We start from the raw sequence: 144,179 nt of genomic DNA, 5'->3' as shown, positions 1-144,179 counted from the left end.
CCTACCTTTACTGCACTGAGAGACTTCTTAATGGAGGTAAGAGTCCTAAAGCTGAAGTTCAGGCCAAAGGTGGTACTGCAGCTGAAAATGCTCTGAGAGCCATTCAAAAATGAGAGAGGCTCTCTATTCAGGAGTGGTAATTTAGCCTCAAACCTTTTGAAAAACGTTTTTGGGACATAAACAATATGACATAAATACTTTTTAAATGCATGGTGTATCACCTTTAAACTCACTTTGCCACTCGATATGCCACTCACTTTATGCATGCTCATACCCTCTATAGACCCGCCCACTCTCTGAGCGGACTGGTTCTCTTGGTCTGGTGTTGTCATATGACGCTTAACTTGATATGGTATCTTGGCGTACCGGCCAATGAAATCAATGCAAGACGGAGGAGGGGGTGGGTCTAATTTTTGAAAATCAACAGAAACAGTGGAGGGGGGAGGGGGGGGGGGGGGGGGGGGGGGGAGCTCAGCCAAAGCTCTTAATTTGCTCTTAAAAGCTCACACACGTGTTTGTTTTAAAATACTTTTAGAAGGACGGTTTTATGAATGTTATTTAAAAATGGCATGTATGTGTGTGTGTGTGTGTGTGTGTGTGTGTGTGTGTGTGTGTGTGTGTGTGTGCGTGTGCGTGTGCGTGTGCGTGTGTGCGTGCGTGTGCGTGTGCGTGCTACAGACCATGCCCACAGAGATGAGAGCTCTGCAGGACTTTGAAGAGGAAGACAAACTGCAGATCAACATGAACGATGTCATCACCATCATAGAGGGAAGGTATGTGATGTCATCATGATGTCATCACCATCATAGAAGGAAGGTATGTGATGTCATCATGATGTCATCATGATGTCATCACCATCATAGAGGGAAGGTATGTGATGTCATCATGATGTCATCACCATCATAGAAGGAAGGTATGTGATGTCATCATGATGTCATCACCATCATAGAGGGAAGGTACGTGATGTCATCATGATGTCATCACCATCATAGAGGGAAGGTACGTGATGTCATCATGATGTCATCACCATCATAGAGGGAAGGTACGTGATGTCTACGAAGTCTACATATGTTTTTTGAAAAAGAAAAATGGCTGCCAACTCGGGAAACTTGGGCGGGGGCAGCAAATGAGTTATTATTATTATTATTATTATTATATTTTTACACACAATCCAGGGACATTGACAGGCCTGACATTGACAGGCCTGACAAGGCTCGGCTGACACAAAACACACTACGTTGTCAATTCACCATTCAGTAAAGGAGGAGGGGAGCGCACTTTTTATGATCTATATACCAGTTCGCTTGTTTCTCTTGCATAAATCTGGCAACACTCTTCTTTCCACTGTCCACAGTGTTTTGTTTTATATACCAGTTTGCTTGTTTCTCTCCCATAAGTCTGGCAACACGCTTCCTTCCTCCTCTCTCCACTCGTGTCCACAGTTTGGCTAATGGCTAATGCTAGCTCCGGTAGAACTGGTCGTTTTAAACTCTATAAAGGAAAAATGCTATCCTTAGATCACCAACAAGTGCTGTCCCTATACTCCCATGGACATTGTTTGGAATTATCTTTGTTGGACTTTGTTTGGAATTATCTTTGTTGTTCTTCAGCAACGTGAGACGTTATGTGAGTTATCACGCACACACACACACACACACACACACACACACACACACGATATGCCCAAATAAGGCCATATCGGGTACCGATAATCGGCGGCCGATATATCGGTCGTACACTAATCACCATCATAGAGGGAAGGTACGTGATGTCATCATGATGTCATCACCATCATAGAGGGAAGGTATGTGATGTCATCATGATGTCATCACACTAATAAAACACACAAATCGCTACACAGTATGTCTACACTCATGTCATCAACATGGATCTGTCCCATATAGCGCCACCAATCAGGCCCATTTTTGGAGCGGTGTGTGTAACACAGCAGCTCCGCTATAGGCAGTAATGTGTGTCTGTCCTCATTAGTACGAGTCTGTCCAGTCAAGTTTGAAGAGGATCTGCACATGCGCGATTTTACCACCCACACACACATACACACACACACACAAACAAACACACACACACACACACACACACACACACACACACACACACACACACACACACACACACACACACACACACACACGTGCGCACAGCAGTTACACAACATTTCGGTACCTATTGAATTGAGTTCCCCTCCGCCCGGATGCATGGAGGCTGATGGGATACTGCAACATACTGCGTTATATAGATCTAAGACACAGAATTCAGATATCTAGAACACATAGAATCTAAAACATAGACCTGGAACTGCTTAAATTCCCCGCTCCACTTCGAACGAGGTTTGATTTTTCAAGCTAGCTGTGGGTTCGTCATAAACCCACCTGACACAACAGTGTCCGTTTTCAAAGCAATTTACCAGTAAAGAGCAGGGATATCATTTGTATCTACCTTTTTTTGTTGTTGACAAATTTGAACGTATCAACTATTTACAAAAGTATTTCTTTCTTTTCTTTTACCAGGACAAGCAGGCACAAGTTCTCTGTCAAAATATTAGTGTTCACATGCAAGAAAGAGGAGTACAATTTAGACCATTAGACTAACCTTAACCATCAAAGGACAACTCCGGTCTAAATAACTTCAAGTCTAATTTTCCTACTTATATTGCATACATATACCCATGCATACAACATACATGACAGTGTGTCTGTAACGTCAGTGTCCACATTCCTCCACAGAGCAGAGCACTACTGGTGGCGAGGTCAGAACCGCAGGACGCTCCGCGTGGGTCAGTTCCCTCGCCACGTGGTAACGGCCGTGGCCGGCCTGTCGGCCCACGACATCAGCCGTCCGCTCAAACACTCCTTCATCCACACGGGACACGGAGACACCGACCCTCACAGGAGCTGGGGCTACGCCGACCGCATAGACAGGTTAGCACGTTAGCACGTTAGCATGGAGACACAGACCCTCACAGGAGCTGGGGCTACGCCGACCGCATCGACAGGTTAGCACGTTAGCACGTTAGCACTTTAGCACGGAGACACCGACCCGCACAGGAGCTGGGGCTACGCCGACCGCATAGACAGGTTAGCACGTTAGCACGTTAGCATGTTAGCACTTTAGCACGGAGACACCGACCCTCACAGGAGCTGGGGCTACGCCGACCGCATAGACAGGTTAGCACGTTAGCACGTTAGCACGTTAGCATGTTAGCACTTTAGCACGGAGACACCGACCCTCACAGGAGCTGGGGCTACGCCGACCGCATAGACAGGTTAGCACGTTAGCACGTTAGCACGGAGACACCGACCCGCACAGGAGCTGGGGCTACGCCGACCGCATAGACAGGTTAGCACGTTAGCACTTTAGCACGGAGACACCGACCCTCACAGGAGCTGGGGCTACGCCGACCGCATAGACAGGTTAGCACGTTAGCACGTTAGCACGGAGACACCGACCCTCACAGGAGCTGGGGCTACGCCGACCGCATCGACAGGTTAGCACGTTAGCACGGAGACACCGACCAGCACCGCAGCTGGGGCTACGCTGACCGTATCGACAGGTTAGCACGTTAGCACGTTAGCACGGAGACACCGACCCGCACCGCAGCTGTTAAGTTAGCCACACCCATCTGTGTTTTTGGATCGGCACTTTTGACCCACAAGGTGGCAGCCTCCAGGAAGAAACCCCAAATACAAAGGGAATACGTAATTGCTCATAACAACCACACCAGGGGGTCTAATGAAGTACTGTCAACCTCCTAGACAGAAAACCAGAAAAAGTACAAAACTATGGCACCGCCTCTTTAAGTACCAGCTCTTATGCCTTAACTTAAAGGTCTGTCCATACTGTCTCCGACCACCGAACCTTTTCATCAGAGAGTTCAGACTTTCCGACGTGCAGCTTTCTGAACTCTAATTCGAGGTAAGGCTTTTTAGAAGATGCGAGTGACGTCATTTTGTAGTTGAACCGGAACCTTCCTGATGAAAGGTTTAGTGGTTAGAGACAGTATACCTTTAAGTTAGTTAGTTAGTTAGAGCTGGTACTTACTGTAAGGCACAGATTGTGACCCAGGGACCCCCTTCCTAACTACCAGCAACCTGGGGACTAAGACTGGGCGATATTAGGAAAACCTTCCATATTTGTTGCGACCGTAAGGTCGCAGTTACTATCAAAACCTCGACCAGCTGTCCGTCAGTTCGTCAGTCAGTCTGTCTGTCACACGTCACACGTCCCACGTCCCACTTTTGCCCTGCTCATATCTGCGCCACCGTTGCCCCGATCCATGCCAAATTTTGCATACACACTCCTTAGTTAGTTAGTTAGAGCTGGTATTTACTGTAAGGCAATCAAAATACAGCCCAGACTGTTTTCTTTTTGCTGCTCTTAGTGCATCACTGTGTTTATTTAAGCATTATTACCAGATGCTCTCAGTCAGTGAGGGTAGAACTGAGTCCTTCAACACTCACAGACCAGGGTTGGTTTCTATTGGTGTAGCTTTGACCCGTTGTAGTCTTCATAGAACACATGTTAATATGTAATATTTTACATTGTAATTAGAGAAAAGAAAAGATGAATGTTAAAATGTTTTCATTTACTGCTTTCTATCTATGGTTTTAGGGATTTGAATGATGTTGATTTCAGTGGGTGGCGACATATGTACACGTGTAAATAGTATTAAAGAGATCAGCGGCTTATTGTGTCTAAAAATACATATTTATTTACGAGTACGCATGCCCCCACCCACTGAAATCTACTTGCTAAAACAATAGAAAGCAGTAAATGAAAACATTTTAACACTCATCTTTTCTTTTCTCTAATTACAATCTAAAATATGAACCCTTGTTGTAAAAAAACAAAGTTGTCCCACAGTTTGAGCCACAGGCCCAAAAGCTCAAAGAATAGGGTTTTGCCTGTGACGTCATGACATAATTTTTGTTTTGTTTTTTTCTATTAATTTGGTCATTAAGGTACACAGAACGAGAGGCCTGCTCTGTCGGAAACATTGCGAAAAAATGTTGTGGCCATTTGTATCACTGTCCCATCGACTTCACTATACAGGAAAGAAACACACCAAAATAAATATGCTTTAAGTAGCATGTGAGGGGTCAAACTAGGGGTTCTTGATGATTCTGAATCCATTGCAAGCATTTGTTTTGCATGAAAAACATTCCTTGCGCTAGAAAACGGACCAAAATAACGGTGAAAAGTGATTCTACCACTTTTTCGAGTCACGTGTTCAAATACTGGATTCTGATTGGCTAAATTCCGGAGGTTATGAGAGGACCACTGCCGCAAAGTTGTGTGTCCGAGATCAATGCGCCTCAGTGTACATCCGGGGACTTTCCCCCAACCAACAAATGAAGGTCGCAGCGGTCCTATGTTTACTAACGTGCGTACTATCGTCGCCGATTTATTTGGATCCAATGCAATCCGCCAACTTTAAAGCCCCTTTTCTCTGAACCTATGCCTTTCTGGAAGCGAACAGCCTCTATTTACGGCCGGAACGGTCCTTCTAACTGACGTTAGCTTAGCTGTATGCTAGACATCTTTCTCTGCATGGAGTTGGCGTCATCTGGTGGTGAGTAGAAGATGTTGTTTGTGGAACTATTTGCTGTCGTCGCGGAAGTTTTATAGGCAATAATGATTGTAACTTAAGATCCTTGCAAGTTACAACTATGTGTTTTCTTTCATGTATACGGGAAAAAGTGGTAGAAAAGCTATTTACCACTCGGGGTCGGACATTATGCTCTCATAATGTCCTGAGTGCGGGTGTTATCGGACTCGGCTGCGCCTCGTCCGATAACACCCGCACTCAGGACATTATGAGAGCATAATGTCCTCTCACTCGGGGTAAATTGCTTACTTACTCATCACTTTTCTCAGGTTTGAGAGGCTGAAATCTAGCCCAAGGAATGTTTTTCATGCAAAACAAATGCTTGCAATGGATTCAGAATCATCAAGAACCCCTAGTTTGACCCTCACATGCTACTTCATATTTATTGTTGTGTGTTTCTTCCAGTAGGCTATAGTGAAGTCAATGGGAAACTTTTTTTCGCAATGTTTCCAGCAGAGCAGGCCTCTCATTCTGTGTACCTTATTGACCAAATTAATAGGAAAAACACAAATTTGGAGTATGTCATGACATCACAGGTCTTCTCTCATTTTGGCACAGTGGCTTCCCAGCTATTTAAAGCTATACTGTGTAAGTTGCTCAACTAGTGGTCAGTAGCTGTATAGCAAACCGCGGTCACGTCTGCTTTTTTCGGCCGTCTCGGCCGCCTGCACCTCGCCGAGATCTATCTTTAGAGTCCCTGGTTCCCGTGCGTCCAGGCATTCCAGAGATACGGACTCAAGATGCAAGATGCGCTGTGATTGGCCGGCAGTGTATGATGACGTAATTTTGCCGCGAAATCCGGACCCCGGCCAGAATCATAGAAAACATATTTACAGAAGGCTTTAGGGGCTGAAATTCACAGAGTGGGTGTTCTAAAACTTTAGCGATTTAATAGTTAGATCAAATTTAAGATTTGTTTAATTGAAAAAGTTGCATAGTATAACTTTAATGTCTCTTCTCCAGTCTGTACCTGGGGAACCCCATGGACCCTCCTGACATCCTGGGGATGCACCCCTCCACCGCCCGCCCCACCAAGCTACCCAACCGCACTAAGAGTGAGTTACCACCAAACTACCACCAAACTAGCACCAAGCTACCCAACCGCACTAAGAGTGAGTTACCACCAAACTACCCAACCGCACTAAGAGTGAGTTTAACACCACCAAACTACCCAACCGCACTAAGAGTGAGTTTAACACCACCAAACTACCCAACCACACTAAGAGTGAGTTACCACCAAACTACCCAACCGCACTAAGAGTGAGTTACCACCAAACTACCACCAAACTAGCACCAAGCTACCCAACCGCACTAAGAGTGAGTTACCACCAAACTACCACCAAACTAGCACCAAGCTACCCAACCGCACTAAGAGTGAGTTACCACCAAACTACCCAACCGCACTAAGAGTGAGTTTAACACCACCAAACTACCCAACCGCACTAAGAGTGAGTTTAACACCACCAAACTACCCAACCGCACTAAGAGTGAGTTACCACCAAACTACCCAACCGCACTAAGAGTGAGTTTAACACCACCAAACTACCCAACCACACTAAGAGTGAGTTTAACACCACCAAACTACCCAACCACACTAAGAGTGAGTTTAACACCACCAAACTACCCAACCGCACTAAGAGTGAGTTTAACACCACCAAACTACCCAACCGCACTAAGAGTGAGTTTAACACCACCAAACTACCCAACCGCACTAAGAGTGAGTTTAACACCACCAAACTACCCAACCGCACTAAGAGTGAGTTTAACACCACCAAACTACCCAACCGCACTAAGAGTGAGTTTAACACCACCAAACTACCCAACCGCACTAAGAGTGAGTTTAACACCACCAAACTACCCAACCACACTAAGAGTGAGTTTAACACCACCAAACTACCCAACCGCACTAAGAGTGAGTTTAACACCACCAAACTACCCAACCGCACTAAGAGTGAGTTTAACACCACCAAACTACCCAACCGCACTAAGAGTGAGTTTAACACCACCAAACTACCCAACCGCACTAAGAGTGAGTTTAACACCACCAAACTACCCAACCGCACTAAGAGTGAGTTTAACACCACCAAACTACCCAACCGCACTAAGAGTGAGTTTAACACCACCAAACTACCCAACCGCACTAAGAGTGAGTTTAACACCACCAAACTACCCAACCGCACTAAGAGTGAGTTACCACCAAACTACCCAACCACACTAAGAGTGAGTTTAACACCACCAAACTACCCAACCACACTAAGAGTGAGTTTAACACCACCAAACTACCCAACCGCACTAAGAGTGAGTTTAACACCACCAAACTACCCAACCGCACTAAGAGTGAGTTTAACACCACCAAACTACCCAACCGCACTAAGAGTGAGTTTAACACCACCAAACTACCCAACCGCACTAAGAGTGAGTTTAACACCACCAAACTACCCAACCGCACTAAGAGTGAGTTTAACACCACCAAACTACCCAACCGCACTAAGAGTGAGTTTAACACCACCAAACTACCCAACCGCACTAAGAGTGAGTTTAACACCACCAAACTACCCAACCGCACTAAGAGTGAGTTACCACCAAACTACCCAACCGCACGAAGAGTGAGTTTAACACCACCAAACTACCCAACCGCACTAAGAGTGAGTTTAACACCACCAAACTACCCAACCGCACTAAGAGTGAGTTTAACACCACCAAGCTACCCAACCGCACTAAGAGTGAGTTTAACACCACCAAACTACCCAACCGCACTAAGAGTGAGTTTAACACCACCAAACTACCCAACCGCACTAAGAGTGAGTTTAACACCACCAAACTACCCAACCGCACTAAGAGTGAGTTACCACCAAACTACCCAACCGCACTAAGAGTGAGTTTAACACCACCAAACTACCCAACCGCACTAAGAGTGAGTTACCACCAAACTACCCAACCGCACTAAGAGTGAGTTTAACACCACCAAACTACCCAACCACACTAAGAGTGAGTTTAACACCACCAAACTACCCAACCGCACTAAGAGTGAGTTTAACACCACCAAACTACCCAACCGCACTAAGAGTGAGTTTAACACCACCAAACTACCCAACCGCACTAAGAGTGAGTTACCACCAAACTACCCAACCGCACTAAGAGTGAGTTTAACACCACCAAACTACCCAACCGCACTAAGAGTGAGTTTAACACCACCAAGCTACCCAACCGCACTAAGAGTGAGTTTAACACCACCAAACTACCCAACCGCACTAAGAGTGAGTTACCACCAAGCTACCCAACCGCACTAAGAGTGAGTTACCACCAAACTACCCAACCGCACTAAGAGTGAGTTTAACACCACCAAACTACCCAACCGCACTAAGAGTGAGTTTAACACCACCAAACTACCCAACCGCACTAAGAGTGAGTTACCACCAAACTACCCAACCGCACTAAGAGTGAGTTTAACACCACCAAACTACCCAACCGCACGAAGAGTGAGTTTAACACCACCAAACTACCCAACCGCACTAAGAGTGAGTTTAACACCACCAAACTACCCAACCGCACTAAGAGTGAGTTACCACCAAACTACCCAACCGCACTAAGAGTGAGTTTAACACCACCAAACTACCCAACCGCACTAAGAGTGAGTTTAACACCACCAAACTACCCAACCGCACTAAGAGTGAGTTACCACCAAACTACCCAACCGCACTAAGAGTGAGTTTAACACCACCAAACTACCCAACCGCACTAAGAGTGAGTTACCACCAAACTACCCAACCGCACTAAGAGTGAGTTTAACACCACCAAACTACCCAACCGCACTAAGAGTGAGTTACCACCAAACTACCCAACCGCACTAAGAGTGAGTTTAACACCACCAAACTACCCAACCACACTAAGAGTGAGTTTAACACCACCAAACTACCCAACCGCACTAAGAGTGAGTTTAACACCACCAAACTACCCAACCGCACTAAGAGTGAGTTTAACACCACCAAACTACCCAACCGCACTAAGAGTGAGTTTAACACCACCAAACTACCCAACCGCACTAAGAGTGAGTTTAACACCACCAAACTACCCAACCGCACTAAGAGTGAGTTTAACACCACCAAACTACCCAACCGCACTAAGAGTGAGTTTAACACCACCAAACTACCCAACCGCACTAAGAGTGAGTTACCACCAAACTACCCAACCGCACTAAGAGTGAGTTTAACACCACCAAACTACCCAACCGCACTAAGAGTGAGTTTAACACCACCAAACTACCCAACCGCACTAAGAGTGAGTTTAACACCACCAAACTACCCAACCGCACTAAGAGTGAGTTTAACACCACCAAACTACCCAACCGCACTAAGAGTGAGTTTAACACCACCAAACTACCCAACCGCACTAAGAGTGAGTTTATTGTTTATTGAAAGGATCCCCATTAGCTGACGCCTGGGCGACACCTAGTCTTCCTGGGGTCCACATAAAAGACATGCATATAAAAACATGAAAAAAAAATACATCATTGCAAAAACATTATACAAACATTATATCGTCGTTGTCGGGTAAAAACCTTGTATGTCCAAAACCGTTCGTTTTGCATTTATCATTTTAAAAATGATTTAAACTAGTGAAAACAGCCGATCTGCAAGCACACAACGCCTCGCACCGCACAGGCATCAAACAGAAGTGTGTGATAGAGGCTGGCACCGCCAGGCTACCGCGGACCAGCTTGCGTTTCCACCAGATTGAACCAGAGCCCAGTTCTCAGTGAACCACCATCTGAACTGTCCCCCAGTTCAGATGGTGGTTCACTGGGAAAAAACAAGGATTTTGTGGTTCCAGTTCTGAACCAACTTTTACGGTTCAGAACCAACTCCGGTTCTCGGTGGAAAAGCACACCTCTGGTTCATCCCATAGGCGGGACAAAGAACCTCTGGTTCATCCCATAGGCGGGAGAAAGAACCAGAACCGGTTCTTTGCCGGTCAAAAAGTGCACTAGGAGTGAAAGGTTCACACCCCACCCACCAAACTGCCCAAACGCACTAGGAGTGAGTTCACATAGCGTTGCCACCCTTCAGAAATTGAAATAAGGGACACCTCTTCCGGCCGTGCGGCGGGCGGGGTGCGTATTGCGTTTTTAAAGTACCAAAGTTTCTAAAAGACATTTTGAAAACGGCAGATCTACAAGCTCACAACAACACGCTGTGAGCTCATAATACCCTCTCCTGTGTTTCATTTGTACTTTCCGTTCTGAATGACGGCTGAATTCCCCTCCCAGGATCCAGGCAGGTTTATCTCATCTCATCTCATCTCATGTCACCTTCCGAAAGCTCTGCCTTGAGTTGCTTTATAACATTATTTATGATATTATTATTTGTATTATTATTATTATTTCTCTCTCTGTCTCTCAGAGCTGCCGCCCCCCCGCCCACCCCAGCCCGCTGTTCTGCTGAAGAGTGAGTCTGTCTGTCTGTCTGTCTGTCTGTCTGTCTGTCTGTCTGTCTGTCGTGTGTGTATGTGTGTGATGTATATGTTTGCATTTTTGTTTGTGTTAGGGCATTCACGAATAGTGATTTTTTAGTATTCGAATTATTCGACCTCAAAGTATTCGAATAGTGGAATATTGGACAGGACTGGCCAAACTGACAAATATTGAGTAAGCAAGAGGCGAACATTGTGAAAATATCAGATCTACATGCTCACAACGCCTTGCGCTGCGAGGCGTCTGCGGAACCGAGTCACATTAAATGTAATACCTACAATTCCAAGTGCTTGTCAGGGTGGGGGTCCCCAGTTCAAATATGTTTATTTTGGGGTTCACGGCCTAAAAAGGTTTGAGAACCCCTGGTATAGAGCATTAACACATTCATCCACCAGGGGCATTGACAACTCATTCTTATGACTTCCTATCTCGCCAAGCTTTATAAACTATAGATTTTTTAAAAGAGAACACAATACAAAAAAAGTGAATATTTTGACTTCAGTGAACAACGTGGAATAGTGACTTTGATATGTGAATATTTGGTGAATGCCCCCACCTAGTGGTCACTAGTGTGTGTGGTCCTAAACATCAGGACTTGGTCATACAACATCTTTCAGATGTGAGGTTTTTATTGATTTTTTTTTCTTTTAATTAATCCATGTCTGTTTTATTGGCGTCAATCTGGCTGCATGTAACCTCGTGTCACCAGTCTTTCCACCTCGGAGGAAAGCCTGGAATTGGTTTACAACGGGTCGTTTGATCCGGTCTGGACCGGATGGCCGAAGAAGCGAGCGGCGTCGCTTTGTTTGGTTCCCCAATCCCTATTAACACATATGGTGCCAACCCCGAGTTTCCCGAGTTTGTATTGGTACTACCGCTGTGCCAACCCCGAGTTTCCCGAGTTTGGGCCATTTTTGAAAAAAAAAAAAAGTGTTGTTTTTTTTTTCAATTTTTTTTTTCAAATTTTTTTTTTGGACCTCCAGAAATGTATTAGGCATGATCGCGATCGCGAAATTGCATGTTTAACCCCCATACCAACTCATTCTTTCAAACATGGCAGCCATGTTTGTTTACATCTGAAGAAAACATAATGGCTGATAAATCATGAATGCCTGAACGGATTTCCAAGCAGATTTTTTTGTTTGAAAGCTGTGAACAGCATCTACACACGTGGTGCATCATCTAGGCATGGGCGTGCACTTTTTACACAATTGCACAATTACATGGAAGTCTATGGTAACCATGGCAACGCGAGACATTGAAGAGAAAAAATCATTGCAACATAAGTGTTAAAATGCTGGGGTAGCCTAGTGTAGTCTTGTCATTGATAAATTAGAAGTCATTTTTGGGTAAAATGTTAACACATTCATTGCCTTTTCTAAATGGCCCCCAAGTTCCTCACTGCCACGTTCCTAAATTTCTTAGTGCACGGATCAATTTTTTGTGCACGGATCGTGCACGCCCAAATGTGTAGTACTTTTTCACAGCTTTCAAAAAAAAAAAAAATGTAAACAAACATGGCTGCCATTTTGAGAGATGTGTTTGTTATGGGGCTAAATATGCAATTTCGCGATTGCGATCATGCCTAATACATTTTAGGCATTTTTTTTTTTTGATTTTTTTTTTTTTAAACAGGAAAACTCTGGAAACTCGGGCCTTGGCAGCCTGAGACTACTGTAATTATTCTGCCCCCACTACAAGGACTTAATTCTCTGATTTCTCCCCAATGTGTAATGTAGAATAGTAATAACTCGGGGAAACTCGGGAGGAGGCAGCAATGTGCATGAGGACTCATTATGTCACTGTGTGTGTGTGTGTGTGTGTGTGTGTGTGTGTGTGTGTGTGTGTGTGTGTGTGTGTGCGTGTGCGCGTGCGTGTGCGCGCACGTGTGTGTGCATGTGTGTGCGTACAGAGCCGTTCTACGACTCTGTCCTTGACGACTACGAGGACGAGGAGGACCCGTGCGGCGTCGGCGTGGCGTCGACGTCGTCCTCGACGGGCCTCAAGAGGCTGGGCGTGTCCCTGGGGGGCGTGGCCCTGGGCCTGAAGCTCCGCCCCTGGGGGGAGGGGCTGGTGCGGCCCGCCAAGAGCGAGGTGTCACTCATAGACTTCACCGACGACAGTTTCAGCTCCGCCTCCCCCTCGCCGCTGACCAATCAACAGGACTCTCTACAGGTAGGCCCCTCCCCTTCCTCCCCCCCCGACCAATCCACAGGACTCTCTGCAGGTAGGCCCCTCCCCTTCCTTCCTCCCCTGACCAATCCCCAGGACTCTCTACAGGTAGAGCCCTCCCCTTCCACAGTGGCGTCAGTTCAGCAAAAGCTAGGGTATGGAAAGCTTTCCACCTCAAATTTGCGGTGGATAGCTCTCCACCGTACACTCTGATACGGGCTTTAGTCGGCACGGCGGTGATAAGCTATCCACCTCGGTGTAGTCTTTTTAAGTCATAAAACTACAACATTACGTCATTCCTTCTCTCTCTCTCTCTCTCTCTCTCTCTCTCTCTCTCTCTCTCTCTCTCTCTCTCTCTCCCTCTCTCAGGACACTCCCTCCATCCTGGACTGGCCCCTCCCCCTGCCGGCCTACGACCAGGTTGCGGCGGACGCGCTGGAGGACCAATCAGAGGACCAGGAGGTGCGCTCCATCTACAGGGGATTGGCCGACGAGGACCACGCCCACCTGGAGGGGCGGAGCCAGTCGCAGTCAGCTGACCTGTTCCAGGAGCTGCAGAGAGAAGTGAGCAAACCCATTGGCTGTTTGCTGCTTAACCCTTAACACGTCCACTGACGTGTATTCATTCATTTTAACCCTTAACACGTCCACTGACGTGTATTCATTAAGTGTGCCTGCCATGCAATGGCAAAACACTTATTGTAATCCGCCATACTTAAGTCAGTAAGTAAGTAAGTAAGTCATGTTCTTGCAAATTTCTGCTCGTAATAACTGCCGCACAATTTACGCCACCCCCGCAATATATACATCAAAATGTGCGCCTCGGCCGGGAATGGTGTGCTATTACTTTTCTTTCCGATCCGCGATACGATTGCGATGTAATTCGCAAAAAACGACGCCCAAAAACCCCATTGACTTAGAATGGGGGACTCCGAAAAAAAAACAGAAACTTTGGCGCCACATAACTCTGCCATACTTTTGCCTAGCAACGTGATTTAAACTTTAAAATGCACACACAAAAAAAAAATGTTCTCAAAAAAAAAATTTCTCAATTTTTTTCTCAAAATTTTTTTTTCTCAAAATTTCTCAATTTTTTTTTTTCTCAAAAATTCCTTTTTCTCAAAAAATTTTTTTTCTCAAAATTTCTTTTTTTCTCAAATTTTTTTTTTTCTCAAAATTTTTTTTTCTCAATTTTTTTTTCTCAATTTTTTTTTCTCAATTTTTTTTTCTCAAAATTTTTTTTTTTCTCACAACAATTTTTTCTAAAAAAAACTGTCGTTAAAGTGCGACCCGTGATAACGGCCGAAAATGCGCCAAAACGCCACTAATTAGTCGAAATGGCTGTGGGTGGTGTCATATGAAGAACCATAATGTTAAAGCTTATGCAAAAAATGGTAATGTTAAAAAATTTAACGCTAATGCTAACACCAACCGCTACACAAGGTTGCACAGACTTAGCGAGCTGCAGGCACACTTAAAATTTCTTGGAAATTTTCTTTTCTAGTTCATTTTAACCCTTAACACGTCCACTGACATGTATTCATTAAGTGTGCCTGCCATGCAACGCAATGGCAAAACACTTATTAAGTGTGCCTGCCATGCAATGCAATGGCAAAACACTTATTGTAATCCGCCATACTTAAGTAAGTAAGTCAGTAAGTAATGTTCTTGCAAATTTCGGCACGTAATAACTGCCGCACGATTTACACCACCGACGCAATATATACATCAAAACGTGCGGCTCGGCCGGGAATGGGGTGCTATTACTTTTCTTTCCGATCCGCGTTACCATTGCGACGTAATTCGCAAAAAACGACGCCAAAAAACCCCATTGACTTAGAATGGGGGAAACTTCGGCACGTAATAACTGCCGCACGATTTACGCCACCCCCGCAATATATACATCAAAATGTGCGGCTCGGCCGGGAATGGTGTGCTATTACTTTTCTTTCCGATCCGCGATACGATTGCGATGTAATTCGCAAAAAACGACGCCCAAAAACTCCATTGACTTTGAATGGGGGACTCCGAAAAAAAACCAGAAACTTTGGCGCCACATAACTCTGCCATACTTTTGCCTAGCAACGTCATTTAAAATGTAAAATGCTCACACAACTTTGGTCTTTTTCCGACCAATAGGGATGAGCTGTAATTGATTAAGCAAGTGCCCTTCACCAAACAGGAAGTGCCTCTATAACTCATGAACCGTTTGTCGTACAGACTCGCGGCTGGTGTCATACATTTTTTTTTTCTCAATTTTTTTTTTTTCTCAATTTTTTTTTTTCTCAAATTTTTTTTTCTCAAAAAAATTTTTTTTCTCAATTTTTTTTTCTCAAAATGTTTTTTTCTTTTTTCTCAAAATGTTTTTTTCTCAATTTTTTTTTCTCAATTTTTTTTTTCTCAAAAATCTTTTTTTCTCAAATTTTTTTTTTCTCAAAAACTTTTTTTCTCAAAATTTTTTATTTTCTCAAAACATTTTTTTTCTCAATTTTTTTTTTCTCAAATTTTTTTTTCTCAACATTTTTTTTTCTCAATTTTTTTTTCTCAATTTTTTTTTTCTCAAAAATTTTTTTTTCTCAAATTTTTTTTTCACATTTTTTTTTCTCAAAAAAAAATTTTTCTCAAATTTTTTTTTTCCTCAATTTTTCCTCAAAACTTTTTTTTTCTCAAAAAACGTTTTTTTTTTCTCAAAAAACGTTTTTTTTCTCACAAAACAATTTTTTCTCAAAAAACTCGTTAATGTGCGACCCGTGATAACGGCCAAAAATGTGCCAAAACGCCACTAATTAGTCGAAATGGCTGACTTCCTGTTTGGTTTCTGATTGGCTGCTGGCCTTGTGACGTGGGTAGAGCTGCGAGGGCCCGGTCATCGCTGCTTGCAGCTTTAATTCATTAATCGTCCATGACCTTAATTGGGGCCTATTTCGCCAAACAGGAAGTGCCCCTCACCAAACAGGAAGTGACCCTTGATCTCGTGAACCGTTTGTCATACAGACACGCGGGTTGCGTCAAATGACAAGATTAAGAGTCCTTAAACTTAATTGGGGCCTATTTCGCCAAACAGGAAGTGCCCCTCACCAAACAGGAAGTGACCCGTTTTCTCGTGAACCGTTTGTCGTACAGACATGTGGGTGGTGTCATATGAAGAACAATAATGTTAAAGTTTATGCAAAAAATGCTAATGTTAATAACGCTAATGCTAACACCAACCGCTACACAAGGTTGCACAGATTTAGCGAGCTGCAGGCACACTTAAAATTTCGTAGAAATTTTCTTTTCTAGTTCATCTTAACCCTTAACACGTCCACTACATGTATTCATTCATCTTAACCCTTAACACGTCCACTACATGTATTCATTCATCTTAACCCTTAACACGTCCACTGACATGTATTCATTCATCTTAACCCTTAACACGTCCACTACATGTATTCATTCATCTTAACCCTTAACACGTCCACTGACATGTATTCATTCATCTTAACCCTTAACACGTCCACTGACATGTATTCATTCATCTTAACCCTTAACACGTCCACTGACATGTATTCATTCATCTTAACCCTTAACACGTCCACTGACATGTATTCATTCATCTTAACCCTTAACACGTCCACTACATGTATTCATTCATCTTAACCCTTAACACGTCCACTGACATGTTTTAATTCATCTTAACCCTTAACACGTCCACTGACATGTATTCATTCATCTTAACCCTTAACACGTCCACTGACATGTATTCATTCATCTTAACCCTTAACACGTCCACTGACATGTATTCATTCATCTTAACCCTTAACACGTCCACTGACATGTATTCATTCATCTTAACCCTTAACACGTCCACTGACATGTATTCATTCATCTTAACCCTTAACACGTCCACTGACATGTATTCATTCATCTTAACCCTTAACACGTCCACTGACATGTATTCATTCATCTTAACCCTTAACACGTCCACTGACATGTATTCATTCATCTTAACCCTTAACACGTCCACTGACGTGTATTCATTCATCTTAACCCTTAACACGTCCACTACATGTATTCATTCATCTTAACCCTTAACACGTCCACTGACATGTATTCATTCATCTTAACCCTTAACACGTCCACTGACATGTATTCATTCATCTTAACCCTTAACACGTCCACTGACGTGTATTCATTCATCTTAACCCTTAACACGTCCACTACATGTATTCATTCATCTTAACCCTTAACACGTCCACTGACATGTATTCATTCATCTTAACCCTTAACACGTCCACTACATGTATTCATTCATCTTAACCCTTAACACGTCCACTACATGTATTCATTCATCTTAACCCTTAACACGTCCACTGACATGTATTCATTCATCAAACTTCAGGTGCTTTTCCCAAACTACTTCGGGAGTTCGGAACCTGCCGTGGTGTCCTTATCCCGAAGAACTTAAAGGGGAAGACCACCCATTTTCAATATTGCATGTCATTAATACTGGAGGATTGATTTTGGGGTTTGTATTGTAAAGTACAACTTGATGACATCACACCGTTGTACTTTACAATACAAACCCCAAAATCAATCCTCCAGTTCTAGGCAACACAGAAGAGGGGGAACTTTTTTTCTATTTCCACACAACTCCTCTAAGGTATATTAATGACATAGTTCAATATTGAAAATGGGTGGTCTTCCCCTTTAAAGGAGGACTTCACCACTTTTCAACCCATCTTCATATAATAGGTCCTCACTAATGTTCATAATAAAATATCACCATTTTTTTCTACTCAGTCCAAGTCTCCTAGGAGAGCTGTGGGAAGTTCCGAATCCATCGTCTTGTGACATCATCATTTTCCAAAAAAAGAAATTAATCATTATTTTTGAAAAAAAAATAGATTTTTATTATCGCGAGAACAATGGCTTCCACTTTAACATTGCCAACTTTTCAGGAGTAGAAAGCCTGCATTTTCTATTAGCTTGGATTCCCAATCGATGATGTCACAAGACAATGGGTTTCTCACCCGCCCTAGCCTGATTTCAGACTCTGCGCTGGAGCTTGAGTCTGAAGTTGTCCCTATTCTATTTGATTTAAAAGGGGAGGGGATTTGAAATTTGAAATTCCCAATCACAAGAGATCTGGTGGGAGGGGTTGTGTTTGACTTGTGTACACAAAACATTCCCCTCCCCCTTCCCTCTATGACAGGTTGTTGTCTTTGATGTTTCATTGATTAGAGAGAAGCACTAACGAGCTATTGACACTTGTATGGCTCAATCAATGACTGCAGTTCAGAATCCCTTCTGAAGTTCAAAGGGAGCAATTAAGAGCTCTGGTGAGCCACCCCTCCCTCCACTGTTTCTGTTGATTTTCAAAAGTTAGACGCACCCCTCCTCAGTCTTGCATTGATTTCATTGGTTGGTGCGCCAGATCGGCCAGGACACCGACAGAAAGAGGCGCGTCATATGACAAAACCAGACCAAGAGAAGCAGTCTACTCAGAGAGTGGGCCTGTCTATTGGCTGGAGACAGGCAAGACCCGCCCACAACCCTCCTCTGGCTCTGAGAAAACATTATATTTACACTTGTATTCAAATTCTATTTCTTTCTTCTCTCTCTCTCTCTCTCTCTCTCTGTCTCTGTCTCTCTCTCTCTCTCTGTCTCTCTCTCTCTCTCTCTCTCTCTCTCTCTCTCTCTCTCTCTCTCTCTTCCCCCCTCCAGGTCATGGTGAAGCTACAGGTTCCCATGGCGACGGGCCGCTCCCTCCCCTCCTCGCCCCTCCCCCTGGCCCCCGTGCCCGCCCCCCTCCTCCCCCCCCTGGCCCCGGTGGGGGGCCCCCACAGACAGATCTACCTGCCCACCCCCCCGTCCTGCGAGGTGGAGGGGGGAGGGGGCCGCCCCGTGCTGCCCCCCCGCACCCCCGTGCCCCCCCTCAGGCCCTCCAAGCAGGTGGGGGGCGTGGCCCTGCCGCCGCCAGCGTCGGCGTCGTGGAGGCGGGGCAACAACCCTCGCTCCAGCTCCATCTCCCTGGGTCAGTGGCAGTGTTGTTTTTGACAGCAACATTTTGATTTAGTTTTAAGCCCTTTGCACACAGGACAGTTGTGTTTGCTGCATGAATAAAACATGTTGGATTTGGTGTGCAAGGCTGTGTGGAATCGGCGCTGCGGATCCCAAAAGGAGTCATAAAAGGAGTGATGAGTTTTTTTACCACATGCGACAAGACGCACAAATCCAACTGGGTTCGATCGAGAAAAAAACGCACGGCCGCAGCCACTCGTCGCACGGCTAATTCGGATCCGGTGTGCATGAGGTCGTAGAGAATCATTGTTTTCTTTAAAAAAAATTAAATTGTCCGTTTTTATCCGTGCGGATAAACGCGCCTGTGTGCAAAGGGCTTTAGTCCAGTTTCAATTGCTCTTGTTAGTTTTGATCACATTTAGTCAACCTCCTCAACCTGTCTTTATTTAGTCAAGTTTTAGTCGACAAAAAGTCAAGCCTTTTAGTTTTTAGTCCAAGACAACGTCATTTCAGTTAGTCTTGTTTTAGTCGACAAAAACGTTTGAAATTTTAGTGTAGTTTTAGTCGGCGCAATTATTTTTCCCCTTTAATTTTTTCCAGCAAATAAATAGAACATATTATCCATCTTATCTCAGATTATTTCACATAGAATTCTCATGCTTTTTTTTTTTTTTTAAATGTTTTTTATCCCACGGTTTTTGCAACCCATTTTTTCTCACCCGGTGACTACCTAACCTGTAGTCCTGGTTTCCGCTCTCCCCCTGCCGCGCCAGGGGACATTGGGGAGAACCCGGCTGGCTAGGGGGAGGTAGTAGAGAAACCAGGACTACTGCATGTCTTTGTGTGCGGGCCTATGCCCAAGGAGACACGGGGAGAACATGCAAACTCACCACAGAAAGGCCCTATCGCCAACCCCACCTAAGGTGTGGGTGCTGATGACGCGGGTGGAGGAACACGCCCCCAGCGCCCACAGCTTCCCCCGGCGGGAATCGAACCCAGGACCTTCTGGCTGTGAGGCGAAGTGCTAACCACTGCACCACCGTGCCCCCTTCTCTCATCCTTTTGATGAAAAATACAATTTTAAGGAATACAGTACAATACAGTACAACATGGTTATAGAACCAGTGGTTGTAGTTCAACCAACCCAGTACAACAGTACAGTAGGCTACACAGGCATTGACACTAAGGCTTGCCCACCTGCCCCCTGGCAGGTAAATAATACCTTCGGGCAGGTGGAGTTTACTTTGAGGTTGCCCGACCAGGCAAGTGCTGGTTTGAGAGGGGACATAACCGTCTATGAACACAAAAAAATGAAATCGTCCGTTTTATCCGTGCGGATAAACGCGCCTGTGTGCAAAGACCTTTAGTCATAGTCTTTTGAATAAAATGTAATTTAGTTGTAGTCATAATTTAGTCACCTGAAAACTTTTAGTTTTAGTCTAGTTTTAGTTGACTGAATATCATAAGATTTTAGGCGACTAAATCTACAGTTGATTTAGTCGACTAAAATGTGTTTCGGCAGGCCTTGATGGCATCGTAATGACTGATTTTACACTTGGTTGCGTGCTGAAAATGCTGATCTACAAGCTCTTGTAGTTGTGAGCTTGTAGATCAGCTATTATCAGCACGCAACACCGGAGAGCAGCCAAACATACAATGACTCTCTTCTCCACCAGTCCCTCACTAACATTTTAGTCTAGTCTTAGTTTTTATTTCGTTTTTACTTCGTTTTCGTCAGTGAAAAAAACGCAGTCGACAAACATTTTTCGTCATAGTTTTAGTCGACGAAATCAACACTGGTCAGTGGTCCTCAACATGCGGGGCAGGACCCCTGGGGAGGGTCCCGCCCTCCCCAGGAGGTCTTAAATATGTAAGGGAAACGTCTGGCTGAGCGGTCGTTATCGACAATAACGAGCGCCAGACGTTATGCCGCTTATGACACGGCTACCCAATAACATAAAAATCTAGGCCTAGAATTATTGAATGCTTTAACCAGTGAAAAATAGCAGATATACAAGGATTTGTCCAAGGCTTAAAAACGTTTAAGTAAATACTTTATGAAATGTCTATGGAAGAAATGAATGGGGAAAACACTTCCGACACCGGAGTGAAGACGGGGTGGGGCTTCAACTGCGACGCTCTATATTAGCCCGGGCAATTAGTGACACAATCGTTCACTTTGTGATACAAGCACCAAATGTTGCACAAAGTTTCCTCTGGACCTACTTTTCCCAAAAAGCATGTTAGCCACTCAATTTTTTTTTCCAAAATAGTTCCCATTGACTTTCTATACAGTAAAATAATAAAAAAAAAATAATCTGCTTTAAATAGCATGTGAGGGGTCAAACTAGGGGTTTTCATGATTCTGAATCCAATGCAAGCATTTGTTTTGCACAAAAACATTCCTTGGGCTAAAAAGCCCCCATAACACTACTATGGTTTAGTGTACAATGTGATGACATCACACACTGTACTTTACAATACAAATCCCAAAATCAATCCTCCAGTTCTAGGCAACACAGAAGAGGGGGAACTTTTTTTTAATTTCCACACAACTCCTCTAAGGTATTTTAATGACATAGTTCAATATTGAAAATGGGTGGTCTTCCCCTTTAAAGCAGATTTTTTTTTTTGTATTATTTTACTGTATAGAAAGTCAATGGGACCCCAACTCTATTTGTTTTTAATTGAGTGGCTAGCATGCTTTTTGGGAAAAGTAGGTCCAGAGGAAACTTTGTGCAAAATTTGGTGCTTGTATCACAAACCGAACGATTCTTCCAAAAAATGGACTTAATTTCCCACACTATATTGTAAATAGTATTTTATATCTCTATCTTACTAGTTTTATAGCTGCATACGCAAAGACCCGCCCCCTCCTGCCTCTGATTTGCCTACCGACCTTCCGTGTCTGTTACGCACACGGAAGAATTCCAAGCCTGTCAATCAAAAATGCCTATCAATGCGAGACGGGTACCAGAGAGCCGGAAGAGGCGTCTACCTTTTTATGTCTGTGGAACCGCCCACTTCCCACAAAGCATTGTGGGAAATGTATTATTTTTTGGAAGAGACTTTGATGCAACTTTGAAAGAGCACAGATCATGCCCAGAACAAATGTTCTTAATGTCTGAGTGCGGCCCAAGATGACTCAATGTTATTCTCCATAGAGAAATTACTTCTGTGAACCGGGGGATGAGCGAGTGGCGTAATGACTTCGTTAACACTCGGGTGACTGAAAAAAAATCACTTCCACTCTGACCGTATTTATCAGTCAAATTTGACAGGTAAATTCTCTCCCTTTTGGCCCAGGAGAGCAACACCTCCTCCCCTGCTGCCAGCGGGGGTTCTATTGTCTTCCAAATGGGAATTAGAAAGGGGAGGAGTGGGTGAGACCTGTCTTTATGACCGATAACTAACAGTCAGAGTGGTATAATGGTATATTATTTCATACTTAGGAAACGTTTCAGAAGGGGAAAGACAACAAGAACATATGTTTTGAGTATTTAGGAAAAGTCATAGACCTTCACGGGGAGAGTTATTGCACTTTGTGATCTCAAAATGACCTGTTAAGCCTCCAACAGAGTCGTTTAACGTTGTAGTTTTATGACTCAAAAAGACTACACTGCACTACACCACGGTGGATAGCCTTCCACCGCGGACCCGACTCTGATCGAGGCTTTAGTCACCCATGTGTTAAGGGGAAAACAGTAGTGCCTTCTGAACAGATTGATTACCTTGCTATTGTAAGTCGCTCTGGATTGTTAAATTGTTAAATTGTATTTTATCTTCATCTCCCAGGCGACGAGCAGCGGGGGGCGGAGCCAGGCTCCTACAGACGGGCCCCCCCCCAGATCCCCCCCAGAGACCACGCCTCCTCTGGCCCCTCCCCCTCCTCCTTCTCCCAGCCCAGCTCTCGCTCCTCCTCCCCGGGGGCGGGGCTTATGATGACGACGCTGCCGGCTCCGCCCATGATGCTCCCCCGCTCCTGCTCGCCACTCCCCCTGCCCCCTCCTCCCCTCTCTGCCGCCTCCTCCCCCTCGCCCCTCCCCCTGCCCCCGCCCCCTCTGGCGTCCTCGCCGCGGCGCGCGGGTACGTTATGTTATGTTTTATTGTTGTGTTGTTGCCAGTGTTGGGGAAGTTACTTTGAAAGCGTAAAGGTCGTTGCACACTGCTGCGTTTTTCGGGCCGAATATCGGAGTGAATTTCGGAGCACGCAAATAAAAAAATCAACCTCACGTTATGTCAGTCACGTTTGCACACTGACGCCCGTTTCGCGCACCACTCGGTCCCTTGCTCTCTCTATCTCTCTCTCTCTCCATGCCCTGAAAAACGCATTTCGCAAAGAAAAACGCAGCAGTGTGCAACCAGCTTAACTTGTACACAGGGACGTGCTGGCCATTGGGAAAAGCGGGACAACACCCGAACGGCCGGTTCATTCCCGGCCGGTCCAGGCCGGCCGCTAGGGAATGCTGAAGATTCAATCTGGGTTTCCTGGGAAAGCTTTTCAACTTTACTTAAAACTTTACATAAAAATATAAAAATGGAGATATTTTCAGTGTCATATCTGTCGATAGCGATTCCGATAAGATACATATTACATTATAAAATATTATTGAACTCAAGTCTGAGTAAAAAAAAAATCAAAGTTTGAGAACCACTGCTACATATTACTATGAGAGCACAATTAACTCACCCACTGCATATGACGAGTTTGACGAGCTATATTTATGGGTCCACTCTGCTTATGACGAGTATGACGAGTTATCAATTAGCTTTAATAACTATAAAACAAAAAAGTATGATCGCCGATTTGCCGTCCATAGCGCTCTATGGACCGGCCCTATTCACAAAAAACGGATCTGGATGTTCCAGACCGTAAATGGGGGGGCGGGACAACGACGCCTGTATCCTGTCTGCCGAAATCCCATCTGGTTTAATGTTACACAACACCAGCGTGGCGCTCCGTCGGTTTCGCTTTGGGAAATGGCAGGCTGTTTACCGTCGTAGCTTACCGTGACTGGATCGTATTGTGAATGGAATCGGTGAACCATCGCGCAATGGATTCGCGCGCGTCCACGTTAAAGGTAGGCAAAATCCTGGCGGTGTGGACCATTAGAAGGGTCTTAATAATAGCGGTGGGTGAGTTTTAATATAAGTAAAAACGTTGACATGTTTGGTTGCAGCAGCAGCAGCAGCAGCAGCAGCGGCGGCGGCCGCTGCTTCCTCTTCCTCCTCGTCTTCCTCAGGGCTTTATGGAGGAGTTCAGGGCTCTCTAGGACACCTCCTTTCCTCCTCCCTTCCTCCACCCGTCTCCTTCACCTCCTCCTTCCAGACCTCCTCCTCCAGTAAGTCCCTCTCTCTCAGGCACGAGCACACATACTGTAAGCGAGTATTCCTACCATAGGAGAGACATCCTACCATCACTTGGACTGCGCGGGTGTGAATGCGTTTATCGTGGGCTTGCCCAGGCCTTACGGCCTGGGCATAAATAGAACGATTGCATTCACCACGGCTTCGTAACTCGCGCGGCGCTCCGCCGGCCGCGCGGCCCTGGCCCGCTCTTCGCGGCCACTCGCGCCTGGGGCGCTCGGGCGCGAAGAGCAGGACCAAGGTCCGCTGGCCTTCGCACCGCTTGCAATGTCGTGGACAATAACTGTGACATCTAACCATAAAACGAACGCTCCTTCAAACACCGTCTCCTATGTTTGGAATAATAGCCCCTTTTCCACTTCGAGGCAGAACCTGAAACAATTTTTTTTTTCTGGTTCAGGGGTGCCGAAATACCCCGAAATAATTTGATAATATCTGTAATTCATTTGGACACTTAAAACAAATATTTTGTATGATTTTAAACTTGAAGTACAAAGTTATTTTCAGTCAGTTCTGACCAAAATGACTGTTATCTCAACGTTTTCCTCGCAACATAATCACTAAAATATGCTATGAATATAAGGTCTTGGGAGTGTAAATAATTAATATAATATAGCTCCCGCTCTTGATGTGTTTTGGGGGGACCTTCCCGGTTAGTTCTGGTTCTATGGAAACGTAAGCAGAATGTTGGTCCCGGAACTTCACAGGTTCTGGAAAGTTCTTGGCTCTGGAAAGTTCTGGTTCGACCCTACAGTGGAGAAGGGGCTTTAATAGACATCAAAGGGGGCTTGAGCCCCTGCCCTTTTATCCCTCTGTAAAAAGTGCCCTCTCCAGACCATGAATGCAGTTTTTACTACGGTGAAAGAAACACAAACGCCCCCTCTTTCCATGCCATACCTGAAGGCAGCATTCAAGAGAATAGCCTTGTCCAAACTCTCCTGAACTTGAATACAGCATTTTATGTTGAAAGAATTGCCCTCTCTGTGTAGAAATACATGTTGTTACGCCACATCTCCAGTATTCACTTGATTATGCTTAGCTCAGTGTGGTACTCCAGCACCGGAAATAGCCGACCTCCCAGCCGAACTACAACGGTTGTGAGCTTGGAGGTCGGCTATTTTCGATACTTCCTCCAAAAGGCGCTTTTAGAAATCGCAATCAGCGTCGTCGTTTGGGTCATCAGGGGATAGCGAGTTGTGTTCACATTTAACCTCAGATTGTTGCGACCGTAGGTCGCATTTAGTGTGAAAACCTGCACATCATGTCCATCCGTGCGTCACACCTCATGTCACACTCCATATATGGCCAAAGACAGAGTTCATGTGCAGGTGCGGCGCGTCACCGCATCCCATATATTGACATCCCTGATGTCATCAATATTAAGCCCATATCTGGGAATGCCCATATACATAGACATATTGTGTCAGTCTCTGTTTTAGAAATGGGGCTTAAAGGAGTAGTTCACCCCCAAAATGACTTTTTTTCTATTGATTAGTCACACCATGGAGACTAGAGTTCAATAATATTTTTAGTTTTTTGTCGCATTCCTAATGTAACGGAGGTGATCCGAACCTCCCCACCCGGGTTCGTACCCGGGTCTCCCACGCTAAAGTCCAATATCTTAACCACTAGACCAAAGAGACATCTCTTTGGTCCGGGGGAGATACTAGACTTTTGAGGCTTCAAGGCTGGGGCTGCGACTCTCTCCGTCACACTAAGACAAAAATGTGATAACAATAAATTTACCCCCATTCGTTTTCCGGAATCAATGGGGGTAAATTTACTCGAATCAAAATGTTGTTTTAGGAATGTGACAAAAAGCAAAAAATATTATTGAACTCTAGTCTCCATGGCGTGACTAATCAATAGAAAAAAAGTCATTTTGGGGGTGAACTACTCCTTTAAGTCGTAAACCCTAGGTTTGCCACCCCTTATTTCTTTCTCAAATGCATCCTCTGTCGCCAATTATTTGAGACAAGCACAATTATAAATGGTCATAATCGTTCCCATGTTAACTCATTGAGTGCCAGCCTATCACCACTAGAGGGCGCCCAGTGACCAGAGAATAATAGAGATATGCTGGTAATGCATGCCCAAGCCCTGGAGCCATGACTTGCCTGAACACTTTCCTTTGTGCATGTACAGGAAGAGGATGAAGTTAGCTTGAAGTTAGCTATTGGCTACCAAGCATTTTAGAAGCCTTATTTTCGTCAACTTAGCCATGATTAAACCTTGCACACCTCATGCATGGGAAAAAAACAGAGAAGAATGAGCTCTAAAAAATCCAATGCAATCCTGGATTGCATTGGAGTGGATTTGTGCAGTTTGTTCACAGCTTTCAAACAAAAAAATCCGATTGGAAATCCGTTCAGGCATTCTTGAGATAATCGCCATTATGTTTTACATGTAATGTAAACAAAAATGGCTGCCCTGTATGTTAGATGGGGTTGTATGGGGGTGGAACATGCAAAATCGCGATTGAAATCATGTTCACCAGATTTGATGGGGTCCAAAAAAAGAAAAAAAAAATTCAAAAACATTTTTTTTCAAAAAAAAAACGATTTTTTTTTTTTTTTTTATTAAAAGCCGAACTTGTTCGGGATCGGCACTCTACGATACGCTAATAAAGCCGAACTAGTTCGGGATTGGCACTCAAAGAGTTAAAAAAAACATAATAATAAAATAAAGTGGAAATACCCGATCTACAAGTTAAAAACCTGTCACAGCGTGGCACATTTTGAGCTTATATATTGGCTATTTCTACTTTTCATGTATATATTTTTTTTATATTGTTGTTAAATAATGTCAACTATTCGTCATTATCTGCCTTGTGTACTTTTAGTTAAAGAAGCCTAAAAGCCAAAGACAAATGTTGTTTTCAATTCATAACATTCCATAATGTTCAACGACAGAGACGCATGACAATTACTGATAATGAATCACCAACCTAAATGACCTTCTGTCTCAACAGCGCCGCCCTCCAGGCTGTTGGAGGGACGCGTGGGCGTGGCCTCTTCTTCTTCCTTGGTGGACGGCCCCGCCCCTGGCCCCGCCCCGCTCCCTGAGCGCCCCGCCTACCTGGAGAGGTGAGCCAACCCACGTCACAACCCTGTTCACGTTTATTTAATTTAACAGTTTTACTGCCAGATGTTATTATTTATTTATTGGGTCTGGTGCCAGCAAAAAGCAGCTTACCTTTGCGACGTTATAGAAAAATATATATATTTTTTAACATGTGTACTTTGGCCATACTGGCAGCAGAGGGCAGCCTCATGCAAGAATTAATGTGAAATGGGCCGCTGCGGCTTGCCATACATTCAGGGCGCAGAGTCGCATCAGAGCAACAGATCCACAGCGAGCAGCCAGGAAGTGAATTTGGACATCATTGATGTTTACGTGTGGTGGAGATTTGAAAGCAGCGTTACGGGAGATGTTTTGTACACCGGTTGCATCTTTCCAGACCAGTTTCAGGCTTTTATTTGTGTAAGAAGCTCCAGGAAGTTTCCTGCCTCCACGCAGCATGCGTTTTTGTCACACAGGAGTCTCAAACAAGGTCGTTTCTTACGCTAAAGATGAATTTTTTGGTGAAATTACATTTTTGAGTGATTTATCTTTTTTTTTGGTTGTGTACGATAGTTTCATGTCAAATGCGATAATTCTGAGCCTCCGGTACGATAATTCAACATTTCCCATCTGGCAACACTGCTCAGCACCCTCTTCTGGGAGGACATTCACCAAAAGTTCGACAAGCGCACTACAAGATGCGTTGTGAGCTTGTAGATCGGCTATTTTTGGTGAAGATATTTGGTGTATGGAAAAATAACTCAAGTAGGCCTACAGTGCAACTCAGGTGTGTTTTACAAAGTAAGCATAGAGGCATTAGCGGGTCTAAGTGGTGTAACTGAAGTAATATTTTCATTCATTTAAAATGATTCCAATACGGAACTAAAACTTCCTATGATTGGCCGCTAGTTGCGCTGTTTTCCCCCCTGGCCGATCGCAAAAAGAATTGCCCTCCATTGGATCCCATTCATTTTCGCCTTTCGTTTTCTAACCTTAATTAACACTTTCATACATACTTTATGGTTCCTATCGCTAGTTAAAAATTGCCTTTCAATCACGATGATATGCGTTTTGTGAAAATAAGGTCCCATTTATGTTAAAATTGATGATAAAGTTGCGCGGGGGGGGGGGCGTGGCCAACTAAACTGATACCAGCCGGCTGTGTTCTTCTTCGTGTGCTGTATTTCGGGAGGCTCCGACCACATTCTCCCATGTATCCCTACGGTTGCACGTGACCGTTGGCAGCCAATAGCATCCTCTGGTGCCTTTACAATCTATGATGGCGACACCCATGCCAAGGACCCAAAATGTGTGCGCTGCATAGAAAACCAATGGCGTCACTTTGTCCATATCTTTTATACAGTCTATGACAGTCTTGTTTTTGACAACAGATTTTGATTTAGTTTTAGTCATAGTCTTTTGAATAAAATGTAAATTAGTTTTAGTCATAATTTAGTCAACTGAAAAGTTTTAGTTTTAGTTTTTTTTAGTCGACTAAATATCATATGATTTTAGTTGACTAAATCTACAGTTGATTTAGTCAACTAAAAATATATTTTGGCAGCCCTTGATGGCATCGTAATGACTGATTTTACTCTTTGTTGCGTACTGAAAATAGCCGTAAATAAAATAAATAAAATTACTTTCTCCTCCACCAGTCCCTCCCTAACGTTTTAGTCTAGTTTTTATTTTGTTGATGAAATTGTCAATTTATTTAGTTTTAGTCATCACAGCTTCGTTTTTAATTTGTTTTTATTTAGTTTTCGTCAGTGGAAAAAATGCAGTCGACAAACATTTTTTGTTATAGTCTTAGTCGATGAAATCATTACTGGTCTATGATTTCATCGCACTTCCGCTGCGAGTTCTGGCACCCACGGTGAGCGTCATGGCCGGACATGGCGCATCCCCTGTTGTCACGTGATGTCCCTTCCTTCCATACATCTCCTTGATCCTGTTCAGGTACGGAGCAGCAAACATGGCCGCCGTCAAGCCCATGGTCCAGCAGCACCCTGGGGGCGGAGCCAAACCTAACCCCGCCCACAACAACAAGCCTAACTCCTCCTACAACAACAACAACAACGGCCGCGCGGCGGCGCTCAGCCTGCAGCAGGAGAACAGCGTCTCACAGGTCAGGTGACCTGCTAGCAGACAGGGGTTTTCAATGTGGGTGCCGGGGCACCCTGGGGTGACGGGGCACCCTGGGGTGCCGTGACGGCAGTCCAGGGGTGCCGCAACATCATTTGATAATATTTGGAATTTATTTGGAAAAAATATTTAGTATCATTTTAAACTTGAAGTACACAGTTATTTTCAGACAGTTCTAACCAAAACGGCCATTATCTAAAATATCGTCACTGTCGGGCAGAAACCTCGTATCTCCAAGTTTCAAATGTGCACGTCTTTTGGTAAAGCAAAGCCCTGCTTCATCATACAAGACCCCGTGTCTCCTAGGGTTGATACCCTCACAAAAACATGCATTAATCCTGGTCTCTATACTGCCTCCCCCTGGCCAGCCGGGTCTCCCCAGGCGTGGCAGAGGGAAGGGCAGAACCCAGGATTACAGCTTTGGCAGTTGGCACTGGGTGAAAAAATGGGTTGCAAAAATTGTGGGATAAAACAAAAACAAAAAGGTTCATTTACGGGGGAAAATAAAATGTTCTAACATGGAGAAAAGCGGTTTCCGATTGACTGACTGACTGACTGATTTTTTGGTTGATTTTTTGGTTGATTGATTGATTGATTGATTGATTGATTGATTCATTGATTGATTGATTGATTGATTGATTGATTGGTTGATTGATTGATTGATTGATTGATTGATTGATTGACTGATTGATTGATTGGTTGACTGTTTGATTGACAGGTCCAGGGGGCGGTGCATGGGGTCACAGTAGAGGAATGTCAGACGGCTCTGCAGAACCACAGCTGGAACGTTACGGAGGCAGTACGCCACCTGAAGGTAGACTATAGTAACTACACCCTACACCACCTTATACACTGTTAATGAGGCAGTACGCCACCTGAAGGTAGAACCTAGTAACTACACCCTACACCACCTTATACACTGTTACTGAGGCAGTACGCCACCTGAAGGTAAGACCTAGTAACTACACCTTACACCACCCTACCACCTGAAGGTAGAAACTAGTAACTACACCCTACACACTATGTTATTTTTGTCTAGATTGATATTTCTGTGCATTTGATGTATTGATGTTGTATGTGTATTGATTTATTATTGCTTATTGTAAATCACTCTGGATTAACACAGCGGGTGCCCACGTGGTGTCTACGCGTCAATTTCTTTGATGTCGCTGGAGGCCCACGACGCGTTGACGTGTTTACTGTACTTACAGTATTAACTTTATATCTCATCGTTACGTTGGGGCTGCGCCTAGATGCAGCCCATTAGCCGCTAGTCGATTCGAGTCGACGCTGAGAGCATCGCGCGGCCGTTTTTGTCCGTATACTCCAATGCATTTCCCCATCTTTAAAGCCCTTTATCTCCGATGTTTGTTTTATGGCTAAAACTCTGGCCGCATGAATCTACACTGATCCCTACAGTAAGTTACACAATAACATCCTGTCTGCGCTCATGTGACCAAGTGACGTCATCACGCATGCATTGACGCAACAGGGCCCTGTAGAACCGTGTATTCTTCAATGGAAGTGCTATGGGGGCACTCAGAGGGGATGACTGGCGCCACCTAGTGGGCAGTCGATGTGTTAAGAGTGTCTGCTAAATACCTAAATTGTAAATTGTATTCAACCAATACTGTATTCATCCTGTAGGCCAGTGGTTCTCAACCTGTGGGTCAGGACCCCCAGGTGGGTCCCCAAATTATTTTGAGGGGTCCCCAGATTTTTTACTTAATGTGCAACATTGTTTTCTCACTCAACAGTTAACAAAGCAACATAACGTTTAAGTGTATAGAGGGTATCTGCACATGTCTATAGTGACAATTTAAGGACATTTTAAAACATCTAAAATGACAAATTATGCATTGGTCAAATTGTCAAACATTATAGGCAGAAATTATGAAAATAGCTGATCTGATAGCTGAGCATGTAGATCTGCTATTTTCACAATAGAACCGTGTTATACAAAATGTAATGCCTCAACTCTATAGTGCTCGTCAGTTAAAATACGATTATTTTGGGGGTCGCGGCCTGAAAAGGTTGAGGACCACTGCTGTAGGTGGAGTAGTTGTTTAATGTAGTACTGTATGCATCCTGTAGGTGGAGCAGTTGTTTAATGTAGTACTGTATGCATCCTGTAGGTGGAGCAGTTGTTTAATGTAGTACTGTATGCATCCTGTAGGTGGAGCAGTTGTTTAATGTAGTACTGTATGCATCCTGTAGGTGGAGCAGTGTTTAATGTAGTACTGCATGCGTCCTGTAGGTGGAGCAGTTGTTTAATGTAGTACTGCATGCATCCTGTAGGTGGAGCAGTTGTTTAATGTAGTACTGCATGCGTCCTGTAGGTGGAGCAGTGTTTAATGTAGTACTGTATGTGTCCTCTAGGTGGAGCAGTGTTTAATGTAGTACTGCATGTGTCCACTAGGTGGAGCAGTGTTTAATGTAGTACTGCATGTGTCCACTAGGTGGAGCAGTGTTTAATGTAGTACTGCATGTGTCCACTAGGTGGAGCAGTGTTTAATGTAGTACTGCATGTGTCCACTAGGTGGAGCAGTTGTTCCGTCTGGGTCTGCGCTCCAGAGCAGAGTGTCAGGAGGTTCTGGAGCGATGCCATTGGACGCTGGAACAAGCCAGCACTCTGATAATAGACACCTATGGAAGGTACACAACTAACTACACACTCTACACAACTACCTACACACTCTAATAGACACCTATGGAAGGTACACAACTACCTACACACTCTGATAATAGACACCTATGGAAGGTACACAACTACCTACACACTCTAATAGACACCTATGGAAGGTACACAACTAACTACACACTCTAATAGACACCTATGGAAGGTACACACCCACCTACACACTCTGATAATAGACACCTATGGAAGGTACACACCTACCTACACACTCTACACAACCACCTACACACTCTGATAATAGACACCTATGGAAGGTACACACCCACCTACACACTCTACACAACCACCTACACACTCTGATAATAGACACCTATGGAAGGTACACACCCAGCTACACACTCTACACAACCACCTACACACTCTGATAATAGACACCTATGGAAGGTACACACCCACCTACACACTCTACACAACTACCTACACACTCTAATAGACACCTATGGAAGGTACACAACTACCTACACACTCTACACAACCACCTACACACTCTAATAGACACCTATGGAAGGTACACACCCACCTACACACTCTAATAGACACCTATGGAAGGTACACACCCACCTACACACTCTACACAACCACCTACACACTCTGATAATAGACACCTATGGAAGGTACACACCCACCTACACACTCTACACAACCACCTACACACTCTGATAATAGACACCTATGGAAGGTACACACCCAGCTACACACTCTGATAATAGACACCTATGGAAGGTACACAACTACCTACACACTCTGATAATAGACACCTATGGAAGGTACACACAGACACACACTCTGATAATAGACACCTATGGAAGGTACACACCCACCTACACACTCTGATAATAGACACCTATGGAAGGTACACAACTACCTACACACTCTGATAATAGACACCTATGGAAGGTACACAACTACCTACACACTCTGATAATAGACACCTATGGAAGGTACACAACTACCTACACACTCTGATAATAGACACCTATGGAAGGTACACAACTACCTACACACTCTGATAATAGACACCTATGGAAGGTACACACCTACCTACACACTCTGATAATAGACACCTATGGAAGGTACACAACTACCTACACACTCTGATAATAGACACCTATGGAAGGTACACAACTACCTACACACTCTGATAATAGACACCTATGGAAGGTACACACCTACCTACACACTCTGATAATAGACACCTATGGAAGGTACACAACTACCTACACACTCTGATAATAGACACCTATGGAAGGTACACAACTACCTACACACTCTGATAATAGACACCTATGGAAGGTACACACCTACCTACACACTCTGATAATAGACACCTATGGAAGGTACACAACTACCTACACACTCTGATAATAGACACCTATGGAAGGTACACAACTACCTACACACTCTGATAATAGACACCTATGGAAGGTACACAACTACCTACACACTCTGATAATAGACACCTATGGAAGGTACACAACTACCTACACACTCTGATAATAGACACCTATGGAAGGTACACACCTACCTACACACTCTGATAATAGACACCTATGGAAGGTACACAACTACCTACACACTCTGATAATAGACACCTATGGAAGGTACACAACTACCTACACACTCTGATAATAGACACCTATGGAAGGTACACAACTACCTACACACTCTACACAACCACCTACACACTCTAATAGACACCTATGGAAGGTACACACCCACCTACACACTCTAATAGACACCTATGGAAGGTACACACCCACCTACACACTCTACACAACCACCTACACACTCTGATAATAGACACCTATGGAAGGTACACACCCACCTACACACTCTACACAACCACCTACACACTCTGATAATAGACACCTATGGAAGGTACACACCCAGCTACACACTCTGATAATAGACACCTATGGAAGGTACACAACTACCTACACACTCTGATAATAGACACCTATGGAAGGTACACACAGACACACACTCTGATAATAGACACCTATGGAAGGTACACACCCACCTACACACTCTGATAATAGACACCTATGGAAGGTACACAACTACCTACACACTCTGATAATAGACACCTATGGAAGGTACACAACTACCTACACACTCTGATAATAGACACCTATGGAAGGTACACAACTACCTACACACTCTGATAATAGACACCTATGGAAGGTACACAACTACCTACACACTCTGATAATAGACACCTATGGAAGGTACACACCTACCTACACACTCTGATAATAGACACCTATGGAAGGTACACAACTACCTACACACTCTGATAATAGACACCTATGGAAGGTACACAACTACCTACACACTCTGATAATAGACACCTATGGAAGGTACACACCTACCTACACACTCTGATAATAGACACCTATGGAAGGTACACAACTACCTACACACTCTGATAATAGACACCTATGGAAGGTACACAACTACCTACACACTCTGATAATAGACACCTATGGAAGGTACACACCTACCTACACACTCTGATAATAGACACCTATGGAAGGTACACAACTACCTACACACTCTGATAATAGACACCTATGGAAGGTACACAACTACCTACACACTCTGATAATAGACACCTATGGAAGGTACACAACTACCTACACACTCTGATAATAGACACCTATGGAAGGTACACAACTACCTACACACTCTGATAATAGACACCTATGGAAGGTACACACCTACCTACACACTCTGATAATAGACACCTATGGAAGGTACACAACTACCTACACACTCTGATAATAGACACCTATGGAAGGTACACAACTACCTACACACTCTGATAATAGACACCTATGGAAGGTACACAACTACCTACACACTCTGATAATAGACACCTATGGAAGGTACACAACTACCTACACACTCTGATAATAGACACCTATGGAAGGTACACACCTACCTACACACTCTGATAATAGACACCTATGGAAGGTACACACCTACCTACACACTCTGATAATAGACACCTATGGAAGGTACACAACTACCTACACACTCTGATAATAGACACCTATGGAAGGTACACAACTACCTACACACTCTAATAGACACCTATGGAAGGTACACAACTACCTACACACTCTGATAATAGACACCTATGGAAGGTACACACCTACCTACACACTCTAATAGACACCTATGGAAGGTACACAACTACCTACACACTCTGATAATAGACACCTATGGAAGGTACACAACTACCTACACACTCTGATAATAGACACCTATGGAAGGTACACACCCAGCTACACACTCTGATAATAGACACCTATGGAAGGTACACACCCATCTACACACTCTACACAACCACCTACACACTCTGATAATAGACACCTATGGAAGGTACACACCCACCTACACACTCTACACAACCACCTACACACTCTGATAATAGACACCTATGGAAGGTACACACCCACCTACACACTCTACACAACCACCTACACACTCTGATAATAGACACCTATGGAAGGTACACACCCAGCTACACACTCTGATAATAGACACCTATGGAAGGTACACAACTACCTACACACTCTGATAATAGACACCTATGGAAGGTACACACAGACACACACTCTGATAATAGACACCTATGGAAGGTACACACCCACCTACACACTCTGATAATAGACACCTATGGAAGGTACACAACTACCTACACACTCTGATAATAGACACCTATGGAAGGTACACAACTACCTACACACTCTGATAATAGACACCTATGGAAGGTACACAACTACCTACACACTCTGATAATAGACACCTATGGAAGGTACACAACTACCTACACACTCTGATAATAGACACCTATGGAAGGTACACACCTACCTACACACTCTGATAATAGACACCTATGGAAGGTACACAACTACCTACACACTCTGATAATAGACACCTATGGAAGGTACACACCTACCTACACACTCTGATAATAGACACCTATGGAAGGTACACAACTACCTACACACTCTGATAATAGACACCTATGGAAGGTACACAACTACCTACACACTCTGATAATAGACACCTATGGAAGGTACACAACTACCTACACACTCTGATAATAGACACCTATGGAAGGTACACACCTACCTACACACTCTAATAGACACCTATGGAAGGTACACACCTACCTACACACTCTGATAATAGACACCTATGGAAGGTACACACCTACCTACACACTCTAATAGACACCTATGGAAGGTACACAACTACCTACACACTCTGATAATAGACACCTATGGAAGGTACACAACTACCTACACACTCTGATAATAGACACCTATGGAAGGTACACACCCAGCTACACACTCTGATAATAGACACCTATGGAAGGTACACAACTACCTACACACTCTGATAATAGACACCTATGGAAGGTACACAACTACCTACACACTCTGATAATAGACACCTATGGAAGGTACACAACTACCTACACACTCTGATAATAGACACCTATGGAAGGTACACACCTACCTACACACTCTAATAGACACCTATGGAAGGTACACACCTACCTACACACTCTGATAATAGACACCTATGGAAGGTACACACCTACCTACACACTCTAATAGACACCTATGGAAGGTACACAACTACCTACACACTCTGATAATAGACACCTATGGAAGGTACACACCTACCTACACACTCTAATAGACACCTATGGAAGGTACACACCCACCTACACACTCTGATAATAGACACCTATGGAAGGTACACAACTACCTACACACTCTGATAATAGACACCTATGGAAGGTACACACCCACCTACACACTCTGATAATAGACACCTATGGAAGGTACACAACTACCTACACACTCTGATAATAGACACCTATGGAAGGTACACAACTACCTACACACTCTAATAATAGACACCTATGGAAGGTACACACCCACCTACACACTCTGATAATAGACACCTATGGAAGGTACACAACTACCTACACACTCTGATAATAGACACCTATGGAAGGTACACACCCACCTACACACTCTGATAATAGACACCTATGGAAGGTACACAACTACCTACACACTCTGATAATAGACACCTATGGAAGGTACACAACTACCTACACACTCTGATAATAGACACCTATGGAAGGTACACAACTACCTACACACTCTAATAGACACCTATGGAAGGTACACAACTACCTACACACTCTGATAATAGACACCTATGGAAGGTACACAACTACCTACACACTCTGATAATAGACACCTATGGAAGGTACACACCTACCTACACACTCTGATAATAGACACCTATGGAAGGTACACAACTACCTACACACTCTGATAATAGACACCTATGGAAGGTACACACCTACCTACACACTCTGATAATAGACACCTATGGAAGGTACACAACTACCTACACACTCTGATAATAGACACCTATGGAAGGTACACACAGACACACACTCTGATAATAGACACCTATGGAAGGTACACACCTACCTACACACTCTGATAATAGACACCTATGGAAGGTACACACCTACCTACACACTCTGATAATAGACACCTATGGAAGGTACACACCCACCTACACACTCTGATAATAGACACCTATGGAAGGTACACAACTACCTACACACTCTGATAATAGACACCTATGGAAGGTACACAACTACCTACACACTCTGATAATAGACACCTATGGAAGGTACACAACTACCTACACACTCTAATAGACACCTATGGAAGGTACACACTCACCTACACACTCTGATAATAGACACCTATGGAAGGTACACACCCACCTACACACTCTGATAATAGACACCTATGGAAGGTACACAACTACCTACACACTCTGATAATAGACACCTATGGAAGGTACACACTCACCTACACACTCTGATAATAGACACCTATGGAAGGTACACACTCACCTACACACTCTGATAATAGACACCTATGGAAGGTACACACACACACACACACACACACACACACACACACACACACACACACACAAACTATTGATTACTCACGCCATGGAGACTTGAGTTAAATAATATGTTTTGTATTTGTTGCATTGCTAAGACAAAGATGTGATTATTAAGGCTGGGACTTTAACTGATTAATTGCGATAAATTAATTACAGAAGATTATGGCGATGAAAAAAAAATACGCGTTTTAATCACACTTAGTTTTTGCACCACAGAACCTTCAGTTTGGGGCATAACGATCATAGCGATGCACCAACCAAGAAGAGACAATAAACGCAAAAGGGAGAAGTAGCCAATCAGAGCGCTTTGCTTGGCCCAGTGGATGAGAAATTTAGATTTAAAAAAACTCACTCGTTGATTCACTCGTACAACAAAATGTGTTTTACTTGAAAAAAATTGCTTCTTGGGTTAAATATTTATATGCGATTAAACATGCGATTACTTTCGATGAATTAATTACAAAGCCTCTGATTAATTAGATTTTTTTTTTTATCGAGTCTCAGCCCTAGTGATTATAGTACATTTATCTAGCCTGGTTCCAGCCCATAGACCCCGCCCACTCTCAGAGTGGACTGTTTCTCTGGTCTGGAGTAAATGAATCGGCCGTTTCCCCATCAAAAAATGTGGCTCCTCCAATGATGTGTGCGGGGTGTGGGGGTGGGTTTAACTAGTAGAGAAAGGGTTTCTGCAACAGGGCAGAAAGCCTGCAACACTCCAAGTTAGATAAAGTCTGTGATGTGCCAGTGTTTCTCAATGGATTGTCTGATGTCTCTAGAGACAGGTGAAAAAGTAATTGCACACACAATTCTATTGTTTGATGTTCTGAACTGTAAGCTTTTACTTTAAACCTTGAGCATAAATCAGCAGCCTGTTCTTCAAAAAGCATTTTCTGAACTGCAACTTCTCTTAACTAACTGACTATTATGGCAAACCTTTTTTTTAAGGCCAGCAGGGTGATAACTGGAAAAATCCAGAAATAGCACCGCTCACTTTACACCAGGTATGATTTTATTGTGTGTATGTTATCTTTACCTTCTCTTCCAGGAAGTGACCAGCAATGAGGGCCTCTCCAACTCTTTTTCCCGGGCTGAATCAGGGGCCCAGCACGTCCCTGACTCCTCCCAGTCCCCAGAGGGCGCTGTGGGGTCCCCCACGGCGCTGGTCTGAGGAGAAATGACTCCTTCACACTCTGGTGTTGTGGGGTCTGCAGTGACCTCAGTGGTGTGAGGAGAGGTCGCGACCCCAGGGTCACACAGTGGGAGGAGTTATAGATGCGTCCCACTCAAAGCTACTGTGAACACCAGACTTATATCCGCGAGGTTGCTTCTCGCCCTTAGGGCGTCTTACTGGTATCTAAACCTGTGCTTCTCAGAGTGGGGGTCCAGGGACCCCCCAGGGGGCCCACAGCTAATTAGGAACCAAATGGACCCACGATATTTATCTGTGGAACCGAGTCAAACTAAACGTAAGTGCTTGTCAGGGTGGGGGGTCCCAGTTCAAATATAATTATTTTGGGGGGTCCCCAGCCAAATATGATTATTTTCTAGTTGTTCCCAGTTCAAATACGATTATTTGGGTGGGGTCCCCAGTTCAAATATGATTATTTTGGGGGGTCCCCAGTTCAAATATGATTATTTTGGGGGGTCCCCAGTTTAAATATGATTATTTGGGGGGGGGGGTCCCCAGTTCAAATAGGAGGATTATTTTGGGGGGTCCCCAGTTCAAATATGATTATCTGAAGGGGGTCCCCAGTTCAAATATGATTATCTGAAGGGGGTCCCCATCCGGTTAGTCCCTGGCCTAATGCATGGGGTCTGGTAGGAGCTTGGGGACCCCCGGAGGTCCTGGGGACCCCTGTGGGTCCTGGGCTCAGTTTTTTTTTTATAACCGCCGGTCCAAGCATGTTTTTGCTCATTATTACAGTACAGTACAGTACAGTACAGTACAGGACAGTACAGTACAGTACAGTACAGTACAGTACAGTACAGTACAGAACCACTCCTATTGTCTCCTAAACTTGAACATTATTGATGTTTATGGGTTCTTTAAAGGGAGGGGGGGGGGGGGGGGGGGGGCTTTAAAGGGGGGGGGGGGGGGAGTGAGGGTCTCTGCCCCCCCCCACCCCTCGAAGCTCTCAATATTTATTATGTATGAACCTGCGTCTCGCACAAATAGGTGAGCCTTTTAGCATAATTATCGGCCTGCCTGAAAGACGAGAACACCATGTTATCTTCATTATTTATACAGTGAGTTCCATCGCAGACAGTACAAAGGCAGGGCCCTTAGCCAATGAGGTGCAATTGAGTTGCGGAAAAAACACCTGTGAGTGGTGTTAGCTGGAGTATTGGTTGAGCTTCACATGACAGTTAGCACGCTGTAGAATATAGTCACGTTGGCAAACATAAGAAATGAAGGAAAAACAACCATTTATTTGATTGAGAGTTTTTATTTATAGTTATCTTTTAAATGTATTTCTTTACGAGCGAGCCCACACTGTTTCGTAGGAACGGTATTTCTAGTGTTTCATGTTTTTTTATATGCATCCAGGCATGTGTACAGGGTATTGTGCGTGCGTGCGTGCGTGCGTGCGTGCGTGCGTGCGTGCGTGCGTGCCTTTATTTCTGTGCAGACACAATGTAGCGTACATTATACAACAGGACGTTCCAACCAAGCAATTTGATTGGTTGAGATAGTGTCTCTACTCCTGCTCAAACAGCAAGACATCGCAAGTGTGCTTTAAAGCCAGATTTAAAGTTTAAACCATGAGATTGAGCTAAAAGTCACGTTTTATTTCATTTATATATTTTTGGGAAAAGTTATTTATCTCTGAGAACTCTGTCACATCATGTATTTCCAGAAAAAAACAGACTATGTAAAAGTCCATATAGAGTAGTCCCCAGAATCCCTTTTAAGCCCATATATGAAGATCCCTGATGTCATCGATATACATCACTGGCCAGATGGCCAAGACATGGCCCATATCTGTGTGGCTGGTTAGGATAGGGATCTCCATGTATGGGCATAAAAGGGATTGTATGTTGTGATGTCATGGGAACCACTCTAAATCCCGTTTATGCCCATACATGGAGATCCCTGATGTCATCAATATTAAGCCCATATCTAACTTCATATGGGAATGCCATATCTGTGTGGCTGGTTCAGACAGTGATCTCCATGTATGGGCATGAAAGGGATGTACCATAATACAGTACATGATATGTTTTATCACACTTGGCTCATTTACTACCGGAATATTTAACCAAACTACACAAACTATCCTGCTTACTTTCTTGTTTTTCTTACCTTTTTAAAGTGGTCGTCTTTACGTCACAAATGTCACTCTATGTCCATTGAACCAGGGACGTGCTGGCCATTGGGAAAAGCGGGACAACTCCCGAACGGCCGGTTCATTCTCGGGCCTGTCCAGGCCGGGCCATTAGGAAAAAATTCAACTGTTTGCACAAAAGTAAAAATTCAACTGTTTGCACAAAAGTAGTGAAAACAGCCGATCTACAAGCACACCTCGCGAGGCGTTGTGTGCTTGTAGATCGGCTGTTTTCACTAGTTTAAATCATTTTTTAAATGATAACTACAAAACAAACCGTTTTGGACATACAAGGTTTCCACCCGACAACAACGAAATATAGGCCTAATTCATGTAATTGGCCCACTGGCTTGTCACTTGTCATGATCTGAAATGGCAAATCTTTGAGTAGCAGCAGCGCAATGAGGGCCTCTCCAACTCTTTTTTCCCGGGCTGAATCAGGGGCCCAGCACGTCCCTGCATTGAACCCTATGGCAGACCCCGGCGACGTTCTCTTTTGCTCGTGCATGTAGTTCACTCCGCCTGCAGTTCCAGCGTTGTCCAGTAGGGCCATAAGGCTGCTTCAGCGTTCCACCGTGGTTCTGGGACGCGTGGCGGGAAACTGAGACATGGGCAAACTTTAAAGAGGCGGTGCCATAGTTTTGTACTTTTTCTGGTTTTCATGTGTCTAGGAGGTTGACAGTACTTCATTAGACCCCCTGGTGTGGTTTTTATGAGCAATTATTTATTCTCTTGGGATTTGTTTGTTTTCTCTTGGAGGCTGCCACCTTGTGGTCAAAAGTGTCAGTTAAAAAACACAGATACTAAGTATGTCACAGTATCAACTCCTCCCCTAATTACCATTCACCCAACACTGTGGGGTGTGGCTAACTTCAGCTGGGTCACCACCCACCATAACATCCATGCATACTGGTGGGTGTGGCCACATAAAATGCCAATTTTAACTCTTTCTGTATACTTTTTTTGAAAAATCTTCCTCCTAGTATAATCAATAATACCTGATAATTATGTTTTTTTTTGGGGGGGGGGGGGGGGGGGGGGGATCATGGCATGATTTATTTCCCCCCTAAAACACGATTATCAGCTATTATTATGATTTTACTCGGAGCAGGACTTTTCCCCAAAGAGTGTACAGAAAGAGTTAAAATTAGGTTTTTATGTGGCCACACCCTCATAACAACCACACCAGGGGGTCTAATGAAGTACTGTCAACCTCCTTATGTAACACCATGTATGGGCACAATGATCTACCCTTTGGCTGCACCTCATTGGCTAAGGGCCTTTAGTTCTGTGGAGGAGAACTTGACTGATAGATAAATAACGAAGCTAACATACGTGTGCTCACTTTCAGCGAGCGCACAATTATTGCTTCATTATTCTGTGGTGTTCATCAAGTGTTTCAGATCAGGGTGTTGTGAGCTCCGTTTACCCACAGTATTTATGTGTGGTTTATAGAGTTATAAAACCTATACACACAGTCTACACTGTATATACTGTGTATGATATGCTTATACATAAGAGCCTACAGCACACATATTATAGCTACGCTCCAAAATCTGGCTTTGTCAGTTTGTCCGAAGTTTGTTGTACGCCCAGGGTTGCAGGACGCGAAGCGTGGCCTATATCTGGTCTACATCTGGCCTACATCTGGCCTATATCTTTCAACTGGGGAATCTCTCCCCTGTCAGGTGAAAAGAAGCTGCTTGGACTCCTCATGCATAGAAGGAAGCATGAGGTCAGTCCGTTGCTCTCCCCAGGTTGGCAGAGGGAGAGCAGAGCCCAGGATTACATTAGATCATTGATACCGGGTGAAAAATGGGTTACAGAATCGTGGGATCATTCTTTTTAGAAATTAACTCTAAATAGCACGGATACATGCTATGTTGGCCAGGTTGGAATTGATAAGAATAATGAGTTGACACAGTGAATAGAAGTTATGTAGACGTTATGCAGTAAGAGGTACATTGGCTTTCATTTCAACATGAGATAATTTGGAAGATGTGAGACCTTTTCAGTTGATACAATTGTATCATAATAGGATATGCTTTTATCTTTTAAATATCCTTATTCATTACTATGTTGTCTTAAACAAAGACTTTATTTATATTGTTACCACATGTGATATATTGTATCATACAGTGTACAGTTATGTTATGCAATGATTATGTTATGTTATGATAAATTAATGTTTTTACTTCATAGAATCAATGATCATGTTATTATGTTATGATAAATGAATATGTTTTTACTTCATAGAATCATAGGAGGACAATGTGTAATGGCACATGGTTAGACTCATAGCATTATTGCCTAAAGTCATATATTGTCAAGGTTTTCGGAAAAGAATACATGAAAAATCACTTTCTGCCAAAATATAAAACCTTAAAAAAAATCATTCCCCCAAAAGATTTTCATGAATGAAAAAAAAAAAAGTTTTTCTTTATTTCTTTAATTGAAGTAATTTAATTAATTGGTGAAAAAAAAGGAAAAAATAGACGATCTACAAGCTCACAGCGCTACGCAAAATGAGGCGTTGGGAACTGTTTTCACCAGCTTGAGTCCCGGGCAAACGTCTAATCTCTCTTTTGAGTCTCGAGTTGAAAAGTTTGGGAACCACTGGTCTGGGTGACTTAGGCAATCATGAGTAAAATAATAATAATATATATATTTTTTTTCTTGAGTCACGTAAACAATTCTGCTATGAGGTTAACGACATGTAGTTTTATTCCAAAATGACTGCAGTCCTTTTAGTTTCATTTCGCTACACTGTATTTCACTGTTTACTTGAAATGATTGCAATACGAAATGAAATAAAAACATGTGCACATAATAGTACATACTGTAGATACAGTAGATTCACGCTGGTGAAAGTGAAACGGATGTTGGTAAAAGGTGGAAAAGGTCCGTGGACCCCCAGGGGTCCTTCAGGGGGTTCCAGGGGGTCCCCAGCAAAATGTGTTAATCCAGCATCACAAAGCCATAGGAGAGAGAAACAGGCAAACCTTGATCAAAACAACAATTATTCTACTTGTTATTAACTCATTCGTAGTTTACGGCCGAGGAGCCCGAAGTTTTTTCTATGTCTTCCACTGCTGGCTTCTCCTACCTGTTAAAGCGGCCGCTAATCCAGCTCCCATCGTGCGTGATCGGACACTGCTATGCATCTTGTGTTTGCGTATTCCATCAGCTTTTCAAATCCTTTTTTTTTTTTTTTTTTCAATTGATCAATAAGTTCTCCGTCTGTAAGCTGCCGTGTTTACACAGAAAGCCAACGAACAGAGGATAGAGGACGGACAGCCGCTTCCGGTTTACGGTCTCAATGTTAACTGGTCCGCTCAATAATGTGTCCGTGTAGAAACCGATCACGGAGCATTAGTTCTTTAGTTCCGCTTCGATCCTTTTTTTTATTTTTTATTAAAGCTTATTAAATCTTGGGGTTCCTCGGGCATGGCAGGGAAGGGGTACAAAGGGGTATTTTTTTGGCAGAGGTTGAGTTAACTCTTGTACTGCTTCGGACGTTCCTGTTCGCCCCAATTTTGACCCAAACGTGCTGCCAATACGGCTCCTTCTTTTTTACCTTGTTTGATGACTGTAAGCTGATACCGTGTACAGTAAAAACATCTCCCGTAACGCTGCTCTCAAAAATCCACCGCACGTAAGCAATACTGTAGTCCAAAATCACTTCCTGGCTGTTTTCTGTGGATCTGATCTAGAAAATGCATTTCTATGCTCTGAATGGACGGCAAGCGGAGCGGCCCAATTCACATCCATTATTTGCATTAGGCTGCCCTCTGCCGCCAGCTAGGCTAAAGTACACATAATACATCCAATGAATAAAAATAAAAAAAATTGGAAATAATTAATAGATCATTTTCTATAACATCGCAAAGGTAAGCTGCTTTTTGCTGGCACCAGCCCCAATAAATAAATAATAAATCTGGCAGTAGAACTGTTAAGTAATGCAGGTGTTAAAAAATCATTGAATTCTTGAGATTCAATATCGAACCAAATGGACCCGTAAGGCCTGGTAATGACCTGGTAATAATAATAATAATAATAATAATAATACACAGCAACGACAGACTTTCAATAATCAATTTATTAAACAATTGGTTAAAAACATGATTCCACAAATGATCATACAATAACATGAAAATGAAAATGATAATTGTTTAACATTAAACAATACAATAACATGTTAAAACTAGAAAACTGTTCCTTCGAAACAGTGTGGGCTCGCTTCCAACCCAAAACAATAATAGTAAAAGTGTCAAGTTCCCAGGCAATGCTCTCTTTCATTTTACTGACGGGCCCAGGCAATGCTCTCTTTCATTTTACTGACGGGCCCAGTCCGGCCTGTTCGAAGTGGAGCGGTGAATCTGAGCAGCTATACCCTGTGTATGTATGTACAGTACTGTACCTTACTGTACTGTACTTCGCTGTACTCTACTGTACCTTACTGTACTGTACTTCGCTGTACTCTACTGTACCTTACTGTACTGTACTTGACTGTACACTACTGTACCTTACTGTACTGTAACTTACTGTACTGTACTCTACTGCACTTTACTGTACCTTACTGTGCTGTACTGTACTGTACTGTACCTTACTGTACTGTACTTTAATGTACTCTACTGTACCTTACTATACCTTACTGTACTGTACTTTAACTCATCTGCCGCCTTACACGTTTTGAAACGTTCTATTTTGCCCAGCTATCAACCGCCTCACACGTTACTGTACGTTCTACCATTTTTGGCCACTGGGGGTCACTGTTCACTAATATATGAGACAGCAATGGGTTCACTGCCCAGAGAGCAGCCTGTGATGGTGATAAAAAATTATAAAAATGTTATTCATGTAATCAGCTTTCTGCACACCTTCTTCAAGATGGCTGCCAAAATGGCCACCATCCACATGCTGTAATTGTTTGTGTGTGTTAATCTAAAAATAGATTTTTCTTGGGGTTGATTATATGTTTCTGCCAACTGCAAGGGGGCAATGGACATCTTCTGAGAGCTTATTTTTTTTCAAAAAATGTTTATTTATTTTTTTATTTTCAATTTTTTTTTTTGTAAAAAGCCTGGCAGTACTAAGATAGATTTCTTTTTAACCCTTGGCAGGCATTGTGTTAATGTACTCTACTGTACCTTACTGTACTGTACTTTAATGTACACTACTGTACCTTACTGTACTTTACTGTACTCTACTGAACCTTACTGTACTTTTACTGTACTCTACTGAACCTTACTGTACATATTCTACAGTATGTGTTCTAGATCTACATTTTTGATTCTGTGTTCACCGGCAATCAGTATACTGCTGCTAAATCTGCTAATTCATAACCATATAAATATTTATATATATATATATAAATATATATAAAAGCACAATTGATGATTTCAACTGCACAAATTAGAGCACATCCAGCACAAAAAATGTAGACCATTTTTCCCGATTTGTAGCCAAACAATTGGGGTGCAAGCCTAAGCAAAACTATAACTTAGAATAATCCCTTATTCTTTTTAAGTAAAATTTCTAAAACACTACAAAACATGTCTCAAAGACAAATACAAGCAAACGTCTCCACAGTAACAGTTGTTTGTTTGTGTGTGTGTGTGTGTGTGTGTGTGTGTGTGTGTGTGTGTGTGTGTGTGTGTGTGTGTGTGTGTGTGTGTGTGTGTGTGTGTGTGTGTGTGTGTGTGTGTGTGTGTGTGTGATTAAGTGGTCCATCTATGTTTTTTTATTAATAATAAAATCTGCAAAATAACAAGTAACTGAAGCTGTCAAATGCTGTATTTATAGTAGAGTATATGTAACAAAAATGGAAAGTAGAGTAAAAGTACCTCAAAATTGTACTGTAGGTACAAGTACTTGTATATACTTGAGTAAATGTACTTGGTTACTTTGCAGCACCACTAGCCTTACATTAAGACGTCTCTGCCGAGACTTTCGCATTGTCACTGCAGGGCCGACTTATGTAAGGCTACATCACCACAGAACAGCCAATGACAGCCAAGCCTTTAATCACAGCTGTGTCAATCAGTAGAGTGGTGAGGGACATTTATTTATAGTTTTAACAATAACTATAGTTTTATACATCACACAGCTTAGACATTTGGATCAAATCAGACAGCAGACCTGTGTGAACACATTGATATAAATAGCATATCTGAAGTGTGAATATTGCAGCCACAGCGACTTAATATAAACATGGGTCCCTTTCCTCTGTCCCCACATACTAAACCCATTGGAAATGCATTGGATGCTTAAAGTTAAACATTTTTATTTTTTTATAATTATACTACAAAACATTTCAAAAAGAAAAATACACGCACACTTGTCCTCAGTAAGCTGAACACATAAAATTTTGAATGGTGTTGAAAGGTTTAAGCGTTTAGGAGATGAATCGCGCCAAAGTTTTGAGGAGATACTGACTGATAGATAAACAAATAAATAAATAATGAAGATAACTAAAGTGTGCTCGCCTTCCAGGCGAGCCCACAATTAAAAGTATTAAAATGTGCTCCTCAGAGCACAGGTCTCCACCAGGCCAGGTAGAAGTCAATCTGATTATACATAAAAATTAAGGCTGGGACTTTAACTGATTAATTGTGATTAATTAATTACAGAAAATTAACGCGATTAAAATAATTAACTCATTTTAATCGCACTTAGTTTTTGCACCACAGAACCTTCAGTTTGGGGCATACCGATCATAGCGATGCACCAACCAAGAAGAGACAACACACGCAAAGGGAGAAGTAGACGATCAAAGCGCTTTGCTTGGCCCAGTGGAGGAGAAATTTAGATTTAAAAAAGTCACTCGTTGATTCACTCGTACAACAAAATGTGTTTTACTTGAAAAAAAAATGCTTCTCAGGTCAAATATCGATGTGCGATTAAAATGCGATTAATTAATCACAGAGCCTGTAATTAATTAGATTAAAAATTTTAATCGCATCCCAGCCCTAATAAAAATACATGACATATTTACATCATCATCATCTTATCCAATCAGGATGAAGCAAACAAGTTTCAAGCCAATCAGAAACCACGTTCATGATTTGAGGCATTTTGAAAAGACATAAAAATACATGATAAATATTTACATCATCATCATCATCATCTTCATCTTCATCATCATCATCATCAGTATTTATGATCCATATTTATAAACCTGTGGAGAGGAGGTTTGAGGTCTGTCTAATCTGATCTGATCTGATGAGAGCTTGTAGATCTGTTGCCATTTTCAAACAGCCGGTGTATTTAATGTTTAGACAGTTTACAGTTTAGGCATTTAATCCAGATTTACAATAGCAGGGTAATCAATACATCAATAACAATTAGGGCTGGGATTTTACCTGATTAATTGCGATTCATTAATTACAGAAAATTAACGCATTTTAATGGCACTTAGCTTTTGCACCACAGAACCTTCAGTTTGGGGCATACCGATCATAGCGATGCACCAACCAAGAAGAGACAACAAACGCAAAGGGAGAAGTAGCCGATCAGAGCGCTTTGCTTGGCCCAGTGGATGAGAAATTTAGATTAAAAAAACTCACTCGTTGATTCACTCGTACAACAAAATGTGTTTTACTTGGAAAAAAAAATGCTTCTCGGGTCAAATATTAATATGCGATTACAATGCGATTAATTGCGATTAATTAATTACAAAGCCTGTGATTAATTTGATTATTTTTTAATCGCATCCCAGCCCTATTAACAATACATCAATATCAATACATCATAGAAATATAGATTTAGGAAGACAAATAATAACGTAGGCAGACCAAACCCCCTGGAACCCCCTCAAGGACCCCTGGGGGTCCCCGGACCACACTTTGAGAACCGCTGGTCTAGAGACCACTGCTTTTTAGTAGAACTCGGTTGCGTTCGGGTGTTGCACTCTGAAAATAGCAGATCTACAAGCTCACAACACGTCGCATAGCGACGCGCTGTGAGCTTGTAGATCTGCTATTTTCATCATGCAACCAAGTGTAAAAGCAGTCATTACGATGCCATCAAGGCTCCGCCAAAATACATTTTAGTCGACTAAATTAACTGTAGATTTAGTCGACTGACACTAAAACATTTCAGGTGACTAAAATATGACTAAAACTAAATGGATTGTATTCTAAAGACTGACTAAAATATGACTAAAACTAAATGGATTGTATTCTAAAGACTGACTAAAATATGACTAAAACTAAATGGATTGTATTCTAAAGACTGACTAAAATATGACTAAAACTAAATGGATTGTATTCTAAAGACTGACTAAAATATGACTAAAACTAAATGGATTGTATTCTAAAGACTGACTAAAATATGACTAAAACTAAATGGATTGTATTCTAAAGACTGAATAAAATATGACTAAAACCAAATGAATTGTATTCTAAAGACTGACTAAAATATGACTAAAACTAAATGGATTGTATTCTAAAGACTGACTAAAATATGACTAAAACCAAATGGGATTGTATTCTAAAGACTGACTAAAATATGACTAAAACTAAATGGAATTGTATTCTAAAGACTGACTAAAATATGACTAAAACCAAATGGGATTGTATTCTAAAGACTATGACTAAAATATGACTAAAACCAAATGGGATTGTAATCTAAAGACTATGACTAAAATAAACCAAACTTTGCAACACTGGCGTTGGCTGCTCATAAATAGTAGATAAACAAGCTCACAGCGCGTCACGTGACGCGCTGTGAGCTTGTTTATCTACTATTTATGGAGAAAGACATTGAAAATGTTTAGAACAGTGTAAATAATTGTGATTATTTTTTAAACATAAATCTTCTCTTCTGGGGGTCCCTGGAACTAAACATTTTCAGATGGGGGTCCCTGGGGGTCCATGTTAATGTGGGGCTTTGAGAAGCGCTGCTGTAAGGGTCCATTTGGACCCCTAGTGGGCCCCCAACCGGATGTTGAGAAACAGTGTCTAGACCAGTTAGTTCTCAAAGTGTGGTCTGGGGACCCCCAGGGGTCCTTGAGGGGGTTCCAGGGGGTCCCCGGCTAAATGATTGAATCAGCTGAACCACTCCAACCATGTTTTATGTTTCACCATTAGAAAACTGCCGATCTACAAGCTCTCAACGCACCACATTGCGATTCACTGTGAGCTTGTAGATCTGCTGTTTTTGAAATGCGAATTCAATATGGCATTTTCTGAATAATTATGAACATTTTAACAGCAAATATATCTCATCTCATGGCGGTCCCTGGAAATAAATATTTACAGATTTATGTACAGTCTGTTTATTTGTCATCATGATGATGTCACCATGAGTCAGTCATGACCAAATATGGAGTCTGTGATGTCAGACTTACAGTATCTAGGGTCAAAGTGTCCAAGGTGACAGTGGTAACCATGACAACCTGGACTCAGTCAGACATGTAGAGTAACCATGGTGACCTGATGTCACCCTCACATAGAGACTCTGCTCTGCTCACACAGAAACACTGAGGAGGAGGAGTCCCATAACCAGAACCCAGCATACAGAGGTCCAGTGAATGTGTTCTTGACGGTGTACAGGTGTGTCAGAGTGTCCTCTGACACCTCATAGAAGGACAGAATCCCTGCAGGACAGTCCAGATACACTGCTACTCTACCTGACCTCCAGTCTCCAGAGGGCCTGACAGGGAGGTCAGTCTGCTTACTATTGTGAATGACACTGTAACTGTCATCAAAGTACAGACTCCAGGAGAGTTCATTCTCTCCAAGCCTACAGTCATGACCCTCTCCTTTCCTGCTGATCTCTCTGTAAGTCACTGCTATCCTAACCCCTCCACTCCTCTCCACCTCCCAGTAACAGCGTCCAGTCAGACCCTCTGTACACAGAACCTGTTCCTGCCCATCAAACCTGTCAGCATGAGGAGGATAATTATGATCCCGTCCCCGTGACACCTTCCTGTTGTTCTGAGAGAGAGAGAGGTTTCTGTATGCTGTGTTTGTGTCCAGAGAGAGAATCTGAAAATCTGATGAGAAAACAACACAGTAAACATTAAATACACCAGTAAGGCTCCCTGACACACACACACGCGCGCGCACACGCGCACACGCACGCACGCACGCACGCACGCACGCACGCACGCACACACGCGCGCACATAGACAGGGGCTTCAAAGGGGAGGGGGGGGGGGGTGGGACTGAGTTACTAGGGCCCAAGGTGGAGGGGTTCTTAGTTATTTTATACTTTAGCTATTGAAAAATAGCAGATATACAAGCTCACAGCGCGGCACCGAGTACCGCGCTGTGATCTTGTAGATCTGCTATTTTTCGTGAAAATTGAATGATTTGATTGAAGACTTTATTAGAAGTTTGCATAGAAAAAGGTACAGTTTCATGACGGTACAGTTCAGATGTAATGCAAGTCTTTGAATACATGCACATTTTGCTTCTGGTGGGTCCCTGGAAATAAACATTTTGAGATGGGGGTCCCTGGCCAAATACATACCATTTTACCACATGAAAAGGTTTGAGCACCACTGACATAGAAACATAGGTTTATCAAAAAACTTTAGAAGGATTTGAGATATTCAAATACAAATGTTCATGATTTTTCAAACATAGCAGATCTACAAGCTCACAGCGCGGCATTGAGTCCCATGCTGTGAGCTTGTATATCTGCTATTTTTCAATAGTTAAAGCACTAAATAATGCGTTCCCAGTGGGTTTAACCCCTCCTCCCCCTATGAAGAACATTCATGGGGGGCCTTCAGTGAATCCTTGAGTTACTAGGGCCCAAGGTGGAGGGGCCTTAATTATTTTATACTTTAGCTATTGAAAAATAGCAAATATACAAGCTCACAGCACGGCACCGAGTGCCGCGCTGTGAGCTTGTAGATCTGCTTGTGAGCTTGTAGATCTGCTATTTTCAGAGCACAACCAAACATAAAATGACTTTTCTTTTAGTTCTACTGGATCTCTTCTCCACTAGCCCCTCCCTAACATTTTAGTCTAGTTTATATTTGTCAATATATTTAGTCTTAGTTTTAATCATCAAAACTTTGTTTTTATTTAGTTTTCCTCAATGAAAAAGGTTAATCGACCAACATTAATACATTCATTTTGGATTAATGTATTAACCCATTCAAGCTGGGAAAGCATCCGTTTTATTTTCCAAGGGGTCCCAGCACACACACACACACACACACACACACACACACACACACACACACACACACACACACACACACACACACACACACACACACACACACAGGGGCGTCACAAGGGGGGAGGGGGGGAGTGGGACTGAGTTACTAGGGCCCAAGGTTGGAGAGATCTTAATTATTTTGTACTTTAACTCAGGGGTCTTCAACGTTTTCAGGCCAAGGACCCCTTAGTTGAGAGAGAGATGAAGCAGGGACCCCTAGTTGAGAGAGCGATGAAGCAGGGACCCCTTAGTTGAGAGAGAGATGAAGCAGGGACCCCTTAGTTGAGAGACAGATGAAGCAGGGACCCCTTAGTTGAGAGAGAGATGAAGCAGGGACCCCTTAGCTGAGAGAGAGATGAAGTAGGGACCCCTTAGTTGAGAGAGAGATGAAGCAGGGACCCCCACAACCTGTTCATAGATTCCATATAGTTTCATTGTTTGACAGCACAATCATCAGCGTATTTTGGATTCATGTCAATTTGTGTTTTCAGATATTTAACCACTTGAACCGTTAATACTTAATAAACTTGACCTTTCACTCTGTACTTAGTCTGCTCTTTTTCCCGCCTCACAGCGCGAGGCGTTGTGAGCTTGTAGATCGGCTATTTTTGGCAAAAGTGGATGCTATGGTTTAAGTGGTTAATATAAAAAAGGAGGAAACAAAGTTTCTATCACACAAAGATTTGGAGGACCCCCTGTAGTAACTCTGAGGACCCCCTAGGGGTCCCGGACCCTCTGTTGAAGACCCCTGCTTTAACTATTGAAAAATAGCAAATATACAAGCTTACAGCACGGCACCGAGTGCCGCGTTGCGATCTGTTTTTTTTTTGTGAAAATGTAATGCCAATCTTTGAATAAATATATTTTTAAGCGAATATTTGAAATTCAAATTCTGCTTCTGGGGGGTCCCTGGAACTAAATATTTTGAGATGGGGGTCCCTGGCCAAATACATACCATTTTGGGGGTCCTTCACATGAAAAAGTTTGAGCATCACTGACATAGAAGCATAGGTTTTTCAAAAAACCTTAGAAGGATTTGAAATATTCAAAATACTTGTACAAATGTTCATGATTTTTCAGAAATAGCAGATCTACAAGCTCGCAGCGCAGCACTGAGTGCCGCGCTGTGAGCTTGTATATCTTAAAGATTTTAGACTTTCAATCAACGGTTGATTTTGATGACAAAATGTATTTAGTCGGTGCCTTGATGGTGTCGCAATGCCTGATTTTACACTTGGCTTCTAATTATTATTCTAAGGCTGGCAGAGCGGTTTTGCAGTCTGTGAAGTACTGGCGTAGAGGCAGCTGTTCATTCAGTCTCATGCCATAGTTCCTGTCTAGCTTTCCACCATAACGGTAACTCTGGCCTGCCCTCTCACACACTGACACACAGTGGTAAACATTTAGGCTGCCTGCTCCAAAGACAAACACCATGAAAAACACTCTGCTAGTACCGTCAATTTATTCTGAGAAATTCTGACAGGTAATTAATGTAATACTATCAATCTGTGAAATTACTAATCATCAGTGTTGTGCTAGTTAGTGACAACCAGTAACTAGTTACCGTTACTAGTTACTTAATTTCAAAAACTTTACTGATTAGTTACACAAAAAAGTAATGTGTTACTGTAAAAAGTAACTTTTTAGTAACTTTTTAGTTGGTCTCCCATTAATGACCTTATAGCCTTCATTTTCATCACTTGACATGCATTGCACTGAACTCTGCTAAGCAATGTGGTCTATACCAGTGGTTCCTAAACAAGAAATTAGACTTACCCAAAATAGTGAAAACAGCAGATCTACAAGCTCACAACACATCAGCTAATAGATTAGCTATTTTCACTACTTCTTAAATATGTATGTTCTAATTTATGGAATTTCTTACAAAATAACTTTGAAGTGTACATTTTATTTGCAAGCAATGTACAACATCATCACAAAATAATCTTATTTTCCTCAAGACATTCTGAAATAATGTTCAATGCCTGGTAACATGTCCTTACGTCGAACTCCCTTTGGACCAACCACCTAAACCTAACCTTAACCCTAACCCTAACCTCAGTAAAACTATGCTTAAACCTAATCCTAGCCTCAGTAAAACTATGCCTAAATAATTAATTAAATAAATATGGTGGCAGGCTTTGGGCCGGGCTATAAATATCGGTACCAAACGGGCCAGGGATAGGCCTGTATTCCCATGGGCCAGGGCCGGGCCCCCCATTTCAGGCCTGTGCAGGGCTCTAGTTTTGATACATGTTTTGACCCAGTATTTGTATTTTGTATCTCTGCGTACCCGTATCTCTCTGTATATGTTTAATGAACACAAAGAAGTTGATATTCTAATCTAAAAAGCCTTAGAAGGATTTGAAATATTCAAATACCCGCACAAATGTTCATGATTTTTCAAAAATAGCAGATCTACAAGCTCGCAGCGCGGCATTGAGTGACGCGCTGTGAGCTTGTATATCTTAAAGATTTTAATCTTTCAATCTACGCGTCAGTTTGTAACGCGTTAGTCACATGCATACATTTTTATAAAATGTATTTTCATGTACTTTCAAAATATAAAATAGGTATTTGTATCTCAAATCCATTTCTCTGGCCTGTATTTATATTTTGTGTTTTGATCAGAGTCCTGCAAGCCCGTCGGAACGCGACCAGGGCGGGCCGGGCTCAGAACCATGCTGGGAACCAGGGGCGTCACAAGGGGGGGGGGGGGGGGGGGACCAAGGTGGAGGGGCCTTCATTATTTTATACTTTAACTATTGAAAAATAGCAAATATACAAGCTCACAGCACGGCACCGAGAGCTGCGAGCTTGTAGATCTGCTATTTCTTGAAAAGTCTTGAAAATGTGTGCAAATCTTTGAATATATGTATTTTTTTAAGCAGACATTTGTAACTCAAATTTTGCTCCTGGGGGGTCCCTGGAACGAATTATTTTGAGATGGGGGTCCGTGGCTAAATGCCTATCATGTTGGGGGTCCTTCACATGAAAACGTTTGAGAACCTCTGACATAGAAACATAGTTTAAGTTTTTAAGGATTTGAAATATTCAAAGACTTGCACAAATTTGCATGATTTTTCAAAAATAGCAGAACTACAAGCTTGCAGCGCGGCACTCGGTGCCGTGCTGTGAGCTTGTAGATCTGCTATCATATGTAATTTGTCGTGTCATGAGTACAGTTCATTACGGGACGCATCTTTTCTGTATTTTACGAGACGGTTTGTTGTAACCTCGGTAGCCGACAAATATCAATGTCTAATGTTCTGCTGTGAGGATAATATACAGTAACAATACATCATAACAAACGGTGGCTGGAGGAAGATTTCTTACTTGTGATGTGTGTGTTGATGTGCTCTTGACTTCTTCTGTGTTTGTTCTAATCAGAGCACAAGCTCTAGCACACAGCTAAAGGGCTGTACATACTGTCTCCGACCACCGAATTGTCGTCGGATAGTTCCTACTTTCTGACATATGTGCAGCTTTCCGAAATCAAATTAGGAGAAATCCTTTTCCGAAGTTGCGTGTGGTGTAATTTTGAAGTTGAACCGGACCTTTCCGACACAAAGTTCGGGGTCGGTGACAGTATGGACTGCCCTTGAGAGTGTAGCTGCTGCGCGCACCAGTGAAAGCCACGCACAAAAATAATTAATTAAATAAATATGGTGGCGGGCTTTGGGCCGGGCTGGGCTGTAAATATCGGTACCAAACGGGCCAGGGATAGGCCTGAATTCCATGGGCCAGGACCGGGGCCCGGCCCCACATTTCAGGCCTGTGCAGGGCTCTAGTTTTGATACATGTTTTGACCCAGTATTTGTATTTTGTATCTCTGCATACCCGTATCTCTCTGTACACGTTTAATGAACACAAAGAAGTCTAAGGGATGCCTTGTTCTTTATACAGCACACATATAGTGTTACACTTGTATCTCCCAGAAAGGAACAATTTATCTCGAGCCGCAGAGTTTCGCTGCGCAACACAGCCGTTTGACAAACTATAAATAATACACAGTGGAGAAGGGGTATTATCTCCTCAATGCCTCTAGAAAGACTCAGCCACTCTGGAGACGTGGAGAGAAGGAGACAAGTCCACAGCATATTCACGTTGGCTCTGTATAATATTAATGCTGGAATCAAATGCCCTGCATTATAAGTGCTGAATGTGTTCATAACAGCAGGATAAAGTACATGTCCACGGGACGTTTGATGTCCTTTCTTAAAACTGTGCGTCAGAGACGCAGGACGCAGGGCTACGAGCATCACTGCATAGCATGCATGACACTATGTGCTGCGCTGCGAGCTTGTATATCTGATACATGAATCTTCTCTTCTGGGGGTCCCTGGTTCAAAACATTTTCAGATGGGGGTCCACGGCTAAATAAATATAAACCTGGGGGTTTGAGAACCTCTGCACTAGACTATGCCTAGGAGTGGACAGAGCAGTGTACAAAGAGAAGAAACAGACAGGGTAGGACATCATGCAAAACATCTGCAGGTGTCACCAAAATGATCCTAATAGTGTCAGCAGAATGTGTGTGGCAGAAGGAGTGTTGGATGTAGGGACAGTGTGTTTTAGGGACACGTTGCCTGACAAACCCTAGTTTACAGACTTTTGGTCAAGTGGCTTAGGCTTTTTTTGTTCTTGTATTTTTCACAAGTCAGCCACCAGATGGGTCTGGTCGCTAAGAATTGTAGAAGGTGTGTCAGGTAGGGCTTTGTAAACGAGCATCAGCTGTAAACAAGTATCAGCTGGTGTTAAAGACCAGGCCAAGAGCAGAGAAACCATCTGAATTCTCTGGAAGTTCAGACAGACAGAGGCAGACAGATATACAGAAAGACAGACACTCACATCTTTTGAGGAGTTGAGGATTAGTCCAGTGTTCTATCCAGTGTTCTCCTCCATGATTCACACTGTAGGAAGAAATGATCATTTCTTTATTTGTAGCTTGTATCTTTTTTGGTTAGCCGAGGCACGTACGTTACGAGTCATAACAAGCCATCTATGCAGGTTACAATCTATGTAGTTGGTTTTCAGAGGCTATGATCGATGTAAACATTAAATCTACAGTATTAGATTATAGTCACATGTCGCTATATAGTAGTAGTTCTGTTTTGGACGAAGCACGAAGATGAATAATGGAAAAGGTTCTTTTCAAATGGGGAGACATTACTTCAGTGGATATGAAATGGAGAGTACCTCCGGTACTTCAGAAACGTGTAGGCTACTCACTCATGGAAATGGAACCCTTATGGTGGAACTTTAAATACCCAGAGAAATCAAAAATACGTTTTTCACACTTTTAGAGCATATCTGTTGTGATAATATGGCCATAAGATTTGAGTATTTGTGTATTATTCCAGCCCCTAAACAACAACGTAATGCATGATGACAAACGTCAAGTCTGTTTAATAATTCACAAGGTCAGAATAACTGACAGCTGCCTGTGTCAATCAACTTCAACAACTTCAACTTCAGCTACTCCTTGCGAGCCGCTGGTTCGTGTGGTTCACCGTTCCCCCGCCTCCCCATTCGTCCTCTCTGCATAGCAGAGCCACTGTGTAGCTGGCTTGCCTTGTCAGTCTATAGCGCAACGTTGTGATACTGAGCGCATATCGTCAGCCCGCCCGTCTTTACATATTAATGTCTTCAATGAGTTATTTTTTTTCAATGAGTACATTCCGCCGAACGCTATGTCCCTCCTTTCTGGACCGTTTCACGAGGAACTGCGTCACCATAAAAAGGTGGAGCCAACGTGAGTACATTGTGCCTTTACTGAAACTGTCTAACTTATAGCCATAATGCTAGGCTACTGCACTAACCAACATGGACGCAGTCAAAGTCTACTCACTTGACATCCAGTCCAGCAGAGAGCAGTGTCTGTACAGCATCTCCTCCTGGATTGTTACAGCTGATGTCCAGATGCTTCAGATGGGAGAGGTTGAGGGCCACAGCTGACGCCAGAGAAGAACAGCCTTTCTCTGTGATCCCACAGCCTGACAACCTGCAGGAAAATCAAGACTTTAACAAACTGCTGTTGATGCTCAAGTACACATCCACACAGAGGAAAACACTATTTACCTGAGGGTCTGCAGTTGACAATGGGGAATTTTCCCTCCAGTACACAGAAGCTTGATACCGAAATCCAGCAGTCTGTTTAGACTCAGATCTAATTCTCTCAAATGTGAAGGATTGGAGCTGAGAAATGAGGCCAGGACTTCACAGCTTCTCTCGGACAACCAGCAGTGAATCAGTCTAAATGAAACGATTTAAAACAAGAATAAAATAAATAAATAACACAAGATGTTTCTGCTATGAATTAAAACTAAACCTGCTTAAAACCATCTATTATACAAACACTATGTCTAGACATAACCCCAACCACACAAACACTATGCCTAACCTCAGAGGGAAATATTTACTCCATTATTTGAAACATATACTATAGTTAAAATTATTATTGCAAAACTTACTTTAACCACCTGTTTCATTACCTGTTATACTTTGGATGTACAAAAAAAACTCACTAAGAAACTTGTAGATCTGCTATTTTCTAAAAATGTATATACAGTCTTAAACTTTAAACAATTGAAGACAGGGCATTCTGCATATTGCATACTATAACTGTTGTTACTTCATATATTTGATACCAATATGTAAAAATAGTGAATGCATTACTTTTACTAGTAACATTACTAAGTCTATTACAGCATTGTGATATTGCTACTTGTACTTAAAGTTGTGGTGACAAGCCCCAAAATGTAACATTATGATACAGTAGGTCACGTGTTTTTGTTCCTTGACCTGGCCGGTGGCGCAAGCACTGTTGCGACCCGGGCTGCTCCTGCTACTAGCCTCTTTTATAGTCTTTATTGTTATGTCAGTCTGTGTCTTTAGTGTGTTTTATGTGCACTGACTGTGTTTGACTGATACCTTACGATGGTGCCACTGAGATGGCTGTTTTTAATAATCCTTCGGGATATCCTAGCGGAATGCTTCTCGCCGGCGTGTCAGGACTCGACGCCGACAACAACACCGGTGTCGTACCTGCGCTACACCCATGACCAGCTCCTGCTGCTTCGACCCGCTGCCAGTAATACTCTGGCCCCCGTGCTTCCAAGAGAACTGTTGGCAAGGCCACCGAGGAGCGGCGGAGACAGCAAGCGAACGAGGAAGAGGGGGAGACGCGGAGGGGTGAAACTGCGACTACGGAGAAGGATGCATAGACCACCTCTACCATCCATGATTCTCTGTAACGCCCGGGCATTGAGGAATAAGGCAGATACATTACGCTTTAACACCAGATATCAACACGAGTTCCGGGAGGCGTGCCTGCAAGTGATCACCGAGACCTGGTTGGATGAGACGGTGCCTGACGCGCTTGTTTCCCTGGAGGGATTCACACTGGTGCGCGCTGACAGGACCGCTGACTCGGCGAAGAGCCAAGCAGGAGGGATCGCCGTTTATATTAATAACAAGTGGTGTTCCCAATTCACCGTGAGGGAGTCGTTGTGCACCCAGGACATAGAGTTACTGTGTCTGAGCATGCGACCGTTTTATTTGCCTCGCGAATTTGGCAATATTGTGTTGTGTGCAGTCTACATTGCTCCAAGTGCGAATGCCGCCCGGGCAGCCACCGCCGTAGCAGACTGTGTTCACAGACAATTGAAACGTACTCCCGAAGCTCCGTGTTTTGTCTTGGGTGATGTGAACCACTGTAAACTTGAATCTGTGCTACCTGGATTTCAGCAGTATGTCGATTGTAAGACAAGGGGTAATAATATCTTAGATAAATGTTATGGCAATGTTAAGAATGCCTATGCTGCTGAGGCTAAACCTCCTTTAGCCAAGTCTAAACCCCCATTCGCCATGTCCGATCACAATGTTGTTCACTTAATTCCCACATACAAGTCATTGCTTAAAACTAGCAAACCACAAGTCAAAACTATTCATGTGTGGAATAATGACGGCATCGAAACGCTAAAGGGATGCTTTTGTTGCACTGACTGGAGCCTCTTCCATAGCTTAGACCTGGAAGAGGCTACAGATACCATAACAGAATATATCAAATTCTGTAAAGATAATGTTTTGACTAAGAAAACAATAACTATGTACCCAAATAATAAACCCTATATCTCGAGGGAAATTAAAGAGGCCATAGTTAAGAAACAACAGGCTTTTAAGTGTGGGGACTTGTTAACTGTGAGGAATATTCAAAAGGAGATCAACAAAAAAATAGAGGATGCAAAAAGGAAGGAAAAAGAGAAGTTTGAGGCCTACTGCTCCTCCTCTAATTCCAAAAAAATGTGGGATTCTATGAAGGCCATGACTAACATGGCTCCAGCTAAGAAGGGCCTCAGTGTTTCAAATGAAAAAGAAAAGGCAGATGAACTAAACAACTTTTATGCAAGGTTTGGAACAGCTGACTTCTTGCAGGAACAAAAAGCTGCCCTCGAGTCTGTACCCGCACACAGCGATCTGGGAATCACTGTGGATCAGCATGAAGTCCAGAGGATGTTTTCTCGCACATGTCCCCGGAAGGCCTCAGGTCCGGATGGGATATGTGGCCGGTTGCTGCATTCATGCAGCCAGGAACTGGCAGAGGCTTGGTGTCCCATCTACCAAAAGTCACTGGACTCATGTACTGTTCCATCCACCTGGAAAGACTCCATTATAATCCCTGTCCCCAAAAAGGCATGCTGCAAGGAAAATAATGACTACCGCCCAGTCGCTCTGACTTCAGTAATTATGAAGTGTTTTGAGAAAATCATTATCAGTTTGTTGAAGGCAGCGGTGGGTTGTTCATTAGATACGTTTCAGTTTGCATACAGGAGTAACAGGGGTATAGAGGATGCCGTTTTGGCCTTGGATTATTTTCTTTTGAAACACTTAGACAAAGACAAAAAGAACAAAGCTTATGCACGCCTTCTTCTTGTAGATTTCAGCTCAGCGTTTAATACAATACAGCCACATCTCTTAATTAAGAGGTTAAAGGACCTTAATGTCCATCCTCTTATTATCAGGTGGTATTATTCCTTTCTAACTGAACGCACTCAAAGGGTCAGTGTGAATGGTATTTTGTCAGAGCCCAGAACCTTAAGTACTGGAGCACCTCAGGGCTGCGTTAGCTCACCTGTCCTTTTCACTTTGTACACAAATGAGTGTAGAAGTGAGAACCCGAATAATTACATTATTAAATTCTCAGATGATACTGCCATCTTAGCACTACTGGATAAGGATAAGGATCTAGCTGAGTATTTTCAAGAGGTACAGAGGTTTGTCAGTTGGTGTGATGACAACTACCTTGTTCTCAATGTTATGAAGACACAGGAGATGGTGTTCGATCCTATGAGCGTTGGTGACCACAGGCCTGTGGTCATTCATGACTCAGCCATCTCACAGGTTTCCTCATATAAATACTTGGGCATTTCTATTGACAATTCACTAACATGGAATACACATGTGGACAGCCTCTGTAGTAAACTACAGCAAAGACTACACTTCCTCCGCCGTCTGAGGGTTCACGGTGTTGACCAAAAGTTTATGTTAGTGTTCTATCGGGCAGTCTTGGAGAGCCTGGTTAGATTTGGTATTACAGTTTGGTTCGGTAATCTCTCAGTGCAACTGAGGTCCAAATTGTTGAGATTGGTTCAGACTGCAGGGAAGATTATAGGAGTGAAGACAACTCCCCTCTCTGCAGTCTATTTACGAGCAGGCGGCACTAAGGCAGGCTCAGAAAATAATTGGTGATGCGACCCATGTGCTACATGGGAAGTTTGTACTTCTACCTTCGGGAAGAAGGTACAGTGAACCTGTATGGAAGTACATTAGGTTTAAAAAATCATTTGTACCCGTGTCCATTGGATTGTTGAACGACGCTCTGAAACAGCACTGACTGAGAGTATTAATTAATCACTGTGCACAATGTAATGTATGTTTCTACTGTTTTGTTACTGATGTTTTGTGTGTGGCTGTAGCAGGGGTGAAAGCCCAAGACAAATTTCCCTTGTGGACAAATAAAGTATACCTTGACCTTGACCTTGACCTTGACGTGGTCTTTCTTCAAACGGTCTGAAAAGGAGGCGGGGCCGTATCAGTTATTAGTGAATGTATACTTCGTCCGTGATGCGGTGCCGCGCACAACGTGATGCGTTGTTGTTAGCTGGTAGCGCCGCACCGCACGGCTATTTTCAAGAGCTATTGTTCAGGTTCAGGTTCAGGTTCGGTTTATTAGTCAAATGCGTATCCATACAAGTACAGACAAACAATGAAATGCTTGTGCCAAGAGCACTCTCAGCCTTATTGCACACAAAACAATACGACAACAACAGGTCACCCAGGACAACCCAAAAAACAACAAAACAACCATACAGTGTGACAGTGTACAGTTTAAAAACTGCGTATTGCACATGACTACCTACGTCTCGCTTCCATCTCTTCGTTAAGCAACCTGATTGCTTGAGCATAAAAACTATTACTGAAACGGGTGGTGTGAGATTTGATGCTCTGGTAACGTTTTTTTGAAGGGAGGAGATAGAACAGGGAATGGGCGGGATGACAGCTGTCCTTTAAGATGTTCTCTGTCTTTTTCTTACAGCGTGTGTTATAGATTGTGTGTAGCTGTGGTAATTCTGTGCCAATGATTTTGGCAGCTCTCTTCACAATTCTCTGTAACTGTTTACTGTCTTGAGCAGTCACGTTACCAAACCACACTGTTATGCATCCTGTCAATACACTTTCTATGGTACAGCGATAGAAATTAACAAGAGCCTTGGTGCTTAGGCCAAATCTCCTGAGGCGCCGCAGAAAGTACAATCGCTGCTGCGCTTTCTTAAGGATACCTTCGCTGTTTTGAGACCATGTGAGTGAGTTTGTTATGTGAACACCCAGGAATTTGAAACTGTCCACTATGTCTACAGGTGAACCATTTATGGTTACGGGACTGTGATTGACTTCAGATTTCCTAAAGTCAACGATGATCTCTTTTGTTTTACTAACATTTAGAGAGGGATTGTTATTCTGGCACCATAGGGTTAGCTCTTCAATTTCCCTCCTATAGGCCCTCTCATCATCGTTGGATATTAGTCCTATAACCGTGGTGTCATCTGCAAATTTGAGAATAGAATTATTTCCACACCTGGCAACACAGTCATAGGTGAACAGACTATACAACAAGGGACTGAGGCAACAGCCCTGGGGCGCTCCAGTCCTGGTCAATATCTTAGATGAATGCTTGTTCCCTATTCGTACAGATTGTGGCCTGCCTGTCAAAAAGTCAAACAGCCAGTTGCAGATACTACTGCCCAGACCAAGACCCCTGAGTTTCAACACAAGCTTAGATGGTACAATCGTGTTAAAGGCAGAGCTATAATCTATGAAGAGTAGTCTGACATAAGAGTTCTTATTCTCCAGATGTTTCAAGGCAATGTGTAGTGCGAGAGAAATAGCATCATCGACTGATCTATTAGCACAGTATGCAAACTGTAATGGATCAGTATTGGCAGGGATAATGTGCGTTATATGTGATATAACCATTTTTTCCAGACACTTCATAAGAACAGAGGTCAAAGCCACAGGGCGATAATCATTAAGACAGGTGACAGGTTTTTTCTTTGCTATGGGTACAATTATGGTTTCCTTGAAACACAACGGTACCACACACAATGACAGGGACATATTGAAAATGTCAGTAAAGACTCCCGAAAGCTGGTCAAAACACAACTTAAGGACACGTGAGGCAATCCCATCAGGACCGGCCGCCTTATGAGTCCCAACGCTTTTAAAAGTTTTACTCACATCTCGTTGTGTCACCTGCAGCTCCACCGCACCGGGTGTACCCCGCACCGGTGTAACTGGGTCCGTGTTGTGAGATTCAAAGCGGGCGAAAAAGTTATTCAATTCGTCCGGTAGAGAGTCCGAGGTGTTAATAACAGCCGGCTTCGGTTTGTAATCCGTAATCGCCTGCAGCCCTCTCCACATACGCCGTGCGTCACAGCCACTATAGTTGTTCTCCAGTTTGTCCCTATATTGTCTCTTAGCGTCTCTGATCGCCCTCCTCAGGTCGTATCTGGATTTTTTGTACCGTTCCTCGTCCCCAGATTGAAAAGCGGCTCGGCGCTCCCTCAACTTCAGACGAGTATCCTGGTTCATCCACGGCTTCTCGTTGGGATAGGAGCGAACGGTTCGCGCTGGGATGCAATTATCCACACAGAATTTAACATAGCTGGTGACAGTGTCAGCATAGTTATCCAAACTTGTGGCTGAGTCTTTGAAGATGGACCATTCTGTCGATTCAAAGCAGCCCTGGAGTTTAGATACATTATCTGTGGACCAGCACTGTACAGACCTCACCCTGGGTTGGTCGCTCTTCATTCTCTGCTTGTAGGCAGGTAGTAGTAGCACCGCATGGTGGTCAGATCTCCCAAAGTGGGGCCGTTGGACCGCTTTGTAGGCATCCTTGATGGTGGAATAACAGTGATCCAGCGTCCTTACCTTCCTTGTTGGGCACTTAACGTGCTGGTAGAAGTGCGGCAACACCGATTTCAAGTTGCAGTGGTTAAAGTCCCCCGCCACGATTGAAATGGCTTCCGGGTGCTTATTTTCCTGCTTACAAATGACATCGCTTAGCTCGTCCATAGCTTCGGATGCATTCACTTCTGGTGGGATGTATACAGCCGTCAGCAACACACAAGGAAATTCTCTGGGTAGGTAAAACGGTCTGCACCGTAGTGTTAAGTGCTCCAGCACCGACGAGCAGTGGTGTGAGACTATATCCACATTAGTGCACCAAGAGTCGTTGATGTAAAACAGAACACCGCCCGCTTTCGTCTTCCCCGTGTTTGCCATCGAACGGTCCGTGCGGAACACAGAGAAGCCATCTAGCTGTACCGCCCTGTCAGGAACGTCAGCCTTCAGCCACGTCTCCGTGAAACAGAGCACACAGCAGTTCTTTATATCCCTTTCAACGCGTAGCCGGGTTCGGAGGTCGTCCATCTTGTTGTCGATCGCTTGGACGTTTGCCAACAGTATGCTGGGGATGGGTGGTCGCGAAGGGCGTCCACGTAGCTTCACTAGTGAACCCCCTCGCTTCCCTCTCTTCCTCCTATGGCCACGCCATGGTGGAACCGTGCTGCTGTTGTTGTTATACAGTTCTCCCGGCAAATCCGGTCTGAAAACGTCCGAGGCAACAAATCTCAAGTCCAGTAACGTCTGGCGATCGTAGGTCATCGTACAGGACGCATTACGTGCAAAAACAGTGACATACAACATAAAAACCAGCAACAAGGCAAGAGCAGCTCTCAACGTGTCGCCATGCCACGGCGCCATCTTGGAAGTCCACACACACACACACACACACACACACACACACACACACACACACACACACACACACACACAGGCAACACACAGGGAGTGTATGAGCCACAGACTTCAGTCCTCCGGAGCTCCGGTGAAGCACTGGAGCACTTTTTAGCAGAGATGGCTGCTAAAAAATGCTCTGTGCTGCCGAGGAGGAGAGCGTTGGACCCTCGTTCTAATCTCTGACACCTTTTTGGTAGAAGACTTGTACTTTGTACGCGGTTAGGGGGGATTCCATAGCAGATTATATAAAATATTTACCCCTAGAACTGCTTGTTTTAAAATTTGTTTTATGAATTGTCGCATTTTCTCCTCCTCGCACAGTTCTGTTGGGGTTGTTTCACTAGATAATGCTCAGCGCTCAACTCCGCCCCCTCCCATCATATTACCCAATCAAATTAATTTAATTCAGTTACTACAATAAATTAATTTGATTGGGTAATTTAACATGGGGGTACTTGACATCATCAAAAAATTATGCTAATTTGATAGCCTTAATTAGTTGTTTTGGCCGTGTCAGCCCACCTTTAAGTAAAATAAATTAGATTACATTTTCACCACTAAAAGACAAATCATCACCACAGTATTCACAGTATAATCACATAATAAATCACTGGTGAAAATAAATATTGTGAATGAATCTGACCGTAGAGTTTCCAGTTTACAATGTGGACTGTTGAGTGCAGCTTTGAGCGGCTCCAGGTCCAGCAGGTTGTTGTAACTTAAGTCCAGGTGTCGTAGATGTGATGGATTAGAACTGAGAGCTGAAGCCACAACCTCAATGTGTTCCTTTTGGAGGCCACAGCCAACAAGTCTGTAATGACAGATTAAATGTAAAATCAGAGATGATCAAAACAGATCAGACCATGTTCTCTGTCAAGGAGGTTCACTGTTGTGCTGCATGAAATGAGTGTTTGTTTTGGCTACTTTTCTGGCTAAGCTAATAACGACCGTGATTAACACACATTTAATTGAAATGTGCACATAACTTTCCACTGTTGTCATTTGATTGGAACACAAACATTAAATAATAAAAACAATCACAACACACTGCTGTTGCTCCACTCTATAGCAGTGAAGTGAAGAAATGTTCTGTCTATAGATGTACGACCACATTTTGTTTACATATTTTGGTCAACGTTAACCAGACCAAATGCAAAATGCAACAATGTAAACATTTGGTCCTTGATCGTAAACCTTGGGTGTGAAAGGCAGCTAAGAGATCTTCTATCTCGTTCTCCAGACATTAACAGGATGTCAGTAAGAACAGAGAACAGAGAAGTGGAAGACAGATGGAAAGTTGTCTCTAAACTACAGCATGGAATTATATTTATGTATTAAGTAACTTGTAAACCTATAAGGCTGGACTCACACATATGCGTGAAACATCTTCTCCGTATCGTCTGAGAATGGCCACTGGGTGCGCCGTACTAATGCATTGTCAATGGAAGGTTGTTTGGTGTTTTGTCGTTGCCTTGTCTCAAGCTCAACCACAGCCTGTCTTTTGGCCAAGAGACACGGCAACGACAAAACACCAAACAACCTTCCATTGACAATGCATTAGTACGGCGCCCCCAGTGGCCATTCTCAGACGATACGGAGAAGATGATTCATGCAAATGTCTGTACGGCGCCTATTAAGTAATGACCAAGCTCATTGTTTAAAGACCATCCTCTGTACACCCCTCCACTAATGGTATGATCCATTTCTCATTTGAAATAGTTTGTTTTCATTGTAGAATATCTGATGAGGACACTTATAAATAGAGAGAACTTGACTTCTTGTTCTGTGTCGTACTATGTTCTATTGACGCACACACTCATGCACGCACACACACACACACACACACACACACACACACACACACACACACACACACACACACACACACGCACGCACACACGCACACACGCACGCGTATACAAACGCACATGTTAAAATAGCATCACTTGACTAAATACATTATTTGAACAGAAATTAATTTGTATTTACTTTGCAGATTTAGATTATTATTTCAAAATATACACTAGTCACTTATTTCATTACAGTATACTGTGGCTATGGAAAGAAATGAAAATAAACTGCCGATCTACTAGCTCACAACAAGCTTGTAGATCTGCTATTTTTGAAATATTTATACACATTATTAAACGTGTAACACTTGTTACACTTGCATGTTGAGTAACTTTGGTTACTTAATAAATACTTTGGTGCTTTTACTCAAGTACAAATTGTGAATGCAGCACCGTTACTAGTAACATTACAAACAGTATTAAAGCATTGTGGTATTGGTTCTTTTACTTAAAGGGGAAGACCACCCATTTTCAATATTGAAATATGTCATTTATATACCTTAGAAGAGTTGTGTGGAAATAGAAAAAAAGTCCCCCCCCCCTTCTGTGTTGCCTAGAACTGGAGGATTGATTTGGGGGTTTGTATTGTAAAGTATAATGGTGTGATGTCATCACATTGTACTTTGCAATACAAACCCCCAAATCAATCCTCCAGTTCTAGGCAACACAGAAGGGGGGGGGGGGGACTTTTTTCTATTTCCACACAACTCCTCTAAGGTATATTAATGAAGCAGTTCAATATTGAAAATGGGTGGTCTTCCCCTTTAAGTAAAAAAATATGCATATTACATTTTCAGAAAGCCAGTAAAACGCCATAATGGCAAGGGGGATGGTCCAAATGGCTGTCTGAAAATGTAATGTAAATGTTTTTCTGTGAGGCGAGACGTGGCAGGCAATCTGCGGGTCGGGACCCCCACAGAGGTCTCGAAACTTAAGACTGACGGTCGCCACTCTCTGTATGTGTGTGTGTGTGTGTGTGTGTGTGTGTGTGTGTGTGTGTGTGTGTGTGTGTGTGTGTGTGTGTGTGTGTGTGTGTGTGCGTGTGTGTGTGTGTGTGTGTGTGTGTGTGTGTGTGTGTGTGTGTGTGGCTGACGGTCGCCAATCACTCTTCAAATAAAACACCACCAAAGTATTCACAGTATAATCACATAATAAATCACTGGTGAAAATAAGTATTGTGAATGAATCTGACCGTAGAGTTTCCAGTTTACAATGTGGACTGTTGAGTGCAGCTTTGAGCGACTCCAGGTCCAGCCCGGCCAGGTCATTGTAACTTAAGTCCAGGTGTCGTAGATGTGATGGATTAGAACTGAGAGCTGAAGCCACAACCTCAATGTCTTCCTTTTGGAGGTCACAGCCAACAAGTCTGTAATGACAGATTAAATGTAAAATCAGAGATGATCAAAACAGAACAGACCATGTTCTCTGTCAAGGAGGTTCACTGTGGTGCTGCATTACATGAGTGTGTGTGTGTGTGTGTGTGTGTGTGTGTGTGTGTGTGTGTGTGTGTGTGTGTGTGTGTGTGTGTGTGTGTGTGTGTGTGTGTGTGTGTGTGTGTGTGTGTGTGTGTGTGTGTGTGTGTGTGTGTGTGTGTGGGCTACTTTTAGAGTTCTCAACGGGCCTGAAAATTAAGGCCCGGCCCTAACTGAGCCCGTCAGGGTCGGCCCGAGGCCCGGCCCGACCCTAACTAGTTTCATCATTTTAAGCCCGAAGCCCTAAAAAGCCCGAGTGAAGGAAAATAAACACATTTAAAAACGCCTCCAGGTGGCGCCACGCCGCCACCGCGGTGACCGTACCATGTGTTATTATAGCGAGTAGTAGGCTGAGAGAGTGAGATTAGCCTACCTTTCCACTTTTGGTTCGGCAATGTTAGCATGTTCTCTCATGAAGAAAAGTTTAATCCTTAATCCTCCTCATCTTGTTCACACGGTGCAACGCATGCATCTGTCTGCTCTGCTGCATGTGCCGTCTCTGTCACTCAACTCTCAGTGAGTCTCTCTCTCCTCCACTTTCTTTCGTTTCGTTTCAGACAAATTAGGAGTCGACCTGTTGTAACCCCACCATCGTATAGCTGCTGCTGTTGCTGATTTATGACCCTGGGCCTGGCTGGCCTGGATAAGAGATGCACTGATCTGCAAGTTCTAAACAAGTCAGATCGTGATGCAAAGCAGACTTCAGTGGGTTTGCAGATTGAATGGTGTTTTGGTGCGCAACACCAGCCTGCTATTATTAGCAACATGCTGCCAGCATCACTGACTGCGGCTCTCTGTCTCTCACTCACTCTACTCTGCCTCCTCTGCTGCCAGTGGTGTGCTGCTCCGAGTGCTCGCACGGTCACATAGTAAATAAGCGAGTGAAACGCCAGTCAGCGCCATGTTCTTTATCTTTATTAAACTAGCCCTTACCCGTTCAAAGATATGAGCTCCGAAATGATGTGCAGTGTGTGGGTTATGGGATGTGCACTGTGCACACAGTATATGAGGGATGGAAAGTAACTTTAACTGGTGCTTGCATGCTAATATGTAGGAGCATCAATGTAAGAAATACCCGTTCCATTTAACGGCTACAGAGATACTGTGTACCGATCTGCATGATTTTTGGCATCTGTAACAGGGCCAGAACCCCCCCCCCCCCCCCCGCTTGCCCGCCCGCCTGCCCACACCACACTCCCCCCCCTCCCCGTGTGTGTGTGTGTGTGTGTGTGTGGGTTTGTGTGTGATTGTGCATGGCCTGAACAACAGCGCCCTCGGCTACAGAGATACTGTGTATCGATCTGCATGATTTTTGGACAACATCTGTAACAGGTCCAGAACCCCCCAAACCCCCCCCCCCCCCCCCCCCCCCCCGCTTGCCCGCCCGCCTGCCCGCCTGCCCACACCACACTCCCCCCCCCCCCCCCGTGTGTGTGTGTGTGGGTTTGTGTGTGATTGTGCATGGCCTGAACAACAGCGCCCCTCCCTTAACATGTGTGGTCACAAAAGGTACTGTAGGCTAAATAGATATAGATACACCATAAAAATGCTATTATACAGCATACGATTTGTGAAAGTGACAAACGGGCTTCACAGTTATGTCAGGTGTGTTCATATGCTGATGGTGATGCGATTTCAGATCAATTGCTCCAGCCACCGAGGAGAAACGCTGTGACAGACAGACAGACAGACAGACAGACAGACAGACAGACACTCACTCACTCAGACATTCGCAAAATTATAGTATAGATATTTTTTTTTCTCTTTTTTTTTACTGAACCCGAGGCTCGGCCCGACGCGACTAATTAGCATACATTTTGAGCCCGGCCCGGCCCGAAAATGTCGGGTCGGGTCGGGTAGGGTCGGGTTCGGGCCGAAATTGAGAACTCTAGCTACTTTTCTGCCTAAGCTAATAACGGCCGTGATTAACACACATTTAATTGAAATGTGTTCATAACTTTCCACTGTTGTCATTTGATTGGAACACAAACATTAAATAATAAAAACGATCACAACATGATGCTATTACTCAACTCTATAGCAGTGAAGTGAAGAAATATTCTGTCTATAGATGTAGGATCACATTTTGTTTACATATTTTGGTTTGCTTAACAAAGTCCTGTGTGAACCTTAACTAGACCAAATGCAAAATGCAACAATGGTAACATTTGGTCCTTGATCGGAACGTTTTACGTAAACCTTAGCTGTGAAAGGCAGCTAAGAGATCTTCTATCTCGTTCTCCAGACATTAACAGGATGTCAGTAAGAACAGAGAACAGAGAAGTGGAAGACAGACATAAAGTTGTCTCTAATCTACAACATGGAACTTAAATGTATGAATTAAGTAACGTGGAAATCTAATAAGTAATGACCAAGCTCATTGTTTAAAAGACCATCCTCTGTACACCCCTCCACTAATGGTATGATCTAGTTCTCATTTGGAATATTTTGTTTTCATTGTAGAATATCTGATGAGGACACTTATAAATACAGAGAGAACTTGACTTCTTGTTCTGTGTGGTACCATGTTCTATTTACACATGCACGCACAGACGCTCGCAAAAACACAGTTATATCGCATCACAATTTGACTAAATGACCACTGTATTCTGTTCATTGGCTATTTTGGAAATATGGCCGATCTACTGGTACAAGCTCACACCATCTAATCTAAATAGTTACAGTGAGCCTGGTATAAAATCATTAAGCAGGGAGATTTGTTTTCCTCCAATCACCCTTACAGGTCTGAGAGGGTACAAATGGAACCAAATGGACCCTTACAGCTCTGTAACTCTGAGAGTGTACAAATGAAACCAAATGGACCCTTACATGTCTGTAACTCTGAGAGTGTACAAATAGAACCAAATGGACCCTTACGGCTCTGTAACTCTGAGAGTGTACAAATAGAACCAAATGGACCCTTACAGCTCTGTAACTCTGAGAGTGTACAAATGGAACCAAATGGACCCTTACAGCTCTGTAACTCTGAGAGTGTACAAATGGAACCACATGAACCCTTACGGGTCTGTAACTCTGAGAGTGTACAAATAAAACCAAATGGACCCTTACAGCTCTGTAACTCTGATAGTGTACAAATGGAACCAAACGGACCCTTACAGCTCTGTAACTCTGAGAGTGTACAAATGGAACCAAATGGACCCTTACAGGTCTGAGAGTGTACAAATGGAACCAAATGGACCCTTACAAGTCAAAGACAAGCAAAGTAAAAACACTGCATGCGTGCATATACACAACACGCACGCACGCACGCACACACGCACACACGCACACACGCACACACACACACACACACACACACACACGGTTTTCATGGTATTTTTAAAATTCATTAATGAATAAAAGGAGTAAATGACTGAATGTGCTCTAACATGTTGATATTCACATGACTAACCTGGCTGTTGTGCAGTTCCTCACGGCTGGGATCAGTCTCCATCGCCCCCCATAGACTGTGTTGTATTTGTCCAGGTCCAACTCCTCCAGAACCTTCTCTGACGACAGCAGAATGGAGGCCAGAGCTGAACACTGAGGCCAAGAGAGTTTCTTCCCTGATGTGTTCTCTGACTCCAGGTACTGTTGGATCCCCTGACTTACTGAGGGGTCCTGCATCTCCATCAGACAGTGGAAGATGTTGATACATCTGTCAGGAGAGGCATCAGGATTATTCATCTTCTTCAGGTTGTTGATGACTTCCTGGATGCTCTCTGGACTGCTTTGTGTCTGACCCAGAAGACCTGCTAACAGACTCTGGTTGGACTGCAGTGAGAGACCATGAAGGAAACGGACAAACAGGTCCAGGTGTCCACTCTCACTCTTCACGTTTTTGTTCATAACAGCCTTCAGGAAGTCAGACAGGGACAAGTCACTGTATTCTTCATCCTCCTCCTCCTCATCAATCAGGAAGGAATTCAGGACCTCCATGTTCCTCTGGGTGAAACAGTGGAACAGGTAGACTGCAGCCAGAAACTCCTGGATGCTCAGATGAACAAAGCAGTAGACCGTCTGGAGGAAGAACACGTCGTCTTCTTTGAAGAACTTTGTGCAAAATCCTAAGTTCTGCAAGTCCTTCTTCACATCAAGACCACACGCCTTCAGGTCTTTCTCGTAGAAAATGATGTTGCCTTTGTCCAGTTGGTCAAACGCCAGCCTGCCCAGCTTCAGAAGAACTTCTCCTGCATCCTTTATAATCTTATCTTTGTCTGCCTCGTCTAGTCCAGGATTCTTCATCTTCTCCCGCAGGATCTCACCCATCAGGAAGTGGCAGTACATCTCAACCAGGGTTTTGGGCAACTTGATGCTCATCTTCATGTTCTGCAGAACGCTAGCAGTGATCCAACAGAAGACAGGGATTTCACACATCGTGTGGAGGATATTTGACTCCTTGATGTGGGAGTAGATTGAGCTGGCCTGGTTTTTATCACTGATGTTCTTCATGAAGTACTCTTTCTTCTGGTCATCTTTGATGAACCCTCGGACTTCTGTCATCTTGTTAACATAGTCCAGAGGGATCAGATTGGCTGCTACAGGTCGTGAGGTTATCCAGAGGTGAGCAGAGGGGAGCAGGTCCCCCTTGATGAGGCTTACGAGCAACACTTCCACTGGGTAAGAATCGGTCACATTCATGATGCCGAAATCGGTTTTGAAATCGAGCAGGAAATTCATTTCATCGTAGCCATCCATAGCAAACATGACTTTGAAGGGGCTCTTGTTGTAGTTTCCTGACTTCTGCAATTCATTGAAGATGTCATTAAGAGCTTCTTCCTCAATGAATCTGGTTTCCTTGATGCATCTGTGAATCAGCTGTGCCAAAGTAAAGTTTTCTCCCTTGAGCAGATTTAACTGGCGGAACTTGAACGGGAACACGAGGTGTGGATCTTGGGGAAAACATTTGTTGGCCCAGTCAAATAAATATTTGTGTAGAAGGAAGGTTTTGCCAATTCCTGCACAGCCAACGGTCAGCACTGTTCTTCTGTTTCTTCCTGAAGGGTCTTTGAAGATTTCACTGGGTTGGATTGCTTTTTGCTCTCCTGCTGTCTTCATCTCCATCTGTCTGACCTCATGTTGTCTGTGGATGTCTGTGACATTGATGTTTACATTGTAGAGCCAGATGAAGATGTTTTCAAACATGACCTCAAGCTTTTTACCCAATTTTACACTCAGATATGTATCGGCCATGTTGTCTTGAAGCTGCTCTTCATAGTCAGTAATGAGACGCCCTGATGATTTCACCAACAGACCTGTAGTGAACAAAGTAATTCCATGTTTAACAGCCTTGCACAGAGAAAGTAACCCAGAGTTTACCAATTACGAAATAAATGTAAAACCTTTTTTTCAGTATGTGTCATTGTTGAATAGTTCAAGATGCAACACTGGAGTCCCTGCTATTAGGAACAGTAAATGGAGGCTATAAGCACAGTAGAGATCGATTTCTGCAGAGGCTCTTTCTATGATTGCTGTTAATTAATCATGATTGTTCCCAAATATCCTAAAAAAGGTTACCTATGATCATAGATTACTATTTATATAATTTGACCTGGTCCTGTCCTTGTTTACTGTAAGTCTCTCTGGATTAAGAGTGTCTGATAAATGCCTAAAGTTTACATTTTAAATACCATACTCTTATCAACCAGGGCCGCTGGCCGCTCCAAACACATTGCCTGACTTGTGCAGCTTGTTTCTAAACAAAACATTAATTTGAGCTAATACACATGTGCTATGCTGCTAGTTTAAATGAAATAAATGTCTCATACAGGCGCTAGTTTAAATGTTTTTTTTTTTTTTTTTTTTTTTTAGGAATTAAAAGAAAAAAAACATAGTGTATGTGAAAGGGACGACGAGCTAGACACAAAACGTCGTATTTCCTGTCTGGACCGGATCTAGCTTTCCGTATCCGGTCTGAGCCTAGGTCATAGTCCCGCCTCCATTAGTTTGCATTGTAAAAGAAGAGGAAGCTACTCGGCGATGGAAAGCTCGTTTTTCAATCCGATTTTTGCGTTTGGAAACTTTGATCTAATCTCTACACGCCTGGATTATGATCCCCGCACATATCGTGCGTTTTGTGCGCGAACGTGTCCATGTGTTACCATAGCGCAAAGGTGGCTTTTTTCAATGTTTTTTCATGTAACACTGGCGGATAAGCAGGGATTCAGCGTGGCAACGGATATGCGTATTTCAGTGGGGTTTTTTTATTCGTAAGCTGTCACCGAGTCTACTAGATGAGTCGCGCACAGATTGTGCACGATGCGTGCACGTGCCCACGTTAAAAGGTAATTACAATTTGGCAGCTGCTTACTACAGCTATGTTTAAAATGGCAGCAAAATTGTTAGCTTAAGGCATAAGAGCTGGTTCTTAAGACAATCAAAATAGAGCCCTCTATGTTTTAAAATGTAAAGACATTGTATCCCTCAGGTAATTAAATATTTGCGTTATGTGTTTGTATAGGTCTATCTCCATCTTTGGACATGTATATGGGCTATAATACATCTGTGAACTGGATGAAATAGCTCTACTGTACATTTCTCAAGAGGAATTTCAAAACATATTGATTTTAGACTGGTGCAGTAACTGATTGTCTCACAGTCTGTGGCAGAGTGGATACATATGCAGTTACCGTTAACAAGAAACTCTGATTCTGTCAGAGAAGAGTGATGGAGGAACAACGTACATGCAGTGAGTGTTGCCAGGTCTGATTATTATAAGCCACGTTGGGCTTGTTTCTCCTGTAAATTGCTTATAATTAATGGCGGATGCGGTTGTGAGCTTGTAGATCGGATCAGCTATTTTCAAATAGCTGACAGACAGTGTATAGGTTTAAAGTCCTCATGTAGCCTATAGTTTACTGCTTTTGGGCTTTTTTCATAGACTGTTGCTTATTCCTCTCTCAAAATCTGGCAACACCCAGCTATTTTGATAATGGGGTTTATATTGAAACACTTTTGTATTGTGCTTCCTAAATAAAGCACGTTGAAACTGAAGAAGATGGCCAATGTTGATGATAATAAAATCAAAAGTGTATCGATTTTTGGTATATCTGGAATTATGGATATTTTGTAAAAAGAGAGGGTCTGTACCTGGAATAGAAAGGCTGTTTGTGATCTTTGGTTCAGGTGGTCCTGTAGAAGAGAGAAGCTTACTCATTTCAATTTTCTTAATGTCTGTCTTTAATGTTAAAAGGTGCAATAGCTGACCAAATGAGACTAAAATCTAAACTTTTCATACTTTCAATGAATTGTGCATTTTCTTTTTCTTTTTTTTTTTTTTTACCTGGCAGCACAAAAGAAGAATTCCATTCCTTGAGTTGTGGATACGTGCCGAGAATCTCTGGGTTTCTTAGAAGTTTTAGGAACTGAGATGAAATGTCCTCTCCTTTATCAGTCACAGTGTCAATAAGTTTAATGAAAACATCTTCTGGCTGTGCTATATTCCTCAGTTGTGTATAAACTCTTCTCTCAAGAATTCCATCAGCACGAGCGTGCTGTACAATGTGTTGATCTGAGCCAAACCACTCGACAAGTTTCATCTTGTTGGCGACCAATATGCCCACGGACGAGCCCTATAGAAATGAGTAGCAGGTATTATTATGTTTTTCAATATCTAACAGTTGTTACAATGACATTTATTTTGAGTACACCTACCTGGTCTGAAGCCATGGTCTTCTCTGGATGAGGCACAGCTGACAAGCAAAGAAGAAATGTAATCTTTCATTACGATCGCCACTTAAAACAAATCAACGTTGAAGCCTCACAACATGTTGTCACCAACAAGGACAACAACCTTTTTTAACTCATTGACTGTGTCCGTTATGCTAATGAAAAGTATGATGAGTTCTCAATATCCTTTAATCGCTATAAAACAATTAAAGTATGATCACCGATCTGACATTATTTTTTCCACCTAGAGTCTGGACTACCCGTTGAAACCGGATACGGATGTTCTGGGACCGGAAACGGGGCGGGACAACAACTCCCTGTATCCTGTTACGCAACACATTCACTTCCTTGTTATGCAACATGCATGCTTCGTGCAAACGCGATCGATATGGGCTACGGAGGACAGTTGTTTTTTGTTGCTTACCATGGCATAATAATAATAATAATAGCTGGAATTTATATAGCGCTTTTCTGATTACTCAAAGTCGCTTTACAACACTGTGTGTGTGTGTGTGTGTGTGTGTGTGTGTGTGTGTGTGTGTGTGTGTGTGTGTGTGTGTGTGTGTGTGTGTGTGTGTGTGTGTGTGTGTGTGTGTGTGTGTGTGTGTGTGTGTGGCAGGTAAAAACAACAACTTTATTTGGAAGAAAACTAGGATAAGAAGATACAATAAGAGCTAAAAACAATAACAACAAGTGTAGGTACAAGGCCAGCTGGGAAAGGCGATGGTAAATAAGTGGGTCTTCAGGGCGGTTTTAAAGGTGGGGATGGAGGGGGCGTCTCTGATATGTTTAGGGAGGTCGTTCCAGAGGGTGGGGGCGGCCACAGAAAAGGCCCTGTCACCCCAGGTTCGGTGCTTGGGCTTGGGGACCTGGAGGAGGCCAGCCTCACTGGACCTGAGCGAATGGGTCGGGACATATGGCTCGAGTAGGTCGGAGAGGTAAGGGGGGGCCAGATTGTGCAGTGACTTGTAGGTGGTGAGGAGTAGTTTGAAGTGGATCCGTTGATTGACAGGGAGCCAGTGGAGGTCATGGGGGACTGGTGTGATGTGGTCTCTGGAGCGGGTGCTGGTGAGTAGGCGGGCGGCTGAGTTTTGTACGTATTGGAGTTTGTTGAGGGTTTTGGTGGTGATGCCATAAAGTATGCTGTTGCAGTAATCCAACCGTGATGAGATGAAGGCGTGAATGAGGGTTTTGGCAGCAGAGAAAGTCAGGGAGGGGCGGAGGCGGGCGATGTTGTGAAGGTGGAAGAATGCAATTTTGGTTATATTGTTTACGTGGGGGAGGAATGACAGGTGGGGCATGATCAAAGAGCGTGCGCGATCTGTGAACCGTCGTTAAATAGGGGTCAAAATAGCAGGTGATGAGGTTAATAGCAACTAAAAGATGAGTCTTATTAATTTTTTTTCAGAGGAGCACACTATTATTTATCTTTTTACTGCTGGCAAAGGGTTAGGGTTACCTTAAACCTAACCCTATGAAAATTGGTACACATCTGTATTATGTCCCGACTTACATAAGTCTCTTGGAGACATAACCTAAACCCAGCAGCAAGTCAGCTGTTTTTAATTCATTGTAGCATTGTGCCATCTTCACAGGTCATACTTTAACAAATTCCTCCTTGGAGGATGGGCAGAATCACCTCAAACTCGTTCAGCGTACACAAGAGACCTTAACTCTTTTACTGCTTCGAACTTTAACACTCGTCCCAATTCTGAACGTGGCATGTCGCCAATACGAACACTCGTTATTTTACCTTGTTTGATGACTGTAAGCTGATGAGGGGTCGCACGGGTGTGTACAGTAAAAACATCTCCCGTAATGCTGCTTTGAAATGTCCACCACACGTAAACATCAATGGATGTCCAATTCACTTCCTGGCTATTCTCTGAGGACCTGATCTAGAAAATGCATTTCTACACTCTGAACGATGTAAAGAGGGGAGGGCCATTTCACATCCATTCCTTGCATAAGGCTTCCCCATGCTGTCAGTTTGGCTACAGTACATGTATATGTGTCCACTGAAAAAAGATTTGGTTCGGAAATCATCCATAGATAATTTTCTATAACATCGCAAAGCTAAGCTACTACTACTAAGCTACTATTTGCTGGCACCAGCACAAATACATAAATAATAAATATGGCAGTAAAACTGTAACAAGTTATCAAAAGCGTGAGTTTTCATAAAACGGCAAGACAGTTGTGAAGCGTCAAACTTTGTTGTTTCACTGCCAAACAGGAAGTGAAAATAGCCGATCTACTAGTCAAAAATCTATTTTTTTCTGTGTATCTTTTAAAAAGATTTCCATATTGACTTGACTTGGTGTCATTGAAATCATATCAGAGTAATTGGCTTTCATTGGTTTAACTTGGCTCAACCCATGTTGTTATTTGTATACTCTTTGTAAAACTCTTGTGTAGCCTCAATCAACTCGCCCCTCTGCTGATCGATTGTTGGTACCTCCTATTAGCTATAACTTATGAGTTGCTTCACTGGACTCGGAATGCTTTTTGTGCAAAACAAATGCTTGCAATGGATTCAGCATCATGTCAAACCCCTAGTTAGACCCCTCACATCCTACTTAAAGCAGTTTTTTTTCTGGGTATGTTTCTCCTGTATAGAAAGTCGATGGGAGCCCAACTTGATTTGGCCACATCTTTTGTGGATCATTCATATCCCTAGTTTCCCCCAGAATATGGATGCTGGGGTTCAAGTGGTTAATCAGTTCATTGAAGACATCTATTCATAGAGTCAGCTCACCTTTAGAGACGTCTCTACTTGTTGAAGATGAGGTTGGCATCGATGAGTCAGCAGCATCTGATGCATCTGATGTTTCAACTATTGTGTCAGAAAAGACAACAGAAACCTGCTATTACCTGGCAGTAATTATCCTGACATTAATCTTTATTATTATATTGCACTGATTTTAGTAATGTAATTAATTGTTGTCTTCAGGCTGAATTAGGAAAGACAACCAGGTGCAATAGCTTGGACACAGCTTCTATTCAATGTGTGTGAGAAGCTGTGTCCAAAAGTTTGACTGGTAGGGTATTGGTAACTATTAATATATGTCCCATCACAATATAAACACTTTCTCCCTATCTGTATACAACTCCTCACAAATAAATAGCCCCTCTCTTGCACATGCACATTCTGTTTGGTAATGGTTTTGGAAATAGGTCTAAGCTGCAGGACTCAAGAATGCCTTCTCGGGAGCATAGGTGACGTCACCATTTTAAAAGTAGTATTGCCAGGACTGACAAAAGATATGCAGATCTTGACTGGCTTTAAAAAATCATCTAAGCCAAGTTTTAGTTTATACACAAGATAATTACTTAGCTGTGCATTCCCCTCCCAATTACACAATGAGTTTAGCAGCAGTGTCTAATTACAATATACTAATTATTTCAATATATTGTTAATTGTCTCCTCCTACCTTGGTTGTCCAGTAGATCATTCCTGTGGATGTTGTTCAGAATGATCGCTATGATCTTCTGAGCTTCTGAACTGGAGTAGCTCCGCACCATCAGACAAGCGATGGTCCTCCTGTCCTCCTTCTTTCTCTTTGGGATTGGATCGAGGCCTTCAAGGACCTCAGGGCATCGCAAATGAATCTTGAACATCTCAAACTCAAAGTCTTTGAGCTTATCGAGAGTTTTCAAGATGCGTTCCTCAAGTGGCCCCAAGGTTGAGGCCTGGTACAAACAGAGGATGATAACATCTCAGCTTCATTCTCTTAAAGCTATACTGTGTAAGTTGCTAAACTAGTGGTCAGTAGTGGTATTGCTTTTTTCGGCCGCTTTTCGCCCGGAGTCTTCGCGGACCACCGCCGCGGACCACCGGAGCGGCGCCGCAAACCACCGCGACTATACAAATCCGTGGAGGTGTAGAACGCATGGTAGAACGTAATTTTCTGGCCAGGATTTGGGGATTAAGAGGTTAAGAATCCTTCACCATCGTAAACACTGTAGCTGAGGGAGGCTACTTCCTGAAGATACTGAAGATACTGCAGATACGCCTGTGATTGGCCGGTAGTGTACCATGTGTTTATGATCCGCGATATGATTGGCCAACGTATACACAACGTATACAGATGATGCAGATGACGTCATTTTGCCGCGAAATTCTCCCCCCCTCACGGCTCATAGAAAACAAATAAAGAAAAGGCTTTAGAAGCTGAAAATAACGGAGTGGGTGTTCTAAAACATTAGCGATTTAACAGTTAGGACAATTTTAAGATTTGTTTTATAAAAAAAGTTACATGGTATAACTTTAATGTGTTGGTTGTGAAGAGACTGAACACAAGCTTAACCATACTTTATATACATTAGTGAATAGTATACACTTTAACACAATGGGTGCCCTGGGGCGTCTGGAGACGTCTTTAAAGGGCCTACACCATGCTTTTAAAACTATATTTTTTGTATAAATATATGCTCAAAATTGAGTCTTATGCTGCATTCACACTGCAGATATATAGTTGAACGTTTAGCTTGCTTGGTCAATGTTATCTCAATGGAAACCAGCTTTAAAGCTTCCAAACCTTCGTTTGGTGTGTGTCCTGTATCTTTTAAAGCTGGTTTCCATTGCTTGGTCAATGTTATCTCAATGGAAACCAGCTTTAAAGATACAGGACACACACCAAACGAAGGTTTGGAAGCTTTAAAGCTGGTTTCCATTGAGATAACATTGAATTACCAAGCTAAACGTTCAACTATATATCTGCAGTGTGAATGCAGCTTTAGACAGGTTTTAACCCTCAACAAACACTCTGACCATTCTTTTTGTTTGTTCTAGCTCTACTATAATGAGGCTCTCCAGCTGCAATACCAAAACGGCCTCTGTTTGCTCAGGGGCGCATCTAGTGGGGGTTTTCCAGAGAAAAAAAAAGTTTTTTGAAAAAAAAAAAAGTTTTTTGAAAAAAAAAAAAGTTTTTTTAAAAAAAAAGTTTTTTTAAAAAAAAAGTTTTTTTAAAAAAAAAGTTTTTTGAAAAAAAAAAGTTTTTTGAAAAAAAAGTTTTTTGAAAAAAAAGTTTTTTGAAAAAAGTTTTTTGAAAAAAGTTTTTTGAAAAAAAAGTTTTTTGAAAAAAAAAGTTTTTTGAAAAAAAAAGTTTTGGAAAAAAAAACATTTTTTGAAAAACATTTTTTTTTGAAAAAAAATAAGTTTTGAAAAAAAGTTTTTTTGAAAAAAAAACAATTTTTTATTTTTTATTTTTTTTTTACTCTGAAAAAAAAACGGGAATCCGTGTGACGTCACACGGATCAACTCTCAGAACAGCACTGTTCTGAGAACCCGTGGAAAGCTTTTCATCTCTGTCTTCCCAAAACCAGAGAAAGACACAATGTACAGAAATAGGACTTTGTGAGGATAGAAGGTGCCAGTGGGACCCCAAAAAAAGGTTTTAAAATAGAAAAAGTGAAAATTCATGGTGTAGGTCCTTTAAATCAAAGTTGACAATCCTGGCGTTTCTAGCAATAAATAATAATCAATATTACTATTTTATCGCCAAATTAGCAAAAACATACCATAACCATAAGGCTTAGCGGCCGTGACGCGCACGCACATTTCCTGGTTTGCGTGACATGCGCGCAGCCCAGCAAAGACAAGCTTCAGTCTCCCCCCATAGAAAGTCAATGTAAAATGGCGGCTGTTGTTTACGCATCTTAATTTAATGTACAGTGTTCAGTCAGGTTGTTCTTACAGTGAATGTCTACCATGTATTTAAACATAAACTCTGGTCTTCAGTTAGTGTGGTGTGTAAATAAACATACTTTGCGTGATAGGAGGTTCCCCATCTTTATGTCTTCCTTGCTGCTGCTTCTAATGGATCTGGTGAAAGATGACAACAACAACATTGACATTTAAAAATCCAAACATGGGCGGGGGAGTGGGGAGGCGGGGGAGACCCAAGTGAAAACATACGTCATTTATTATCATTATCATTATCAAACCATTGTTAGATCAACACGCTGATGTATTGATAGATTCACCTAGAACGGCCTGGCAAGCATCATTATTTTCTCACTGGAACAAGACACGGGCAATGCTTCAAATGATCTGAATTGTTTTCTCTCCTCGCACAAAGGCGAGAGACAGCCGCTGATCGGACCGTCCGCGTCCGAGCGGCCCAAGCGGACACGGACGGACTGAGCGGGAGCTGATGTGTGAGGACGGACGGACGGACGGACGGGCGGACGGACGGACGGACGGACGGACGGGCGGACGGACGGACGGACGGACGGACGGACGGACGGACGCCCACCCTTCCCACAGCCAATGACATTAATACATTTAGCCAGATTGACAGTTCAGCACCAAATAAGAACTAAATATCAATATTGCACTTGAATGTCAGAGCTAAAAATCAACATGTAAATATGAGATGAATGCATTCATGTGTAACTATAACGCTTAACTGCAAACTGATAACTGCTTGCAGGCCGTGCTTAGCGACCCGAGTCGCAAACTTTTTATTCAAATACTTTCTATAATAATTCTGTTACTGTAGCAACATTTTTCAGGAAACTATCCAGTCTACAAGCTCACAAAGCTTCACATAGCAACACCTTGTAGCTTGTAGATCAGCTATTTTGGAACAAGCTTTACAAATCATGTGACATTAACTCTATTACAGACATCCAGAACACCATTTCTCATTTGTGGTGCACTGACAACTACCTAGTAGGGATGTGGAGATATACCGGTACGGATCGTAAACGCGATACAAACGTGCACGATACGAGTGAATCGGTTCATTCAGTGTCACAGATCGCGTTAGACCGGTAATTGCCGGTTTTGACCGTTTTTTTATGGCCAAGACCGGAAAATAAAATTCCTCCCGGACATTCTGACCGATTGAAAAAACAATGGTCATTTATCATTATCGGCGTCTGCTCCTCATGCGCAGGCTGCCTCTATATCTCTCTCTCTCTCTCTCTATCGCTCGCCCGCCCTCCCTCTCTCTCTCTCTCTCTCTCTCTCTCTCTCTCTCTCGCTCGCTCGCTCGCTCGCCCGTCCGCTCTCCCTCTCTCTCTCGCTCGCTCATTTCAGTGTCAGTTTGCGACACGCACTGCATATAAAGCCATGGGATTTAAGGAATGCACGCACGGTCAGCAATCAACCCATATGAACAAACATTATACACTTGTTTGAAGTTCTTTATGAGGAGATGGAGTGGAGACAGTAGGAAGAGCCTTTTCAACTCTCCTAAAGTTGCATAACATGCGCACGGACGCACTGTCTGTCTGTGTCACTACTCGACAGTGAGTATCGGATTCATTGCTGGTCAGATCAGATGAATCTATCAACCTTGAACCTTTCCTTATGAAGCAAATGCTATTTTTCAATATTCTTAAGTCAAGACATGGTAAGGCCTACTGTTGGCATGAAAGATGATGACAGAAAGACCTTGTTGTGAAAGCAGTATGCCACATGCAGACAGCCTGCGCGATTAGTCCAATAATTAATTCCCTTATGCGAGATTGAAGCGTTTTTTTTTCTTTCTTTCTTTTTAGCCTACTTTTTCATTCAATTCGTTTTCAGTCCCAACTATGCAGTGAGTAGGCCTAATAGACTACTTTAACTGTTGCTATTGGCTGTTTGTACACCTGCTTGTAATTTATGCATTAAAATGATTATGTCCGGTATTTTCTTCAGATGTCCGGTAAATTTTTATCATGCCGGTCACGGTGACCGGCTGTTAAAAATCCTAGCGCGACCTCTGTTCAGTGTGTACCGGTACAATAGACGGCTGAAATTGTGATGGATCGTACCGTGAGTGTCTGGATCGGTAAATTCTGTGGTTGTATCGGTTCTTCCATATAGTATTTCATTCTATCCTGTTTCCGAGGCGCCATGAATGCACCATCATCAGCCGTTCAGCCCCCTCCCCAAAAGCCAGTCTTTAACGCGAGCTGCGACTCGGACAGACGGACAACATCTGCACTCTGCATGCAGGCAACCAGGGAGACAGACAGTGCAGCGAAATGCGAGTGAATCAACACAGACAAACTAGCACCCCCACAGGTTAAAAAGATGCAAGATTAGTAGTACAGTACTTAGCTTTATAACATCCAAGTCCGCTGCGCTGATTGTTGTCACAGAGTAGCACAGGCTGATCGAGTGATATGTAATCAACAGTCGTTTCTTAGCGAATCTCCGATGGACAATTGATTGAGATCATCTTCTGCGCTATATTAACTGCACACACACAACAACAATGTTGCTGGGTGTTGTAGGACTACTGCTTGCGTTTAAAACAATTATAGTATTTGTCACTGTTCTACAACTTTCCTGTTGATGCAATGATGCAAGCAACTCTCTCACTTTCTCTGCTGCTAGTTCTGCTCTGGGAAAGAAGCCTAATTTATACATCGCAGTACAAGGGTGTCGCACCTAAAATAGCAGACCTACAAGCTCACAATGTGTCGTGGATGCGACGCGCTGTGAGCTTGTCGGTCTGTTTTAAAACATTTTGGCTATAAAAATTGCATAATCCTGGATTAAATATAATATAATATTATAATATAATATAATATAATATAATATAATATAATATAATATAATATTATGTAATATAATATAATATAATATAATATAATATAATATAATATAATATAATATACAAACCAGGGAGGGACTTTATTGTTTTTCAGGTCAAGGACCCCTTAGCTCAGACAGAGATCAAGCAGGGACCCTCGCTGTAGGCTAGGTATTATAGCCTACTGTATCACACAAATATTTGGCAGGCCCCCTGTAATAACCCTGGATTGGGGTCCCTGACCCCCAGTTGAAGACATACTAATAATGACAAAGGCCTTCTATATGATTAGTTATCAAACAATTCTACAATAGCCAGCAGCTTTGTGTTCTCCCAGAATACTATATGTTGGGTTGTTAGACAGAGCCTAGTACTACAGTGAAACAATAAATTGCCTTGAATTTAAATTTCATAATTTTTTAGTCGCTATGTTTTGTACATTTTGGGATGTGGGCTTGAATCGTGGTGAATCGTGAATCGTATCGCATCGTATCGGGAACAGGGGTGGATCGTGATGTATCGTATCGGCAGGATTTCAATGTATCGCAATTATATCGTATCGCTGGCAGTGTATCAAGGTGCCGCCTCAGTGGTCAAGATTCGCATCCCTACTACCTAGAGTTGAATGTTTTACACTGACAACTACCTAGAGTTGACTACCTACTACCTAGAGTTGAATGTGGACAAAACAAAAGAGCTGCTCTTTCAAGCGACTCAACCCACTCCTCATTCATGGTAAAACAGTAGAACAGGTTTGATCAACACATTACATCTATCCAACGTTTCCAGTAAAGACTTCATGTCATCCGTAAGTTAAGATCACCATCTGTTGCCCCTCATCTTCTGTTATTACTGTACAAAAGCATTATTCAACCTGTTCTGTTGTACTGCTCTGCCTTGTTTATTCACCATACTGGCCATGCCTAACAGAAACACACTTTACAGTATCACCCTTATCGCTTCCAAGTTCATCAAGCTTCCCACACCCACACTGTCTGATATGAACAATAAGGCCATCACACGCTTAGCACTCTCAATAATAAATAACACTGACCATCCTCTGTAGCAGGCACGTGCACACATAGACAGGGACGTGCTGGGCCCCTAATTCAGCCCGGGAAAAAGAGTTGTAGAGGCCCTCATTGCGCGCTATAGAGAGAGATCTCTCTCTATAGCGCTGCTGCTACTCAAAGATTTGCCATTTCAGATCATGACAAGTGACAAGCCAGTGGGCCAATTACATTAGTTATATTTTGTCATTGCCTGGTGGAAACCTTGTATGTCCAAAACCGTTTGTTTTGTATTTATCATTTAAAAAATGATTTAAACTAGTGAAAACAGCCGATCTACAAGCACACAACGCCTCGCGGTGCGAGGCGTCGTGTGCTTGTAGATCTGCTGTTTTCACTACTTTTGTGCAACGGCCTTGTATGATGAAGCAGGGCTTTGCTTTGTGAAAAAAATTTACAAATTTGAAACTTGGAGATACAAGGTTTCTGCCCGACAGTGACGATTTACTTTGTTGGCCGCCCAGCCCCCAAAATGGAACGAAGGCCGACATTTTATTACTAATGGCCGGCCTGGACCGGCCGGGAATGAACCGGCCGTTCGGGAGTTGTCCCGCTTCTCCCAATGGCCAGCACGTCCCTGCACATAGACATCAAAGGGGGCTTGAGCCCCTGTCCTTTTAACAGTCTGTAAAAAGTGCCCTCTCCAGACCATGAATGCAGTTTTTACTATGGTGAAAGAAATGCAAATGTCCTCTTTCCATGCAATACCTGAAGGCAGCATTCAAGAGAATTGCCTTGTCCAAACTCTCCCGAACTTGAATGCAGCATCTTATGTTGAAAGAACTGCCCTCTCTGTGTAGAAATCCATGCTGTTACGCCACATCTCCAGTATTGCCTTTGTTGATGCTTAGTTTAGTGTGGTATCAAGTACTGAAAATGGCCGACTTCCAAGCTCACAGCGGGTCGCAGCGCGAGGCATTGTGAGCTTGGAGGTCTGCTATTTTCAATATTTTCGCCAAAAGGCCCTTTTAGAAATGTCAGCCCCTGCCTCTCTGACATTCTCTGCACGTCCCTGCTCTGTATGTCTACGTGTTGTCTCCTCAGCCATCGCTGCACTAAACAAACTGCTAAACAATCTGCTAAACAACAAACTGCTAAACAAACTGCTAAACAATAAACTGCTAAACAAACTGCTAAACAATCTGCTAAACAACAAACTGCTAAACAATCTGCTAAACAACAAACTGCTAAACAAACTGCTAAACAACAAACTGCTAAACAAACTGCTAAACAATCTGCTAAACAACAAACTGCTAAAAGACTGCTAAACAAACTGCCCCGTCGCTAGGATGGTTTTCTGTGCATAGTGGAGACCTGATGATCTGTCTGTGTGATTTGTTGTGTTGTTATATGGTTATGTGTTGTTTTGTTGTATGAAGAGACTGTGAAGACAAGTTTCGCTTCGGGGACAACCTAACTATTAATTTAGCGAATGTCTGTCTGTCTGTCTGTCCGTCCATCCATCCATCTGACCATCTGCATGATGACATCACTGATACTACACAGTTTTGTCGATTCGGGTCGGACATATCATGCACTCTCTGATAATGTGCACAGCGCACAACTCCTGTGTGTGTGTGTGTGTGTGTGTGTGTGTGTGTGTGTGTGTGTGTGTGTGTGTGTGTGTGTGTGTGACTGTGTGCTGCTCGCACATACTAATGCTACAGGCATGGAGACATAACTCTAAATGTGGAGAACGTCCCAAACGTTGTTGTTGTGCTGAAGGGAGCTCGCTGATTGTTGGTGCCATGTTCCCCATTACTGAACGTCCCTTGAATTGGACGTTTATTTTGCCCGTCCAACACACACTTTACCAAGTAAATCCTGGCTTATACTCCGTCGTCAAGCGTGTTCCGTGCCAAAAGCGGCTGATCTACAAGCTCACAGCGCCTTGCATCCACAACGCGCTGTGAGCTTGCAGATTGACTATTTTCCACACGCAGAAACTTGCAGGATGATTGTGCAGCCGGCAGCGAGTCACTGCAATTAGTAATAATACTTCCAATGCTTCCATAGCTAATTCCAAAATAACCCACAGATAGTAAGTGTAACCTAAGCATTCTACATGATGCTTTACCTTAAACTTGGGTGAACTTCAAATGAATAACTAAATAATTCTAATTCTAAATTAACACATTACTCTGAAACCTCAGACACACCCCTCTCCTCCACAGCACTTGGCACCTTCCATTAACTCATTTAGTGCCCATGAAATTAACGGATTATAAAGTCCACGATGCCAGTCTCAGGTTGGCATCACCCCCGTTATCTTATTTTGAAGGCCAGAAGTCCACAGCGCAAACACTTCCGGTCTGACGTCATCGGATCGTGCGCCGGAACCGTTCCGTGTCCACGTGGAGTTGTGTAATGGCGGACCGGGAGCTTTTATAACTGTGTAACATAAGCGAGCATCTGCCTCCATCCTAGCTTCTAAAGTGTAGTTTTGAGATAATGGACATTAAAGATGAGATCCCCCGTCCACCTCAATGTTATGGATGGGACTATTTTGTGCTCGTGGAGCCGTGATGATGCGAAATCAGCGACGGATTTCGTCTCCGGACCTCCGGCCATTGTTCTCGGTAATGTATCCGCCGTTACAGTAATATATTACTTTTCACGAGTATACTCGGGATTGGCACCATGTGATACTCGAGTATTTTTCACAAGTCTTCTCGGGATTGGCACTATATTAATCAAGTTAATCAAGGAACCGCCCCCAGCAGTGCAGGAGAGACACTATAATAAAGAAGGATAGTGCAGAAGGGCCGTGTATCAAAATGTGCGGGGGTATTGCACATGCCCAGTGTAACTGGAGCTGCCATGGTGGAGTGTTCCAGCAGAGGCACTAGATAAAAAAATATATGATCCGTTCTCAGTAGAGCGAGGTTGTGTTTGTTTGGTTCTCTCCTGGTTCTCTCTCCACTCACCTAAACAGCTGCAGGTTTGAAATTCTCATCCACAACACAGACTAATTGACATAGTAAATAAGGAACAGTGAAAGTGACACAAACACCCACAATTTATTAGGCCTATCTATTATATTTGTTTGTCTCTACTGATTTCTTTTTTAAACAATCACACTGCATATAAAATGATAAACTATAACTTTGGGATAAGGAATATGCAACACATAGTTGTGCCTATTAGAGCACCAAATAGGCCTACTTGTTTTGTGGCATAAGAATATTATTATGAGCAAATGAAGACCAAGTCCCCAGCGGGCAATTAAAGTGATACAAAACAAACACTACCATTTAATGGTCACACGCCGCCATCTACTGAGCCAAAGTGTAGGTGCAGGCCAGATTGTACTGAGCATGTGCAATGGGGCTTTTAAGCCGTGACATCATTTTGTAGGCAGAGGAGAATCTGCCCCCAGAGCATTTTCTGTCCCTCGCTATTTAAAAAAACGACAAAAAAATAACGACTAAAGTATAATTGTAACACTTTCCTTTCAACAACAAAGAGAAGAAAAATGTGTAAATAGTAAAAATAGTAAAAAGATTCACGGAAACTGGGGGCAGAAATTCTCCTCTGCCTACAAAATGATGTCATACTTAACAGCCCCATACCCCCACACATTTTGATACACGCCCCTTCTGCAATATCCTTCTTTATTATCATAGGAGAGACACAGGATAGGTGACCACACTAGGGGTGTAATGATATAGTAACTGTATCGAAATATCGTTTTTAACTTAAAAAATTGAAGTATATCGAAATGAAAACAGCTAAAATTGAATCGTATCGTTTTATTTTGTATCGTATCGAATCGGCAGTGCAAAGAATCGATTGTATCGATACTGCCTACTTGTGCATTGTATTTAGCATTTTTAAGAAGAAAAAATTTAAAGGAAGGGTTTCATTACTTTTCCTTTCCATATAGCTACACTGGTCTGTGGATAAATGTGTGTAATCTCTGGGTTTATGTCAAGTTGCAGGTTTGTCAATATACAATTTCCAGGTATTTGGCAGATAATTAATGTGTTTACTTACTTATATCCATAATAATACATGTTTCCCTTAAAAACCTGCACTATGCACACCTTTCACACAGATTTAATTTCTTTGCTAAATAGTTACTATATCGATTTTAAATCATTGAATCGAATTGTATCGTATCGCCATGAATGAATCAATACCGTCCATGTATCGTATCGTCAACCATGTATCGTGATATGTATCGAATCGCTATTAAAATGTATCGTTACACCCCTAGACCACACCCATTATTACCTCCATCCTAATGATTCAATAAACAGGCCCACATTAAAATACATTGTAGTTAAGGTGTGTACATTGTCCTCAGTGTGTATTGGGCACACGGGCTGCCCTGTGACAGAGGGGGAAAAGCAGTGGGAAATATAAGGCTCGGTCGGGACACATTTTAATGATTAATATTTCACGGACTGAAAGAATGGGCCCGATCCCAGCTCTAAACCTTGTTGATGATGTCTGAGCTCTTTAGATTTGTGCACAGTGTAATTTGTACAGTCATGTAAGGTATAGTATGAGCCAGTAGTGAAAAGGGAAAAGTGTGTTTATGAATGAACAAGTTACAGTAAGGCCTGTTTCACATAGTGAAAATAGAAGACATGTTGTGAAGACATGTTTATCATCAGGGAGAGGGAGAGTTTTATGGATTTCATACAGAACTCACCAAGTCAGAATGTTGTCAACGAACAGCTAAGATCTCCTCACATGAGACAACCTTAGAGAGAGAGAGAGAGAGAGAGAGAGAGAGAGAGAGAGAGAAAGGGAGGGAGGGAGGGAGAGAGATAATTAAATCATTATGAATTAAATGTACGAGTTAGGGTCCATTTGGTTCCATGTGTACACTAAGAGTTACAGACGATCAGGTATTTTCCCATTGTTGGCACATTGGTGTATAGTGTGCTTCTATTTGAATCATTTTCATGTTTAAAGTGTTATATTAAGGGTTAAGTCATTAACACATTTGCTGCCAGGATATATATTTTGTATTTTGTCAGACTGTAGCTGCGATATGAATAGTGTTTAACTCTTTTACTGCTTCGGACGTTCCCGTTCGCCCCAATTTTGACCCTAGCTCGTTGCCAATAGGAACGCTCGTTCATTTACTTACTTTTCATGACTGTAGGCTGATAACTGGTCGCGCCGCCGTGTTCAATAAAAACATCTCCCGTAACGCTGCTCTAAAATTTCCACCGCCTGTAAACAACTAGAAGGTCGGCCGGCTACGCCGGCCTCCCCTCTAGGTCGTCGCGTTGCGTCTATAGGAATAAATATTCGTCGAAAACAAATCCCTGAGGTACAGGGTGGCCACGATCTGATGTTTTTTTTGAGAAAAAAAATGTTTTTTGAGGAAAAAAAGTTTTTTGAGAAAAAAAAAGTTTTTTGAGAAAAAAAAAGTTTTTGAGAAAAAAAAATTTTGAGGAAAAAAAAATTGAGAAAAAAAAATTTGAGAAAAAAAAATTTGAGAAACATTTTTTTTTCTCAAAAAAGAATTTAGAGAAAAAAAAAGTTTTGAGAAAAAAAAAATGTTTTGAGAAAAATAAAATTTGATAAAAAACAATTTTTTGAGAAAAAAAGAATTTGAGAAATATTTTTTTTTCTCAAAAAAAACATTTGTGTCCCAATCTCCCCAGGAGCCAGTCATTGCAATTTTTTTCATTTTCATTTTTTCATTTCATTTGAAAGCTGGGGATCATAGCTACAAAATGATATATTGGTTGTGGAGATTGACCCAACAGTTTTGAAGATATGGCTTATAGAATGATGCCATGCTGAAATAGTACTTTTGAGATATTCAAGTTTTAAATAAATTTCTAACCTGCAATGACCTGACTCCGCCACATGGGGAGCAATCTTCAATTCAATCTTCAATTCAAAGAAGCTTTATTGGCATGAGAACACAAACGTTTACACAGTGGTGGAAAAAGTACCAACATTTTATAATAAAGTAAAGTATCAATTCTGCAATGTAGAATCACTCTGTTACAAGTAAAAGTCCAGAATAAAAAATGTACTTGAGTAAAAGTACAAAAGTATTGGTATCCAAATGTACTTAAAGTACCAAAAGTAAAAGTACAAAATGTTTGAAAATAGCAGATCTACAAGCTCACAACGCGTCGCACCGCAATGCGTTGTGAGCTTGTAGATCGTCTATTTTCAAATAGCCTTGGTATAACATAGGGCTAAAGTGGTTTATGTATGTTTTAAACTTTAGTTATTGCTCTCTAAAAAGATAATGCCACAACAGCATCTCAAGCATTATTGGGCTAAATGTAAAGACGCTACAGTGCGCCAACCGTGAAGCAGTTTAACCAATTTGCTACATACGTCTACACAAACGGTCAGATTACAAAGATAAATTGCTTAGTGAAGGCTCACAGATGTCACCATAGGGTACGCTCCAGCAGAATGTCCCGTAATGATCGTATTATTTAATGAGGAGCATTTTAATCCGATCGGTCGTCGTTTCCTTAAAAAGGTATTAATGTATCTAAGTGCAGTACACCTCGCAACCGATGGGGTCGCATGGCTGAAAAACAACAGAAAATGGCATCTGATCGGATTAAAATGCAGTTTATTAAACAATACGAAAGATACGGGTAATTCTGCTTGAGCGTACCATACTGTGACATCTGTGAGACTTCAGTAAGCACGTTATCTTTGAAATATGAAGGTTTTTGTAGACGTACGTAGCAAATAGGATTAACTGCTCAACACGAGGTTGAAGTGAACCTATTACGTGTGCAACAGGGCTAACTGTGCTAAATGTAGCATAATCAGTGTTTGTGTAACTTCAGCCAGAAGGATTATTTGACCTGATAATAAAACACAATCTACAGGCTTAACCGCCTCGCGTTGTGAGCTTGTAGAAGAGAGCAACAATAGAGTTGGGTCACGTTTTATTTGTTTATAGCCTGCAGCTAGCGCTGCAGCTAGCGCTAGCTAATGCTAGCTAGCGTTAGCCGTTAGCCACTCATAGCCAGTCAACCAGAATAGTCTACTCTAAAGTCAACTTTCCGACGGCGAGTGAACGATTGCATTCCATCCATGTTTTCTTGGCTGTCAATTTATTGTCCAAAAAAACAAACACCCTGAACGTTAGAATTAGATAGTTTAGGACGACACTGATCTATTCAATGCTAAGCTAACTCAGTGACAAAGGAAGCTTCCGCACCGGAGCATACGTCACAGACGTCTCCAGGCCGCTCCAGGATCATTTCACCAGCGTAGAAGAAGAAACAGCGGAAGTCAAGAACGGCGGAAGAATAATAAATAATAATACACAAAATCATACATTACGTGGTTAATAATTGTTCATTTGGAACACACGTGGCATTAAATTAATGGGATAAATACTGTGGGTTGCTTCGCTAAGTAATGGAGTCCCGATATTACCGCATTTGGCTACAAACGGCTAACAAAGGCTGGCTAGTTAGCATTTTAGCTAATATAAACTGGGAGGACTAACAGAATTATGTACCGATCTCTCACATTAATTAAAAAAAGTCTTATTTACATGCAGAGTTAAGCTCTGGCGTTTAAGTGAAATGTAGCCTAGATATTATGAGATGCTGTTGTGGCATAAAAAAAAAAGAGCAAAAAAAAAAAAAAAAAACATTTTGGCTACAGGGAATAATGACAGTCCCCGAGATGACTAGCTGCTGGGGGTGCTGGGACACATTTTAGAGAAAAAAAATTTTTGAGAAAAAAAAATGTTTGAGAAAAAAAAATTGAAAAAAATAAATAATAATAAATAAAACGTATTGGTGATGCGATGACGTGGTGTATACGGATGTTACTGCGATTGAGGTGAAAGAGAAAAGTGGAAAGTTGTGAGCTAACTATTAGCTATTTTTGTGTGTGTGTGTGTGTGTGTGTGTGTGTGTGTGTGTGTGTGTGTGTGTGTGTGTGTGTGTGTGTGTGTGTGTGTGTGTGTGTGTTCTGGCTACGCCCCCCTCGGTTGAAATTGGATCCGCCGAGCTGGGATTATGAGCCAATGGACGGCGGTCACCATGGCAACGGGGGGCCAATGATAGAGTTATGGGCGGTTTTATTCCCTACGCTCTACCGACATCTGCTCTAGCTATGGGGCTTTTAAGCCGTGACATCATTTTGTAGGCAGAGGAGAATCTGCCCCCAGAGCATTTTCTGTCCCTCGCTATTTCAAAAAGCAACGACTAAAAAATAACGTCTAAAGTATAATTCTAACACTTTCCTTTCAACAACAAAGAGAAGAAAAATGTGTAAATAGTAAAAATAGTAAAAAGATTCACGGAAACTGGGGGCAGAAATTCTCCTCTGCCTACAAAATGATGTCATACTTAACAGCCCCATGAGTTGAAGTGGAGGCGTATGGGCTTGGAAGTGGGATGCGGTTCTAAGAAAAATGTAATAGTAGATAATGGAGTCACAAATCACTTCCTGGCTGTTTTCTGTGGATCTGATCTAGAAATGCATTTCTATGCTCTGAATGGACGGCAAGCGGAGCGGCCCAATTCACATTCATTCTTTGCATAAGGCTGCCCTCTGCCGCCAGCTTGGCTAAAGTACACATATAATACATCCAATGAAAAAAAGGTAAATCATCAATAGATCTTTTTCTATAACATCCAAAGGTAAGCTGCTTTTTGCTGGCACCAGCCCCAATAAATAAATAATAAATCTGTCTGTAGAACTGTTAAGGCATGTCCATAAACCGCCGTTTTTGGTCAAAAGGTCCTTTTCTACCATAAAATTATATCCCTTGCGACTTCTGAAAAGCATTGGACCGAACGAGAGTTCGGAAATTTGCACGTCGGAAAACACAACTCACCGAACATTTCGGTCGAAGTATGGAGAGGCCTTTAAACTTGTTTCAGGGACTGGAAGTGGAACACCGTACATCCATTCAGGGAAGTCTCCTGATGGGATAAAAGTGTCAACCCACCTGAAAACATAGTGTCAGTTTATTAAACAGCTGGAGATACAGAAACCTGTTACTGAACACATAGTGTCAGTTTATTAAACAGCTGGAGATACAGAAACCTGTTACTGAACACATAGTGTCAGTTTATTAAACATCTGGAGATACAGAAACCTGTTACTGAACACATAGTGTCAGTTTATTAAACAGCTGGAGATACAGAAACCTGTTACTGAACACATATTGTCAGTTTATTAAACATCTGGAGATACAGAAACCTGTTACTGAACACATAGTGTCAGTTTATTAAACAGCTGGAGATACAGAAACCTGTTACTGAACACATAGTGTCAGTTTATTAAACAGCTGGAGATACAGAAACCTGTTACTGAACACATAGTGTCAGTTTATTAAACAGCTGGAGATACAGAAACCTGTTACTGAACACATAGTGTCAGTTTATTAAACAGCTGGAGATACAGAAACCTGTTACTGAACACATAGTGTCAGTTTATTAAACAGCTGGAGATACAGAAACCTGTTACTGAACACATATTGGCTGCGTTTCCCAAAGCGATTTTGAGTGCTCGTAAGCTCAGGCATGGTCGTAGAGACCAAAATCGTCCCTCGCAGCCTGCGCAGGCACCTGTCAATCAAGAGCAGCGAGGGCTTTCAGGAAACCGGTCGTCTCGTACAATGGAACCAAATAGCTGCGATGACGGTTGAATGCACACCTCATACGAATCGCCATCGTAAGGAGAATTTTAGAAGCACACACCTCTCCCGCAAGTTTCCCACGGGTGCTGCAGACGTGTCTGTACGATGGTTTTGTTAAGGGTGCGCCGGGGCGCCCGTAAGCACCCTTCATAGAAAACTGAGCACTATATAACTAAGTATAACTATGAAAGTTTATTTTAAAAAGCTATCTAAGTCTTGTGGATGGTAGAGTAGGCTATTCTACACACCTGCTATACAAAATAAACAAGTATAACTATATATTTATATAATAAATAAATAAAACATACAAAGGTGAACTATATGTTTTATGTTATGCGTGTCGCTTGCTTTGATATAGATCTATAGGCTACTGAGAAATAGCGCACCACAACACACACTTACATAAAAAAGAACATAGCTTATAGGCTGCCTCATTTGTTAAGTGGGGGACCAGTGGGGGTCCCCTCTCCCCAGCTAAAAGGCATGCAGCGATGCGTGGAAGCGGTGATAGAACTCGGATCATCCAGTCGTTAGTCCAACACACAGCCCCTCGCGCCAACACGCCTATGGGAGACTCAGTCCGCTCAGACAGCTTGTTGCTGCCAGGCACTCATCATCCTACACTCTGAGAGTTAGCCTACATTTTTGAACCATTGGGTTCCTAACTTGCAAACTTCCAAACTAAAGTATAACAGCCCTGCGCCTCTTTAGACCCTTGTGCGTCGTGCCAACACTGAGGTAAAGAGACAGGGCTGTTATATTTTAGTTTGGGACGTTTGGAGTTAGGAACCAAATGGTTCCAAAATCAAAATCTCACAAGTTGAGAGTGTAGGATGATGAGCGGACTGGTTCTCCAGCGCTGAGTCTGAAATCAGGCTAGGATGATGAGGGTCCATTGGTTTGGTTCATATAACTAATTGTAGCCCTATAATTATTACAGCCAAGACACGGCAGAGAACAACCTTTGTAATTGAACACAGCAGGCTTAATAGCACGACGAGTTGTGAGTTGGACTAATGATTGAGAGCCGCTTCAACAGATCGATATAAACGATACAGAGTTCATTTTGAGAACCAATACTCTAGTCTACAATACTGTAGGACTAGCCTATAAAATAAAAAATATATATATTTAAGACGGGCAATTTGTGCAGTCAGTTATAAGCCTACCAACAAGCAACAGCGCTTTCCAGCTTTGCATGTAGTTTCAAATTAAAACAAGGGGTTTGTGCGGTCAGGTAGCCTACCAACAGCGCTAAAAGTGTGTTAATTTTCAGTGTTGTATGTTTTATTGATGGGCCGGCCCGATACAATCACACAAGCTGCTGAAATTCATTTCGGAGCGCAGCTGCTGACGTCCTATCAATCGAAGCCCAGAGCCATTCAAGGAGAGAGTTGCATCATCTCCGTTCACATAGGGCCAGAGTTGGCAGAACTCTCTAATACAAGGCTCTGGCCAGTCTACTGGCGTGCGAAGGCTGTTTTGCGAGGGGCGCTTACAAGCGCGTTTGAGAAACGCCATAATCGTTAGGACCGCAGCTGAGCGAAGGCCCTCGCACGACCAGCGCTTTGGGAAACGCAGCCATTGTCAGTTTATTAAACAGCTGGAGATACAGAAACCTGTTACTGAACAAACACTCTATGGCAATGATTACTATTAGCTACTATCAGAAGAATATAGCCTTCATAAAACACTTTGTTTTAACTACAAGATATCACATTGAATCATTACTGTACAGCAGAGTGTACTAGAGCAGGGGTTTTCAAAGTGGGTGATGGGGCACCCTGGGGTGACGGGGCACCCTGGGGTGCCGTGACGGCAGTCCAGGGGTGCAGCGAGATCATTTGATGATATTTGGAATTTATTTGGACACTTGAAAAAAATATTTAGTATCATTTACCCCTAGCAGTGCCAGCTTTCACCACTAGAGGGCGCCCAGTGGCCAAAGAATTCATCATAAAGATACACTGTTACATGCACAAGCCCTGCGCAGCCATGATGCACCAGAACACTTTCCTCTGTTCATTTACAGGAACAGGATGAAGTTAGCTTGAAGTTAGCTATTGGCTACCAAGCATTTTAGAAGACCTATTTTCGGCGATTTAGCCATGATTAAACCTTGCACACCTCATGGATATGCTTGGAACAGAGAAAATGAGCTCTAAAGATCCTGGATTGCATTGGAGTGGATGGTAAATATCGGCGGCACGACGCTCTCGCGGGCCGTGTAAACAGAATATAGTGGGGTTAAAAAAAAAAGTAACTTAAAAAAAAAAAAGAATTATATCCCGAACTAGTTCGGGATAGGCCCTCAGGACGTTAATACGGCCCAAATTATCCCGAACTAGTTCGGGATAGGCACTGTATGAGTTAAACTTGAAGTACAAAGTTATTTTCAGTCAGTTCTAACCAAAATGGCTATTATGTCAACATTTTCCTCGCAACATAATCACTAAAATATCCTCACTGTCGGGCAGAAACCTCGTATCTCCAAGTTTCAAATGTGTATACGTCTTTTGGTAAAGCAAAAGCCCTGCCTCATCATACAAGACTGTCGCACAAAACTAGTGAAAACAGCCGATCTACAAGCACTGTGTGCTTGTAGATCGGCTGTTTTCACTAGTTTAGTACATTTTATAGATGATAAATACAAAACAAACAGTTTTGGACATACAAGGTTTCCACCCGACAACGACGATATGCTATAAATATAAGGTGCTGGGAGTGAAAATTATAATGTAGGGGTGCCTCGGATTAAAACACTATTTATGGGGTGACCTGAGACAAAAAGGTTTGGGAACCCCTGGTCTAGAGTAGGCTATACTGTAGGCCTTTGTGAATTAGCAAAAGTATAAAGTCCCTTCAAATGCAATTATCCAAAGTACAATCAGCCTAACACACATATGCCCATATATGGGTATATGATTTTAAAGTGAATGAAAGCCTTTGTTATATTAATGAACTCCTCTCCTGTCCTCCCTCCCCAGTCTTTCCAACTTAGTGGATGTGTCACTATTTCTAGCTACTTTCCCCTAGAGACTTAATTAGTGAAAAGCTTTTAGAGACAAATCCAGCTACTTTTTTCTGGTGATTTGGGGACAAATAGTGTTGACAGGAGCCAGAGATTAAACCCTGTATTGTTCTTCCTTTTTGCTGCCTTCCTGGCTGCTCCTCAGTGACACACATACAAACGTCTCTCTCTGGCTTCCTCACCTTGACTCGGTTCCTCCTCCCCCTTCTCTCTCACACACACACACACACACACACACACACACACACACACACACACACACACACACACACACACACACACACACACACACGCACACGCACACAGTTTCTATTGCACAACTTCAAGCAGGCAGAATGTTGTTGCAACAAGTCTGAGAGTGTATTAACAAATGCTGGGTGCAGCGCCGAGCTGACTGACACTGTCAAAACAACGTCACAAGAGCGCACACAGTGAGCAGCAGAACAGAACCACAGCATGCATACAACACTGTTTCACACAGTGAACAGAACCACAGCATGCATACAGCACTGTTTCACACAGTGAACAGAACCACAGCATACATACAACACTGTTTCACACAGTGAACAGAACCACAGCATGCATACAACACTGTTTCACACAGTGAACAGAACCACAGCATGCATACAGCACTGTTTCACACAGTGAACAGAACCACAGCATGCATACAACACTGTTTCACACAGTGAACAGAACCACACCATACAACACTGTTTCACACAGTGAACAGAACCACGGCATGCAATATTCGAACACAGCAGCAAGATTTGTGAACTGTTGCGACAAAAGAAGGCTAGAAACACAACCACCCTAAAGACTATAAACCATGGATTGACATCTAGACCTACTGTACATACAGTATGAAACATCTAGACCTACTGCACATACAGTATGAAACATCTAGACCTACTGTACATACAGTATGAAACATCTAGACCTACTGCATACAGTATGAAACATCTAGACATACTGCACATACAGTATGAAACAGAGCTGCTACCTTTAAATGCATTTTGAGAAAAAATAATGCTGTTATTTGTTCCAAAAGCTTTATACCCTAAAATGTCACAATGCAACATAGCTCTGTTTACACAATGCTGTACCCCCTCCCAATGTATATATGTGTAACCGGTGTAGCTTTATCTGTCTGCGTTGTGTGAATCAGACAGACCCAGGAATCTCTTTGGAGACGGCACTCCTTTTAATGCTGACAACAATACAGAAAACACACGTCTCCAAGTTAATATAGCGCAGCATGGACTCCTTTCTCGTTCAATACGGAAGAACAGAATTCAAAAGGTAACAACACATAAAACGTAACATACCTGACAACAATACAGAAAACACACGTCTCCAAGTTAATATAGCGCAGCATGGACTCCTTTCTAAACAAAATGAAACAGACACTGTATAAGTAATTTGCAACTTAAATAATATTTTGTTATACAGTACAGAGAGATAACAAAGGCCAGGCCACCCACCTCATTCAATACGGAAGAACAGAATGAAGAGGTGGAGGTGTGGCAGGGCATTTATACAGTAGGAGGGGACTTAAAGGAGCCGTGGCCACAAATGCACTAGAACATATTATATGGAGAATGTCAGGTAAAAGCCCTTATTTGTATATTTTGTGTAATTATATACACTTATATTTAATACTGTTACATATGTTCCCCATTTTCAACTGTTTTTATTTTATTTGTGACACTTGCTTTGGCAATGTAAACGTATGTTTTCTCATGCCAATAAAGCTCCTTTGAATTGAATTGAATTGCATGCATACAGCACTGTTTCTGCCTAAACATCAAGTCACACACATGGAGCGGCTGCCGGCTGGAGCGTACAGTCATAGGATGACGGGCGGGGCGGGTTAGGGTTGTCTAAACAGGACTCTGGTCCCCACATTCTCTAGTCCTACCTAACCTAAGCAATACATTCACCACACACATCCCCCTACAACCAGGAACCATTAATAACACTTACAGGCCTATCTGTGTATACATGTGACCTGACGGTTGCTTATCTCCCGATTAGGGAGTCTTACTGGTTTGTATTTGCTAAATGTTGAGCAACGTGACAAAGAAGCAAGTCAAGTAAAGGCAGTGAAAGTGAACTTACCGTCTAATGAATGAAGTTAAAGCACATCTTCTGCTACCTCTTCATCCAACCATATGTACAGTATATACAGTACATCTATGAACAACACTGTAATGAATGATACAGACTGAATGTACAGTGTCTACATTCAACCATAGATAATACACACATCTATGATCAATAATCTCCAGTCTCCTCTGTGCTGGTACAGCTGACGGCAGCAGCTCTACACGGAAATACAAACTGCAAGACTGGAAACTCCCACCGCCCGCCTCCCTGTTTCCTCTGTCTAAAGCAAGAGCTCAACACACTGTTCACACACACACACACACACACACACACACACACACACACACACACACACACACACACACACACACACACACACACACACACACACGTCATGCGAGCAGCCTCAGGGTCTGCACGATGAAGGATAAACGTGTCATGTGCAGTGGTGTAAAGTAACTCAGTACATTTACTTAAGTACACTTTTTAGTTATTTGCACTTGACTTGAGTAATTCCGATTTCCAATACTTTTACTTCTACTCCGCTACATCTGGGATCCAAATATTGTACTTTTACTTTCACTACATTTATTTCAAAACTTTAGTTACTAGTTATTTCGAGATTATGTGGATTGTAAATGTAGATTTTTATTATTATTACAAAACATACATTAACCACTTCAGCCGTATCTACATTTTGGCCATTTGAAAATAGCCGATCTACAAGCTCACAACGCGTTGCGATGCGACGCATTGTGAGCTTGTAGATCGGCTATTTTAGTTACAGAGCCGTAAGGGTCCATTTGGTTCCATTTGTACACTCAGAGTTACAGAGCCGTAAGGGTCCATTTGGTTCCATGTGTACACTCAGAGTTACAGAGCTGTAAGGGTCCATTTGGTTCCATGTGTACACTCTCAGAGTTACGGAGCTGTAAGGGTCCATTTGGTTCCATGTGTACACTCTCAGAGTCACAGAGCTGTAAGGGTCCATTTGGTTCCATGTGTACACTCTCAGAGTTACGGAGCTGTAAGGGTCCGAGCTGTAAGGGTCCATTTGGTTCCATTTGTACACTCTCAGAGTCACAGAGCAGTAAGGGTCCATTTGGTTCCATTTGTACACTCTCAGGGTTACAGAGCTGTAAGGGTCCATTTGGTTCCATTTGTACACTCTCAGAGTTACAGAGCTGTAAGGGTCAATTTGGTTCCATTTGTACACTCTCAGAGTTACAGAGCTGTAAGGGTCCATTTGTACTACATGTGGTGACTGTTTTCCAGGCTACATTGTGTTGTGTTAATGTGTTGGGTTAGGGTTAGGGTTAGGGTAGGTATAGTAAGGTATATAAGGTATAGCTAGGTATAGTAATGTGTTGGTGAATACAGTCACCAACACATTACTATACAGTAACCACCCAATCATTTGTAGTTGACCAGCAAGACTCCCTAATCCGGAGATAAGCGACCGTCAGGTTGCTTATCTGTAAAAGGCTTATCTGTAAAATCAGCCTGATGGTGGCGCTATATGGGACAGATCCATGTTGATGACATGAGTGTAGACATACTGTGTAGCGATTTGTGTGATTTTAGGGAAATTTTTTTAGGAGCAGTGTCCAAAAATGTGTTTGAATAAATTGGCGTGATGGTGGCGCTAAATGGGACAGATCCATGTTGATGACATGAGTCTAGACATACTGTGTAGCGATTTGCGTGATTTTAGGGCACAATTTGTAGGAGTAGTGTCCAAAAATGTGTTATAAAAAAGCAGCCTGATGGTGGCACTATATGGGACGGATCCATGTTGATGACATGAGTGTAGAGCAAGTGTGTACCGAGTTGCGTGATTTTAGGGCAAAATTTGTAGGAGCAGTGTCCAAAAATGTGTTTGAAAAAATCGGCCTGATGGTGGCGCTATATGGGACAGATCCATGTTGATGATATGAGTGTAGACATACTGTGTAGCGATTTGCATGATTTTAGGGCCAAATCTATAGGAGTGGTGTCCAAAAATGTGTTTTAAAAATCAGCCTGAAGGTGGCGCTAAATGGGACAGATCCATGTTGATGAGATGAGTGTAGACATACTGTGTACCGATTTGCGTGATTTTAGGGCAGAAATTGTAGGAGCAGTGTCCAAAAATGTGTTTTGCAAGAATCGGCCTCAAGGTGGCGCTAGAAGAGGGGCATGTGAGAATTGATGTTGTGGTTTGGCAGGCAAGGAGTATGTGTGCAACATTTGGCATGGATGGGGGCAACGGTTGCGGAGATATGAGCAGGGCAAAAGTGTGACGTGTGACTGACAGACAGACGGACAGACGGACGGACAGACAGCCGGTGGAGGTTTTGATAGTAAGTGCGACCTCACGGTCGCAACAACACTCAAAAACTGTTCCTTGAAATGTCAACACCGTAAAACGCAAACACAGGTACACGCACGCACACACACGCACGCACGCACGCACGCACGCACGCACGCACGCACGCACGCACGCACGCACGCACGCACGCACGCACACGCACACACGCACACACGCACACACGCACACACACACACACACACACACACACACACACACACACACACACACACACTCGTGCATAGCCTAGAGGCTCTGACGTGTTAAACTGGTTTGTGTTTGTGTGGTTGTTTAAGCAGAGCAGAAAGTCATGTCAGGACAGGAACAGAGTCACTTGTTGACAACATTTGCTGAATAGACTGGGAGATACAAGCAGACGGGAGAGAGTTTTCTGAATAGACTGGGAGATACAAGCAGACAGGAGAGAGTTTTCTGCTGGTGTTTCAGTGGGAGATACAAGCAGACAGGAGAGAGTTTTCTGAATAGACTGGGAGATACAAGCAGACAGGAGAGAGTTTTCTGCTGGTGTTTCAGTGGGAGATACAAGCAGACAGGAGAGAGTTTTCTGCTGGTGTTTCAGTGGGAGATACAAGCAGACGGGAGAGAGTTTTCTGATGGTGTTTCAGTGGGAGATACAAGCAAACGGGAGAGAGTTTTCTGATGGTGTTTCAGTCCCAGTGTATCAAAGGGTGCGTTCGGAAATGCGCACCAGGTGTGGTTAGGGCAGTGGTGCTTTGGGATTTTCTTTTCGGGGTCATTCAGGTCATTTATTGACGTCACATGCACGCGCGTGCACGCGCCTCTAGAGGCTGTTTAGATAGAAAGGATGTCAGCAGATCTAATGGTGGGAAAACAATAGTATGCACGGCACGCGTTTACACGCTCGCATCGGTGCCGTCCGTGCGTCCGTGTGGGAATTTATTGACCACACGGCGTCCGGTCGTGTCCGGCCTCCAAAGCGCTACAGGGTTAGGGTTAGTTTTAGGCATAGTTTTACTGAGGTTAGGATTAGGGTTAGGGTTGGGTTTAGGCATAGTTTTACTGAGGTTAGGGTTAGGATTAGTTTTAGGCATAGTTTTACTGAGGTTAGGGTTGGGTTTAGGCATAGTTTTACTGAGGTTAGGGTTAGGGTTAGTTTTAGGCATAGTTTTACTGAGGTTAGGGTTAGGATTAGGGTTAGGTTTAGGCACTACACTGAGCACACACCCGGTGCGCATTTCCGAACGCACCCTTTGATACACTGGGACTGAAACACCTGCAGAAAACACTCTCCCATAAGCAGACATGGCAACAGCACCATGACAACAGTCAATTCACAACACAATAACCCTTTAAACACCAAAGCACAAATAAACAACTACACCAGCAACATTTACAAGCAACTTTAGAGAAAAACTATCCCAGAGTCTCTTATAATTAGCAGACATGACACCAGTCAATTCACAACACAATAACGCTTTAAATACTTTCAAACACTTTAGAAACAAGACCAATAAACAAAGCCCAAATAAACACTATCAATATTTACAAGCTACTTTAGAGAGAAACTATCCCAGAGACGCTTGTAATAAGCAACATGGCAACAGCACCATGAAAACAGTCAGTTCACAACACAATAACCCTTTAAACGTTTTCAAACACTTTAGAAACAAGACAAATTAACGAAGCCCAAAAAAACAACTAGACTAGTAACATTTACAAGCAACTTTAGAGAAAAACTATCCCAGAGTCTCTTATAATAAAACAGACATGGCAACAGCACCATGGCACCAGCAGAGTGTATATAAGAGAGTTACGTCACGCTTTGAACTCGCCGCAGACCGGAAGTGGCGTCGCATGGAGCCTGTTCTCATTCTTATCGAGGCTCTGCTGCTCTTCAGCCCGTCCGCCCCCACTATAGCCGAGGTATTTTCAATCACTGGTAAGTAGACGAAATCACGTCTTTTTCACCCTTTTAACGCATTCACGGGCCTCTCGTGAATGTGTGAATGCGTTAAAAGGGTGAAAAAGACGTGATTTCGTCTACTTACCAGTGATTGAAAATACCTCGGCTATAGTGGGGGCGGACGGGCTGAAGAGCAGCAGAGGCTAGCTAGGAATGAGAACAGGCTCCATGCGTGCGCAAGTGCGCATGCGTAAGCTTCCCACCATAGAGTAAATAGGCTTTCCACGCTTACTATGGGAGTCGACGTAAGTGACGTAACTCTCTTATATACACTCTGGGCACCAGTCAATTCACAACACAATAACCCTTTAAACGCCAAAGCACAAATAAACAACTACACTATCAATATTTACATCAACATTAGAGAAATGCAAGCCCAGAGTCGCTTATAATAAACAGACTTGGCAACACTGGTGCAGCCTCTGCTTTGTTCTCTTAGGACCTGGTTTGCTTATTTCTCTCCCAATATCTGGCAACACTGACTGCTGCTAGCCACCACACGCACGCACGCACACACACACACACACACACACACACACACACACACACACACACACACACACACACACACACACAAACACACACACACACACACACACACACACACACACACACTACTTCCTGGTTTTAACTGTACCGTCTTTTTTGACGCCATTTTCAGGGTGTGTGACGGTAATAAGAGGAACTGAGGAACACATGTTTATATTTTAATATTTATTACTTTTTCCCCCAGAATCACATTTTATATTTAATAAAAGAAACATCAATAAATGATGAAGTTGTTCCATAAGGGTTACAGTCAGTCTGTGTCTGTAAAGAAAGATCATATCTCCTTATTTAGACTTTCATATTATACACATCATAACTTCTATTATAATTATACACATCATAAGTTTCACACAAACACAGCAACATCACACTAAAACAGGGGTCTTCAACGTTTTCAGGCCAAGGACCCCTTAGTTGAGAGAGAGATGAAGCAGGGACCCCTTAGTTGAGAGAGAGATGAAGCAAGGACCCCTTAGCTGAGAGAGAGATGAAGCAGGGACCCCTTAGCTGAGAGAGAGATGAAGCAGGGACCCCTTAGTTGAGAGAGAGATGAAGCAGGGACCCCTTAGCTGAGAGAGAGATGAAGCAGGGACCCCTTAGTTGAGAGAGAGATGAAGCAGGGACCCCTTAGTTGAGAGAGAGATGAAGCAGGGACCCCTTAGTTGAGAGAGAGATGAAGCAGGAACCCCTTAGCTGAGAGAGAGATGAAGCAGGGACCCCTTAGTTGAGAGAGAGATGAAGCAGGGACCCCTTAGTTGAGAGAGAGATGAAGCAGGGACCCCTTAGCTGAGAGAGAGATGAAGCAGGGACCCCCACAACCTGTTCATAGATTCCATATAGTTTCATTGTTTGACAGCACAATCATCAGTGTATTTTGGATTCATGTCAATTTGTGTTTTCAGATATTTAACCACTTGAACCGTCAATACTTAATAAACTTGACCTTTCACTCTGTACTTAGTCTGCTCTTTTTCCCCTCTACACCAAACCTCTTTGCCGAAAATAGCCGATCTACAAGCTCACAACGCCTCGCAGCGCGAGGTGTTGTCAGCTTTGCATTTCCTAAACAGTCTTGGACAGATGTTGACCGACAGTTTAATTAATTATAGATTAATTAATAATGTAAAAGTTAAAGTTGACCAAGCTGTGACAGAAGCACTGTAACAGTTGATCATAACATGTAGAGATCATTAATTAAACAGAGATTACATTAACAACAGTTTAATGAAGCATAGATCAGGGGTTCCCAAACCTTTTTGTCTCAGATCACCCATAAATATTGTTTTAATCCGAGGCACCCCTACATTATAATTTACACTCCCAGCACCTTATATTTATAGCATATCGTTGTTGTCAGGTGGAAACCGTTTTGTATTCATCATCTATGAAATGTACAAGTTTTGTGCGACAGTCTTGTATGATGAAGCAGGGCTTTGCTTTACCAAAAGACGTACACATTTGAAACTTGGAGATACGAGGTTTCTGCCCGACAGTGACGATATTTTAGTGATTATGTTGCGAGGAAAACCTTGAGATAGCAGCCATTTTGGTTAGAACTGACTGAAAATAACTTTGTAGTTTATTATCAAATGATCTCGTGGCACCCCTGGACTGCCGTCACGGCACCCCAGGGTGCCCCGGCCGTCACCCACTTTGAAACCCCCTGGTAAAGATAATAACTGTACCAACCTGTAGCAGTTAGTGGTTGTTAATGAAATAAATCCACCTTAATCCATCCATTTGACCACACAGAGGGACAAGAGAAAGAGCGAGCCTCCATTTTGCGTCGTTGCTCAGAGCAGAGTGACTTTTAATGTGGAGGAAAAACCCTTTGATCAAAAACTCAAAGTTTACTTTCGATTTCATCCTGGCTTTAATGCGTTGCTGTTGTGGTGCACTGTTCTGCCACTGCCAGTAGAGGTCGCTGTAAGCTCACACAAACCAAGGCTACTCCAACACCAGTCTGACTGCAAGCGTCAGACTCTACACAGTACACACACTACGTTTCACACACCACCCACCAACAGGGGGTGGTAATGTGCGGACTGATTTATCAGGCTACTCCAACACAGTCTGAGGCCTTAAAGGAGTAGTTCACCCCCAAAATGATTTTTTCCCCCCTTCTATTGATTACTCACGCCATGTTGACTTAGGTTCAATAATATTTTGTGTTTTTTTGTCACATTCCTAAGACAATAATTAGATTACAATAAATGTACCCCCATTGATTCCGGATGGGGACCCAAATGCATTCGGGTCACAGCTTCCGGACATCACCATGGCAGGACGTGTTTTTCGCTCACGCTCCGGAACCAAAACACCAAAGGCTTGGTTCATCCCACATTTTCTCCTATTTCTACTATGGATCACGGATTTATGCTATAAATCACCACAGATCCTAACACCAATGGAATACGAGAATCTTTTATGGGAAATGGACAAAACGGACGAAAAACACAGTGAGTTATATCTTCTTGCCAAAACGGTAGCTAAGCACCCGAGCTTTGGATCTCATGTTATTCAATCTTTGCTGGCTGCTAACCGGAACAAAAGGGACAAACCCCTGAATGGTTGTATGAGTCGATCCTTGATCTTCTTATTATTACTGCAATCAGGAGATATAGAATCGAATCCAGGGCCTGTAGCTACCAGACAGATGACCCGAAGACTAGCTGCTCTCGCTACTGCAGCTGGATTGACGACGGCAGATCCTTCTTTGTCTGTGATCAGCGAAGCTAACGATGCTAACTTAGCTAGCTCCTCACTGATGAATCCCGAGGGACTAACAACGGGCTACTCCAGATGTCCTGACCAGCCGACCTCCGACGATCACACGGCAGTCGCCTCCGCGGACTCACGGATCGCCGGTGAACCCTCGGCGATCGCCCCCGCATGACTAGCTCAGCACGAGACCAGCATCATCAACGCAAGTCACACAACACCGGACCCCGGCGGCCCCACCGACCCACCCGACCTGCAGACGCACCCGGCGGACCCCTTCATGGACCCGGTGGACCCCCTCATGGACCCAGCACCCCAGAACAGAGTCTACATTAACTCTGCTCCACGCTGGCTAACGGAGAAGGCCAGAGCGCTGTTTTCAACCTGGGTTAAATCGGTGACCACGGGCCCTCACCACCCCATCCCCCAACTTTTCATGGAGACCCCTTTGTCCCTTTGTCCCCCTCTGAAGCCCCCAGAGACTGCAACCAACCCCCCCTCCCCCACCGACGCCGTTGCGAACACTTCCATAGACCTCGCCATGGACTTTGCCAGCCGCTTTGTGAAAAGAGGTATTCATATTATGCACTTAAACATTAACAGTTTGTTTGCTAAATTTGAACAAATCAAGCATATGGTTCACGAAGGTAAGGTCCATTTTCTAACCTTCTCAGAGACCAAACTTGATGACTCTATCACTGACTCTCAGATCGAAATTGACAACTACTCGGTCATCCGAAATGATAGAAACAGATTTGGTGGTGGTGTATGCATGTATGTTCATAACTGTATTAAGTATATCCCCCGCCCTGACCTACAACACAGCTCTTTAGAAACTGTATGGGTGGAAGTGATTCTTAAGAAAGCTAAAAACATACTAATCGGTGCCATCTATAGACCGCCCGACCAAAATGATTTCTATGAGTTACTGGAGGAGAGCCTTGCACCGGTGGACAATGTTGAAAAATACATTATTGGCGATTGGAACACAGACATGCTTCGTAAAGAAGCTCCTCTATTCAAAAAGTTCAATAAGCTATGTAATCAACAGGGTCTCACTCAGCTCATCACCAAGCCAACTAGGGTTACAGATAACTCTCAAACCACCATAGATCTCATTGTAACCACAGACAAATCTAAAGTCTCCGCGAGTGGGACTATTGAATGTGGTGGTCTAAGCGACCATGATATCATTTACTGCACCCGCAAAATACATAAGTCCAAAGCTGACGGCCACAAAACAGTTGAAGCTAGAAACCTCAAAACCTACTCTAGCGAAGCCTTTAACCACAAACTGGAGAAATCTGACTGGTCCCCAGTACTAGCTAGCACTCAGGTCGATGAAGCCTGGCTAGGCTTTAAATCCATTTTCAACACTACCCTAGACGAAGTGGCTCCTTTGCGTAGGGTCAGGGTTAAAGCCCGCTCACAGCCATGGTGGAATTCGGAAATCTGTGAATCAATGAAACTTAGAGACAAAAAATACTCTGAGAAACGCAAATATAATCACAAACTCAAAAAAGGCCCCAATAAACACCTTAAAGCCAAATTAGAAATAGTCAGTTTAGAGGCTAATAAACTGAGAAATCGGACAACCTCCTTAATCCTTTCTTCCAAAAAAAAACTACTTGGATGAGAAAGTTGAGGAAAACATCCACAAACCACGAGACCTATGGAAGCTATTTAAAACCCAGCTAGGCTGTGGTGCTAAACTCAGATCCATAGCCAACAACAGACTCTCAATTCACCTAGGCAAAACTGAATGTATCCTCTTTGGATCTAGTCAGAAACTTAGCCTAGTTGAGAACTTCACAATTAAAGTAGGTGACACTGTGATAGAAAGAAAAAACCACATCTGCTACCTGGGTTGCATCCTGGAGGCTAACCTATCCAGTGAAAAAATGACCACCAAGGTAATCAATAAAGTCAATCAACGAATTCGCTTCTTGCAAAGAGTTGCCCCACTGATCAATATTAAATCCCGAAAGACACTAGGAGGTGCTCTTATTGGGCCCCTCATTGATTACGGAGTCCTTGTCTGGTATCGCGACGCCCCAGCTGCCTTAAAGCTAAAGCTCCAAACAGCCCAAAACAAACTAATTAGGGTTGTGCTTGGTCTCCCTCCTCTGACCCACCTTACCGAGCATCACCACGAAAGCGTGGGGTGGCTCAAAGTAGCTGACAGAGTACAGCATCTTGCAATGGGCCTGGTGTACAAGATACACTACACCTCCAAGATTCCCATGTACCTGACAAACTACTTCTTAAAGGTCAAGGATGTTCACGATCATAACACCAGAGGCAGCTCCACTAATCATCATCAGCGTAGATTTAACACTAAACAAGGCGCTAACTCGTTCTCCTGCTATACCATCAACATGTGGAACGCCCTTCCACAAGCCCTAAAGGAGAGCAAATCCCTAGCCTCCTTCAAAATTGGTATGAAAAGTCACCTTCAGACAGCAGCTACCCGTGACTTGTAAATAGACTAAGCCCCCATGCTCCCCCCCCCCCCTTTTTCTTTGTATTGCCTTTTGTATTTGATATTATGCTTTTGAAACTGATATTATCCTAGATAAAGTACTATGTTCTATCCGTCTGTCTTTCAATGTTATATGAGATACTTAAAGTGTGGTTCCTGTGGAAATAAGCCTCGGCTTTCTAGGATCTCCTTTTAGTTGACCTTGTACCAGTGATTTGTACTGTCATGAAACTGTACTTTTTTCTATTGCAAACTTCTAATAAATTCTTCAATCAATCAATCAGTCCCCATCCGGAACAAAATGTGCTTAATGCTTAATGTAAATGTTATTTCTATGTTGTGTGTTGGTATGCGGTCAGGCCTAGGCCAGGCTCAGGGAAGAGGACGCCCCTGTCATGCAGAGTCCAGCATGGACTTATTATACAATATTATATTATAGTGTATTTTTTAGTGCTGTTCGAGTTAACTAAATTAATCGCGATGAACTCACCGTTATGTTAATCGCGATTAATTATTTTAATCGCAATTAATCGCATATTTATATATTATAGCCATTTGGCCTTTGGACACTGTTTCTCAACATTATTATCTCAACTATTATTTGGGGAGGTCTCCAGATGATTAGCTTAGTGTGCAATATTGTTTTCTCACTCAACAGTAAACAATCCAACATACATATACAGGGTATCTGCACATTTATAAAGTGACAATTTAATTATTTTATTAATATCTCTAATTGTCTCACAATTATTAACATACTTTCGCATAAAGCCAGCATATTTTTCCACTCCCAAGTTTATAGGGCCACGAAAGACTTGAAAGATATCCCTCTAAGTTACATTGTGAACTGATAAAAGCTGATGACTTATTTGCGATTAATCGCGCGATTAACTAGCTAAATCATGCGATTAATCGCGATTAAAATATTTAATCGTTGGACAGCACTAGTATTTTTATGTCTTGTATTGTGATGATTTATGACTGGACCCCAGGAAGAATAGTCTCCACTACGGTAATCCTTAATAAAGGATTACTTCACCACTTTTCAACCTATCTTCATGTAATAGCTCCTCACTAATGTCCCTAATTAATGCAAAAAAATTATAATAAAAAAATAAATAAAATCTACTCGGTCCAAGTCTCTTAGGAGAGCTGTGGGAAGTTCAGAAACTTCCAAGCTAATAGAAAATGCAGGCTTTCTATTCCTGAAAAGTTGGCAATGTTAAAGTCGAAGCTGTTGTTCTCGCGATTATACAAATCAAAAATATCTTTTCAAAATATTGTTTAAAAAAAATCTGTCAAATGATGATGTCACAAGACTATGGATTTCTGAACTTCCCACAGCCCTCCTAAGAGACTTGGACGGTGGACAGAGTAGAATTTAGTTTTGCAATTTTATTATGAACATTAGTGAGGACCTATTATATGAAGACAGGTTGAAAAGTGGAAAAGTCCTCCTTTAACTAGTAAGACACCTCAATGGGACAGTGAATATACAAATGGCCATAACTTTTTTCGCGACGTTTCCGTCAGAGCAGGCCTCTCATTCTGTGGACCTTAATGGCCAAACTAATAGATAAAACAGAAATGAAATGTATGGCAGAAAATCACAGGTCCCCTCTCATTTTGGTGACTGGGTCCCCGGCTATTAACATATTTGTCCACAGTTGCAGACCCCCATCTGAAAATATGTGGTGCCAGGGTCCTCCACACAGATTTATGTTGTTAAAGTGTTTCAAAACTACTCAAAATAGTTTTTTTTTCCCCCTCGATAGTTTGTAAATAGCAAATATACAAGCTCAAAATATGTAGCAATGTGACACATTGTGAGCTTGCTGATCTGCTATTTTCAAATGTAAATGTAAAGTAGTATAGCCTCGTTGCTTCTGTTGGGCTTATTTCTTTGGCAACATCTGGCAACAGACAGTTCCCTGTCACTTCCTTACTTGGGAGGAAGTGAAAAGATGTTTTGCCCTCAGTAAAAGAAAATGGCAACATACAATTCCCTGTCACTTCCTTACTTGGGAGGAAGTGAAAAGATGTTTTTCCCTCAGTAAAAGAAAATGGCAGCCTCCATAGAGAGGACCAGGAATCACGTGAATAGAGTAACAAAGTCATGACGTGACTCGCTCATCAAGTCATTCCTCTATAGAGAATAACATTGAGTCATCTTAAATCCTCTCATTAAAGCATTGTGGTCCAAAAATAAACAAACAGTCTCCTGAATATTGTCGGGGAGGAGGCTCTGTATGGTTTATGATAGTCAGTCACTCATATTTGATACAGTCTGTTTCTGGTGAAAATGTAACTAATTGGGCGACAGCAACATTAGTGTTTTCTCACTATCAGTTGATTCTTCATACTGTATATCATATCAGTCAAACCGCACTGATCATAATTATGTTTATATGTTATAAACATAAACCAACATAATTTGGCCTCCAGTTTGGGATCTGGAGGTATTCGTTGTGGGGCACTGTGAGCTTGTATATCTGATATTCACTGTGAGCTTGCATATCTGATATTTACTGTGAGCTTGCATATCTGATATTCACTGTGAGCTTGTATATCTGATATTCACTGTGAGCTTGTATATCTGATATTTACTGTGAGCTTGTATATCTGATATTTACTGTGAGCTTGTATATCTGATATTTACTGTGAGCTTGTATATCTGATATTTACTGTGAGCTTGTATATCTGATATTTACTGTGAGCTTGTATATCTGACATTCACTGTGAGCTTGTATATCTGATATTTACTGTGAGCTTGCATATCTGATATTCACTGTGAGCTTGCATATCTGATAGTCACTGTGAGCTTGTATATCTGATATTCACTGTGAGCTTGTATATCTGATATTTACTGTGAGCTTGTATATCTGATATTTACTGTGAGCTTGTATATCTGATATTCACTGTGAGCTTGTATATCTGATATTCACTGTGAGCTTGCATATCTGATATTCACTGTGAGCTTGTATATCTGATATTCACTGTGAGCTTGCATATCTGATATTCACTGTGAGCTTGTATATCTGATATTCGTGCTGCACTGTGGTGTTGATTTTGACATCAAATGGCTCCTCCATTAGCTCTGTATTATACACATCCTTCTCTAAAAATTTGAATATAGTGTAAAAAAGCATTTCAGATGCCATAGCACCGCAAATCATAACTGACCACAGAAACTCCCCACTGGACTTCAAGCAACTCTGACTTCACAAGGTTGACATTTCTCTATTATAAATCCTTGTTTTGAGTGGTCTCCTGTAATATTTATAATATGGACTTTTGATATTAATCAACAATTCTAAATTTTAACAAAAAAGGTTTGGAATAATTCACTGAATGTCCAATGTATCTAAAATATATGAAAGTTTCAAGAAATATATGAAAATTTCAAGAATATTTACTTTTACACAATATTCAATTTTTTCTAGAAGTATCTGTATAGGCCTATGTGTATTTATTATTTGATAAGGATATTAAGTTGATCAACAGTGTGAAAGAATTTGACCCACGGTCAATGGTACTGGAGGACCTTAAAGGAGAGAGAGAACTTAAAGGAGTAGTTCACCCTCAAAATGACTTTTCTATTGATTACTCACGCCATGGAGACTTGAGTTCATGAGTTCAATAATATTTTTGTTTTGTTTTTTGTCGCATTCCTAGGACAAAAAGAATATAGTAAATGTATCCCCATTGATTCTGGATGGGGGTAAATTTATTGTTATCAAATTATTGTCTTAGGCATGTGACAAATAACAAAATATATTATTGAACTCAAGTCTCCATGGCGTGACTAATAAATAGAAAAAAGTCATTTTGAGGGTGAACTACTCCTTTAAGGTCTCTCTCTCTCTCTCTCTCTCTCACGCACACGCACACACGCACGCACGCACGCACACACACACACACACACACACACACACACACACACACACACACACACACACACACACACACACACACACACACTTGCGACCATGACCATGACAATGGTTAAAGAGGTAATCTCTGTGTCCTTCAGTGCAGTGTTGTCAGTAAGGAATGTGCACATGATGACAATCTAACTAGAATCACCTGCCTTGTGGAGCCTCGGGCGCTCTGTGCGTAACGACGCGTCGACGGGGCAACGAGTCACCAAGGCACAGAGTCACACAGTCACCAACCAGGGGTGTCACACCAAATCCATGGGCCCTGGGTTCAAGGATTCACTGCGGGCCCCCCCACGAATGTTCTTCATTACGCATGTAATGTTTGTGCTTTAACTATTGAAAAACAGCAGATCTACAAGCTCACAGCGCGGCACCGAGAGCCGCGCTGCAAGCTTGTAGATCTGCTATTTTTGAAAAGTCGTGAAAGTTACGTGCAATTCTTTGATTCTATTTCAAATCCTTCTGAGGTTTTTTTTAAGAAAAAAAAAGAAAAAACTATGTTTCTATGTCAGTGGTGCTTAAACAGTTTCATGTCAAGGACCCCCAAAATTATATGTATTTGGCCATGGACCCCATCTCAAAATATTTAGTTACAGGGACCCCCGCAGAAGCCAAATTTTAATTACAAACGTTCGCTTAAAAAAAATATATATATATTCAAATATTCAAGAAGTAAAAATCTTGTGCAAAGATTTTTACGACTTTTAAAATGGCTAAAGTATAAAATAATTAAGGCCCCTCTACTCCACCTTGGGCCCTGGTAACTCAGTCCCACTTCCCCCCCCCCCCCCATGTGACACTCCTGTCACCAACCCTGTGTGCTCTGAGTTGAAGACAATCACACTGTGATTGAGGACTCTTTCTGTCTGCAGAGGACTGGCTGATCATCTGTCCATACAGGCTACTACTGGTCTCTGGATTCTATCTGCACTTCAACCAGAGTCCACACAAGGTAAGAAAAGGACAAGATGTCTATAGTTTAGTTTCTATAATGCAAATAGCCTGCAATATAGTGAGCGAGTGAGTGAGTGAGTGAGTGAGTGAGTGAGTGATACTAGTGATATGTAGCCCGGTCACTGATTGATTGAAGTCTGTATTAGAAGTTTTGCATAGGAAAAGGTACAGTTTCATGACAGTACAGTTCACTGATACAAGGTCAACTAAAAGGATACTCAGGTAAGCCTGCCTTGCGGCTTATTCCCATTGAGATCCTTCCCTTTCATATAACACTGAATGCCAGACGGATATAGATTTATATCATCAACTTGTTTCCACATTATGTTCTCAAATAGCCTATATGGCTTTATTGGCGGTATGAAATTGGAGATATTGTTAATATCTGGCATATGTTGTTCTAGCAATTGGAAACACTGTCCCGGGACATCATTAGCCTATCAGTGGCTGGTATTTTATTGTCATTCATTCTGCTGACTGTCAGCTATTGTCCTGGTATTGCTGGGGTCTCGTGATACATATGGTGTCTTTCCTTTACAATGGGACAGACTGAATGCTCTCTCTCTCCCTAGAGACTATACCAGGGGTTCTCAAACCTTTTTAGGCCGTGACCCCCAAAATAAACATAATTTGAACTGGGGACCCCCACCCTGACAAGCACTTGGAATTGTAGGCATTACATTTAATGTGACTCGGTTCCACAGATAAATATTGTGAAAATAGTAGTGAGCGTTGTGAGCATGTAGATCTGCTATTTTCACAATGTTCGCCTTGCTTACTTAATATTTGACAGTTTGGCCAGTTTGGTATTCAAACGGTCTTGAAAGTCCTTAAATTGTCACTTTATAAATGTGCAGATAACCTGTATACACTTATGTTGGTTTGTTTACCGTTGAGTGAGACTTTTTCATTTTTGTAATTATTATTTATTTTTACATTAAGCTAATCATCTGGGGACCCCGCAAAATAATTTGGGGACCCCACTTGGGGTCCCGACCCCAAGTTTGAGAACCACTGATCTAGAGACTCTATATTTGTAATAATAATCACAATCTACAAAGTAAGTACTTAGTAAAGTAAGTAAAGTAGGCCTAAGTACTTAGTAACTAAAGTTTGTAGTAGAGAATACAAATACAATATCTGCCTCTGAGATGTAGTGGAGTAGAAGTAAAAGTATTGAACATTGGAAAATACTCCAGTAAATTAAAACGTAGCTCAAAATCTAAGTACCAAGTACTGTACTTAAGTACTGTACTTGAGTAAATGTACTCAGTTACTTTACACCTATAGTCCAAGGGAACTGGAAGCTGTACATGAACCAGAATAACCAGTTAGACAACGACAACAAAGATTCTGTCACATAATGTACAGAATGCTGAGACGTACACACAGGGGCGTCACAAGGGGGGGGGGGGGGTGGGACTGAGTTACCAGGGCCCAAGGTGGAGGGGCCTTGATTATTTGATAGCTATTGAAAAATAGCAGATATACAAGCTCACAGCGCGGCACCGAGTGCCACGCTGTGACCTTGTAAATCTGCTATTGTTGAAAAGTCGTGAAAATGTGTTCAAATCTTTGAATATATGTATTTTTTAAGCGAACTTTTGTAACTAAAATTTTGCTTCTGGGGGGGTCCCTGGAACTAAATATTTAGAGATGGGGGTCCGTGGCCAAATGCATTGCATCATTTTGGGGGTCCATCACATGAAAAGGTTTGAGCACCACTGACAAAAAAAATACACAATTTTTCAAAAATAGCAGATCTACCAGTAAGACTCCCTAATCGGGAGATAAGCGACCGTAGGTCACTTATCTCCACAAATAGGGCAAAAATGTGTTTTTCCCAAATCTTCCTGATCCATGTTGATGACATGAGTGTAGACATGCTGTGTAGTGATATTCGTGATTTTAGGGCAAAAACTGTAGGAGCAGTGTCCAAAAATGTGTTTTAAAAATCGGCCTGAAGGTGGCGCTACAATAGGGCCATGTGAGAAATGAGGGGTGGGGTCTCCGCGTTGCCTTGGCGGACGAATAGGTACCGGCCCCGGCTCTCCCGGACGCTCCTAGCCCGAGTTACGGCATTTTATGTGCGCTGCAGTGGCAGGGGGTCCTCCACTGGGGGTGCCACCACTTTTGCATCCGTTCTGGAGCACCAGGAGTCGGTGGTCCCCGGGAATTCCCCGTGAGCAGCCCCGTTGGGGTGGTCATTTGGTCATTTTTGCACATTTGGTCATTTGTTACATCTGGGGGTCCCCCAGGGACCTGGGGGTCCCTGGGGCTCCGGGGGTCCTTGGAGGTTGTAGTTTGGCAGGCAAGGAGTGTGTGTGTAAAATCTGGCATGGATCGGGTCAACGGGTGCGGAGATATAAGCAGGGAAAAAGTGTGACGTGTGAGCACATTTGGTCATTTTTTACATCTGGGGGTCCCCCAGGGACCTCGGGGTCCCTGGGGCTCCAGGGGTCCTTGGAGGTTGTAGTTTGGCAGTCAAGGAGTGTCTGTGCAAAATTTGGCATGGATCGGGGCAACGGTTGTGGAGATATGAGCAGGGCAAAAGTGTGACTCACTGACTGACTGACGCACAGACAGCCCGTGGAGGTTTTGGTAGTAAATGCGACCTACGGTCGCAACAAGCTTGTATATCTGCTATTTTTCAATAGTTAAAGCACAAAATAATGGGTAATAATGCGTTCCCAGTCTAAATGGGTTAAACCCCCTCCTCCCCCTATGAAGAACATTCATGGGGGGCCCGCAGTGAACCCTTTAACCCAGGGCCCAGAATGTGGTGCCGCACCCCTGCATACAGAACAATACAGTACAGTACAGTACAGTACAGTCTATCTATAGGACAGACTTACAGAGATTACAGGTGCTGTTTTGTAAGCATTGTTACGCCACAGCCTCTGGGCAGCCGTATAAGACACTGGCCTATGTTATGGTTAATGGCGGGTTCTGGGAGAGAGAGATGAAGCAGGGACCCCTTAGTTGAGAGAGAGATGAAGCAGGGACCCCTTAGTTGAGAGAGAGATGAAGCAGGGACCCCTTAGTTGAGAGAGAGATGAAGCAGGGACCCCTTAGTTGAGAGAGAGATGAAGCAGGGACCCCTTAGTTGAGAGAGAGATGAAGCAGGGACCCCTTAGTTGAGAGAGAGATGAAGCAGGGACACCTTAGCTGAGAGAGAGATGAAGCAGGGACCCCTTAGCCGAGAGAGAGATGAAGCAGGGACCCCTTAGTTGAGAGAGAGAGAGAGAGAGAGAGATGAAGCAGGGACCCCTTAGCTGAGAGAGAGATGAGGCAGGGACCCCTTAGCTGAGAGAGAGAGATGAATCAGGGACCCCTTAGCTGAGAGAGAGAGATGAAGCAGGGAAACCTTAGTTGAGAGAGAGATGAAGCAGGGACCCCTTAGCTGAGAGAGAGATGAAGCAGGGACCCCTTAGCTGAGAGAGAGATGAAGCAGGGACCCCTTAGCTGAGAGAGAGATGAAGCAGGGACCCCTTAGCTGAGAGAGAGATGAAGCAGGGACCCCTTAGTTGAGAGAGAGATGAAGCAGGGACCCCTTAGTTGAGAGAGATATTAAGCAGGGACCCCTTAGTTGAGAGAGAGATGAAGCAGGGACCCCTTAGTTGAGAGAGAGATGAAGCTGGGACCCCTTAGCTGAGAGAGAGATGAAGCAGGGACCCCTTAGCTGAGAGAGATATGAAGCAGGGACCCCTTAGCTGAGAGAGAGATGAAGCAGGGACCCCTTAGCTGAGAGAGAGATGAAGCAGGGACCCCCACTACATGTTGGATTCATGTTCATGTGTATTTTCAGACATTTAACCACTTAAACACTCAATACTTATGAACTTGACCTTTGGCTTGTAACTCTATACTTGGTCTGCTCTTTTGTCCCCTCTACATACCAAACCGCTTTGTGAAAATAGCTTGTAGATCTGTTATTTTTGGATAAAACCCCCCATCCCTAATAGAGATTCAAGTGGTTAATGTAAAGAAATCCAAAAAGGAAAATCTTGATAACAGAAAGATTTGGCGCACTCCTGTAATATCTCTAAGGACCCGTTTTGTCACTCAGTCTTGCGACCGCAGTTTTCCCAGTGAACCTGAGCGCAACGGTGGGGGCGCGGGAGTGTGGGGAACACACACCACTGACTGTTGCTGATGATGGAGAGGTTATTGCGACCGTAGGTCGCATTTACTACCAAAACCTCCACAGGCTGTCCGTGAGTGAGTCAGTCCGTCAGTCACACGTCACACGTCACACTCTTGCCCTGCTCATATCTCCGCAACCGTTGCCCCGATCCATGCCAAATTTTGCACACACACTCCTTACCTGCCAAACTACAACCTCCAAGGACCCCCGGAGGGGGACCCCCAGATGTAAAAAATGACCAAATGTGCTAAACTGACCAAATGACCACCCCAACGGGGCTGCTCACGGGGAATTCCCGGGGACCACCGACTCCTGGTGCTCCAGAACGGATGCAAAAGTGGTGCCGCCCCCAGTGGAGGACCCCCTACACTGCAGCTCACATAAAATGCCGTAACTCCGGCTAGGAGCGACCGGGACAGCCGGGGCCGGTACCTATTCGTCCGCCTTGGCGGCGTGGAGACCCCACCCCTCATTTCTCACATGGCCCTCTTCTAGCGCCACCATGAGGCCGATTCTTGCAAAACACATTTTTGGACACTGCTCCTAAAATGTTTGCCCTAAAATCACGCAAATCGGTACACAGTATGTCTACACTCATCCCATCAACATGAATCTCTCCCATATAGCGCCACCTCCAGGCCGATTTTTAAAAACACATTTTTGGACACTGCTCCTACAGATTTTGCCCTAAAATCACGAAAATCACTACACAGTATGTCTACACTCATGTCATCAACATGGATCAGGAAGATTTTGGAAAAACACATTTTTGCCCTATTTGTGGAGATAAGTGACCTACGGTCGCTTATCTCCCGATTAGGGAGTCTTACTGGTAATATAGCTTTATGTATTGAGAGGAACTCTTGGCGATTTAAGAGACTCGTCGCCAATTGTAAGATATTTAAAAGTTATTTGGGGCCATGATGATTGATAACCTCTTCTTCCCACTACTAGACTAAGGATTTATATTGTCTGTGTTATTGTTTACAACCTCAATTATTCATGTGTGGCAAGATCGCAGTTCCACTAGTTTTACTAGTAGGTTAGTGTAGGCTTAGAAGCCTTTTCAGAAGTGAATTTAATGTTTTCCATTTAATGATGTCCTTTAACATCATCTTGCGCTAATGCACGCAGCTGTTTTCGCCAGGTTTTAACGTCTTCTTTTATTTGTTTCTAAGCTCGCGACCCTTCTTGCCCATCGGCCCCCACCGTTGCGCTCATGTTCACCGGGAAAAGTGCGGTCGCCTCAGTCTTACAGGTAGAAGCAGAGATAATGATAACAGGCATCCAGTCTATGCTTGATGAGAACAAAGATAACATAAAGTTAGCAGTGATTCCAGTAAGAAAGATAATAATAACCTACTCTAAGTAGAGCCTGCTCTTTGAGGAGTGCAGAATATGGGTGAGATTAATTTAGTTTATCTGGATAATTATATAGAATGTGCAATAAAAGTGTACACATGTGCAGTATATCATTATGGTATTCACTTAAGTGTAGTGCAAGTAGGCCTATGGTAGTGCAAAACTATGATAAGGGGTATTTATTGAACCTTTTTTTTATATAAATGAATGTCCATGTTTCCTTTTGAAAAGACTACTGTATGTTTGTTTACTGTTGACTGATAACGAATAACAGGATTTTATTTAATGTTTCTTCATTCTCTCTTTGAAGGAATGGCTCCTCCTCTCTGCCTCCTGGTCCTGGTGCTCCCCCTGGTGGCAGCTCAGAGTTATCACTGGGGACCATGTCCTGATCCTATGGTTCAGCCTAGCTTCAACATACAGCTGGTAAACCTGATCCTAAACCTAAACCTAACCCTGAGCCTAACCCTGATCCTATGGTCCAGCCTAGCTTCAACATACAGCTGGTAAACCTAATCCTAACCCTAACCTAATCCTGACCCTATGGTCCAGCCTAACTTCAACATACAGCTGGTAAACCTGATCCTAAACCTAACCCTAATGCTATGGTCCAGCCTAGCTTCAACATACAGCTGGTAAACCTGATCCTAAACCTAAACCTAACCCTGATCCTATGGTCCAGCCTAACTTCAACATACAGCTGGTAAACCTGATCCTAAACCTAAACCTAACCCTGATCCTATGGTCCAGCCTAGCTTCAACATACAGCTGGTAACCGACTGACAGACAAACAGACAGACAGAGTCTGTAAAAAAACGCTCCACGCGTCCCAGACTCTTCTCCCTCCTGACCCCCAAACTGTGGAATAAACTCCCTGTCGCAGTTATGATTTGGTCCCTGATTTCGACCCCTTATCCCTAAACACATTTTCCTTTATTTATTTATTTTACAAATAAAAAAAAAATAAAAAAAAAATAGCTGATCTACAAGCTCACAACGTGTTGATGTAGATCGGCTATTTTATGTATTTTAAGATGTTTTTCAAATAGTAGAAAAATGCAAAGAAGTTTAGGGATAAGGGGTGAGGCATGGATGAAAATATAACCGACCACTCTTTCTCTCTAACCAACAGTATCTAGGGGTTAAATATACACTGTTTCTCTAACCAACAGTATCTAGGGAGGTGGTATGAGATGTTTTCTCTATTCAACAGTATCTAGAGGTTTAACAGAGACTGTTTCTTTAACCAACAGTATCTAGGGAATGAGATGTTTTCTCTATTCAACAGTATCTAGAGGTTTAACAGAGACTGTTTCTTTAACCAACAGTATCTAGGGAGGTGGTATGAGATGTTTTCTCTATTCAACAGTATCTAGAGGTTTAACAGAGACTGTTTCTTTAACCAACAGTATCTAGGGAGGTGGTATGAGATGTTTTCTCTATTCAACAGTATCTAGAGGTTAAATATACACTGTTTCTCTAACCAACAGTACCTGGGCAGATGGTATGAGATTGAGAAACTCCCGGCCCGCTTTGAGAGAGGGAAATGCATCGAGGCCAACTATGACATGAGAGCCGACGGAACCATCAGGGTCCTAAACTCCCAGTTCTAGTACGTATGAATCATATTATATCTATAATTGCGACCGAAGGTCGCATTATACCCTGAAAAACCTCGTAGCTTGTCTGTCTGTCTGTCTGTCTGTCTGTCTGTCTGTCTGTCTGTCTGTCTGTCTGGCCGTACAGGAAGTGATGTCAGTGAGTCACAGTGATGTGGTACAGAATGACTCATATATGGGCATAAAAAGGATGTCACGTGACATCACTTCCTGTACTGACAGTCAGACAAGCTACGGGATTTCTCAGGGTATAAAAGTCCATATATGGTCATTCCCAGAAAAAGAAAAAAACCTTTTATGCCCATACATAAATCCCAGGCCAAAAATGAGAATGTTAGGGTACCCCATTATGCCCATATATGGAGATCCACAGGCATCAAACCAAGGCCCTAACTCACCAAGGCCCTGCTTGGCATTACTAATTAACGTACGTTTTATGCCCATATATGGAGATTCCTATATTGTCAATATTAAGGACATTATTAAGGATATTGTGTTATCAATATTAAGGACATATATGGGAATGCCCATATTTGTTAATATCCATATATGGGCATGTTTTGACATAACATAACTATCATGCAGGGGTCTCCATATATGAGTAACTGGTCCCATAATACATCACTGGCCAGATGGCCAAGAATTGGCGCGACCTCGCCCTGAGGTCGCCATGAGGTGTCTTACTAGTATATACAGTATATACAGTAGAAGGAGTAGTTCACCCCCAAAATGACTTTTCTTTTCTTTCTATTGATTAGTCACGCCATGGAGACTTGAGTTCAATAATATTTTGTTGCTTTTGTCGCATTCCTAAGACAATAATTTGATTACAATAAATTTACCCCCATTGATTCTGGATCAAAAATGCATTTGGGTCCCCATCTGGAATCACAGGGGGTAAATGTACTATAATACATGTTTGTTTTGTCTTAGGAATGCGACAAATAATATATATATATATATATATATATATATATATATATATATATATATATATATATATATATATATATATATACACACACATATAATATATATATTGTACTACTCCTTTAACTGCTAAAATGTTCTCTCTCTCTCTCTCTCTCTCTCTCTCTCTCTCTCTCTCTCTCTCTCTCTCTCTCTCTCTCTCTCTCTCTCTCTATGTCTATGTCTCTCTCTCAGTAAGGACAAGTGGAGAGTGGTTGAAGGATCAGCTACCATCCCAGACCCCAGAGACCAAGCTAAGATTGGAGTCAGCTTCTCCTACTGTAAGACTCTTCTCTTTGTAATAATAATAATAATAGATTGGAGTCAGCTTCTCCTACTGTAAGACTCTTCTCTTTGTAATAATAATAATAGATTGGAGTCAGCTTCTCCTACTGTAAGACTCTTCTCTTTGTAATAATAATAATAGATTGGAGTCAGCTTCTCCTACTGTAAGACTCTTCTCTTTGTAATAATAATAATAGATTAGAGTCAGCTTCTCCTACTGTAAGACTCTTCTCTTTATAATAATAATAATAGATTGGAGTCAGCTTCTCCTACTGTAAGACTCTTCTCTTTGTAATAATAATAATAATAGATTGGAGTCAGCTTCTCTTACTGTAAGACTCTTCTCTTTGTAATAATAATAATAGATTGGAGTCAGCTTCTCCTACTGTAAGACTCTTCTCTTTATAATAATAATAATAGATTGGAGTCAGCTTCTCCTACTGTAAGACTCTTCTCTTTGTAATAATAATAATAGATTGGAGTCAGCTTCTCCTACTGTAAGACTCTTCTCTTTGTAATAATAATAATAATAGATTGGAGTCAGCTTCTCCTACTGTAAGACTCTTCTCTTTGTAATAATAATAATAATAGATTGGAGTCAGCTTCTCCTACTGTAAGACTCTTCTCTTTATAATAATAATAATAGATTGGAGTCAGCTTCTCCTACTGTAAGACTCTTCTCTTTGTAATAATAATAATAATAGATTGGAGTCAGCTTCTCCTACTGTAAGACTCTTCTCTTTGTAATAATAATAATAGATTGGAGTCAGCTTCTCCTACTGTAAGACTCTTCTCTTTGTAATAATAATAATAATAGATTGGAGTCAGCTTCTCCTACTGTAAGACTCTTCTCTTTGTAATAATAATAATAGATTGGAGTCAGCTTCTCCTACTGTAAGACTCTTCTCTTTGTAATAATAATAATAGATTGGAGTCAGCTTCTCCTACTGTAAGACTCTTCTCTTTATAATAATAATAATAATAATAGATTGGAGTCAGCTTCTCCTACTGTAAGACTCTTCTCTTTGTAATAATAATAATAGATTGGAGTCAGCTTCTCCTACTGTAAGACTCTTCTCTTTGTAATAATAATAATAATAGATTGGAGTCAGCTTCTCCTACTGTAAGACTCTTCTCTTTGTAATAATAATAATAGATTGGAGTCAGCTTCTCCTACTGTAAGACTCTTCTCTTTGTAATAATAATAATAATAGATTGGAGTCAGCTTCTCCTACTGTAAGACTCTTCTCTTTGTAATAATAATAATAATAGATTGGAGTCAGCTTCTCCTACTGTAAGACTCTTCTCTTTGTAATAATAATAATAATAGATTGGAGTCAGCTTCTCCTACTGTAAGACTCTTCTCTTTGTAATAATAATAATAGATTGGAGTCAGCTTCTCCTACTGTAAGACTCTTCTCTTTGTAATAATAATAATAATAGATTGGAGTCAGCTTCTCCTACTGTAAGACTCTTCTCTTTGTAATAATAATAATAATAGATTGGAGTCAGCTTCTCCTACTGTAAGACTCTTCTCTTTGTAATAATAATAATAATAGATTGGAGTCAGCTTCTCCTACTGTAAGACTCTTCTCTTTGTAATAATAATAATAATAGATTGGAGTCAGCTTCTCCTACTGTAAGACTCTTCTCTTTGTAATAATAATAATAATAGATTGGAGTCAGTTTCTCCTACTGTAAGACTCTTCTCTTTGTAATAATAATAATAATAGATTGGAGTCAGCTTCTCCTACTGTAAGACTCTTCTCTTTGTAACAATTGTTTTTGGTGTCTACGGCAGGCAGTTTCAATGTTAATGACCATGGCCCGTGTACCCTTTGGAGCCGGTGTACAGTCATTGTACATGTCTCATAGTGACCATGGTGCGTGATCACTCGCTGGCTGCCTTTCGTGTACAATTCTGTGCCGACTATGTTTTATCAATGGGGGGCAGCAGAGAGCCATAGTCTAGCCTACTACTGCCTGGTTGGTTCCCAAAGTGTGGTTTGGGGACCCCGGGTTTCCAGGGGGTCCCTGGCTGGTTCCCAAAGTGTGGTTTGGGGACCCCCAGGGTTTCCATGGCTGGTTCACAACAGCCTAGTACATTCATGGCTGGTTCCCAAAGTGTGGTTTGGGGACCTCTGCGGGGACCTACAGGGTTTCAAAGGGGTCCTTGGCTGGTTCCCAAAGTGTGGTTCGGGGACCTCTCTGGGTCCCTGAGGGGTTTCTGGGGCCTTGGCCTCAGACTGCAGAGTCCGGGGACTACCGATCAGGGACCACCTCCAGGGACCCCTGGCGATATGACTGTGGACCTGGGATATGGCTTTGGAGAACCAGACGGGCCGCTGCTCCGCTCCTGTCTGACTTTGGGGCCTCGGCCTGGGACTGCAGAGTAGCCAGGGACCCCCTGGAGCTCCGGGGACCCCCAGGGACCACCGCCAAAAAGCTAAAAAATTACCAAATGATCCCCCCAAAGGGGCTGCTCACAGGGAATTCCCGGGGACCACGACTCCTGGTGCTCCGGAACGACGCACCAGGTCGCGCCCCTAGTGGAGGACCCCCCGCCACTGCAGCGCAAATAAAATGCTGTAACTCGATCTAGGAGCGACCGGGAGAGCTGGGGCCGGTACCCACGCGTCCGCCTCGGCGGCCCGGAGACGGCCGTTCGTAGAGCGCCACCTAGTGGCAGACCCCTGCAACTGCAGTCCGCTAAAAAGGCTTTAACTCGGCCCCGGAGCGACCGGGAGAGACGGGGACGGCAACCAGGGGGTCCCTGGCGGCAGGGCCACCGCCTGGGCCCCGAGGGACCCCTGGAGCTCCAGGGACCCCCAGGGACCCCAGCGCCACCGGGAAAAGAAATATGGAAAATACTCAATTAGCCGATCTACAAGCTATTGCTCCACTCCAAGGACCGAGGCCCGGGCGGGGAGGGGACCTCCGCTTCTCAGGAGGGTCTCCCGGGGGTAAAACGTATATATTACACTATAAGTGTAATAGTGTAATAGCACAATAATGTGTAAATAGTGTAATAATGTAACAGGTTTAATAGTGTAATAGGTGTAATAGTGTAATAGTGTAATAAGTGTAATAAGTCTAATAGTGTAATAGTGCATTACATGTAATAGTGTAATAGGTTTAATAGTGTAACAGCACAGGCCACCAGAGCCCAATGCAGCCCAATAGAGTCCAGCACACTTAAGTCCAGCCCAGTCCTGCACAGTGGGAGTATAGACAAGGGAAGGGGGTGCAGTTATGTATGCACCAGGCCATTACAGGCCGGATCCAGCTGGAATAGGCCAGACCAGGGTGCACATGACTGCATCAGACTCCAACAGTCTCCACCAGGCTGCTCCAGGCTCCCGCCAGGCTTGTAGCTCCTGGCACATGTGATTAACCGCTGTGTACACGGGCAACAGTTTTATATGACTTTGTGTACACGACCAATAGTTTTACGTGAACATGTGTACACTGTTAAATATTACCAGGATCTCACAATACTTTACATTATTATTTCACAATATAATACTGTATTCTGAATATTACTGTGTAATCACACCATCATCTGTGATAACACAACAAATGACTGTACTCTAAATTGTTATCAGGATTACACAACACTTTACAATATATCTCACAATAAAATATTGTGTTCAGAATGTTATTGTGATATCACAACAAATTACTTGTACCGCGCTGCATTGTGGGATTACATTTCAAATTTATATCCATTGTGAGCAGATTGTGAGAGGGAAAGCAGTGAACTGATGGTGAAGATGGAATTATGAAGTCAATTTCAATTCAAAGGAACTTTCAGAAGTCATGTGAAGTTCATAACATTGCTCTGATAAGGTAAGTCACGCTCTTTTTTACCCCCTCCACTTTAATGACAACTAGTTTTGCTGTCGCCTGTGGTTCAGTCTTGCTCCAGCAAAGTATCAGTGCTGCAGGCTCTGCAGCACTGCTGCCCCGCTGACGTGAGCTTGTCGAGCAGCAGAAACCACCCAAACACACCGGTGAACCGGCTTGGCGTACGCGACGCGCGCCACTATGAGCTTGTATATCTGCTATTAGTTAAAGCGGTGTGTGAGGGAAACACACATTTAAACTGTCGAGTTAAATGTGTCTTTCCATCACAAACCGCTTTAACTAAATAGCAGATATACAAGCTCATAGTGGCGCGCGTCGCTCGGTGTATAGCCTACGCCAAGCCGTTTCACCAGTGTGCTTGTGTGGTTTCTGCCGCCGATAGGCTGCACGTCAGCGGGGTTTATCTATATCATGTCGGCTGCTTACTAGCTAGCGGACCGCGGTAGGGAACGTTCCCTGCCCGGTTCAATACGGCCGACGCGCGTGGAAGAACTCCCCGCGACGCACGCACGAGTTACAGACCCATACGGGTCCATTTGGTTCCTATATCATTTAGCTGTGGACCATCTGGAACTCCATCACTCGGACGCGATAATGACCGGACACTACTTTGAGAACCACAGACAATCCTTGTGTCAGTTGTACGTATCCTTACGCCGGGTCCATTTGGTTCTCAACTATATCAATGATAATATTTGCACCGGGGGAGGTTTTATGCTCCAGTGTGGCTAAAAGTTGCTGTTGTAAAAGCAACCGATCCACAAGCCAAGCGTCACGACAAATGGGAGCCTGTGTAGATCATTGGTTTTCAAAGTGGGGTACAGGACCCCGCAGGAGTCCTTCAGGGAGTTCCAGGGGGTCCCTGGCTAAATGATAACAGGTCCATTTTGTTCCATTTGTACATTCTGAGAGTTAAATTAACATATATCATCTCAGAGATAGAAATGCCATTAAATATGTCCTGGGGGTCCTTGAAATTAAAATGGAATCACTACAGAGCCTTAAAAATCTTCTCTTATGGGGGTCCCTGGCGTATATCTTTTCAAATGGACGTCCACTGGCTGATAAGTGTTAAATTAGGGTTTGTGGACGTGAAAAAGTTTGAGAACCACTGCTGTAGATGGTTTATATTCGACGGGTGACACCATCAGATTAATGATTGATTATTAGCCTACCTGACGATGTGCTGTCCACTGCAGTAGGAGCTTAATTTCCGTCAAAAATCCCATCATAAGTATAATGTCCTTAAATCTTTATGCATGGATTAAATGTATATATTTAATTGCCTACATTAAAACTTTGTTTTGACTTTGATGGAATCTCCTCGCCCAGTCGCCCCTCCCCTTTCCTCCACATGTGAGACATTATGGTCATTAGGGTGACATAGGGTGATTTTTTCCCCCTTAATATCATAATGTAAGCATACTTAGAAAATAATGTAAGTCAGAAAAATACTGGAATGTTTCTGAATAGAGATTTTATTTTTTATATTATCTTCATCAAATAATATTAAAGTAAAATAAACTGAACATTTTGGAAAGATTTCATTTCTTTTAAACTGTACCAAAACAGTACATGCCACAGAGTGATAAGCCACTCTGTGGGCATAAATACATTGTGTGTGTGTGTGTGTGTGTGTGTGTGTGTGTGTGTGTGTGTGTGTGTGTGTGTGTGTGTGTGTGTGTGTGTGTGTGTGTGTGTGTGTGTGTGTGTGTGTGTGTGTGTGTGTGTGTGTGTATGTATTCTATTGTGGAATGCATTTAGCATTTCACCTCTTAACAATATCACACGATGGGTATCTCTGTTCAGGTGATATAATGAAGGATGCTGTCCATTGAAGAATAAGATGGGACCACGTGATGGCTACTGCACATTCAATCTGCAGTATCCTGAGGATGGCACTTGCACTCTGGAGTTTATCCAAAGGTATTATACTTATAGGCTACTGATAATGTATTATACTGAATTTAAATAGAATTTGGCATAGAATAATACAAAGTAGATCTAATGTGATTGAGATCTCTTGGGCATGGTCAATCATTGAGGTGGTTGTTGTCTTGTCTTGTCTTGTCTTATTTATTTTACAGCTGTGTGCCACAGCCACTGATGTGCAGAGGACGGAGAAATTACCAAGCACCCCCTGCTTGATTGTCCAAGGTACTGTTGATATCTGGATTTTATATTATAATCTACGTGATCATAAGCTACTTTTCACATAAACTGATCAGTGTCTTGATCTACAGCAGTGGTTCTCAAACCTTTTTGTGTCAAGGACCCTCGAATTGACACTTATCAGCCAGTAGACCCCATTTGAAAAGCAATGACAGGGACCCCCATAAGATAAGATTAGGCTACAGACCCCCCATTTAATGGCATATCTATTTCTGAGACCCCAATCTACAGTATATTGTAAAATCAATGTTAATATAATTCTCAGTGTACAAATGGGACCAAAATGGACCTGTTAGGGTCCATTTGGTTCTGAGTTACATACCCAATAAGGGTCCATTTAGTTGCTAATTATCATTTAGCTGGGGACCCCCTAGAACTCCCTCAAGGACCCCTGGGGGTCCCCGGACGATTCATCAACCTGGTCGTAAAAATAGTGTAAGTAAAGTTACTAAATCTGGCTTATATTTCTGTCTTACCTTCAAAATCCCAGACAAAAAACATTGCTGAATCTGACCCTAATTTGAGAATTGTCTTAAATGCCCGTAAGATCAAAATAAAGTGAGTTGTGTCACAGTTTGTGATGTTGCTGATCATTGAAATTCTACTCTTGTTCAATTAGCATTTCACCTCTACAATATCACATAATGGGTATCTCTTTTCAGGTGATTTAATGAAGTCTATGGCCTGGATGCTGTCCATTGAAGAGCAAGTGTGATGGGACAACACGATGGGATCATTATTGGATAGCTGTGGTTTTCGCGATCTACTACAACTTCAATCTGCTCCTGAGGATGGTGTGTGTACTCTGGATTGGAGGTATTGTAACACTGAAATTGTACTGAAGCATTGTACTGGATTGCTTGCTACTTTCTTTCTGTGGTGTAGGGCAGGGGTTTTCAAAGTGGGTGACGGGGCACCCTGGGGTGCCGCGACGGCAGTCCAGGGGTGCCGCAAGATCATTTGATAATATTTGGTATTTATTTATTTGGACAAATATTTAGTATCATTTTAAACTTGAAGTACAGTTATTTTCAGTCAGTTCTAACCAAAATGGCTATTATCTCAACGTTTTCCTCTCAACATAATCACTTTTCACTAGTTTAGTACATTTTATGGATGATAAATACAAAACTAACGGTTTTGGACATAAAAGGTTTCCACCCGACAACGATGATATGCTATAAATATAAGGTGCTGGGAGTGAAAATTATAATGTAGGGGTGCCTCGGATTAAAAAGTTTGGGAAACCTGGTGTAGGGTTTACTTAAGGGAAAGGGGAACTGCTGCATGTGCCTTGTATAAACTATATGTTTATGTGAAAGTAAAAGTTGTTGTCTTGTCTTATTGTTTACAGGTGCTTCATGGGCATTAACCCTGAGAGAGGCTCCAAATCGAAGAAGCGTGGCGTATCAACCCACACGTGAGCACACTTGTGAGACAACTTGTGGACTTGGTCGATGGTATTCAGGACTCCAATATGAGACACACTCATACGCATTTGAGAAAACTTGTGGACTTTGAATGGTCGATGGTATTCAGGACTCGAATATGAGACACACTCATACGTGTTTCAGATGCCCTACTCTTGTTTGTCCAACTCCACCAGCCATTATTCTTATTTGGATGTAAAATTGCCAATATTCTTTGCTGATGCCCTGTCACTTCATTCAGCAATGCTCGCCTCTTCTGTCTCGGCCTGCATGTTAGCAAGGTGCATACTGTAATCATTAGGTTGCTATGTTCTTACCACTGCTGTGTTGCCTTATACCTTCAGGACTTATGTGACTGAGTGCAAAGTTGAGGTGTACTTCACATACTTCGTGCCTGCTGAAGTGTGTTCATATAACACACAGGAGGGTTGCCAGAGAGAACCAGTCACCATTTCTCCCCAAGTTGTGAAGGCAACCTCCATTTGTGTTATATGGACACATTTCACCTCTGTTCCAACTGGCATGAGGGTGAGTAGATGAGTTATTTTGCAGTTAAAGGAACAGTTCACCCAAAAGTGAAAATGTTGTATCTACTCACCACCATGCTGATACAAAGTCAGGTGAAGTTTTTTAGTCCACAAAATCACTCCTGGAAGTTTCACAGGAAAACAGTGTTGCAGACTCCTAAATAACTAAAGTCTATGACAACCAGTTTTCAAACTGGCCTCCAGACACCAGACCAAACTCCAGGAGTGTTTGTAGACTTAACACTTCTACTGAGTAAAAGGCTTCAAGTGTGGTTCTTCTTTGTCCATTTGAAATGTTGCACTTTGTATTGGAATTGTACAATAAAAAGTTTAAATGAATGAAGTTGTTTTTCCTTTCTTTTTTTTTTCTTTTTCTTTTTTTCTTTTAGCATGATTGTGTATGTATGGTAAAATCACAGTTAAGGTCCATTCCCACTGAGCCAGATAACAGATAAAAAAAATCTCTTTCTTCAGATATTTTTCCATTCAAAGTGGATGATAGATACAGATAAAGAATATCTGTCACAGATAAAAGAAATATCTGTGGCAGATATTTTTTATCTGTATCTACCATCCACTTTGAATGGAAAAATATCTGGAGAAAGAGCTTTTTTGTATCTGTTATCTGGTCCAGTGGGAATGGGCCTATAAATTCAAATTTACAATACTTTACTGTATTAGATACAATTTACTGTAAATTTACAGTAAATTACTGCCTACTGAGCTGCATTACATTCACAGTAATAGTGTAAAAATACAAGCAACTACTGTAATATTACAGTAAATAACTGCAATACATACTGCTAAATCACAGTAAATTACTAAAATTTCACAGCTGTGAAATTACAGTAATTTACTGCGCAATATTTACTGTGAAAATTACTGTGAAAGTAATGCAATTAGTATCCAGTAATTTACTGTAAATTTACAGCGAAATATTTTACAGTGTAGGGTTTATTACAGTACTGCCTCGTATAGCCCAACAGAGCCCAGCCCAGCACAACACAGCCCACCAGAGCCCAATACAGCCCACCAGAGCCCAATGGACTCCAGCACACCTAATTCTAGGCCAGTCCTGCCCAGTGGACCAGGGAAGGGGGATAGTTAGATGGATGCACCAGGCCATTAAAGGCCGTACCTGGCTGGAATAGGCCAGACCAGGGTGCACATAATTGTACCAAACTCCAACAGTCTCCACCACACTGCTCCAGGCTCCCACCCGCCCTGTAGCTCCTTGCACATGGGATTAAACACTGTGAACACAGGCAATAGTTGTACATGAGTTTGTGTACATGGCCAATAGTTTTACATGAACATGTCTAGGCTTTAGTAGAGTACTGCCTTGTATAGCCCAACAGAGCCCAGCCTAGCATAGCCCACCAGAGCCCAATACAATGTAATGGCCTGGTGCAGGCCATTACAATGTCATGTTCATGTCAAACTATTGGCCGTGTACACAAACTCATGTAAAACTATTGCCTGTGTACACAGGGGTTAATCACATGTGCAAGGAGCTAAAGGCTGGCTGGAGCCTGGAACAGCCTGGTGGAGTCTGGTGGAGACTGGTGCACCCTAGTCTGGCCTATTCCAGCCGGATATGGCCTGTAATGGCCTGGTGCAGCCATCTAACCAGCCGGATATGGCCTGTAATGGCCTGGTGCAGCCATCTAACTACCCACCTTCCCTGGTCTATACTCCCACTGGGCAGGACTGGGCTGGTCTTAGGTGTGCTGGACTCTATTGGGCTCTAGTGGGCTGTATTGGGCTCTGGCTCTATACTCCCACTGGGCAGGACTGGACTGGACTTAGGTGTGCTGGACTCTATAGGGCTCTAGTGGGCTGTATTGGGCTCTGGTGGGCTGTGCTGGGCTCTGTTGGGCTATACGAGGCAGAACAGTACTAAAGCCCAGACATGTTCATGTAAAACTATTGGCTGTGTACACAAAGGCATGTAGAAACTATGGCCCGTGTACACAGTGGCTTTTTCCTTGACCGTTCGAGTTAGGAGTGCCGTGTACACAGGATCTACAGAGCTGGCTGGAGTATGGAGCAGCCTGGTGGAGTCTGGTGCAGTCCTGTGCACCCTGGTCTGGCCTATTCAAGCCGGATCTGGCATGTAATGGCCTGGTGTAGCCATCTAATTACCCCCCTTCCCTCGCCTATACTCCTACTGGATAGGACTGGGCTTGACTTAGGTTTGCTGGACTCTATTGGGCTCTGGTGGGCTGTATTGGGCTCTGGTGGGCTGTGCTGTGCTGTGCTGGGCTCTGTTGGGCTATACGAGGCAGAACAGTACTAAAGCCCAGATATGTTCATGTAAAACTATTGGCCGTGTACACAAAGTCATGTAAAACTATGGCCCGTGTACACAGTGGCTTTTTCCTTGACCTTTCGAGTTACGAGTGTCGTAGAGACACGAGAACGGGTTTGTTGGATTCAGCGTCAAAAAGTACGTCCGAATAAGTGTCTTTTATCCGAAAGAATTTGTAATCGTGTTGGTGGCGTGCAAATTTTGTGTCTTTTTCGCAATCGTAAAGGGTTCAAATTGTCGGAGAGACACGAAACCCATTCCATCGGATCAGGCATCCTTCAAATATGAAAAGTCTTTCCTGCGTCAAACAAACAGATTTTTTTAGATTTTTTTATTGATTTTAAGGACAAAAATCCGGGTTTCGGTGTCTTTTTCGCAATCGTAAAGGGTTCAAAGTTTCGGAAAGACACGAAACCCATTCCATCGGATCGGGCATGCTTCAATTAGGAAAAGTGTGTCCGGCCTAAAACAAAACATTTTTTTTTGATTTTTTTATTCATTTTAAGGACAAAGGGCCCGTTTTGACGCCTAAAACGACACTTTCCATTGACCGTTCGAGTTAGGAGTGCCGTGTACACAGGATCTACAGAGCTGGCTGGAGTATGGAGCAGCCTGGAGGAGTCTGGTGCAGTCCTGTGCACCCTGGTCTGGCCTATTCAAGCCGGATCCAGCCTACTGTAGGCTAGTGAAGCCATCTAACCTCTCCACTTCCCTAATCTATTCTCCCACTGTGCTGGACTTGGATGTGCTGGGCTGTGCTGGACTCTATCAGGCTCTGGTGGGCTGTTTTTGGCTCTGGTGGGTTGTTTTGGGCTCTGGTGGGCTGGGCTGGGCTCTAGTAGGCTATACAGGGCAGTACTGTAGTATAGCCTAGGCATGTTCATGTAAAACTATTGGCCGTGTACACTAAGGCATGTAGAAACTATGGCACGTGTACACAGTGGATAATCCCATCAACGAGGAGCTACAGGACTGGCGGGAGCCTTGAGCAGCCCGGTGGACACTGCTGGAGTCTGGTGCAGTCCTGTGCACCCTGGTCTGGCCTATAACAGCCGGATCCAGCCTACTGTAGGCTAGTGAAGCCATCTAACCTCTCCACTTCCCTAATCTATTCTCCCACTGTGCTGGACTTGGATGTGCTGGGCTGTGCTGGACTCTATCAGGCTCTGGTGGGCTGTTTTGGGCTCTGGTGGGCTGGGCTGGGCTCTGGTAGGCTATACAGGGCAGTACTGTAGTATAGCCTAGGCATGTTCATGTAAAACTATTGGCCGTGTACACTAAGGCATGTAGAAACTAGGGCCCGTGTACACAGTGGATAATCCCATCAACGAGGAGCTACAGGACTGGCGGGAGCCTTGAGCAGCCCAGTGGAGACTGCTGGAGTCTGGTGCAGTCCTGTCTACCCTGGTCTGGCCTATTCAAGCCGGATCTGGCCTGTAATGGCCTGGTGTAGCCATCTAACTACCCCCCTTCCCTCGCCTATACTCCTACTGGGCAGGACTGGGCTTGACTTAGGTTTGCTGGACTCTATTGGGCTCTGGTGGGCTGTATTGGGCTCTGGTGGGCTGTGCTGTGCTGTGCTGGGCTTTGTTGGGCTATACGAGGCAGAACAGTACTAAAGCCCAGATATGTTCATGTAAAACTATTGGCCGTGTACACAAAGTCATGTAAAACTATGGCCTGTGTACACAGTGGCTTTTTCCTTGACCTTTCGAGTTACGAGTGTCGTAGAGACACGAGACCGGGTTTGTTGGATTCAGCGTCAAAAAGTAAGTCAGAATAAGTGTCTTTTATCCGAAAGAATTTGTAATCGTGTTGGTGGCGTGCAAATTTCGTGTCTTTTTCGCAATTGTAAAGTGTTCAAATTGTCGGAGAGACACGAAACCCATTCCATCGGATCAGGCATCCTTCAATTATGAAAAGTGTGTCCGGCCTAAAACAAAACATATTTTTTTGATTTTTTTATTCATTTTAAGGACAAAGGGCCCGTTTTGACGCCTAAAACGACACTTTCCCTTAACCGTTCAAGTTAGGAGTGCCGTGTACATAGGATCTACAGAGCTGGCTGGAGTATGGAGCAGCCTGGAGGAGTCTGGTGCAGTCCTGTGCACCCTGGTCTAGCCTATTCAAGCCGGATCCAGCCTACTGTAGGCTAGTGAAGCCATCCAACCTCTCCACTTCCCTAATCTATTCTCCCACTGTGCTGGACTTGGATGTGCTGGGCTGTGCTGGACTGGACTCTATCAGGCTCTGGTGGGCTGTTTTGGGCTCTGGTGGGCTGTTTTGGGCTCTGCTGGGCTGGGCTCTGGTAGGCTATACAGGGCAGTACTGTAGTATAGCCTAGGCATGTTCATGTAAAACTATTGGCCGTGTACACTAAGGCATGTAGAAACTATGGCACATGTACACAGTGGATAATCCCATCAACGAGGAGCTACAGGACTGGCGGGAGCCTTGAGCAGCCCGGTGGACACTGCTGGAGTCTGGTGCACCCTGGTCTGGCCTATAACAGCCGGATCCAGCCTACTGTAGGCTAGTGAAGCCATCTAACCTCTCCACTTCCCTAATCTATTCTCCCACTGTGCTGGACTTGGATGTGATGGGCTGTGCTGGACTCTATCAGGCTCTGGTGGGCTATACAGGGCAGTACTGTAGTATAGCCTAGGCATGTTCATGTAAAACTATTGGCCGTGTACACTAAGGCATGTAGAAACTAGGGCCCGTGTACACAGTGGATAATCCCATCAACGAGGAGCTACAGGACTGGCGGGAGCCTTGAGCAGCCTGGTGGAGACTGCTGGAGTCCGGTGCACCCTGGTCTGGCCTATAACAGCTGGATCCAGCCTACTGTAGCCTAGTGAAGCCATCTAACCTCTCCACTTCCCTAATCTATTCTCCCACTGTGCTGGACTTGGATGTGCTGGGCTGTGCTGGACTCTATCAGGCTCTGGTGGGCTGTTTTGGGCTCTGGTAGGCTATACAGGGCAGTACTGTAGTATAGCCTAGGCATGTTCATGTAAAACTATTGGCCGTGTACACTAAGGCATGTAGAAACTAGGGCCCGTGTACACAGTGGATAATCTCATCAACGAGGAGCTACAGGACTGGCGGGAGCCTTGAGCAGCCCGGTGGAGACTGCTGGAGTCTGGTGCAGTCCTGTCTACCCTGGTCTGGCCTATTCAAGCCGGATCTGGCCTGTAATGGCCTGGTGTAGCCATCTAACTACCCCCCTTCCCTCGCCTATACTCCTACTGGGCAGGACTGGGCTTGACTTAGGTTTGCTGGACTCTATTGGGCTCTGATGGGCTGTATTGGGCTCTGGTGGGCTGTGCTGTGCTGTGCTGGGCTCTGTTGGGCTATACGAGGCAGAACAGTACTAAAGCCCAGACAAGTTCATGTAAAACTATTGGCCGTGTACACAAAGTCATGTAAAACTATTGCCCGTGTACACAGTGGCTTTTTCCTTGACCTTTCGAGTTACGAGTGTCGTAGAGACATGAGACCGGGTTTGTTGGATTCAGCATCAAAAAGTAAGTCAGAATAAGTGTCTTTTATCCGAAAGAATGTGTAATCGTGTTGGTGGCGTGCAAATTTCGTGTCTTTTTCGCAATCGTAAAGGGTTAAAATTGTCGGAGAGACACGTAACCCATTCCATCGGATCAGGCATTCTTCAAATATGAAAAGTTTTCCTGCGTGAAACAAACAGATTTTTTTTGAATTTTTTATTGATTTTAAGGACAAAAATCCGGGTTTCTGTGTCTTTTTCGCAATCGTAAAGGGTTCAAAGTGTCAGAGAGACACGAAACCCATTCCATCGGATCGGACATGCTTCAAATATGAAAAGTGTTTCCTGCCTGAAACAAAAAGTTTTTTTTTTATTTTTTTATTCATTTTAAGGACAAAGGGCCCGTTTTGAAGCCTCAAACGACCCTTTTCCTTGACCTTTTGAGTTAGGAGTGCCGTAGAGACAGAATAAGTGTCTTTTATCCGGGAAAACGTATAATTCAGTTTACGCAGTTGAAATGAAGGCCTTTTTAGAGCCTGAAATCCTGTCCACCCTGGTCTGGTCTATTCAAGCCAGATCCAGCCTGTAATGGCCTGGTGCAGCCATAAGAATACCCCCCTTCCCTGGTCTACACTACCACTGGGCAGGACTGGCCTAGACTTAGGTGTGCTGGACTCTATTGGGCTGTATTGGGCTCTGGTGGGCTGTGCGGTGCTGAGCTGAACTCTGTTGGGCTACACGAGGCAGTACTGTACTAAAGCTTAGACATGTTCATGTAAATAATAAACTATTGGCCGTGTACACACACTCATGTATATCTATTCCCTGTGTACAGAGTTGTTAATCTCAAGTGTGGGGAGCTACAGTGCTGGTGAGATCCTGGCACAGTGTTCCAGCCAGATCCAGCCTTGTATACCTTATAAGTCATTGGTTAAACTGTGGCTCAGTAGCCCCAGAGGGGTCTCCAAATGATCTTGGGTGGTCCCAAATGATTAGCTTAATGTGAACATTGTTTTTTTTCCACTCAACAGTGTACAGAGGCTATCTGCACATTTTTTAAGATACAATTTAAGGACCTTTTTAATACCTTTAAAATGACAAATAGCAGATCTACAAGCTCACGCCGCCTTGCGTTGTGAGGCATTGTGAGCATGTATATCTGCTATTTTCACAAGACCGTGTTTTACAAACGCCTCAACTCTTTTTGTGCTACCAAACAGGACAAACTGTCAAATATTAAGTGAGAAGGTTTCGCCCAGCAGGACTTTCTCACAAGTTAGGCGATGTGCATATGCTATTCCTTTGGTCTTGGTTGCAAACACACCAACAAAACACAGTAAGTCCAAATGGAAAACACACTTTGCTCTGAGCTCAAACATGCTTCTCTCCTAGTGAACTCCAAAGAAAGACTGAGGCCACTTGGCAGGAGGCACTGATCAAAAGACAGGCACTAATTGACCACTCCTGGCTTGGTGACCTGATTGGTAGGTAGGTGGGGGTTGGTGTAGTAGTGTGTTGACAGCAAGGCTTATGCAGGCCAACCAAACTGTGTCCCTGGCAGGTGCTTGTAGATCTGCGAGGTGCTTGTAGATCTGCTGTATTGGGTTGAGCCCCCCTCACCCAAAAAATATTTATGGAATAAATACATTAAATATATATGAATATGTGAAGGACAACTGCCTGACTTCTATGTAAACCATACTATATGGACAGTTTTTTTCTGCATGTCACTATGATGGAAAGCATCTTCAGCCTCACAATAACCATATTGAGTTACCACATGAGTTTGTGTGCACGCCACAGCCAATAGTTTTACATGAATATTTCTAAGCTATAGTACAGAACTGCCCCATACAGCCTAACAGAGCCCAGCAAAGCACAGCACAGCCCACCAGAGCCCAATAGAGCTCCAGCACACCTAAGTCCAGCCCAGTCCTGCCAAGTAGGAGTATAGACCAGGGAAGAGGGGTAGTTAGATGTCTCCACCAGGCCATTACAGGCTGGACCTGGCTTGAATAGGCCAGACCAGGGTGCACAGCACTACACCAGACTCCACCAGGCTGCTCCAGGCTCCAGCTTGACCTGTAGATCCTTGCACATGCGATTATACACTGTGTACACGGGCAATAGTTTTACATGAGTTTGTGTACACGGCCAATAGTTTTACATGAACATGTCTAAACTTTAGTACGGTACTGCCTCGTATAGCCCAACAGAGCCTAGAACAGCACAGCACAGCCCACCAGAGCCCAAAACAGAGGTTAGATGGCTTCACTAGCCTACAGTAGGCTGGATCCGGCTGTTATAGGCCAGACCAGGGTGCACCGGACTCCAGCAGTCTCCACCAGGCTGCTCAAGGCTCCCGCCAATCCTGTAGCTCCTCGTTGATGGGATTATCCACTGTGTACACGGGCCCTAGTTTCTACATGCCTTAGTGTACACGGCCAATAGTTTTACATGAACATGCCTAGGCTATACTACAGTACTGCCCTGTATAGCCTACCAGAGCCCAGCCCAGCCCACCAGAGCCCAAAACAGCCCACCAGAGCCTGATAGAGTCCAGCACAGCCCAGCACATCCAAGTCCAGCACAGTGGGAGAATAGATTAGGGAAGTGGAGAGGTTAGATGGCTTCACTAGCCTACAGTAGGCTGGATCCGGCTGTTATAGGCCAGACCAGGGTGCACAGGACTGCACCAGACTCCAGCAGTCTCCACCGGGCTGCTCAAGGCTCCCGCCAGTCCTGTAGCTCCTCGTTGATGGGATTATCCACTGTGTACACGGGCCCTAGTTTCTACATGCCTTAGTGTACACGGCCAATAGTTTTACATGAACATGCCTAGGCTAAACTACAGTACTGCCCTGTATAGCCTACCAGAGCCCAAAACAGCCCACCAGAGCCTGATAGAGTCCAGCACAGCCCAGCACATCCAAGTCCAGCACAGTGGGAGAATAGATTAGGGAAGTGGAGAGGTTAGATGACTTCACTAGGCTACAGTAGGCTGGATCCGGCTGTTATAGGCCAGACCAGGGTGCACAGGACTGCACCAGACTCCAACAGTCTCCACCGGGCTGCTCAAGGCTCCTGCCAGTCCTGTAGCTCCTCGTTGATGGGATTATTCACTGTGTACACGGGCCATAGTTTCTACATGCCTTAGTGTACACGGCCGATAGTTTTACATGAACATGCCTAGGCTATACTACAGTACTGCCCTGTATAGCCTACCAGAACCCAGCACAGCCCACCAGAGCCCAAAACAGCCCACCAGAGCCTGATAGAGTCCAGCACAGCCCAGCACAGCCAAGTCCAGCACAGTGGGAGAATAGATTAGGGAAGTGGAGAGGTTAGATGGCTTCACTAGCCTACAGTAGGCTGGATCCGGCTGTTATAGGCCAGACCAGGGTGCACAGGACTGCACCAGACTCCAGCAGTCTCCACCAGGCTGCTCAAGGCTCCCGCCAGTCCTGTAGCTCCTCGTTGATTGGATTATCCAATTTGTACACGGGCCCTAGTTTCTACATGCCTTAGTGTACACGGCCAATAGTTTTACATGAACATGTCTAGGCTATACCACAGTACTGCCCTGTATAGCCTACCAGAGCCCAGCACAGCCCACCAGAGCCCAAAACAGCCCACCAGAGCCTTTGTGACAGGTGATAGATTTAGAGCTACAAGTTATGGTATGGAACTGCCGATGTAATTAGATCTACAAATCATGGGGATGCGACTAGTTTTAGAATTAGATCTACAAATCATGTGGATCTGACAGGTGATAGATTTGGAGCTACAAATTATGGTATGGATTAGATCTACAAATCATGTGGATGTGAATGATTTTAGAATTAGATCTACAAATCATGTGGATGTGACTGGTTTTAGAATTAGATCTACAAATCATGTGGATGTGACAGGTGATGGATTTAGAGCTACAAATTATGGTATGGAACTGCTGATGGAATTAGACCTACAAATCATGGGGATGTGAATGGTTTTAGAATTAGATCTACAAATCATGTGGATGCGACTGGTTTTAGAATTAGATCTACAAATCATGTGGATGTGACAGGTGATAGATTTAGAGCTACAAATTATGGTATGGAACTGCCGATGGAATTAGATCTACAAATCATGGGGATGCGACTAGTTTTAGAATTAGATCTACAAATCATGTGGATGTGACAGGTGATAGATTTAGAGCTACAAAATATGGTATGGATTAGATCTACAAATCATGTGGATGTGAATGGTTTTAGAATTAGATCTACAAATCATGTGGATGTGACTGGTTTTAGAATTAGATCTACAAATCATGTGGATGTGACAGGTGATGGATTTAGAGCTACAAATTATGGTATGGAACTGCCGATGGAATTAGATCTACAAAGCATGGGGATGTGAATGGTTTTAGAATTAGATCTACAAATCATTTGGATGTGACTGGTTTTAGAATTAGATCTACAAATCATGTGGATGTGACAGGTGATGGATTTAGAGCTACAAATTATGGTATGGAACTGCCGATGGAATTAGATCTACAAATCATGGGGATGCGACTAGTTTTAGAATTAGATCTACAAATCATGTGGATGTGACAGGTGATAGATTTAGAGCTACAAATTATGGTATGGATTAGATCTACAAATCATGTGGATGTGAATGGTTTTAGAATTAGATCTACAAATCATGTGGATGTGACTGGTTTTAGAATTAGATCTACAAATCATGTGGATGTGACAGGTGATGGATTTAGAGCTACAAATCATGGTATGGAACTGCTGATGGAATTAGATCTACAAATCATGGGGATGGGACTGGTTTTGGAATTAGATATACAAATCATAGAAATGAACTGTCTGTAAAGTTAGATCTACAAATCACGGAGATGGAATAGTCTATCAAATTAGACAGTATTTTTTTCCATTCAATAATGCTGCCTGTGAACACATGTCCACTTCAAATAGTTTTGGAAAATAGCCTGCCGCCCTGTGGAATTATGCTTGAACTGCAGAAAAGGACCCTAAATTAAAAAAAAAGAAACAAAAATCATCCGTGGGACTGATGGGCGAACAAGTGGAGTCCACACGCAGAGGGGGCCCCAGAGGACATTTAGAGTCCACCCGGTGAATTTTCACGCCCCCACAATCCGCACAGTGGGGCCCGTAAATTTGGCTGTGTACACCGGCCATAGCTCATAGACCTTAGAGACACCAAAAACAATAGGGGTAATAATAATAATAATAGATTGGAGTCAGTTTC

At 43.0% G+C, this 144,179-nt stretch overlaps 3 protein-coding genes across 3 annotated transcripts in view; 2 read left to right on the top strand and 1 right to left on the bottom strand.

Annotated features, from left to right (window-relative positions):
* The window catches only part of tnk2a (tyrosine kinase, non-receptor, 2a), a gene marked incomplete at both ends in the record, with an annotated part of 57,671 nt that extends 18,048 nt beyond the window's left edge, over positions 1 to 39,623 (top strand). The window contains 14 exons of the mRNA XM_080752385.1: positions 679 to 773; positions 2,745 to 2,939; positions 6,590 to 6,681; positions 11,026 to 11,070; positions 13,009 to 13,271; positions 13,638 to 13,832; positions 18,975 to 19,284; positions 23,067 to 23,357; positions 24,515 to 24,613; positions 27,610 to 27,724; positions 29,661 to 29,829; positions 30,565 to 30,660; positions 32,386 to 32,501; positions 39,617 to 39,623. Coding sequence (XP_080608511.1) covers positions 679 to 773; positions 2,745 to 2,939; positions 6,590 to 6,681; positions 11,026 to 11,070; positions 13,009 to 13,271; positions 13,638 to 13,832; positions 18,975 to 19,284; positions 23,067 to 23,357; positions 24,515 to 24,613; positions 27,610 to 27,724; positions 29,661 to 29,829; positions 30,565 to 30,660; positions 32,386 to 32,501; positions 39,617 to 39,623 — 2,088 coding nt within the window. The remainder of the gene's footprint in view (positions 1 to 678; positions 774 to 2,744; positions 2,940 to 6,589; positions 6,682 to 11,025; positions 11,071 to 13,008; positions 13,272 to 13,637; positions 13,833 to 18,974; positions 19,285 to 23,066; positions 23,358 to 24,514; positions 24,614 to 27,609; positions 27,725 to 29,660; positions 29,830 to 30,564; positions 30,661 to 32,385; positions 32,502 to 39,616) is intronic.
* Positions 39,624 to 57,122: 17,499 nt separating this feature from the next.
* On the bottom strand, positions 57,123 to 108,774 carry LOC308307213 (NLR family CARD domain-containing protein 3-like; the record flags this gene model as incomplete). The annotated part of the gene is made up of 12 exons (XM_080752384.1): positions 57,123 to 57,141; positions 58,930 to 59,074; positions 60,126 to 60,328; positions 67,084 to 67,251; positions 69,483 to 69,656; positions 73,175 to 73,420; positions 73,523 to 73,707; positions 73,780 to 74,628; positions 77,416 to 77,453; positions 80,865 to 81,123; positions 83,200 to 83,257; positions 108,770 to 108,774. 12 exons carry the CDS (start codon positions 108,772 to 108,774, stop codon positions 57,123 to 57,125), a joined length of 2,349 nt encoding a protein of 782 aa, XP_080608510.1.
* Positions 108,775 to 122,550: 13,776 nt separating this feature from the next.
* The window catches only part of apodb (apolipoprotein Db), a gene marked incomplete at both ends in the record, with an annotated part of 27,590 nt that continues 5,961 nt past the window's right edge, over positions 122,551 to 144,179 (top strand). The window contains 3 exons of the mRNA XM_080752383.1: positions 122,551 to 122,664; positions 123,729 to 123,850; positions 125,022 to 125,107. Coding sequence (XP_080608509.1) covers positions 122,551 to 122,664; positions 123,729 to 123,850; positions 125,022 to 125,107 — 322 coding nt within the window. The remainder of the gene's footprint in view (positions 122,665 to 123,728; positions 123,851 to 125,021; positions 125,108 to 144,179) is intronic.

This window comes from Nannobrachium achirus (assembly GCF_963921795.1).
Source record: "Nannobrachium achirus genome assembly, chromosome: 21".
Classification (NCBI taxonomy): domain Eukaryota; kingdom Metazoa; phylum Chordata; class Actinopteri; order Myctophiformes; family Myctophidae; genus Nannobrachium; species Nannobrachium achirus.
The sequence above is the reverse complement of the archived record's forward strand: the minus strand, read 5'-3'. Positions and strand labels throughout refer to the sequence as shown.